Below are 144,179 nucleotides of genomic sequence, written 5' to 3'. Positions count from 1 at the left end.
CCTACATTGTGTATGTATTTGATTATAATCCAAAAATAATATTCTAGTGTTAATATCCCATTCTATTTTTACTACTAAGTAAAACTACAAATTTTTATGTGTTGTTCAATAAGGCGTTTACTGTAGATATCCATCTGTTGATTTAAATGTATCATCGGCATTAATGAGCAACTGGTATGACGTCAACTAATATCACTAATAATCATAAATTAAAGTCGTTTTGAAACTTAATAAATAATGGACGAAGAAAGGTATGAAGAAATATTGCCCAAAAAGTCACACAAATCTTACCATAGTTTTAAAAAATAGAACATAATCAATCAAAATTAATGTTAGATGTTGGATTAGGGTCTCATGTTGGTATTATTATATAATATATTGATCAAATATCGCACTAAGCGGTGGTACATATGTAGATAAAGTACATCAAAGCATGTCATAGTTTCTATCTTGTTTGCTTTTGCGCTTGTTTTCTGAAGAAGGTAAAAAAAAAAGATAAAAAATGTCCTTCAAACAAACAATTCCATTTTTTTTTCATTTTGAGGCGGTTTTAAAGGGACATAAACCTAAATAAACCTTGAAAATTTGAGCAAATGTATATTTATGAAGTGCTAGATACATTACTGAATAAAATGTAACAATTATTGTACAAATACGTCAAATAAAATAATTAAAAAGGAAATTCCATGTATTTGTATTTTAACGAAAACACCAAAAAACATCTGAAAGTCATATATAAACATACAAATCAACTTAATTGGGGTTCATGTCCCTTTAAGAATAGCTTCAAATGCCGAATATGCCTGTTTCATTCATTCATTCATACTTTAACTCTAGAATACAACATATTAAATAATACATACATGCTATGTATTTGCATGACGATGACCTAGGGACACCGAAATATATTATACATATCAAGAAATGTTATGTCACAGCAACATCTGCCTGCTTATTTTTCCAATGTTACTTATGGGAAGAAGCTAATAAATAAGACATCAAAAAATGAGGATGATATATTTTGCAATTACGCGTAATTTATTATAGTTGGTGGATTGTAAGGTTTAATTAATCATAAGTCTTGCTAAATGTCCCTGATGATGTTAGACGGTTACATTTGCTTGACCTTTTGCATACAACTAGACATAAGTTGCACGTATTTCGTGGTCTGAACGGTTCTAGAAATATATTACTTCATCCGCCATACATAAAAATTGGACTTCATCATGCAACGTTCTCGCCAGGTGGCTTATTAGTTAGAAATTAGTTATTCTGACAATGTAATTAAAATTATACTGGTAACATATCCCTCCCTTATGATACTTTACGATACACTTCAATACAAAAAATCTTGCATTTTAACAAGATTTGTTATTCTCTGCTATATTTCCCGGATATCGTAGATCATCTATGTAAAATTTTATGTAAATTGGTTCTCTGGGCAGTCAGAGCTTCCCTTACAATCTCTCTCTAAAAGGGTTCGCATAAACTTGTTGGTGAAAATATTAGTGCAGTTGAAAAAGAAGTATAATTATTTCCTTAGTTCGAGAGGTAATTTCTTTCCTTTTTTGTTAAAAGTAAGTGACGTCATTAGCTACCAAACTAATATCGATATCTGATATTATTTATAATCAATTATTGTAATCCAATTTATTTTCACCTATTCCAGGGGCACATATACTGTAATTAACTTTCTTTTATTTCCACAAATTTCGCGATATAGGTAAATTCGCGAAACTTTATCTCCCCGAATCGTTATCTTCAATAACTTTGTACAATTAAATTCATTTAATAAAGTTATTAACATCCAATTGAACAGCAAAACCTGATCTCCGTAAACATGTTTTGAAAAGGAAACCGCAAAAATTTGTAGACGCGAAGAAAGTTTGTTTACAGTATGTGGATTAAATCACAGAGAAAATTATACGTAGTTAAGAACGAGTCCGCAAAATTAAGTCCTCACGAAAATAAAGTTGAAAAAGGAATAAGGAAAAGAGACAGTATTTGTAACAATATCGTTGATATATAGCTGACCCGGATCATTGGCTTACTTTTATTTAGAATTAATATATCAGATTTGGTTAATCACATGTATTAACAAACAACATGAATTGACTGTATCATTGTCAATTCCTATCAAAATATCTGGATTTTCATAGAAAATAGGTATAAACGTATTGCGTCTTTATTGCTTCTACGTATTTTCAACTTATCGCTAGTTGGTCTTCTAAAGGTACTCATTTTCCATTTTTAGCAAACTGTATGAAACGTCTACAACTTTATGGATTTAGGTAAACATAATATTGGGACGTAAATATGAGATGACTTCATGATATTATAAAAAAAATCCTCATATTTTTCGTGTAATTTCGCGGATGTATTAAGAATGTTTCGCGAATCATAGTAAAAATGTTTTGTTTTAAATGCACGATAATGAGAAAGACCACATACTTGTGACTGTCTAAAAAAATAACGATGATGCGTAGTTTTACATATCAGAAAATGAAAGTGATTTACAATAATAAGTCCGATAAAAAAGATACTCTGCAATGCACTTTGTGTTCCATCATCAAACGCAAAGAGTTTTTTATGGATTCAGTGGTCTCTTTACAGCTACTGATAATTACATTATGATTTAAGTTCCTATTTATATTCATTGAATAACTTATTAACAAGATAAATATATTCGGTATCAAAAAGAGATTTTAATATTGCATTAATGTGACAACTTGAATTTAAAAATGGATCAATCACTGCTATTATAATTCACATGAAATATAAATTGATTATACATTTCCTAAAATACAAAAATCCGTAACATACGTAAATATAACCTGAAAAATGCACTGACACGACAGCTCGTGGATTGCATAGACTCAAAATTTACCTTATTATAGGAATATATACTATTGTGCATATTGATATCAAATCTTGAATCTATTTCATAGCATGTACTCCGTGACGAATCATTGCACATCTTCCATCAATAATATTTAAAAGGAGCCGAAGTCAATATATCGACCTATCAGGATAGTCATATGGGTTACGTCATAAGAAAATAAATGCATCTTTTTCGCTTAAATTATCAACTGAAAGGAGACATGAGAATTGAATTACATAATGATAAAGACATTGCGGCGTTTGTAGTATCTAAGAATAACAAATGGCAAACATACATCTTTCACATTGATAACAGAATAAACAAAACAAAAAATACCATTTTTTTTTCATTTATTTCCTTTAGTATTATCTGGTCTGGAAATACATATTTTATCAATTCTAGTTCCCGCAATATTTAACGTTTTATAAAATTTGAGAGTATTGATTATGGTGCATGAAAATAATACATGTATTATTGTTTCATGACATTGAAGTCAAGATTTTACTAAACGTTTTTGTTCAGTTATCGACATACGTATAACGAACAAAACCACATTTCTTTAAACTAATGAAATACTGAAAATAATAGTTCATAATGTAAATATATATATACATATAATAGGAATTCTGCTTTCCAATGGGCGTTTTCTGACTTCTAACAAAACCTGTTTAAGTGGTGTTACTGTAACCATACTGTAACTATATGTTCAATTCACATGATCTAAATATGGGCACTCTTCCATCATTTAGTTCATATGGTTCATTTGCTGATTTAATTTTCCATATTCCATTCTTAATTTCGGAAATGTTTTCAATACCAAACGAATGTTAATCCTAGTCAGAAAACAAAACCAACACACATTGATGACCTGAGATTTGTCTTTGTATTCACTGGTGTGTAATCAAAACTTATTTTTATCTGGTTTTTTACCTGACTAGTGATTTATATAAAAAATTGAATATATCTTCTCCTGCACCATATTGTTTTTTTCAAAGTTGACTACTAAAAATATGCTGGTCGTTTGTTAATCAATTGTCAGGTCCCTACATTATAAACTATATCAATTATCTTACATCCTAATCTCGATCAGCATTAACAAATTAAAAAAAAAGATTTTTTTTCCAGATAAAACTTTTTAAGTTTTGAAAATCTTATGTGTATTTAAAATTGGATCAATAAAATTATATATAGCAACAATATAAAACTTTATTCTTTGAATACTTCACGCATACAACGTATTATTTCTATATATATATCTACACAACTTCAGACATTTTACTATGAAACCCTTAAAATGGCATTATTCAAGATGCTCCACCGCCGACAGAGCATAAATGATATTAATCATTTGAACAATAATTGGTGTTAATCGTATGTATATATGTGTCTGATTAAAACAAAAATAATATAAAACAATTAATTTTTGTCTTCGGTGCATAAGCAATCAGTACTTCATTCCATATAGGATATAGTGCAACGGAATTATTTCGGGATGCAATTATTTTTTTTTTAACTAGAAGTTAAAATAGAAACTCAAACTTTTCAATGGTGATAATGGTGTAAAGTAAGTAACTTTTGTAACTGAAGAAAAGACCTTAATCGTCTGGTCCTGTTTTTGATTGATAGTGAATAAATACCATTTGTCTGCGGCGGAGCATCTTTAAGAAAAAATATGGAGAAGTACATGTTCAAGACTTGGAAAATTAAAAACTTGTGGGGTGGTGCTCAATTTTTGTTTTGATGTATAACAAAATATTTTCTTGCTGTTGAACGTATGCAACATGCACATTAAAATAATATCGTCATAAAAAGTGATTATTACTCTTACTTTTCAATTCACTTTACACCTTGAATTTCAAAATATTGATTTTTGATAACTAATTGGAAAAAAATTCTTACAAGCAAATCGGTTCCAATAAAATCTTACATCATACATGTGTTTATTCTGAAAGATAATCTTAGTAGTATAAATATTTTAAATTCAATAAACGACCACCTGCTATTTTCACAACTTTTATTTTTTAATAATTTTTAAAGATGCATTTTCTTCGAAAATTAATAAGATCCTTTACAGTTAAAATTTGAGCAATGAGAATTGAAAAACGCAGAGGCTACAAAAATCTGTCATGAATTTTATTCACTACTTTAAGTTCATAAATGACGATTACAAAAGATCGTGTGAAATTCTAATTAGTAATGATAGGAACCATATGCGCCATTTCCAACAATTTTTTTTCCTCCGCAATTTATAAGAGAATGAAAGGTATAACATATTGCACTATATTTTATTTCTATTTGATTATAGCTTGTATCGGTGACCAACTCATCCAGAAATTTACAACACAATAACGATGATATTGAGGTAATAAGAAATAGATTTACGTATTATTGCAAATTCAACTCAGCACGAGTCATTGGAACTACAAATGTATTTCCAACTGTTCTTATTAACTTCATGGTTTTTTTTAATAATCAGAGATATAGCATAATGCATATATTTTGATAAATATCATATTTAGTTCAAATAAATCCAGCTGGTTGTGTGGTTTTCTTGAAAATTGAAGTTCATACATATTGAAAAATGTCGTTGGTCTTTTTTAGTATCATGAAAAGTTCGAATGTTCAATATGTACATTTTATTCTACAGGTCAAAGTGCATCGATCTAACCATTGATACTATAACGCAGACAAGACATCACTATACTAGTATTAATATTGCTCTACATCATGCAAACTTTATATTGTACAAACAAGTTTGCATGGAAATTATCCACATTACTCTGGATTGCTTATCATAATAACACCTTTTTGATAATACCACTTAGAAATCCATTGACCTGCGGTATAGAAACACATTTTACTTTCACAACAATCCTCCTTTAAGTCTAACCCGTTATGTGCACATCTGTATATTGATGATGAAACATTCAGGTATTACCGCTGGTCAGTCGTACATGTATCCCCATGATGTTCGTATCCATTAAAAAATTGGTCTGATCCTTCCTTCTCTAATTGACATTGTCGGGAAAACATGAGGTGCTCACTGTCCGGGGCTGAAGTAGAATTCTCTAGAGGTTCCACGCACGCGACCCCACATCTCTCCGGTCTACAGCTGCGGCGACTGTACGCAATTATTTTTACCCTATCGATGAGAATCGCTTTTGATCAAATTATAACTTTGAATTCTAATGAAATTTTCATTTTCTATATTTACTCACAATATTGTGTATCTTTCGCGCAATTTTTCATTATACACTTCCGTATATTCTAATTGTTTCTTTAATTTGCTGTCACCGCCATGTGACCTCTTGAAATTCTAAAGTAAAAATCCATTTATTATTAAAGAAATGCCTTTCTGAATTTTCAAATGTTGGATTAATGGATTTTTGTTCCATTTCCATCCACGCGTTAAGTAAGTTATCAAAACCGCTGACCAATGACCAACTGGTGAGTGCGTAGGAAATACTGACGAAATCTAACAGTTAGGAAATACTGACGAAATCTAACAGTTAACGACACAGCCGTATAGTTGTAGGAATTACTAAACGTGTTTGATATGTTTAATGTTTCCAATTTCCAAGTTTATGCAATATTAACAACGAATGTTTAAATCAAATGTCACGATTCATGTATTCCTTTGCGATGTACAGGTATATCCATCTGCTGATTTCATGAGCATCTGTAAAAGACGATTTGTGATAGCAGAGGTGACAAGAGAATCAGAGATGTTATTTTAATAACACGCTAATGGGCATTAACAGTTTTGATAATTTGCACATATAGATTAAAACGTTATATCATGACTACAACTGTTTTATCATTAGATTTACATTGTACATAATGTGTATCTGTGATAAAGTATAGCACAGTTCTGAGAACTATTACAGCATTGGTTATCGTATTAACAATCTTTCAGATTGTCTAGTTGGTAGTTTACGAACTGCGAAAAATAAACAAAATGAAATGGAATTTCTACTGTTATGGATAACATATTATATTGTAAGAATCAGCATATAAAATGAACATTATCTTTAAATTAAAGCCGTTCTTTCAGGAAATTTTGTTCATAATTTGTCTTAGGAGAAATGTATATAAGTGTCCATGGCACCTGTGAATTATATCTGTTCCTGGAATTAATACAAGAAATTGCATTTTGTATTTTATTGGGACAATTTTGTTCATAATTTGTCTTAGGAGAAATGTATATAAATGTTCATGGCACCTGTGAATTATATATCTTCCTGGAATTAATACAAGCAATTGCATTTTGCATTTTATTGTACGTAATACAGAAATCACTGCATTTAATGCACATAAGGAAGTGCTTGCAGATTATCATGAAATTATTGTCTTTATTTTTTTTTCATATGTTTGTAGACATGACATATGTCTGCCAATGTTCCCTATGCTATTATCCTTTTCACAAACTATTTCAATTATTAAAATAATATTAATAAAAACTAAATAAAAATTCGATAATAAATTATTAGATACTGTATCTAGCTACCAGTATGAACCCTGAAGTCATCTGTGTTTCATTTTGCAAAACTAAACTTAGTGTTCATGACATTTAGACGTGTCTATGCTAGAATAAATCGAAAATGCGAAATGCATTAGCTATAATTTTATTAAATCCCTACCGAACGCAATGTAACCTCCAGTGGTTAAAGAATAGACTAGACTATTCATTTAAGAATACATCTATTGTTTAATATATTTCCCCGATTTGGGTTGGGGTCGTAGTGGGGCTGTCATGAATGGACGTACTTATTGGTGTCAATGGAAAGAACTATCTTTCATTGATGGTATCGATCCAATACCTGGCTTTGTCCATCACGAAACAATTCCGGAACATTACTCTCGCCGGTTCTCATCGTTTTATTTAGAATCAATCGTATATGCATCGTAAAAACCTAGTTAGCCACAAACGGTCATTATATTCCGAACAACGCTAAAGGAAGTGAACTAATAATCTCGAAACAAAAGAATAAGTAATGGACGCTTCATTTCTTAGATAAACGACTTTCTGAATATTTCTTTTTATATCAACGATCAATTAGAAACTATTCCCGATATGAATATGCCACATTTATTTTTGAACTTATGAATAGTCATAATACGTTCTGTAGTGAATGGATGGTCTATCGATATATGCCGTTTAACAAATCAATCCACTTTATTCTTGATTAGTGAATAGTGGGTCAAATTTCATTGTGTAGTATCATGCTTTAAATTCTTCGGGTAATATTTCGCCGTTAACGCAACTTGCTTTCTTCCGCGTTCGATATACTTTTGCGAATTTCACGATTCAAGTAAATTTGCGAAAGTATATCTCTGCGGATGTTACATTATCATCCTTGATTCAGATAGGGGATTCCGGATATTTTTTTTTAAATCTGCGAATGTTTATCTTCGCAAAGGTTTTGAATGGAAATCGCGAAATTTAGTAGCCCCAAAAGACTTTTTTTTTTACAGTATATCATACTATTGTTATGATAATCTTTAATGGTTTTTTTTTTCTTAATATTTCACTGGTGTCTAGAAGTCGTGGATTTCAGTTGAAACGTGAACATAGCGAAACCGAATCATTTGCGAAATCCAGCCGCTTAACCGCATGATCTACTTGAGTGCAAATTATTCCATTGCGATTAAACTTAGCGTATTGTGAAGGTTAAGTGCTTCAAACATAGTGAAGTGAAATTCCATCAATTATGGGTAAGTAAATATCACTCTTTAAGCAAACAAAAACAAAAAACCTGCGAAATTCTGTAAAAACCTCGCTTTAAGGTATTTTTTCCATAAAACAGATATATGTATGTAAAATATAATATAAAGCCTACAATCCTGTATTACATTCCATTACATGTTTTCCATGTAAAAGTACGCGTGTATTCGACAGAATTCACTCACTACATTATTATCATTAACACCATCATAAACATGTGATTGTTCAGTATCAAAAGGCTATAAACAGGCATTCAATAAATAATAAAGAAAACACAATCGAACAAGTCCTACTGTAAGTTAGGGGTCAGCTATGGACTTTACTGGACATCAAAGTATGACATATATGGTGTGCTAACCAAAAATTGATGACCAGTAACCGCCAATAAAGTCATCCATTCAACATAGGTTAGGAGCTGTCTTTCAGCCTATCATCTGCGCACCAGTCCTGTCACTCATACCTAGACACTATGACGACCTGCCATAGCTGAACTAGGGAACAAAGGCGAGCAGGACACGGACTAATTAATCACAGGTACATCGCACAGGTATACCTATAGTTGAAGTTCATGAGAAAGTGCCGGGATCAAGGTTCCAATGCACAATGACCGTGCATATATTGGCTGATTGTGTTTTGCGAATAGTACGGGACACTTGTTTGACAGGTGTGCTGATTACGGACAGGGACGGACACTGGTCATCCCCTGCGGCCACGTGTGAACAAATTTGTACAATTTGTCAGTCGTTGATATGCGTGATAGATGTAGCAGAGTGGACAATCGATCAATCGGGATACAACAGTTTACAATGAATTCGAATTAGTACTGTACAGGTGCACATAGAAGAGTGCAACACGTGGTTAGGAAAGAAAAACATGCCAGTAACGATTCCTTGCTTAACATATAGCTTGGGGCTTAGATATAAAAGAGAAATGTAGATTATCTATCACTAAAACGCAAAAGATGTCAAATGTATAAGGAAACATGATTTTACGCATTATTTGGTAATATTCATGAACAAAGAATTCTAGTTAGTTATACGAATTAGGTTTCAATCATGTGTGTATTTTAGGTAAACAGGTAATGTATGTTGGTTACAATTTTCCTTCCAAAAAATGTATATTTCATATTTTGTAAATTTGTATAGATTCGCTCACTGAATGACGTCGGTCATTACTTTACATTCGAACAAAATAATAATTTTCTTATTATACTATTATTTTTGTATTTTGTATTATTGTTATTTTCCCCCATTTTTGATGAAAATGTAGACTTCCTATACATGTATCGCGTTATCACTCGTTTATTATGAAATCGAAAAACATTAGCAATGGTATTATTTGCTGAGAATTTAGCGCATGATAGTCGTAATAATAAAAAAGTCCATGTAAGCAGGGACGATAACTCAGTAATGGTTCCCTAACAGGGTTCTTTGTAGTCCTCACGTAAAGCCGTGATGTCCATCTAAAGTTGATGACTATGTCTGCATCGTTATGAACAATTAAGTACGACCACACTGTTTGGGACAGTGGACGATGATTCACAAATAGGCTTTGGCGCTTTCTGAATAATTGAAAGAGGAATTTGATATGTCTTCGAGCTCAAAGGAGATATAAATGGTCTCACACGGGAGTTGACATGTATTCATAACGTGGTAGCCATCACAGCAACAAATGGACATTACACTATGTTCTCACCTGCTCTTTGTATATACATATTATGTACTGCGATGCTACTTTAGGCATTATCTGGTGACTGAGTTCACGCATGACTATAAGACCGAATGGGAATACTTGCTTTAAGGTGATAAAAATATATTGCAATGGTCCCAGCATACATCGATATCAAATAAAAAGTTCACACCATGGAATGTTACTCCAACTTACCTAACATAACAAATCACAGTACCATTATTTAAGTAAAATAACTGTATTGTAGATTTGAACACGCTAGGACACGAACATTTTATGACAGAGCCACAAATTGTCCAGAAAATTACTCTTCTTGACGTGTAGGATATATCTAACTCACATCGTTTCTATGAATATATGTTTCAGAACTAAATATTTCTCGTTTTACAACCGATTAGTGGCATTGTCTGAACATGTATTAAACTCTACATGGGAATGACACTGCAATACCCAGCGCCACTGAACAATATACCCTACAGACAGTTCCTGTTTAAATACCGCTGCATTACAGTGAACTGGCCGCCAATTCTACAATGCAGTAACGTAACACTTCATTCTGATGCAAATCTGTCGATATGGGTCGTATTTGAAGTATGATAAGGCCAGCAAATAGCGCCCACCCGTCACCCGCATCACAATTGTCGCCATTTAAAACCCCTTTCTATTGTTTATACTTGACATCATCGTCACTCAAGCGTGGTTTAGAAACGTAATACTGGCGTTTGACGTGTGTAAATATTAATGAAAATAATACCAGAATTTATTTCCCGAATCTCATTCAACGCGTGTTTCATAAGAATGGTTTATGATATCAGAATGCGTCCGTAACTAGAATTGAGAGGTCGGGGTTTGATCGCTCCCCTGTGGACCATGTCGTCTGTATCGACGAAGAAAGCTTGTCGATGAAATGTAGATTTAAGTTATTAGGCAAATATGAAAGTACTTGGTAGTCTATGAACGTAACTAGCCATACCATGCATAAGACAATAACTTCGACTATAAAAGGACGTCCCAGGGGAATGGTTCTGTCTTGTCATTATGTCTCTGTAAATAGCGCTATCGCCAGCTCCAGTGTCTCCCAGGGATGATAAAGAATGAACACAAAATCATACAATGACTTCCCTACTCGACTCGGGGTTTCCCTGGAATCCGTATCGCCTGCGCATGCGTTTGGGAATACGATCGTAGTATCATGAGAAACAAAACGCACTGGAGACGAGAAGATAAAAGCAGCGACATCTTTTCCTAAAGCATGCCTCATGATGAAAAACATTGTGATACATTTTTCAAAAGAAGTCAAGCTAAAATGAAATAGTCATTTTTCACATTTCATGATTTCCCCCATTATGAGCATTGCATGGAGCAGACGATGTCAATTTCGGGTCTGATAGCATCGACTTCAGATCGGTGCTTGCGCAACTGCAGTGTATGGTATTGATCCCGTGAAAGTTGGGCAGGCCCGTCCGAGTTCCCGAATAACCAGTCTGATATGCTTCCTACCACGCACGAAACGTATCAAAATTGACAAATTGTCGAATTTCATTATACATTTTCATCGCGTCTTTGATCACGTTTCAAAAGGAGTCACCCGAGTAATGTAGAAAGGTCAAACATGGAACACATATGGCGTGGTAAACAGGAGATATTTATAAGCATGTACTGTTTGTAAACTAACCGGACTTGACCAGCGGTGATCTGGTCGTACAGACTGAGACCTTGTTGGCTAAGTGTTACCGTGATGAAGCTGGACAGAATAGATCTCCGGCGTCTCTCCTACACAACGCAGTGTGTTGATGTTACGTAATCTACCATACTATCAAAATATCACTTAACAATTGTTTGCGTCACATTAATCCTGTGGGGTAAAATGTATAGCCATTTTTTAAAACTTAAAAAAAATTCTTTTCTAATGTTGTTTCATTATTTTCAAATTTCTTGTTACAGATTTATTCAACACTGGTTAAGCTGCATGAAAATAAATAAGCATATTTCTATTATGGAAAATTGAAAAAAAAAATACCAAAGCCTATTTAATTAGCCATATGATGAATAGGGAATGTCACAGTTTGATAAGCTTTATAATTTGCATTTTACATAAAATACATGAAGTTGCGTGTTATGCACTTCTAAAGTGTGTGACATAAATAAAGAAGCTGTTTTTAAGAATTGCCATTTTTATAAAGCCTGGAGAATTCATGAAAACCTTTAGAACAACGATATGAGTGTCGACTGTCCAAGTGGTTTTTATTTTATTGTTCGGGATTTTGTTTAGTCGTGCGGTTTCCCACTAATATTGCATTGAATTAGCCAATACTGCTCCCCTGTAGACAGTATACCGTCTACCGCTTAGTTGCTTATTGATCATGTTGTTTTAAGTAGGGAATTAACAAGGAATCTGTACGTGTCTCTGATGAATGCCTGCTTTTAAAACACCCTATATTATCCATTTCGAATATTCCCTCGCAGATTGTTTTTTATTCTTAATAAACGTGTACAGGCCATTCCGTTTTAGTGGATACTTAACATACCATTCCGAAAAACCTCCGATGCATTCGCTTGATATATGCAAGACCTAAATCATTGTTGGTAACTCCCACATTAGGTTGTAGGCCGTTGCACTGTTTTCGTTTTTAAATGCGTTGGCTCCAATTTAATTTGATTATCTTGGAATAATTAGAAATTTAGTATCACCTTCGGTATCGTACATAGGACAATCATTGCGCCGTCAATACGCAAAGCGAGAAACATAAATTACAATTCATTGTTATTATATTACAATGAAAAACATAAATCGAGAGTTTATACAAATATTTACGCATACATTGTGCCCTGTTCGACCTTCAATGAGGTAAGTGTTAATGTCTTTGTAATTTCATTGTCTACCAATATTTTTGTAGACACCATTAAAGTGTAACTTAACGCGCGAGATATTGGTTCTTGTAAAGATAAATTAAAATTTTATGGCAAATTGTATGAAGGAAACACCTAAAATGTGGATAACAACAAGTCTAGATCATGAAAATTGACATTCTGATGGAATTACAGAAAGACGGCATTTGGAATAGGACAATAAGTTTCGGGAAATTATTATTTATCATTTATCAGTTCAGTCTTTCTCCTTGGTAATATTGGTCATTTCATCATGAATGCAATTACCAAAATTATCGAATTTCCGATGTGCATTCGAGATGGTATACTTACAAACTATGACTTAAAGTGATCTATTATAAAAATGGATGCGTTTAACGATATCGAACAAGTCGTTTTTAGTATATTGGAATATTACATAATTGAGTTATTCAAGAGATATATTTCTACTTCGCTTTATCTACATTTGTGCATTTCTAATGACCTATGAATTCAGGTTTGTTCATAATCTCTCGAAAGTAGTGTACTTCGCTTAAAGATGCTCCGCCGCCGACATAGCATAAATGGTATTCATCATTTGAACAATAATAGGTGTTTAATCGTGTATATTAACACACAAAGTATTATAAAATATTTATTTTGCTATTGGTGCATGCCGAATCAGTACTTCATTCCATACAGGATATAGTGCCACGGAATTTTTTCGGAATGCAATTAATTATTTTTCATATTTTCAACTTGAAGTAAAATTAGAAGCTCAAACTTGTCAATGGTGGTAATGGTGTAAATTAAGTAACTTTTGTAACTGAAGAAAAATACTAAATCGTCTGTTCCTGTTTTTGATAGTGAAAAAATACCATTTGTCAGCGGTCTACTTCGCTTAATCTATATATGTGCATTTCTAATGACCTATGAATTCAGGAGTGTTCATAATCTCTCGAAAGTAGTGTACACATGTATTTGTAGAGGGCGACTTTTCGTGTATTGAAATGGTATTCTTTTCCTAATAATTCCAGAAGAGAATATTATTATACTAACAACTAACAGAATGGCATCAAATCACTTGTATTTATATTTACATTGGAAACCACAAAACAACAACAAACAAAAGAAAACAAACAAACAAAACTAAACAATTTTATATCAAACACTTTCACTTTACCATACCGTTCTATCATTTATGTAGGTGTTTTTAGATATATGTTGTCGCAAAATGCTAATTCTTTAAGAAGTAGATGTGAATGATGAATTAGTCGTGTGATTGGGGTAAAACGGCTTTGGGTTATGCAAAGAGCTACATTTCATATCTCAAAGTACATCCTAAATAACCAAAAGCACCATGTTGTTTTGAGGATGACCTCTAGATTAATGCAATGCAAAAAGGATCAAATATCAACCATCGCAAATGTCATAAATTGCTATTAAAGGGACAATTCAGTGTGGCTTATTCGTTACAAAACCACGAAGCAAAATATAACATAAATGTATTGTTCTTCATTCCTTATGAAACATATGATAAGCAATAGTGACCAATTCCACAACATCGTTAAGTATTTTGATTAATAACATTGAAATTTCAAATCGTTGATCAATACGATTAAGCAGGTACAACATGTACGCTGTACCCTTATCAGAGTCAAAGTCACGCACATCTAACAAATTCAATATATAATCACTGAGGAGTTGATGAAATTATTTTTAGACAAGAACATGCATCTAATAATGTGAGCACAACTGTAAGACCGTTTTGAGTAGTTCTAGACAATTTTTTTTACTACACAGGCAAGGGTCAGGGTTCGGCATACAAGGATATGTGTAATGGCGATTGGACATTTCACTTCACATACATTTGACTTCAGTGGGCTTTTCTAAAATACCACAGTAAAACCAAATCATCTAATTTCTGTTAGAACTAGTTTGTTTTCGAAATATGTGCAAGTTTTGATATAATCTTAGACCGAATTGTCCCTTTAAAGTGAACAGTCGGGCAAGGATGGCTAAAGTCGGTGAAAATGGTGTGAATGTATCCAGGATAATTTCTTATGAAATAAAAAAAAATAAGATCTCTCGTAAAAACCTGTCTGCGTACGCAGAAATTGATTTAAAGTATAGGAATCCTAAAACGTCCTCCCGGCTGACTATGTCCGTGGTTACATTTCCACGCAGCCTCGCTTTCAATGCTTTCAATTTTTCTTTATTTCAATGGTCAGAGCTGGGAAACGTAAGCAGAACTTAACCGTCGTATTAATATGTGAGAACTTTTGGAATGCCAATGAACGCATTTAGACGGGTTCTCTTTGCCCGACTATTCACTTTAATAGTATTCAGTTTGCCTCGGATGCAAATGATGCACTTTCTTTCATTTCATTGACAAAATTCTTATCTAAGCATCAATTCCTTCTTGCGTTCTCCTTTTTTCCCCTTAACATACATTTGATTGTTCCTGTTGGTATTGGTATCACAGAATCTTTAAAGAACGATTTAGAAAACTAGCTCAATTGCGCAATAGTAAAGTAAAATAAATAGATGATACGATCAATTGTTTTCATTTTTCACGATATGGCTTATTTCATATACATAGGGTGGTGAAGATCAATCGATCAATTTAAATGTATTATTTGTAGGAAACATATCACCGTATCGCTTTTTAATGACATGTCAATGTAGTTATCTCGTTTTAATTATAATCTAGTTGCATGTATAAGTATGATATGCAATTTTGAATGGAATAGCCCTATGCCAACACGCAAGACCATTGACACCAAGTGGGAATGGATAGTGATAGCGTGCAATGATTGAAACTTTCTGATCATTAGAGATTAGAGATGCAAAAGAAAAATCACACCCAGAAGAACAGAAAGGGATATGTAAGATGTTGTCTCTTAATATATATATGATTCTAATGTCACGTATCTTTAGGTATTCTAATATAAAGATACATGTATCATGCTGACCTTTGTTGGATATTTCTGTGCTTGAAATATTTCGCGTTCTCATTTAAAGCGATATTATTTGATGTCATAAGTAAACAAAATAAACCCAACCGATATATATTAAACTCATTTTTTATTATGGATCAAATTTACGGGCTGTGGTATGGACGTGGAAAATCGCGAAAATATCATTTCCACCAACAAATGATATGTTAAATGCATAATAATCGACATTACAATGTATATGATGATATTTAATTGTCATTAATTCAAGTGAATTGAACTTGAACTTGAAATATATCAGCAAAGTATACATATAGAAACTGGTGCCATAAATCTACTGCGATATATAAGGAATACGCACACGTGCTGCATAAAAGACAAACGATATAATGAATATAAAGTCATATATTAATTGCTATCAAAGAGGTCCGCGTTTATTCGATTATGATAAGATGCCTGTACATATAGCTAAGTAAAAGGTCACCATACACCGTACATCAAGGTCAAGTATCGAGTATGTCGGCGAGATCAAAGATAATCGATTTGTAGGGTGTCATCATGGTTGCCGTGACGAATGGATTAGAACAATTCCTCTATTGACAATAAACGATAAATCTATTACCAATAACAAAGGAAGCATCGATCACTTCCGACTTCGATCTTATTGAAATACCTGCAAATGATGACAACATGACCGATGTCCGAAATTCACGAAAACCCAGATGTCCAGTTTGACCACACATTTCTTTGTTTCTACATGCGGATTTATCTTAATGTTTTTCTTTTGTTTTATACCCCCATGCATGCGTATAAGATGTACTCTATAGTGCAAATGACGAAGGTCTAACTTCTTCGAATGCCTCCAGGCTATGTTATACATTTGACCTATGCATTGAATGAATAAGAGAAATAAAGAAATCTTCTCATCAATAGAAATGTATAAATATTATTTAACACTTGTGTAAATTCAGACAAATATCCGCTGGTCAAAAAATACGTATATGATAAATATTAGACTTTTAAGAAATAACCAAACTATAATATTACATTAAAGCGTTTGTAGGCCTAAATAGTATATACTAATATTATTATGAACTTATGGTTTGCATAAATTATTTGGAATTTGAACAAACTTAATTATGTTGAAGGTTGCCTTTCACACGAACTCTACTTTTTAAACACGATTATTTAAGCGCCGTATAGTTCATCCTTCAGCAGTGATAAACACATGCTTCGCTGATTTGCGATTTCCAGACTGTATCCTACCAATGTATTCGGTTGAAAATAAAGACGTATGTGTACTTCCACAAGTCCATGAGTGAAATTGAGATTCGTCCTAGACCGTTATCTTTGTGTCCGAGTAAAAATTGACAGTATCGCCAGCAATCATGGGGGAGAGACATACCAAATGGCCGGGTACCTGATAACACACAGTCATTGCCATTGCTCGCTAACATTTCGGAGCCTAACCGTAATTTGATAACTAAGTTGATTTTTTAATGTTGCCTTGTCTTATCGCACAAGCGCAAAACCCATCCATTTTAAATATGTCCTGCACAGAATGTGAACCTTCGTCCTGAATATTGTAATTAGTTCGTCTAAACTGAAGAAACAATTCAATAATCTGTCGTGTTTGCAAATATTTTCTGATTTGTCACTTTCATTTAGTTTTGTTTTTTAAGCAGTACACTTTGCCCTTCCCTATAGAAAAAATTGCCATGATTCCCGTACTTTTTAAACTATTTTTAATCTTCTATTACAGAAGAATCTGTTGTTTGTTGCGGCGAACGTTCCCAAATGAAATCATGTAATCAGAAAATATGGTGTTTTTTTTCAATTTAAGAGATAGAGTAATAAATAGTTAAGAAATAGGTCGAATCCATCATGTTACAAATGCAGCAGAAAATCACTAAAAACGAATATTACTCGTTCAAAATTGCGCAAGCATACAAAATAATCCTAACTCATTCTTACATCAATCACATATAAAATGAACACAAACTAAATACAAGGAACATAACTTTAAAAGTCAACATGTATTGTAGGAAGCAACTAGTCTTGTCGTGCTATCTTAAGATTCCTTCCGCGTGTAATTTGAATAGCGGTACATTGGCGCAACCAATGAAATTCGCTCCAAAAACAACAAAACAATATCACTAACGAGAGTAAAGATAAACATGAATAATAACAGTCACTCGTTGGAGAACCTGTTTATCGCATAACTTCTTTTTTTATACTGTCGTGATATGAAATTTTTCGCCTACAATCCGGTCAGATAACCATCCATATTGCGTCATGCATATATAGCTACCTTTCTGCCATACGAATAAAAATGTTCTCAGACTTATAACTTTAATAAGGAACTATCTGTTATGTATGCAATTTAATTTAAAGTTCGCTATGAAAAGCTATCGGACGTTATATGCAAATATTCGGAAACATGTGGATTTGAAGATAACCATTGGGAAGCTCGCTGTAGATATTTACACAATGGGTTGTGTAAACGTAAACAATATTTAGCGTCTATGCAAATGGTGCTCCATTATGAAACATACAAAAATCTGAGAAGAAAACAGAATTATATATATTTGCATTGATACTATTCGAAAAGAACAAAAAGTATAGCATCAGACGTGCCAGAATATAGGATGATGCCTGTTTCAACGACGTTATACTTGTCATAGAAATCAAGTTCAAATATAAGACATTCAGTCATCTCTCAACAAAAAACAGTGCAGACAGAAGAGTATTTACAAGACAGAAACGAAATACTTTAAAAGTGCATATTTTGACGTTACCATATTTCAACGTAAAACTGTTTTAACGCAACGATTAATTTGCGTTTTTAAATAATTGCTTTACTATAGACATCCTGTAACAGGTCATTAAGTAAGCGCAATTTCATTTTTTCGCGAATCTGTTTGACCACAATAGCACTAATATTCATGACCACTACTATTTATACTTAAAATATTCATTTAATGTTCGTTCGAATTAAACAAATGTCACACAGTTTTGAAAATAATATGAGGTTACCGCTTTGTCAACGATGATAAAGATATGAAAGAACACGCTTGAAACAATAAAGGAAGCATAAGTTTCAGGATGGTTCGTTCCACCACAATCACCTGTGTTGTAAAACGACTGTATTGCAAATAGTCGTTTGCGAAAGATATGCAGGGAAATAGCTCATGGAGGTTTCACGGGAAAAAAGCAGCTGCAATATAGACTCCCTACCACATTGCTATGATTCTTTGTCTCATCTGGAGATTTGGATATGTAGTTATCATTTTAAAATTTGATATCATTCATCGATAAAATATGCCATTATTTCAGAAATGCAAACTTATCCCATTGTTCAATTGCAATGAAATAAAAACACTCTAAGCCATGATATAGTATTCTGATTTGTCTGTTGCTTGATGGTTTTTACTCAGACTACTCAGACTTTACCTTCAGACTAATAGTTACAAGCGTATTATAGACCGCCATTAACATCACATATATTTAATGTTAACTTACCTATGTAAGGTTACTATGAGTACATTAAACCATCTGAAAAGCTTCATATTTCCAATAAAAGTACAAACCGTTTGATTTCACGTTAAAAAGGATAAAGAGAAGAGAAATTGATGAGATGTTTTGTTGGCTTTTTAAGTGGTTACGACATCAGTGTGGAATAAAACAGCGGTGAATTTGTCTGGAATTCAGAATATCGTTTTGGAAGACACTTGATCATGGTAATTGTTAATGTATATATTTCCTTTTTATTATGCTATTAAATCGCTGCCATTTTTCTCACAATGACAGAAATGACATCAACCTCATTATCCGTAACTATAGCTCAGCTATCAATATCACAAAATGGTATGCTTTCTTTTAATTTCAGCTAGTATACATATATATTGCTTTGATATTTATTTGAAATACGCTGTATTGCACACTACTTTCTAACATTTTAAACCACGGAGACGTATTTCCAAAGACATGTTAAACATACATGTAATGTCAAACATGTGACTGAATCCCCTTACATGCTTGGAGCATGAACGTAACAAAGGTCCCTCCCGTAACGGGGAGTGACTCAGTACAGCGACTGTCTGCACGTCCTTTCAACATGGCGGTCCTTTTGATCTGGTGTTGTGAAGAGTTTGTATGTATACAATGTAACTGATGACAGAGCATACTAAACATGGATGTTTCGTGTCCGACATTTTGTTCCTGTAAGCACGTTAGCAGAAACATGGCAGTCACAACAGCAACAGGACAACGTCTGATGTTAATTTCAAATTTGAAATATTTCATTTTTATTTCAAGCGAAGACGAAACATTGCATCCTACAAACGTGTGCTATTTTCAGAAAGTAATCATAAAATCCCTTATGCTACTACCATAGTGCATTGAATATTGAATCGATGTCTATTCATTATTTTCACATTAAAACAATTAGAATCTTGTGTCAACAACAGTGTTCATTTTGAATGATCTTTGTAATGATTCAACAGATTATTAATACAATGCTCTTACATTTCATACGTTTTATTCTACATTTCCGGCACTTTGTCAAACCATTTAGTACTGATAAATAAGTGTTGGCATAGATGATCTTAGATTAGTGTTCATTTCATATGTGATTTGATGAAACGAGACTTAGCGGCTATTTATGAGAGCTTTGGAGGGCATAAAATATGTGTCCCTGTCCTGTTTACTTTACATAACCAAACATTTAATCAAATTACAACAAATGAATAACAATTGAATGTGATAGTAATTATGCATAAGTGTACATGCATGTGCATTATAACATATGTTGTGTTAATGAAGGAATACCCGATGACGGATGATAAATAATTGGCTGACACTGACACCGATTGGACAATACGACATGAACTTTAAACTGATGAAGACTGCGTGGCAGTTTCGTGGGCGTCACAATAATAGTTTCCTAATGTATGACCGTGCTTCTTTATATCGCCATCTTACATGTAGTTGTTGATAAAACATGAAACAAAGTAAACGAAACTAAAGATGTATCCCCTCCAAAATAATGTACTTGCTTTTAACTGCTTAGATTTATGTAACCGCACATGAAACTGAAAATCCTCACTCGTTTGGAATAACTAATTCTATTTCCATTCCCTATGTAACTTCAGCAAACAAAGATTGCGTTATTCAGTGCGTGGACTATCATCGTGTTTCTGTGACGTCATTATCATTGTGATGTCAAAATGGCAGCACCAACGATCATGGAAGATTGAAATGGATGTTCCGTATCTCAAATTCTAATTCAATTGTTATCAAATGTAAATACAAATATTGAACCAGATTCCCTTGGCAATTATGGGAAGATGATTGCCAACTGGATTACAGCAAATTCAATATGAAGCGCTAGCGTGCTGCATAAAATTTGTCGCTGTACGGTTGGCATATTCGTCCACTCATAATTACTAACTGAATACAGTCCAATGCTGCATTGCATTTAATGCATCTTTATTTTATTGTTTTAATGTAACAATCGACTTCATCTCGTGTGAAAACTAAACATCATGATCGAATTTCCAGAAGATTCATGAAAATGGATTTATATCCCCTAAATATATCATGAACTGGAATATGTTGCAGATCCTCCGGCTTACAATTTTATTTAAAAAATATCTAAATAAAACAGTGGACATGAACACTTGACAGAGGATTGCATATTTGCAAATACTAAACAAGATTTGAATATATGAATATATCCGAATGCAACCCAGGTGGTCTATAAGTTATCAATAATTAAAACGTAAACACCAATTGTTATTCAGAACTAATTATTTTATTTAAAAGTTACTAAATCATTTCCCACGGCAGACATTTATATAGTTGTTAGATTAAGTATTTCTGTTGATTTCAATGTGCAATAGACGTAATTAAGCGATAGAGATACCTATTAATAATTCAAAGATAAATTGGTTAATTAATGTTTCGAAATATTGTAATCGTAGCAGTTCTAGAATTTCACACACTGACACAAAAATAAAGGTTTTAATGTCCCCGGGGCGGAATGTTGTGTGCATATGTCGAACAAAAGATGTACTTTCACTTCTTTATGTAAATATGCCCAACCGCAATATCCGTGAATGCCCATAAACAACCAAAGCGTGTCACATATACAATAGTACTCAAGGGTCAACAACTGGTCCCTTAATGGGGTTACTACACTAAAATGCCGTCATATTAACCCTTACCTGTGGTCAATTAGTGGTATACCGTTCGTGAAGTATTGTCAGAACTAGGAGTCTATTTTTAAAAATTAATAGAATGTTGAAAAAACAATATCGTATATTGTTATTTCGGGCATATTTTGATGCCGTTTCTGTAAAGAACTTTGCTGAATTGTCAAAGGTACATGAATGCAAACAAACACGTTGTCCCTAAAATCAGCTTGGTTCATATATATTCTGGCATTCTCATTGTATCATGTATCTTGTCATACAGGCAATTGGAATCCTAAAAAGATAAAACTTAACGCCTACTGTGATTGGATTATTTTCATGATCACATTCCAGTTAGATAAATATCATTTCTAACATTGTAGCACCCACGTTATGATTTCCATATTGCAAAACGCATTTACAAAAGTGACGACATGGCACAACTTGAAATGTAAAGTGATTTTATTGAAACTTGCAGGGACTTACCTAAACTTGTTTTATTTCGCAAAGGTTCTGAATGTTGCAATATGCATAAGGAACAAAAAAGTTGATACAATATATCCATTACAGTTTAGGCATGTCCACTTGTGTCCATCTATTTTTTCATAAGCGAAAAGAATCTAGATGGAAATTCGTCCAAATGTATATGATCTTTACGTCAAAGGGAATGAAACCTGAACGTAACGAAACATCTACTTCCCTATATCATTTGATTTCAAAACATATTGTAGCAGATCAATGGAGAACTAGTTATTGTAGTCGACTTTTGTTTTCTTTTAAAACTTACATATACTTGTATACTGTTTAATTGTTAATACTCGTAGGGATTTTATTTCGCTAAATTCGCGGATCCATCCAAATTGGGAAATTTGATACATCGTGAAATTGATTAAACTCATGATTTCCCGTATTATAACCGGTCACAAGATCAAGACTTTAAAAGGCTAGTAAGATAATTTGCGGAAATAAACCCCAGTAAATGATTTGCGGAAATAAACTCCGCAAATAAGTCAAAAACAATAAATTGCGAAATTTAAAAACTATACAGTATATTGAAAAGTATCTATAAGTCTTTAACACATTTCGATTATTTGATATCGTAAATATAATAGTCGTACGTTTCTAAGGACGATATATTGCATTTTGCTGCAGAAATTAACAATCTTGATTATGTTGTTATTGAAGCTAAGTTCAGTGTATGCAGGTTGATAATAGTGTTTATAAAAGCTATATTTGACATTAAATATTTCAAAGTACTGTGACACTGTGGCTTTTTGAAATTTTGATATTATCTAGATTAATTTTGTAAACAATGCATGACGCGTGAGACATTGTACGCTTAATCTTCCGGAACATATGATTCTTTATTTATTTTCTTTCCGCACCGTTTTTTTTTTTTTTTTTTTTAGCACAACCATTTCGTGCATGGTAGTAAATAGCTCCAGTCATTTGTTTGAATAAGCTTAGAGAATCGAAATGAAATTAAATCAGAAATGTATATTTCTTGACAAAAAGGTAAAGTTTATACTTTGATACTGTATTGACATATCCAGGTTAACGGAAACAACTTTAAATTTTAATCTTTAAAATCAAGAAATTGTATTCGACGTAAGTACAACAAGAGCCTTAATATTTGTTTTGAAAAAATAACGTCCACTCATCTCTGCACCTTTCGATAATAATTCCCATGCTATCGGTAATATAACACTTGAAATGAACCTTCTAATATTCCTTTTACGCTATTATTTCAAGCCTTTTTAGGATGCCCAATAGCAGAAATGTTCCTCAAACTTATTCTGAAACTTGTATAACTTAAATGTATACATTAGTTAATAGCATGATCTTTTTTTTTTTTTTTTTTTTTTTGCAAATATTCTAACAATCTTCACAATCTAAACATACGTATATTAACGTTAATTGCAATTTAATGCATTTCGTGTTAGATATGTATCGGTAGACTTAAAGTTTTCCAACAGAAATATCGATTTCCTTAGTCAGTGGATCTTATTTTGGGTTATACACTGAAATGCGAGTGCTGTAAAAGTACGGATATTTAGTTTATTGTGGGTAATCAAATAAAACAATACTAAAAAACATGAAATGTTAGATAGTAAGAAATTTCGATGTTTTTAAGATTGATCATATATGTGAATAATTGTGAATATGAAAGGAAACTTATTATAATTAATACATGTCGTTATAGTCATTGCTCTGAAGAATAACCCCAAAGTTTTCTACTCAAGAAATAATTAGACAGATCCAAACCAAGAAACAATTTCTGTAAACCAACATATATATTCGCGATGATTTTACTTCGCGTCTTCTGAATTCGCGAAAGTCGACTTCTGCGAATAATTCGCGACTTTCGCGAATTCTAGACCTTAAACAGTTTGTGGTGATTTTTATTTGTAATTCCTTCAAACCCGCAAAATTTATATTCCCAAGCGAATATATATGTTGGTTTAAAATACCCACGAACAGTTTATGTTGAACAGTATACCAAAAAGACTTTGTTTTGTAGTACCATCTGTCATACCAACTGGGTATAAAATCAAAATCACAAAGACGCATGTTTATTTTAACATATTTTATTCCATGAAATTTTGTACAGGGAACGCCCTTCTACACCAGAACGGGTAAAGAGAGAAGGGCCCGTTTTGCTGTAAAAGGCGGAACCCCTTCGGGACATATTTCAATGGGTGGAAGTCTTTGACATCTATTGAAATTAGAGAGATCAATTAGCGTACACGTGCTGATAGAAAAAAGAGGTCAAATGTAACGTAAGTCAATATAGTCAGTAAGAACAACTCTGTATTATATATTAAGATTGACACTTAGCTTATATAGGTTTTGAAGTTCATATTGTTTTCAAATTCGTTTTCAATAGTTGCATTATATTAAGTATTCCTATCCTCTGATATGAGTGGAATATTACGCTTGGTTGGCGTGAAAAAGTTTAAACTTTTTCTTGATTTTGAAACAGAGGGTTTTGAAAAGACATTATATAAAATTATTACTTCTAAAATGTTAATTTTCACTGTATGCTTGGCATATTAAATTGAACTTCAAATTTCCATTTTGTTAATGCCAATGCATTTCAGGTAAATATAAGGTTATTGATCTAAACTCATCAAATATTCCTATGAATTATATCTAAAAACGTTCACAACACCTATGTTTATTTTTTCCAATAAAGAAATTAAGACTAAAGTAAACTTTTTTTTAAATCAGACCTACATGTATTTTCATTAATACTGATTAAGAAAAAATCCATTTATGAAATAGAACATAGCGCTATATAACGTTCTCTGTTTACAAACAGCTACATTTGGTATTTTATCAGAAATTGTGAATTCAGTTAGAAAATTCATTTTTTCTAGAAATGAAAATGGCATGTAACGAAGGAAATATAAATTAAACAATCAATCGCGTTTAATTTCACATAGTTTGTATAAGTAGTCCTGAAGGTCACTATGTTACTATAAATAGAATCAGCTATGTAGTATTATAAACACGGAATTGACAAAACGCTACCGTCTGTCTATGAAATGAAAATACACTCAACACCATCCATTATCATTTATGATCATTTACACCAAGTATTCTCACGCACCGTTATATATATATATATATATAATGTATCATTTCAAACACACAGACAGATACAAGGAGAAAGAAAAACCAATATTTAGCACAAGTTTGTATTTGAAATAAGCAATTTCAAAGACAACGAAAAGACAGAACGGTAATACATAGATGGCGCTGGTGATTTCGAGGACATCTAAGTCGATCAAATAAATGAAACTAGTAGAATGTGTACATATTACTGAAAAATATTAAAATGTATAATCATGATATGCACGTGCAAATTGACACGCATGAATGAGCTGGGACATAATGTTTCTTTGATCACGTGACGTCGATCAAACCAGCAGCGTCACCATCTTTTTGACATAATATGAACAATATAACACGAATATCCTACGAACAACACTGTTTCCACAAATTAAATATCACGTATTTCGTATATTTACATATGACATATTCTTTACCGATATCTAATATATATATGGCAAGAATGTATATCAACATATTTCTAAAAACTAAAATCCCTGGCATAAAATTCGATGAGTCATTTCTAATATTATAGTGACTGATAAAAGACTCAATTGTTGGACTCGATGACACATCTACATGTATGTTGCACCGACCCTCACCAATCTGCAAGACTTGGCGATTAGACGACACGTCTACACACGTTTCTCTCGCGAGCTCTCTCACGCTGCCACGCAGTAATTGCGTCACTCGTGTCCATTCTCGGTGTCAACACCGACTGCAAAACTATTGATCCTGCAAATATCCAACTATCATAATACCTCACCGCCCCAAAGGGTCTGTAACAAGTTTGCACCAATTGTTCTACCGCTTTTGTATTGTTTGTTGTTTAGCCTCTCCCATCTCTGTTACTTTTCATGGTATGCATAGCATACACGTGTTTTCGTGTGTCACAAACACTTCAACTGAAACCTCTCACACCACCTCATCGCCAACCTCAGCACAATACTTAGTGACGTCACTCGAGTAAGTCGTCGCTCGTTTAAGTCCGGGGGTGCTCAAACAGGTCCAGGTAGGAAATCCCGACTCCATTTCAAGAGTTCGAATGAGCACGATGAGAGACAACAAGATGAAGAAATAGTTTAAATGAAGAGTCTAGATGATCAAAGTCACTGTCACGCTTGTACTGCATGATGACCTTGACCGGGTGCTGCGTGATGATGATCTTTCGGTTCTTGGTCGTCTCTCAGTCTCGCTTTGGCGCGTTCATTCAACTTTTTCCTCTTCATTCGCCTATTTTGAAACCAAACTTTCACTTGTCTCTCAGTTAGTTGTAATTTACACGATATTTCCCACCGTTTTTGTCTTGTTATATACGAACTGTTCAAGAATTCATTTTCCAGTACCATGGATTGATATCGAGTATATGGCTTTCTCTTCTTTCTACCTTTGGCTTCTGTAACATAAGAAACAAAAAATATGTTAGAATCAGTAAAAAGAATATTTCAAATATTAGAAATTCAAAAATACATTTTGACGGTACATGCATTAATTTTATGCTGAAAACAGCCCAATTACATTATAATTTGAAATATTCACAACTGGCTATGTTGGACGCTCTTAATGTATTATGGCAATGCTAAATGACAAATAACAAAAAAAATATCATCAACTTTTCGTGATTTATTTATATTTTAGTATAGTACGCTTGACTTAGCAGGAAGCAGTACACACACATACAGACACTATAGCACAGTCTAGTGATCAAAGTACTCCACATCATCATAAGGCTTATACACTACGCACAGGTGGCGAAAGCTATCGTATGTGGGCTTTAGTTTGGACGAGAGAAGATATAAACGAAGGGATATAATTTATTGATAATTTAACCCATTCAATGTATGATGTTTATTTGTACATTTAACATGTTTAGTTTTATATATGCAACGTAATCGTCCGCATTTACTGCACACTCATGTGGAATTTGAAGATTTCATACTATAGGCACCGTATATCAGTGAATATGCAGCTATCAACGTTAGCTTTATATACAGTTAATATGATACGATACAAATTATTACAATATGATATGTGAGTGCATGTGCCCTGGTAATGATGGCCTTGCTTACTCAACTGGGATGCACATCACCCTCAGTAATTATCGGGGATGCGGAGAACAGCACGATACTTCTGTCAGTTATGTGTATATGGTATTGTTTTTATTGTAATCCCTCGCTTCAGTACACAAACCAATCAGGCATGATACATCAACAGCATCATCATCGTAATTGCACCTTTCAGACCTCAAAACGATACTGAAGCGAGCCCTGTGATCACTCGTACCTCGCAGAAGACACTTCCGGATAATTTAGCGCAGACAATAGTTGCGAGGAAAGGGGACCAAGGAGGAGGAGGTTCTGTCTTCGGGTTGAGTTATTATGAGTAATTTGTTTTCTTAGATAATCAATCTGTACCGGTGTGTCTTACGTGACATCGAGTAATTTGTTCTACTTTTCTGAAGACGCGTCTGTGTTACACGGCAACTAATTAAATAAAAACGGCAATAAATCTAGAAATCGGAAATGAATTTGAGATATTAATTTCAAATAATTTCTAACAGAAAACAGCTACCTCCGAAATGAATGTTGATATATTAATTTCAAATTATATAACATCGGCAATTGGTATAATTTTTAAGAGGAAGATAAATCGTGGAAATAATAAATAAATATCAACTTTGCTTTTTTCCCATTTTACTATCATTATAAAAATTATCAATCGTTTTAATGCGTATTGGTGTTTTTATAGGTAAATGGCTTTCGTACCGGATTTCATAACATGCTCCAAATTCTATCATAGGGTATTTAGGTATATACGAAAATTTCGTGGTTAATCATGACAGTCCTTTTTGGCAGGACTTACCTAGTGGTAAACGTATTGCTTTACTCTTGTACTATCTTTTATTCTTTTGTTAAACGTTATTTCTAATATAAGAAGCATTCCGTGAATAGTGTTATATTAAATTTACCTTAAATTCTTAAATTGTCAATATTTGATTGTTTCATTTATAATTAGAATAAAAAGGAATGTCTGTTGCCATAAAAATCTAGTTTTGTGCTTCATCAATCAATATACTCAATAAAATAAGTATGTGCACGGTATAAGTAGATTTCATCGATATGACACTCTCAATGGTGGTCTATGATCAACCCTGATGAACCTTAGGTACCGAGAACATAGTGCAGAGATCTAGATTTATTTCACTAACGTGTTTAATTCAGGGCCGCCTTCTTAAATCATCCCTCCAGATTCCGTATTTACGACGAAAGGCAAGTCTCGGATGTTATCAATAGAATTTGTTTCCACAATGTGTAACGTACGCCCCATTAGTCTTAGCATTTACTAAACGTCCCTGTATCCCTACGCCCGCCATAACTCATGCTCACGAGATCTACCACAAAGCCAGGTTCTACAGACGCTTCACAATATTTACAAAACCAAAGTCCGTTTCAAGCACGACGGGACCCCCGATGCCTACGTCGACGTTTGTGCGATAAACAAACGTTCTCGGTCATATCTCATACCATAGAGGATGTCTTCCCTATGGGTGACTGTATCTGCACGGAGTGAAGAGGATGTTACTGTACATAAATAACTCTAGAGGCATAACGAACGACCGAAACGGCGGTAATGTCTCTCTGGGCCTTTCATCCGGAACATGGTGGGTGGCTAAAACAATCTGGGTGGGTTAACCGTGCAAAAGTAGTCAAGCTAGAATCTCCACCCGGTGAAAGCGGCCATTAAGCATGTGTTGAAATGTCAGTGGAATGTACAGAACAAAGGCTTTTGAAGACGATGTTGTCTATAATAACACGACGCACCAAAGAAAATTAATTGCAATTATTTCATCTTGTTTAAAACAGATATATTTTTCAGGGAAAATCTGCAATAACTCGTGTAGGTGTCTTGAAAATTCGGTTGAAAAACAAACCGGGACAATCTTTAGGTTATCATGTGTATGACGGAATGAAGTCTACATGAAAAGCATACTGTGCGACATTGAAATCAACAAGGTTAATCACCCATAAATCACTCCAAAAGTCTATATTAAATCTTCACACAAAGTTTGCCATATTTCTTTCTGCAAATTTCGACATCAATGTGAATATGATTGCGGGTAATGGACTGTGGCAGATATACGCTCTGACGTATGATAGTGGGAATCGATGACACGATAGAAGGTTATTGCAGTTATATATTGTTTCTCCCGGTTGATTTGATTTCATCAAGAATTTGTATATGTGAAGTAAGGTTTCTAGTATACTCAGACGCTAGGGATGTTTACGTATATACGACTGTATGTAGGCTCTGTATCCCGTTACATATCGGATCCTCCTCATCTATAAATTCAATAATAAAGCATGGGGGACTCTATACATCATTTAATTTCCCTACTGTTGTATTGAAATGTTTCATACGATGGTAGATTTGGTTTTGATTCAAATATCTGAATATGTGGCAACGGAATACGAAAATGAAAAAAAAATTGCTGTAATTTTAATGGTAGTATTGATTGCAAGTTTTGTAATGAATTTTTTATCTCATTTATGACCTACTTTGTTTCAAAGTTTCTGTAATTGATTATTTCTCGAAATTTTCACTGAGGTAGATTTCATACATTCTGTAATTGAAAGGTATCAAGACGAATTGTTTTTATACTTGCGAAGACACACAAACAAGAGACAGAGTATTGATTTAAGCAGAGCTGGATCGTTTCTTATAGTAACCCATTTTGATACCTTAAATCTATTTTATTAGATGAGTTTGTGTGTCTTAAGTATGGATAAAGGTCTACACAATAAATCAGATGCAGTCGCTCTCCGTACGTGTGTATGTGTGCCACTGTCATTCCGATGACAATCAGGGTGTTTTATGCGTTTGGTAATACCGTTATATGGCAGTTGCCGATCTCTATCACTAACACAGCGTCTGTATCACATGGCGCTTGACCCACGTATGAAGTACAATACCAAGGTTTAAGAGGGAGGAACGCGTATGTCACGTTAGCATTAAGAAATAGGGATATAATCAAGAGCCATGAGTTTCTGTCAAAATTTCACAATTTATATTTTAATTGAGAAAATCCTTTAAAAAACAATCTTCTCCGGAAGGAGAAAAAGAGGTGAAATATTTGTAAAAGAATAATTGAGAAAATCAAATCAACAGTCTAAATTGTACATTACCCACGTCAACGTTTCCGACCGTTATGAATAACAAGGTTTTTAAAACATCCCGCAGAAAAATAACAAAATTAGGTTCGCTCATAACTCTTCTTGCAAATCGTAAATTATACTATCACTATTTCTAAAATGTCTTTTTAATCGTTGCTTAAGAAAGAATACAGGTATATTATCCAAATTTCAAAATCTACAATAAACAAAACAGTTGTTTCCGTCAGGTCATTTTGATTTAAAACCTGAATGAACATTTACCAGGCCTACTACGTAGTAAATCACTCACCGGAATAGGTGTGTGCCTTTTTGATAACTTAATCTTTATTGTCGATTTGACAAAATCTTAAGCGACAGTTTTCAGTGTGGTAAGGGGCCTTATGTAAAATTTATACGTCCAATATATTTGCCAGTGTAATGTATACAGTGTCTGATACTGTCCTTCCTGTCTCGTGCGTTCACTATGTTTATAGACATCATATGTTGGGAAACTTTACATGTTTTTTACCCCTAGTTCGGATTCCAGTTGTTGTCTTATAAACTATCCACCACGCCAAAACGCGCATGCCTTCAAGATAAGTTTTAAAACAAACGCGTTGGATCCAATGTATTATGTTATGTTCTTTGCTAAGGAGTACATATTTTATTTCAGACTAGTAGTTATAAGCACATAAATCGAGAATTTTATTGCAGAATCATATTACAATATCAAGTATGTGCTTTTTATGATGGAAATACATCATGGTCATGATTACAATTGTTTCTGATCGTTAGATTTACGTCTGTTTCTACATACATATTGTCGTTAATTCAGTGAATCACATTTTCTACAATAATTGTCAGTAGAGATTTTTCCCGAACCATTTTTGATTTACTGACAGTTTGACACAATGCATATAAGCATTACCATGATATTGAACCTATCTATAGTACACGGACGGCCGAAAGCGGTTCTTAATGACACTAAAACGCACCACTGCATTTGCTGTTGGATCATAAAATTTCCCTCAACTGTATAGGTTTCCTACAACAATTGGTCATCTAAATACAAACACACGACAGTATGTATCATTTTCAAATAGATTGATAAAACAGCGGAGGAAATTATTTATCTATATAAAGTCTTGAACAGGAATTATCTTAATTTTTATCTTAAAAATGTTTCCATATCTTAATTTTTAATCTGTTATAACAAATGTATCATTTTTAATACCTTGAGATAAGGGACAGAATGACATGCGTACTAATGTGTCAACATGCGGTTGATGATTTACAGACATCTATATCATTAGTATTGCTGAACATGACCTAACCTTTGCATGTTTATAAAATGTTGATAATGATATTGATTGATTTATTTACTTGCGTTAAGATTAAAAAAAAATAACTTACAGATATTTCACATTTCCCGTATAATTACATTAATTACATGCATATGAAGGCGGATAGGTGTCAAGAAGGTAAAAAATTTATTGTCATCAAATATATAACCCTGTAACGAGGGTCACACCACCGACCATTGACGCATGCATCATGCTATCTCTGCCAGACATTTACATTGGTTACCTGTTAGATATGCATAAACTAAACACAGATGATGGATTTGCGTTGGGATAAATGAATAAAATTATACATTTATTGTTTAACGTTATTTGCCAATTAATCTCTTGAGCGTTTCGCTCATAGGCATAGCGACTAAACGGGAATGGCATTTTACCATGTAACTACATAACAGTATTTTTCGATAGCTGTCGTGCATTAGAATAGCTGAGCTAAGTTATTGATGGCTTTGACTACAAAAGATTTCATTAACGTGTTCTCTTCCACGTTACGCCGTGTGTCTGTTTACATAGATAAACGTTATGTATAGCTTCTGTCAAGTTCCGGAGAGTTTTCAATTCTCCATAGGTCCTATGGAAGCTTGTATCGCATTCTAAAATCGATTGTCTATAAAGCTGCCGAGCGACCAAGATGTAACTGATGGGTCCCAAACTTGGCACGTGATATTGTTGCCAACATCTCATCGATACGAAATAAAAGGCTCAGAAATCCGACATTTCTATCAACTGTGAAATTTTGAATGGATAAAACAGTACACTTTAACTAGGGTTAATGCATTGTGAATAATCAAATGCCTTATTTTCCTTGGGGGTATGTGGTGATAATACCACCTTTGTAAATGATAGTTAACTTACCATAATATAAAAGGAAGCATCTTAAAGTCACTCAATGTAGGTATTATATGGTTATCAACATATTCCAGTTGTACACTAAGTGTGAACAGAAACATTTCGAAATATAATTACCGTTCTTTTAGATAATCGTAACGGAGAAAAAAAAAGAAACTGAAATATTGAGATTTATTCTTGTTATTTTTAAACAAAACAACATCTTTTTATTTGCGACAAATATCAAAGGTATAAACAATGACTGGAGATAACAATACGTCATCTATTTACAACTGCGCGTGCAGCTCGCGTGTTTGTCGATTTGGTATTCGTCTTGTTCATAATCACTTGTAATCATGCTATTCGTTTTATCATAGTAGAAGTTTGGTCTTATTGTTATTATCATTATGCTGATTGCATTTTCTCCGTTTGAACAATTTATATGATATCGAGAAAGCGAAAGGAAACGCAATAAGATTGCTGTTTTAATGTTCTGAAACGTTCAATAAGCACTTTCTACATTGTGAAAATCAGTGAGGAATCGCATTTGAAGAGATCTGGAAGTGTGCGTATCAATTTGTAATCGCCAATTGAGCTAACAGGTTGTAATTGCAGGCTAGAATATCTGAGAGGCCGAGTGTCGTGAAGCGGTGATGGACGGCTGTTCCGCGCCTTGATCAATGGGTGGGGACGTCCTCAGACTCCCGTGGTAATACGGGAGTTAATCACAAATAAATGAACCATCCATATTGAATCGTATTGGTCTGCTTTTCTTTATTTCCGTTCTGTTGTCGTAAATCGTTAGTAAAACGACTAACAGCTCGTGTTCGGGTTGCCGTGCGCTAGGATCTGTATTTTATTAAATGCTGCTCGTTTTCAAACATTTGCTAGGGAGTAATTTTACCGCAATGAACAACTCTAGAACACCATTGGGACGATACGAGTCGGTCCTAACGAGTTAACTATGAGCTATGATGTCAGTGCAATGATATGATATTCTGTTAAAGCCGACACATTTGGGAGCCTTCCGTTTTCACCCATTGTAAGTAGAACAGATTATGCAGTGAAGGGGCCATTGTCAGATTCCCATAATGTATTAACGATGACCCTTCACAACTATTTCCGAACGACATACTGACTCCGGGTAGACACTCTCTCTATTTTACTCATCATCTAGCGTTATCTATTTGTCCTCAAATGAACCTGCCCTACCTAAAAGGCGATTAGACCTCCTACTCATACCTTTACTTTATATAGATATCGAGTACCAACAAACACGCTTTAGTATCAAACTACAACACTGTTTCATTTTATATAAGCAGAATACAAATTGAAATTGATAGAACTATTTATGATTATTGTTTCGCATAAAAAAAATTGATCAGTACCTGATACATTATAAATATACAATGAACCTATATTTGGCTTTCATTTTATGGTTAAAATAACCCAATAGGTTATCATGTTTTCGTATAAACTCCTATTAGAAACAATGATTGACTCCCGATAAGTGTGTAGACAACTGTCATAGAAATGTCATGTAAAACTATCGCAAAAACGAATACGTGTAAAATGTATTATATTGTTTATCTGGTCTTTACAACGGCAGTAGAACAAAGGTACATTGTTAAATTCCAGAACATGGGATAGGTCGAGCGATTTTGGACTTTTACAGGAAATTACAAGTCCGGTTTCCTGGCATTGCCGCCCAGAGGATTCATATTAAATGGAAGGGGAGAAAGGTTACGTTCTTAGACATGCTGTTACTTCGCTACTTCCGCCTTTGGTCCTAACTACTGACATCTCCAAAATATATAATGTCAGTATTATTAATTGGCTTATCTTAATTAATAAGCCTTCGTGTTAATGCCATCGAGCTATGGCCGCATAAACTATCACCAAATCACATCATTACAGATGTATCTACAGGTGAAGTATATATTTAAAATGTAATTAATACATATATAATGCGCACATGTGTCAAATATGTAATTAATAGTTGTATAATATCATTTAATAAAAACACTTAATTAATAGATTTATTATACGATTGTGTATAAATTGTAATTAAGAGTTTCATTGTGTGCTAATTAGTGCGTCGTTAACTGAATACACGTCTTATTAGCATGATGTACAGTGTGACCACGCGAACTTTTAAAATGTTTAAATAAGGCACTGACATTAGTGATAGACGTGTGCTTGTCACTATATATAGACAGGTCAGTGGATAATAGACATGACCTCAGAAGAGGTCCATAACTGTTAATTCGAACCGACAAAATTAACTTTTCATATCTCAATTGGCATTGAAATACATGTACATAACCAGGTGTGCAAAGCCTTTGTTTCAAAATACCTTTACGTAGATTCAAATTTAATTAAAATTCAGATATATACAAATTAGTCGTGGTGTTGTATTATTACAAAAGTAAGTGCATTTTGACATATAGTTCTATGCAAAGAGACTTGATATGTTTAACCTTCATTTTTTCGATTAAGTAAGTGCATTTTGACATATAGTTCTATGCAAGGAGGCTAGATATGTTTAACCTTCATTTTTCATGTTTGCAAATATGCATCTGCCATCGATTGTGGCATCGCCATGAAAAAAGCTTATGTATGACACAACAAAAAATCTGTCCATTTCCTACTGTCCTTTCACGTCGCTTGTCAAATGTCCGTGATGTCACTGTTCTGGACACTTATATGGACTTACTAGTCTGTCATGCCCATGTCCGCCATGACAGTCCGGTCTTGAGATGATGGACAGAGAGTGTATGGTCACTGACAGTCAGAACACACGTAGTATGAATGTTTTGAAGGAAAACATTGTGAGAAATAGTTTTTTATGTCCGTGGGAAAAGTGGTCAAAGAATGTCCACCAAATTCGGAAACGTTGTTCTTAACCCCGGTCAAACGATTCAAGGTGAAGGGCGACTTATAGCATGGAATGTTAACACGCAACCACCAAACACCCTGAAACCTGTAACACAGCTTAATTTCACCTGCGATAAGATTTCAAATATTTCGCTTTCGATTAGAATTCACGAAAAACAATCATCAGAAAAATTTCAATTACGTGAATTAAAGTTTAAGATTCACATCGCATTTGAATCGAAATAAAAAAAAAAGTAGTCACACAAAACAACGCGAAATCAAGTCCCTTCGAAAAATAACTGATTTGCAGCAACAAATTATTTTTTCGAAATGATTTATAAATAAAACCACACAAGTAAAATTGGAGTGAAAGTAGAGCTGCCTATTCGTTTGAAAATGAAAGTATTTCGTATTTTTTTTCTTTTTTTTTTCCTTCATTTTTAACAATAATCAAAGAATCTCTAAGTCACACGTCGTTATATATGTCCCTTCCTCCCAAAGAATTTTACTGACCTTTTTTTGTTGCAATTCAACTTTTTTATGGGGAGAATGTATGGTTACATCAGTGACGTTTATCGTATTATTTGGACATTTTGAACATTCGTGGGTTAAGTTTCAAGACACGACGTATTTCTAAACTTTCTTTTTATCTGAGGAAATAACTTGTGAACTTTGTTGATGAAAAATTAACATTTCTTTACCGGTATGGTGTTACTCTGTTATCACGCCTAATTAACTTCCGCTAAAGAAACACAGTTTCCTTAATGAGCAAGTTTCGTCTAATTGGTATTATTCTAAGAATACAATCATGCGATTATACCAAAGGATTGGAATCCAACCCGCAGCCATTGTGCTTAGAAACCAACTTGTGGATTGTACCGGGACACCATTGTGTATAACGTTCTCCGCCACCATTGCGAAACCGATTGAGGAGATTGAAATAGTATAAGCCCATACAATACAATATAACAGTCATTCGATCATTTCGTCACTCCAGTTACTGTCCATAGAATTCTATCTCTTGAAGAGACACCTCATAACCGGAGAACCCTATCCCTGGCCAGACGCAAGCATCTAGACCATTTGTGCTCTCCTTATCATAAAACCGGACTCTGTAGATAATTGTTTTACAGTGTATGAACTCGTATTTAAATCAATATCAGTTAGTTAGCATCGACGTTGTTCTTTGAACCCTCACGGTAACCAAACCTTTCATGAAGACAACCAGATATTGGTCTGGACATAAGGTTAACACATATATGGCCTGTTTGCATCACATATCAAAGTCTTTCTTTGCGTGTCAAGCTAATAATAGTTTCTACCGATTCTGATTTTTTCAATGTTTATCCAAAATGGCGGATGGCGAACTCGGCGAGATACCCAGTACGGCTAGTTGTCTAATGGATTTTATTCACGTTGCATAATTGCTTGCCTCAGTGACATATCAGCGCAACCTATCTTTTGAATAATAAACATATTTATCATTTTTATTAATAAACGCTTGCGAAAAAAACGCAGACCACTGAATTTCAACAATGCTAATAACCCGTCTCAAAGGGACACAAACTTCAAACGGTAAAACTACGATGCTGAGAAGAATCAATACAGTGTGCATATCTGTAATTAATGAGATATGTACATAAAGAGGACAGCCTGTCAGTCGGGGTGTGATGTTAAGGCGGTCTCTATCCTAAATGATCATATGGACAGATTAATGTGACAAAACAAAGACTGGACACAAGGAATGCCTGGTCAGTACTCGGACTGTGAGAATACGACGGCGTGACGCCACTCGTTTCGATATGGTCATCCTTCGGCCACAGGCGACCATGAACTGACCAGTATAACACGTAAACGCTAAAATACCCTTTATAACCGAAAATGTGACACGATACAACGAACTCTTAACATTTAAAGTTAATTTTATCAAATAAACCACATAACCAAATGTCTGTTATATGTATGAAAACTCTGCTATGTTGTTGACATCCTGTAATCACTGGTGACAAAATCCAGTAAGAGGCAAATTGATTTGTTTTTAATTTTTCGTTTTAACACGGTTAGTAGGTACAAATCAACAAAACTATGTAGCCAATTATGTTTCGTTAAAATTGCTACTCTTTACATGTATTTAATGGTTTCACAGTTTACTAAATACAAGTTAGCGTAAACAATTAGGGTGAGTTGTTCAGTTAATTTTGATAGACGGCTGTGAGGTCTCAGTATATCCAACAGGTTTAGTACGTCTAGACTATGTATTGTTCTTTCTCATAAACATAGAAAATATGTGATTTTAACATTCTATCGTATCGCTGCATTGTCGTCAAATAAAACAGAATTAAAAGGTTATAATAGCACCTGTACATATTTATTAGTAATTCGTTGTACAGCTTGGAACGACAGAGGTATCTCCTAGTTGAATGATACTGACCTTGAAACCAAATGTATCACTTACATATCGACTTCTAATTCGAAGCAAAGACCGTGTCAAAAAGGAGTTAGGAACCACGGCTTGACTGATCTGATGAAATGTTAATTCCAAAAGGGGTTTTTAACATGAGCCTTCCATTAAAGGTTGGTGTCTGGTCTTCACGCTACGTTAAATTGAGCACGACTATTTCACAAAGTAGTGTGGAATGAATGATTTATCTAAAACATTGACTGGGCCAAGTCATACAATTACAAAGTGATAATAGGTACGAGGTGTTGAAACATGATTAGACCAACTACAATTTTATAACTGTTTTAAAACCCTGATAACGTTTCTCTCTGGACATATCCGCAAAAAATTGGTATGCTACCCCACAGCACTTCTCTTTTATCTATTATTTATAAAGAAATAGACATACACAACCTTCAAGTAAATTAACAAATGTTATTTCAAATTTCACTTTTACATTTTTGAGGATATAGGATGTTTGTATCAGAGATTTGAGAGTTACACATTTCCCCTAATATCAAATAAATTAGTTAATACATATTGATCAAAAAGGTTTTTACGCATAGGAAAAAACCGATGACTTCGTGTAAACTATTTATTTTGTTTTATTTGCTAACTATATCATTGCCGGACAATTGAAATCAGAACAATTTGAGTTTGATTGATGCGTTTAATAGAAATATGAAAAAGAATGAAAGGTTATATATCTATTTTGTCTATCATTCATATATCCTTTCCACAATCTAAATAAAAAATGTCAAAAATCAAATATGTATACTTCTTTTCTAAATAATTTATAGAAATGATGATGAGCATATTGAGAATTTTAGTTCGATTTCCCCTATTCACTATTTTACGGCTGATAAATTTTTATGAGATTTCCCCTATCTTCTAGATATATTTACTTCCTAAAACAAAACCATTTGATGAGAAATTATTCATATGTGAGTTGTGCTTTGGTTCATTCAACCTTTTACCTCTACTACACGTCCGTGAAAGTATTTGTAGTATTAATGTAGTTCAAGGTCTCTAAAGACATGATCGATTTGACGAGGTCATTCACAGAGCGAGCTAGTCACAGTTTTTATGTACGTGTATACTATAACAGTCTACTATTGTGTACAAAATCAATACCCAAAATTGTTTGAGAAAGGTTTTGATCACAACAATGTTAAGAAAGTTACCATTATAATAATTTACAGAAATCACTTTCTCAAATCAATGAAAATATATAAGAGTCCTATGAACAATTTGTCACCCTAGTTTTCTCGTGCTGAATGAAATATAAGTAGTTGATACTGATAGTAACATATTATATATTTTAAACCAAATATCAAAAGTGTACAGTTCTGTCAGCTAACATATTGATATAAACTATCACCCCATACTTTCATTACTGATAAGATTTTAAGCAGTCAAAACATTACTTTAAATGATATTCCTTTGAATGAACATCATAGTGTATTTTATCAATATATGTTACTAAGTTTTAAAGTATATTTCCCTGTTACATTAAACAAATTACTATTGTATGTATGTATCACACTTGATAGTCATACCATCCGAATACTCGTATGATAATAAGTTATGATGTTTTGATTGCAGATATGCTACATATGTATGTTTAATATGGATCTCTTCCATGGGTTTACAATAATTATATTAATGGGGTTTTTTTTCCAATAAGAGATCAATTTCTTCTTTATTTAATGACGCATTAAGTTCCTAAGTGTTGCATTTGTGGTAAAGTTGCTAAGTGATGTATTTTATGTCAATACCTGACCAATGATATCTCATTAATAAGGGCCCAACTCGCCTGATTTCCCTCTGAACAACTTGTTACTAGATAGATGATAGGTGAAACTACGAAGGATCAGATTTGACAGATGAAAAATTGCCTCTTAACAATGATCTAATTGTTGACACAGGTATTGACGGGACGAGGTTAGCATAACGGTTTATCATTTCACTTCTGGCAATTGTTTCTTTCTTATAGATAGCGATGCATCAATATTCTTTTGACAGCTCCAACAAATTAGCTCCTTGTGGTCACATTGACTTTTGTCGAATAGGTGTGATCGATCATCGCTGAACTGGACAACGCCAAACAACTAAACTAAACCACATTGTCGATAGATACGTTTATAAGATGTTCCTAGACGATGGACAGCTGGTGTTCAATGATATTTACATTTGTAAATATTTATTTGTTCTTAAGTATGGGCCGAGTAAGAAATGATGCTGGTTTTTCCTGTGTGGTCTTGCGAACCAGACGCACAGGGGGAAAAGCATATGATGTATACTTTAATAGACTAAAATGTATATCTTCATTTATTTATACAAATGTTATTCTCGCTAATACCGCAATATAACTATAGTGAGTGATTATAAGATAACATGAAATAGACAAGTGTTTATCAGATGATATGAATGTCTTTGTCTGTTTTTGCTGTGTGTTTAATGTTGTCATTTTAGAGCCATAATTGTCTTGTTTTTTGTAGTTAAATAACTTGACGTTAATAAACAATCTGAACATTAAGTGAAGCGGATTTACTTCAAAATAATAGCATTCACTGAATCTCTCATTTCAATCAATATTATGTATATGTAGTAAATTTAAAGCTTATGGCACAGTGTATATCTTTGAAATATGCTATAAAGTATTTTATTTAAATCTTAATTGAAATACAGTGTATATGATCATCACTTGATTTCTATCATAGTGTTAATTTATTAATATATATTGTATACGTTGTAGGTATTTCTTAAATCTACGAATAAACAAAATGTTTTTAAAGTTTCAATGACTTTTTATTTGATAAAGAGAGTATGACTTTTTTATTTTCAATATTTGATGTTTTTCTTTCATCTCTGGATATAATGTATTAGTATACAATGCATGTTATCCCCTAGATATACATACCAAAATTTCATAGTTCTTCAAAGCAATGAATTATCATCAATGCATTAATAGATATCGAATAATAAATTACAAAATCATATGCTTTAAAGAAAATCACATCACTTACCCTCTAATAATGTTAGGTTTTTTATCAAATAAATCCAGAAAATTAGCATAAAAGCACATACTGATAAAAAAAACATTTTGCTCTAGGTGGTTAGGTGAAAGTAATATGTTTTATATATAGAGGTAAAGTGTTAAGAAAAAGTGACTTAGTCTCCGTCTGGTAGATTTTATAGACTGATATGTTAAAGAAATCTTAATATTCTTAAAATAAACTAGATGTCAGATGTTTTTTTGTTTGTAGTCAATGAAATAGGTATGTTTATAGATAAGGCTTAATTTTGTTACCTACAGAGATTGAAAGCAATAAGTTAGATACGGCAGTGTACGGCTCAAGGTTACCTGGGGTTAAGCTGACAGGTGAGAAAAACACAATTAGGTATTGTCAGATTTACAGCTGCCCATTGTTTAAAGATAACAAGGATGTTTAATTGACAGTGTAAAGAGTTTGTAAACCATAAAACTCGAACTTAAGTCTGACATTGTGTCAGGTTTATCATGCAACCCGTAATGTTTGACCCACAAAAGTACACCCTACCTACTAGTATGATAAACATATTTTAGGTGATATAGTTTAGATGATTTGGGTATTTTATACCTGCGATATAGCGACAGAGGTAAATATCTTAAATTTATGTGATATCCAACTTTTATGATTTTAATATTTCATATCTCTGAGTAATGTAGCGACAGAGGTAAATATTATACACTTTTGTGATATCCAACTTTGAAAAATTATTACATTTGTATATTTATAAATATATTTTAGGTGATATTGTTTAGATGATTTGAGTATTTCATATCTCTGATGTAGCGACAGAGGTAAATATATTGGACATGTTTGATATCTAGTATTGAAAATGTATTATATGATAAACATATTTCAGATGATACAGTTTACAATGACTTGAATATATTGTCAAAATGTTCATTTCTGAGTTATTTAACTTATGTATAAAACTGTTATATCTTCTAGACATATATACTGTCTTCTAATTTTTATTTCTATTGAAAACCTTATTCACTTTTGTATTAAAAATCACATTTGCTTTTGTATATTTTGTATAGCCATTATAATTTATGTTTGAAATCCTATTCAATTTGTATCTTATGTATAGTATCTGTAATTTCTTTTTGAAATCATATTCACTTTGTATCTTATGTATAGTCATTATTATTTCTTTTGGAAATCATATTCACTTTGTATCTATTGTCTAGTCTATATTATTTCTTTTGGGAATCATATTCAATTTGTATTTATGTACAGTATCTATTATTTCTTTTGAAAACCATATTCATTTTGTATCTGTTGTATAGTCTTTATTATTTATTTTGGAAATCATATTCAATTGTATTTGTTGTACATTATATAATCTACATTGTTTATAGAGTAAATCATATTCTCCTATGTATTTTTTGTATGATCTATTAAAGTAAGTCATATTTCATATTTTCATTAATAATCATTATCATTTATAATAAACATTTGGATGATCTCATAAACATCAATACGTTTATCATTGTTTAATGCTTTTATACATTGTGGCTGTGATATTTTATGTATAGCCGTTATATTTTGGTGGTAAAATAGTATCTTTTAATATATATGGTTATTGTAAAATTTTATTTGTTCTATAAAATCGTGAATTATGAATCGGGTTTGAAGGAAAGTTATTCCTGCAATCAAAATACATTAACATTTAAAGTAGTGATTACATTCAGTTCTTTATGAATAAAATTGATATAGCAATTAATTCCATAATTCAAAATGTCGTAAACATAATTGTATGCATTTAGTAAGTTAATCTTCATATTAAATACTAAAATTACTTATTTTTGATGGAAATGTTATTTGTCTTCTAATTATTTAGGCAGGTTTTTTAATATCTTAATTAGCATTTTTCGTGTGAATTAATGACCCACAGATAGATAGAGAAAAAAACTAAACAGTAAATTCGTGCTAAATGGATGAATAATTAATTTGTTTTTGTTCGCTTTAGATTTAATGAAGTTTTATTTATAAATATGCAGAACAATTCTTTATACATTAACGGTTCTGTTGGGGCTGTCATCTAGCATATAGCCAGGGCTTTTGCAGAATACATATTAATCTTACGTCGCTTGTCATTTATCATCTACGATAGCTGCAGGCTGAGTGTGAGGAATTGTTTATTTTAACCGGAGTCGATTAGACTATATAGAGCACAAACAAAATGTTTATATTCCATTTGTCTTGTTTGAGGACAAAAATAAATAAATATTTACTACTTTATAAATATTTTATTATGTAAATGTTTAGGTGTTAGGAAAGTCGAGATTGATGACAAGTCTTAATAATTTGTCTACACAAAGTGACAAGGTGAGCTATTCTTCCTACTTATTAGACACTGACAATGATAGCCTATGCAGGTATGTTACCCCAAATCCAGTTCAACAAGTTATTAAAACTTCTCTTATTCATTTATGTTCATATCATCTTAAATGTACACTTTGTACTTTATTTTGACGCCTTTCCATGTTTATAAAAGTCATTTACGTATTTTATTTCATTCAAACTTAAAATTTCGCATTTCCATCTAGATATAAAGAATAATTCTGACTCCAAGGGTCATCATCGCATGAAAAAAGGTCCACTAAACGTGCGAGAAAATTTTAAAGGATGTGAAAATGATGTATTATGAAACTAGATGCTAACACTACAGTTGTACGTATATCTTGTTCTCTCGGAGTACTCTGGTCGTACAGAGCTTCTTGAAAGTCCAACTTTGTCATTTCTGTTCTCACCATTACATTATCCGGCATCGGGTTACAGACAATATTGTCAATAGTGTGTAATTATAGTGAAATAAAGCGTATATTTACAGCACATCCAAAGCATCGGGCCAAGTCAACTCCATCCCCTCCACAATGTGACAAAGTATACGGTTTCTGGCCAATGTTTGAGAGCCGTTTGATATTGAAGGTAAGGGGTTATGTGGGAGGGGAGGGAAAGGAATGGTTCCTTTTAGTTAATGATAGAGAGGCACGCTATAAAATATTAGGTTTAGGGGAACCATCTGTGAACATCCCGCTACTTTCTGTAGTAGAAATCGACTTAAATCATCGATACTCGGTGCATCTTCATTATCGGAACACTGATGTCATTTCAGAAAAATGTTCTCAGTTCTCAATAGAAGAATTTCAATGTTATGTTTATATTAAAAAACTCGAATTGGTATGTACAATGTGAAGCATTAAATGTTTACAAGTTTGTTGTTTATTGTTTGTATTTAACAATTGGTCATTTAAATTTCATAAGATGATATAGCTATTGTTTGTTTTTCACAATTTGGTCATTTAAATTTCACATAATAATATAGCTTTTATCACAATTATAAATAACAGGAACTATTGTTAGAATTCATGATACCAGGTGAGTTTATTTATACCAATTATATAATTTATTATATTTAAAACCATTTTTATTTTATTTTATATTCATCTCACGGTAAAATCAACAGATTAATTTATAAATTGTTTATGAGAGATATTATGTATAACTTAATTGCAATCAGATCTAGAATCCGTCTCATTTGATTATATCTATACTATTGACATGATAAAACACACCTATGTATTTACCATCCATAGATAGAGGATTATGAATTATCTATCGAAATGTAAATCCGAATCGTTGATTTAGTAGTTTATAGTTGTCAACACATATCGGAGAGATACTCTATTGAAAGAAGTCGATTTAAACTGGAGTTATTTCCCTTTAATTCTAAAATTGATGAAAAATCTAACGAATTTAAACCTGCTTGTTCATGGATGTATCGGTATATTTTCATGTTAAATAATTGTCGATGGCGTTAGGTTATATATAATTTACATGGATACGGAATAACTATGCTTAAAATGGTTATTATATATCAAATTAAGGACAAATATGTGCAATGTTCTACCATCACAACTGCATCCATTGTTTTACTAAGAATGTGATACATTCATTTAGCTGAACATTTACCCAGAAACCAGATATTAAATAAACGTTCATATTATTGGGGGAGTTATCTTTCAAGATTCCTCGGGTAGATATCATCATAATTTGTCAAAATTTCTCTAAATTTCTAAAATGACTTCAGACATATTCTCCCCACTCTGTTTCGTAAAATTTCTGGCCAAATGTTTAGGCATTAACCTTGTTATTATAAACATGGATTTATTTCCTGTGTTGTATTAACCTTGTATTAACCATCAAAACTACAATTGACCTTGATTCCTAACCTACCCCTCTAACCCATTTCTAGTTGATGATTATGAGCCATTAAAATATATACCAACCTTGATTTGGTGAGTCCGAGTTAGCACTTCTACAGTCGATGTCCCTCCCGGGGAGAGGGGGAATACCGGGGGGCATGTCGGGATAAAAACTTCCATTTGTGTAGCCCGGAGGATGGGCTGCCTGATACATATCCCCATACAGGGGATAATTCCTCATTGCTGGCATGTTTAAGGGATTCATATGGTTCAGCTGCATCTGTCTACAATTGATATAGTCGGCCCCAGCACTCGTGAATGAGTTGTACGGGGATTTAGAGTTCATGGCGGAAAAGGAAGCTCCAAGTTGGAGATTGCTGTAAGAAGACATACTAGAACACGAATTATGGCCTGTGATGCTCCCAGCGTCGCTTGTATAGTTTGACCAGCCGTTCTGTCCGGACCGCCCGATGGCCGAATCTTGACCCCCGGGACTGGAGCTAAGGATGCTGGACACCGTTGTTGTCAATCCGTTGGGATAGAACGGTAGACTGGAGTGAGCTAACAAGTTATTGGCAGTCTCCATCGCTCAACATTACACCTGTAAACAACATAAACAACAAATGTAAACAACGTTAACAACAAATGTAAATAAAGTAAACAACAAATGTAAACAATAAAATCTTGAATGAAATCAACATGATACTTTTTTGTTGCAAATTGTCAGATACTTGTCCATCTTATGACACAGAAAACCACAAACCAGTTAAGTCAATCGTTAATTTCCAATGCAGATCATCATGAACATTAGAGTGCATTTTGATAATTAAACGTTCCTGGCACTGATATTGATTTTTGATATTCATCTTCTGGTGATATATTCCAATCGCTGATATAGTGTATCTGAAATTACATGTACTCTACTTGTTTATTTAATCATTTTATCGTGTCATAAACTTATTTCCCCATTTAAGTGGGATTCGTAACTACAGACAAGCACAATAGAACTTTCAACTTCTAAACAATAGCACATATACAAATGTACAAGAATGTGATACATGGGAATCGTACATATAGTGACGATTAACTGAGAAAAATACTTAAATAGAATATTGAGCATATTTAATATAATTCTTATATACATCCAGATAATATCGATCTGTATTTTATTTGTCTTATGATTGGAACGATAATAAATAGAATACCGATGTCTATGTATCATAATAGAGTTTAAAAAAGGGATGATCATAAACGCTGAAACAATTGCTATTGTTTTCAAAATATCTCAGATAAAATATCCTCAGTTCAATACTGATACCCACAATTTATAGGCATCGTGTTACTAAATACTTGGTAGTGTTGAGATCATATAATGCACAAATAATTCCTGTAATATACGGTTCTATGTACGTCCAGACGTTTAGATATCAAATATCATTTTCGTATTGATATTATACATTTAAAAGCCCAGGCTAAATATCGAATAAACCTAAAGAAATTGATTGACACAGTTGGATGGGGATATGCTGTTTTATTAGGCCGCTCCATAAATATTTAATACCGCAAGTGTTAAACGTTGTGGAAAAATCGTTAAGCACTTTCCGCTTTTTTTCTTCTATTTTTTTTTTCTCTCTCTCTCTCTCTCTCAACATTATCAGGTATTCTTTAAGCTTTTTCCAATACGGGTTTAAAGGAGCACCTGTTTTATAAATTCATAAATCAATGTATCGTCAAAATAAATTATCGTTTGATGTTTATTTCAAATGATATTATTTTCATGAAACTCATCAAGTATTTTACGAAAAATTTGACAAGATCATAAAATAAATTTGATATAAACTTTAAAACCGTTCTATCTCATGTAATAGATATTTTCTGTAGTTAATACTAAAAGGAAGTATATATTCCTGGTCAAAAATGGCGATGTTTTTTTAATGTATTTTTGTTTAATACTTTGAGAAATATTCATCAAGCTGGTCAAAATGTATAGGAGTATGTTTACGCAAGAACGATTACATGGGAAGGATTGCATTAATTTTACATGGATCTTTTTGCAGAACTACATTAGGACAAACTACACAAAACTGTTATATGACACCGAATTTTTATATATATTTACATAACAAAAATAGTATGGAAATTTAAAATTCATGCAACTCATCTAGCACGTAAGGAATTAAGTAAACTGATTTTGTATGTATGTTTAAAAATGAGATATAAAAAAATATTGCAAGGTATTTGAGAGATAAAGTAAACGTTTTTTTTTCACTTTCAACTCTGGCACAATGAGCTTATTTTAAAAATTCATAAGTCTATCCGGAACATATTGACAGACAATACGTTTTCATTTTTAGACTGCTTTATATTTTACATAGAGACGGACAAACGTTTGATTCTTCTATTAGAATCTTCTTCTTTTCATTCTTTATATCAGTTATTTAATAATGTATAAAGTATGATAATGGAATTCAAGTGAATGGGAAAAAAAACATATGCATGTAGTTTTTAATTAAAGCATTATATGCAGCAACACCGACACAATACTAAAATCTTCTCTTAAAATTCTGAATAAGTTTTCGTGCTGGTTTAATCCCATAAAGCTCATCCGTCTATGCTGTTTTATGTATCCGGTTAAAGATAACGCATTTAGTTTGTACAAAATATCTGATATAGTATATATTTCTATATGTTATATTTGTCATGCACTATTTTGCACATTTCCTATTTAATGAACATGTAGACTCGAAAAGATCTCTGAAAGTTTATGTAACGTGTTAAAATTTGGGGTAATAAATAACCGTATTGACAAGGAAGATTTAAAGCTAGTTAGCACATTCGCACACCTGCCGGAGCGCAAGGTGTATATAGTCAATGATTTTTTCATTCATGATCCCACAAACATACGGCTTTTTCAGATACCTTAATGAGGTTACAGCCAGATTGAAGATATGGTAGGTGAACACTTTGTGAAACTTGGAATATTTTTTCGGAATCTTTTGGACATCTACTATTAATCCGGCATTGTTGTAGTGTAAGAGGCTAGTACGTAGACAGAATAATAAACCCATTAAGCGAGAGTGCCGGGTGCCACATGTAATTAGGTAGCTAACGTTTCACTGGGGATGGGAATCCAAAGATTTTATCATATTCAAAACGCAATCTCAATTTGCAAAATTTCAATACAAATGTAATTCGTCAAAACTGTAAATGTAGCCCTCATGACATGCATCATAAGCAAAAGGCGTGAAAAGTATATCATATGTACATAGACGCATTATATTTTCGTCTAAAGCAAGAGACAAATTATTTTTGAATTTATAAGAAAAAAATATGTACACACTTACATTGTGGTACACGTGTGTATATTTATGTAGGTGAAACATCTGTTTAATACAACAAAACTTGTTAGGGTGCAAATTTATCATCGCTATTTATGATACATATATATAGCTCGAGTTTAATAGTTCTTATAAAGTCTATAAATTCTAATAAATGCACACATAATATAATAGAATTTTAGCTGAACATGTTTGATGGCCATTTAAGTTTTAATAGTTATGCAGGCAAACGATGAAGCTGCGTTGATGTTGTTAGTAATAAGAAATTCTACCCTACCCGTAAATAATTATAAATACATTAATAGCAAATCGGAAATAAATTTCAGACATATTCATTATTTTTCATGTGCGGATTTCAATCAGCATAATACATAGACTATTATACGGTCATAACGAGGAATTTATTCAATGTATAAAATATGCAAGAAATTAGGAAAATGTTTAAAACAATAGCCTTAGAACACCTGTGTGATCGACCTGTTTCTCCCTCCCCGGGGTTTCATAAGCCTCCTCCCCGGGAGAATGCCCTATCTCCGCCTTCCGGGTCGCTGAGCCCGGTTGATTACGCTCCATATACACGGAAATAAAACTAAACATCAAACAGGTATAAAAACACACATAAAATTATCAATTAAATTTAAATATATTTGGCCTTGAGATGCTATTAACATTACGGCGGTATCGCAGTCTTGACTGTATATATACATACCTTGCTATAAGCGTTTTCTCATATTCCATTCGATCTTTGAGTTTTACTGTAATATAACTACCATGTACGTAGAGTCCTTAATGCCACAAACCGGGCTATCAAAACCATGCTCCCCTCCAAAACAATATAAACACTAGTATGAGTCGTACACGGGCTGAGCAATCCGGCCTCACTCTACGATACACAACAACCTATGACCTCGAATATCACACACAGAGAGCTAATAAAAATACGGGATATAGCCTCAAACCACGTGACGCGCCACAGCCAATCGTCGCCGGCCAATTCAGAAAACTCAGTCAGTCGGAAAGATACGGCTACACTGTGAATCAAGTCGAATTTAACGAAATCTTCTCAGTGAGATAAAAACGTATTAAATATTTACCACAAAAGAGTTTCTCTTTCTTGAATTAATCGAAATCCTCTGTTTATTGTACATTCGGGACTTACATCTCCAGTTAATAGCTGCTAAATCTCGAAGAAGACCATTGCTATGAATATTCATAAAAAGATGGTTTGGCCAATCAGTAATCGGCATACATCAGCCATTTGATAGCAAACTTTATGCGTGTTTAATAGAAATAGAGGTAATTATCACTGCGCTGGCAAATTGCTGAGACTTTATAGTATAACGTTTGACTGTTTGGCGAGAGGTTTTAAGATGTACGTATACAGAACGGAATGTTTTATAATACTAAGTTCGGGACCGACTATATTGTACAGGTAAGCATGGTGAGAGCGGTGGAAGGGGATCTCGTCTAAACTATTCGTAGCGGAGGTCCGGATTTATTAGAAGGGCCTACGGCACAGGACATTGAGCTAACCATTGAAAGTGAAAGCAGGCATTTGATGTTATTGTTTGGAACATGTTCATGCGGTCCGACTCTTTAATTTCTGTAGCATTTATCGCTGTATTTCCTTCACAGGATTAAAATTTAAGCCAGTGCGGAAGACTTCTAAATTACAGAAGAAAACGTTAGCCGTGTTCCTTAATTATAAGTATCGCGTTGCGGATGGGAAACTGATTCCCATACTGTAAAGTTAAGATGTTTCCCAACCCACTAAGCATTGCACTAGCTTTATAAGATGTTAATGTAAGCTGTGATCTTTCCGTTTTTTTAGATAATATTATTTTATACAGGGCTACCGTGATAAGTATTTTCTAATATGATAAGATTTTAAATTTGTTTTGTCATTTTAACATTTACTGCATATGTTAAATATGTAACAATAATGTTGTCATTGTCAAAAACAAAATTAATATTTCTTCAATATATTTCATTATAATGTTTGCAGTGACATTGTCAAGCCAGAAATGAATTAAATCTGAATATTTTAAAAATGTTATTTTAAAATAGACTTATAATTGAATAATTACCAGGAAGAAGCATATATGTAAATGATACAAAAATCTATAATTAGCAGTAACTAGTTTGAGAGACGTGTATAATCCGCGGTAAGGTTTCCCCGAAGGATGGTCTGTTGTACCTGTACAGGTAAACGCTCTTGTCAGTCATCACACAAATAGACACGATCATCCATCATGTGACTCCAGCCTTTGTGCCCATGTACATCATCGTTACGCGTATTTTATGTAATAATTATTACAATGTAGTAATAAACATCATTTAATTAGCCACATAGCGAGAGCTTGTTACCGGAATTACAGTACGGATTCTTCTCCTAACTTACAATGAATGTCACTAAAAATAGACAAATGATGTTACAGAATAGCTTCATAAACACCATGCTTAATTAGAGTGATAAACATGTTAGTTATAAAATAAAGGAATACTAATTAATCAAGTATATAAATAATGTTTGCAAAAAATAAATAAATAAATAAATAATAAAATAAAATAAAATTGCAATAATGATACGATATATTTCGCTAACTGCCGCTTAGGATTTTTGCAATAAGCACCAGTGTCAGTTGAACTTTTGTGATCTTTTTAACTATTTTATTATTTTTGATTTACATTTAGGAAATTTAAACTTTTATTGTCTTGATACGTTATCTATCAACATTTATTTCATTTTACTTTTACATATCCAAACGAATTTAACAACAATTGGCCTGTGTCATTCAATTATTATTTTACGGGATTTAATTTAATAAAATCGATACCGAAATGGTTATCAATATAATTCGGCATTATATTCAACAAAATACGGTATACGAATGCAAAAACATGATTTCATTTTGCTCATGAACGATAGAATAAGGCGACTCCGTTGCCTTATTGAAATAGGAACTTAAATTTGCACGAAAGTACACGTGTGTGTTGATGTATAACCTTATAATTACGTGCACGCGTGCACTCTACTGATGTAACAGATGCTGCAAATTTACGACAAGCAACGTACCTGTTTCTGGCAATTTACTTAATTTCTTATACCATTTGTATTGTGTATAATAACCTTATCAAGATTGAGAAGCTTGTCTAACAAGATTTAAAGTTATATCGGTCGGTATTTCACACTCCAGTTCAAAGAAATGTTTCATCAAGTGCGTTCCGCACACAAAAAAACAAACCCTCGTAAATAATCCGCAAAATTGATTAACTGTTGTTCGTTACAATAATGAAGCGCGCTCGTGAGTTCAATGACGGTATAGGGACACAAGCCATGTAGCTAATGGCAAAGACTTGTAATAACTGTTAATTTCATGGATGAAAGGATCTTCAAATGCTCCCAATTTTTGTCAATTGAAACTGATAGTTATACCTAAATTTCACAACGGATACACCTTCTTATTCTTAAAATAATGCAATCTATAATTGTAATATTACGATCGTATGTACATTAAGACAGGCAGTGCCGGTTTCAGCTTTTCTCCCTAAGTTAATTTAATGAATTGATTAAATAGCACACTAACGATTTCAGCTAGCAATATTCGTTGATTTACACTGAAGTATGTTCGTTTCGGAGCTTCCTTATTTGACTCTGTTAATCAGAACGTGAGTGTTTTTACCATTTCCAACCTATTCCTGTTTCCTTTAAATGTTCGACGCGGCTCTGTCTATTGACCGCGGTTACTTGGTGGTATTTCTTCATTACTCAAAGAGCTACAATATATGAATGGTCTTGGTCGGGATTCGAGTACCCGTCGATAGGCTAATGAAATACTAGCTCCTCAAGAGATCACCGTTTTACAAATTTTCGATAATAGACACCAGTGTGTTATAACGTATCGTTGTCTCCGGATCGTATATACGGCAGTCCGGCTCGGAATACTACAATACTCTCGAGACTACGAGAAAATCTTCACAGGGCTCGCACGATCCCGTTTTGCCTGCCAATTTCTTTAATTTCACGTTTCCGCAGCAATAAAAGCAATTGTCACTAGCCGTACTAATGTCCAGTGGTTGAACGTCTTGTAGCGACCATCACGGTACAATTATGAAGCACGCTACAGGACCAATTGCGTCTTTCTGAAGACATACTGCGTTCATAGGTTTATAAATACAAATAACATATTGCGACGATTTTAAAACAACGGCATTAGACGATTAAAAATGTTATGTAATGTTTATGTTAATTAGCTAGTTACAAATCAAATGAAAATTAAGTGTTTTTCCCCATTTATTTTATGCTGTGCTTTTATTTACATTCCTTTGAAAATAAAGAAATAAAAATAAATAACGAAAATATTTTGTTCACATATGTATAAATTACGAAAGCACGACCTATTTAATTGCCATATGTAGCTTTGATTTTGATACAAATGGTCTTATGTATAAGAAAAGTATTCAAACGTATTTGAATTTTTTTTAATTTGATTGAACTGCTACTTTACTGTGATATGCGATTGCGCTTAATTCTTCGGGGTATTAGTCATCATAAAAAACCGGTCATATTTTAATTTACCTGCCCTGTAATGTTCAAAGAAAATATACATTTACGTTACGTTGACCTTATTCTTTAAATTTCGCAGGGATTGCCCCGGGAAAAACCTAACTGCAGGTATTTGCTGATTGTTTTACGACGTTCAACTAACTGCCGAGAGGGACATGAACTGTATTGAGCAGTAAGGTGTTCTGATTGGGGGTCCAATAAAACCTCACCGCTTGCACGAGACAACAATTACCACAATAATATTGTTGACAAGTCGATAATCCGGGGTCTTATCATTTTTTCTTTCATATGAAAAGTATTGAGATGTATTTATAGATAGGTGTACCCATATCTATGATATATCTTTCAACAGATCAGTATCTTTACCATGTTTACTATATTGTAAAACACGTGTTATTTACGACTTGAAATCGGGTAAACAATAATTGTTGACAGCGGAGAAAAAAGGAAACAAAACATCAAACGATTATGAAAGTCTTTGTTATTTGTTCAATTGACTTGTAAACATATTCCGTACTGTTTATAAAACATCACTACAAATGGCAACGAATAGTAATTTGATTGATTACAAATAAAATGAAAATCTGGATATTGAGATTTTAATTATAGTCAAATTGTACTTGTATTATGTTGGATTATAGACCAATAACAAACAATACTCCTATATTAGAACGTCAATGCATTATAAATAAAATACAAAAAAATGTATATTTACAATGTGCATACATGTATATTTATATGTTTCAATCAACCTCGTTATTTGCAATAAATGCAATTGTAGTAATAAAATAGATGAAATGAAAATTATTAAATAAATATAAATCATCTTTAAAATAATTATTCTCATATTCCTTATTGAAAAAAATCGATATATTGATATTCATTTCTATAGCGATATCACGCACATAAAAATGGGGAATATACGAAGAGATGTATCGTATATATTCTTATAAATAAATTAGGTTTATTGAACAGAACGGAATCGCGGGATAGTTCATTATGATTCCGTGGCTAATGGATATATTTTCCTCGGCATCAATTAATGCTGGACGTACGGCGGTCGCTGTGATCTGAAACCGTGACGTCACGTTAAGTGAATTCCGTTGTCTGAGCTTGCTTAGTGTATTAGTCTTGTTTATACACCAGTGAACACCATTATGGATACAGTGTGTGTTTAGTTTTCATTGATACTCACGAAAAAATCATACTTCACATTTGCATATATCAGTAGTTGTACTAGTCTCTATATCCTATGAACGTTCCGGATTAACTTGAAACTCGTTTATTTTTTTAGATTAGCCATCTAATTATTGTTAAAGCAAATTTCCGTGAAATAATATACAGTGCAATAAAAAAGGCATTTATCATGTAATATAATTATTCATTAACTGTAACATCGTTTACATAATTCGTGAAGTAAAAACAAATATTTTATAGGTTTTTTTTTTTCTCATATTCGAATTAAATCTAATAGCTAGTTAACAATCAACCATAACGTACATGACAGTTCCGTCACACTCCAAATTACATCACGTCAAAATAATAAAGCTATATAAAATGAATATCAGATTATTTGTTAATATCTGTTCAAGTTTTAATACAATACCTTAGTTTAAAAATAATCATTTTTATTCCCTAACACAATATGTTTAATCATTCATTATTTGTAAACGTCAAAATCTTCTATGAAAATTCAACCTTTTATAGAAAAGGGTATTTGTTTTTTTATATGTTAAATTATATTGCCTAAAATAATTTAATAAAACTTACCTTTTATGGCGGAAAAATTAGGAATAACTATCCCCTCACGATTTGAATGAAATGGTTACAGAGTCAGAACTTTATGTGTGCGAGCCATATTGGACCGGAGAGTTTTATACTGCAATGAAATTAACTGCTGGACGAGCCGTTTGGTCAAAATTTGGGGGAATTTCACACCATCTTATGATTTCATCAAAGATACTTTGCAAGTTTCCTAGCTAAACTTCATAATTCGAGTGATCTCTTTGGAGGAACAACGGGAGTTCTTAGTTCCCCGATTTTATTCCCAGGCTTAAAAAGAATAAAAATTCTCTTGGAACAAGGTACCTCTTGAATTTAAAGTTTTATTTCAGTATTTATAAGATTTTGCCGAATCGTTGACTATTTTCACAGGTATTTCGGACATCCGCGTATCTGACGCGGTCATCCTTGGATCTCCGACCCTCTAACTGGCCATCACGGACACATTGTGTCCATTATGAACTGACCAACGGGGACAAAATGTGACCATTAAGGCACTAAAACCGTTATTATCTTCCAATTAAAAAGACAACCGGCCAATTCCGTACTAAATCAGAAAGGTATCAATTTCTTTGATCGTCCGCGTGTCCAGTGTCTACTGACCACTGACGGTGGCCGAACAAGTCATCATTATACCTTCACGGCCGTTAACGGACTGGTCTTCCACAAGAAAATGTTTCTTTATCCAAATTACAAAGTACTAATCGTTTGACTTTGTTGGTTAACAGACAGACTTAAGGGGAGACTTATACCGGACAATGGCCTTGATGGAGATATTAACTGGTCACTCAAAGCGTAACCGATTTCCCATTGACCACCGGATCCAATATAGCTGAGAAAAGTCCCAGTGATCTTTGTAGTATTAAGAACCAACGTCTGAATAATATCCGGAATATTTTTCTGTGTTTAATTTAACTATTGAGCTTGAAAAAGATATACTTGTTAAGGGATGATTCGAAATATCACGCTTTTGAAGAGAATTTTGCTCGAATTTTATGAAAAAGCAACATTTTCATTTCGGAATCTGAATTATTATACTAGGCGATGGGAAACGTAAAAATAATAAATCCAGACCGCTAATCATTACTGCAGAAAAGAGAAAATGAGAACGAAAATAAAATTATCAAGTTTTTCTGATTAAAATTGATTCTGAGAAATATACATGTACATTTGTTACAGATATCGAACTTTTATTTGTAAACTTATAATAAATAAAATTGCTTAATTATAAAGTATTTTCTCAGTGGAATAGCTTTAATTTTTTCCCAAGGTAATCACATTAATTAAATTATTTGATGGGTTTAAAAAAGAAAATTGTGATAGTTATTTACATGTCTTTAGATTAACTAAAGATTTCTGTTTTTATTTTGACTTTCCTACAAAGCAAATATAAGTATGTGTGGATTAAACAAATATTAAAGAAATCGAAGAAATAACCGTCCCTTTTATGTTTGTTTTTTTTATTATTTCATAAGAACAGTTACATATATACGTAAATTCTCATTTGTCCTGATTTTAAATTGTTTGCATCTTAGAAGGAGAAACGTTGCAAAAGAGAGACTATTATTTCGAAGCCCGGCAGGGACCCTATCTTCAATATTTTCCAATAAATATAGGGGCCTAAGTATTTACCGAAGTCAATATTCCACTTAAATACAAGAGGACAGTCTTGCGTGATAACCGGATTTAAGTCTCACAAATGTCATGACGTCACGTGATTTGAAATATTCTACATAATGAATCGAAATGTACAAGGAATCCGGATCGACCTTGAAACAATTGCTTCAGTCATTAGGGCTAATATCTTATAGATTTTTATCATCACGGCAACAATTATCTAGATCTATAAATGTTATAACGCTTGATACAGAATCAAAATATATTTCAGTGAAACAATCGGGTAAATTTCATTCCAACTATAATTTGAAGTGTAAATATGAAAAAAAATATATTGAAAATATATGTTTTATTTATCTTTAGAAATACAATGTATAGTGTTATTTATGTTAGAAATGAGATACAAATACTACATTTGTATATATATCCACAGGTCCCTTTGTCTCCAAGTTATATGACAATATAAAAGACAAATTTAAACCATTGCAAAACAATTATTCACATTTTTCACAAGGAACTTTAAGGACTCGGACATAACACCAATACTTGTGACATTTTTTTCTTATTTGAAAACTGACAGGTTGTAAACAGACCAAATTTTATTCATACATGTGAAAGAAAATCTTCAATTATGTGATGCACAACCTGATATATCGATTAATAAAGAGAAGGAGAGATGATACACTTATGTCAGAAGATCAAGAAAAATGAATGCAATTTTTTCACAGAAGTTTTTGACCCATTGTCTCCGTCGGAATACCACCAACACATCATCGATGGTCTTGGGAATGAACTTATCTGCTAATATCATACAGATCTTCAGATAAAAGATACAACAAGTGCATATTATTAGTTACAAAGTGACCTAATACCGGAAAATGTTGGGTCTGAAAGAAACTTCACCTCGTTTCATATTTCGTACAATGTTATTGACTTTTTTGTCGATAAAATTGTTTGAAATATTAAAATTCGCCTCGTCCGATTCAAGATGTTTAGACCCAATATTTTCTCATAATAGGTCACTAAAAACTGACAATATTGGATTCCTACGAAATATCAATCTATTCCATAAAAGGGTGATATATATGTGATATTGCTTGATAACAGAAATTGAAACGGAACAAGAAATCCACCGATAATGATCCACAGATGGTCATTCTGAAAATGAATTCCTTCAAGAGGACGGACAGAAGACATACATCATTTCACTATACCGACTATTAGTCTAACAATAGGTACACTACATGTATATACACAGTTTACCACGATAATACACACATGATGATGCCATAGCCAGCAGGATTATAGAATGCAAATCCTGGATACTTTGATAGCAGCTTAAACATGTTGACGCTTGATACAAATTTCACAAATCAAACAGATCCTGAAAATTTCTAGGAAAGCGCCATTGCTAACACTGACAGCAACGCTCCTCGTAAAGGAGGCTGGAAACGAGCAACGGGAGCCGCGTAACAATGGCTGAAGCTGCGTAGCCCTGTAGTATAGCTCCGAATAGTTACAGCATGATCAGGTGAATCCACACACCGTTTGACACGAGAACTATGACAGCATTACCATCTCGCGGTGCCCGGTAAGTATGTAATACCGCTAAGTGCCTGTTATATACTTTTGATCGGACCCACATTTTACGATGGAGGACGGACGTTGGGGGAAGAACAACATGCCAACTTTAACAAGACAACTTGCTGAAATTGTGAATAAATGGCTAATAAATGGCCACTATTGAACATTTTCTTGTAAAACTAGACATAAAAACGCGGTTTAGTGTTCTTATATGGCCCAATCGCTTCATAAAACGTCATAAATGATACTGGTCACGTGATAGTCTGATACGGCTGCAGGCGAAACGCGCCATCTCGTGTCGTGAGATTTTCTTTGAGTTTAGAAGTAAGATACGTATAGTTCCCTGTCTACAAAGGGCGCGGTGATCGACCTATCACACATATTTAAAGACATTCCACTGTGTTTTTCTATCCAAGAAACATTTCTGGCGGACTATTATAAAGCAATAAGAATTCACGATCTTACGAAATTGTCACTGGAGATGGACTGGCGATCATTTATTTTTTGTACAATTTAAGAACAATTGTACTCCAAGACGTCGTCCCAGAGCCGCGCGCTCTCGTGATATCGCGTTCTTTAAAAAACGAGTTCACGAAAAAGGATGTTATGAATCATCACAACAAATCTACAACCCCTTTTCGCTTGTAGAATTGTTATATTAAACATTGGAATTACTGTATTTCGACATGATTTGGAATCAAAAACTTCGAAACTTGCGACTGTCGCAACAGAAACGTACACACCTTATAGACATTTATTATCGATGGATGATATTTTTGCGATTTTTGCTGAACATTAAGTAATATTATCGCGAAATTTAATCAGTGAAAATTGTGAAAAAGCTTAAAATATAACTAACTATAGGCCTATTAACCAAACCGTGAAAAAATAAACCGCTGATATTTAAATTCCTGGTTGTAACTTCAAATTGCGAAAAAGATGACTCGTGCTACAATGTTGGCAATATGGGAACTCTATTTCACTGGTCAGATAAAGATATTTTTCAAACCGTTGATTACATGATATTTCTTTCTTTTGTTAATGAAACGGTTATGATTACCGAACACTTCATGGAATAGAAAATGATGACTAAATTTATATCGAATAATCTTTTTACGGCCACATGAATGAAATAAACGCATTTTATATTTTGTTCAAATTCTAATGTTTTCCAGAACGTTTTAATACGTCTAGAATGTACCTATGTACTTTTAGAAATCCGCATGGCAAAAAACAAATCTTATAATCATGGCGACGTATTCTTCAAAATTAGTCCACATTTTATTTTTTTTCCCATTTCGATATGAAATTGTAATGTATTTAGTCCATTTTAAATGATTTTTTATTAACTTGCTCTTAAAATATTTCTTCGGGGCTTAGAAAATGCTTTATATACGTAATGTTACAAAAGTGATAAAACATTGGGAGGCCCTACTCTGGCTTTACGCTTATGTTATGACTAAGCATGCCTCATTTTATAGAGATTTAAAGATGATGTCAACCAATATCAAATCAATTATGCTCCATTCTGTAAAAAATTCAGATCCATAAAGCGTTAAAGCGTGGCATTTTTGGCCACAGAACACTGTTATGAGATATCACCTTATTAAGTTATATCAAAAAATATACCACGGAAATTGTACCTTTAGCATCGAAAATTTCCTAAAACAAGTATAATGCACCATTTTTGTTTTTGTCTTATATAATTTTATTACTTTACACAAATCTGTAGTTGAAATGTATGTATGCAATTATTAAAATGAATGTACATGCATACATTTTTTTCTTCATAATTTTGAGTAACGTAAATGAAATAGATAATATAAAGATAGGCGGACTTTCCTCTTTTTTTTTCTTTTTTTTTATGAGGGAGGGGGTGTTCAAAAATTCCTTTCCATTGAAACTTTACAGAAAGGAGAAAGTCAAACAAGTATTATTCAAATTTGAGAATCGATTGGGCTTAATGATGTAATGCGTCTGAAAGTTTTATTTAAATTTACGACCATGTTGCCTTCTATTTGACTGTCTGCGATATTTAAACAGAGTAAATGAAACAGAATGCTCGTAAAATTTCACGAAAAACTTTTGAAAAGCCGACAAATCCTGCTTTTAGTACCCCTCTAACAATTTATGGACACCGCTGGTCTATATTATGACATGTACCCGAATCGCCTTGGATGTGACAAACCATTCTATTATTAGTGTGATTTTATTACTACCTTTGCGATTGACCGTACGCGGCACAGGCTAACCTTTTAACTCCAACAAAACAATGGTCACAGGAGCAATTTCAAATATCATAAAAATGTAACAGTTGCGAAGATCAAAGCAACAATAGAGTAATAAAATTTAAAGCAGGTAGATTTTTTTCACTGCGCAAGACACTATTACCGGAAACAGTATGGCTGATAAGAAGAACCGCACGCGCCTTCAAGCTAACTGTCGTCTGCAATTGAAATTTCTGATATACAACCGCGGTGTTACAACTGATTGAATGGTCAGTCGTCTGGACATGATGGTATCAACAAAGGCTACAATTGGGTGGTACTAATATCCCTCGATTGTCCCCTTAGGCTGGACTACACTGTCTCTATATGGAACAAGGTTACTACGTCATATAATTACCCGTGTTATACCACACAACATCGACCGGTAATTACGACAAAACACCAGCCAAATACCGACCGGACATGTCTTAATGTCAATTAAACCATGATTTTACGCTGATAATTCGGTTAGTCTATGGAAATGCTGGTTACCTTTGCGGGTCCCAGTGGTGAAATAGGACCCAAGTACCCGCGTCTAAACCCCAAAATCAAGGCTTCGACCAGTCTGTGACATTCAGTGGGTATATGGCAGATGTTTGAGACGTTTTGGCGTTTCCCAAATGACAGAATCTTCTAAAATGTTATATTTTATGGGTTTATTGGCCTTATATCATAAATACAAAAAGGGAAATATAGTTTTAATATAAAGATGACATTAGGTATATGATGACGTAGAGCTAATGTGATGGTACAGATATAACACGGGGTACCGAAATCAAGGACAATCAATATCTATTAAACTAAGATACATCAATCCCTTAGTGCTTGTAACTCCCTTCGCCAATTATAACCAGAATACATTTTGATAAATTTTGTTTCAAAAAGAGACATTAACAGTCATGTCAATGACAATTTTCACTCTTTGCCAACGTTTGAACAGTAAAACGTTTGAAAATTTTCAAATTCAATATCAGAACGAAAATTGACACAGTGTAGTCGCTGTGGAACCCAATAGTGTAACTGTTGATAAAAACAAACTTCTTTGCTAAAAAAAAATCGTTTCTTGTATCTATCCAGTATTTTCAGCCTTTCAGTTTTTAGCTAATGGTATATGTTTGCCCACAAAACCCAATCTTGTGTGTGGTGCTGCGGCCAGGTGCTGATCTTAAAGACGAAAACTCTTGACACATTTGCTCGTAAACAGGAAACTTTTCTGCTGCACTCATTAGCTACTTCAAAATTTCTCATAGATTTAGAAGTTCGTTCGGTACACACTTTTATAAAGATACCATGTGCATCAGCATTGCGTCCTGGTCTTGCACATGCCAATTAAGGAAACAAATTGAAAAGCCAAGTATACCGTATAACGAAAATGTTCGTAACACAGAATTTTTTGTTGTTTTGTGGCTAATCTGGCACCATGAATGTGAAAACAAACCGTAATTAGCTTTATTGTTTGCAATAGATGTTTCATCAGTTTGCCACGATTACTCAAATCCACGAATTAATATTGAAAGCGTCAAGCCAAAAAAGTCAATGTTCATTTAATGTTATATAGTCTCAGACAAAGCATTTAGTATTTAATGTTTCCATGGCCATTGACACAAAATACTAATCAAAGCATTAAACCACGAAAAAAACCACCATCCATTGAACGTTTGAATATTATACACAGTCATATTAAGCATTTCATGTTTTATTTTGTCCATGATTCTTTATTTTAAACTTTAAACAACTTTATATAATATCACGAGATTTAATTATTTCTCATCTCTTTATTCTAATAGTAGGATTGCTCGAAGTCGTATAAAATGTATTTATATGTGCGATAATAACTACAATATAATTTGTTATGAAACAGGACATTATTTATCTTTTAATATCTGCGCCTGTATCTCATGTAATGTTGCATGTGCTTTAACGAAACAGAAGAAACATATTGGTAAAGATCTACAACCTATAATTTAATTTGATTAACACGTAATAACCATACAGAGAGAAGAAAAAAAACTAACCCCATGTTCTTATGTTACAGACACAATCACGATTTGGCTACATTGCTAAGTAATTGGCATTGCTTCATAGTAATTAATGTGTAATTAGCTAAGCGTGAAGACGTGGAGGATACATAATGTCCTTATTGAATTAACTGTTACATGATATTTACTGTAATTGTAGCCTTGATTGCACCCCGTTATCAGAGGGTAATTCAATATTTAGTGGTGTTGTACACATGTAGATCACAACCTCGATACAACTGTTGGCGAGAATAGTGCCAATATTAAAGTACGACTACCCGTAGAGTCCAGGGAGGGTGTCATAGATGTGTAAAAGCCGGTAAGAATGTTAAGTTTCTATCCAATTTTTATAAAGACCAATTAAACCAATGATAGTTCGAAATAAACAATGATTAGATTTTATAGTACAACTTGAAATTACATTAGCATTATCATTACACTATTGCATTTTTCGTTTTGACACCAGTAGAATATATACGATTTGGACACACGAATTTCGTTTTTAATTAGATTTTAAATATTTCACGATTCAAATATAAACAAGAGACCACACACACACATAACTGTATATCCATTTCTTTCGTACGTAATTATAAGTACAAAATGTATCACTATTGTATAAAAAGGTTATACAGTTCTTAAATTGTTAAAAGTACATTTGTTTGTATTAGAATCAAACACACTTGAAGTATTAGATTCATATGGATCACTTATGTGTTTCAAATTATTCTAGAACATAAAGGCATGTTTATACTTTGAAGTAATCCATACATTATACGCAACTGATATTTTATGCAGTACAAAAGTCAATAAAATGAATCTTTTCACCAATTCTTTCCCATCGCCACCTCTACCGATGGAAAGCGTTTTATAGAATGCATTTGATATTTCATCGTTGTTTTGACTCTAGTTTTCGTTATATATTGCAAATATCTCTTGTTCCATTTTTCAATACTTTTATCACGTTTTTCACCTTGACCGACATTGTTTATGGGGCATTTTTTCATAACTTATCAGCAAACTTTGTTATGGAATATTCAATTAATTATTCCAAAGTATTAATTAGTGAAAAGTTATAGCGTGGTATTATCAGCCACCAGATAGTAAGGGAAAATCGAAATGCACTTTTTAGTCATCAAAATTGCATATCTATATATTGTGCAAAATATTAATTTCCATAACATTTCAAAATTATTTCGATATCATCAATTTGATAAATGGCTGTGCATGCATTACCGAACAGATTCCAACTATGCATTTTTTAACCTGAAAAAACCTCCCGTGGCAGGAAACAATTGAAAATTTATCACCGAAAATTACCATGGCGGTAGCTCTAAGACAAATGGATTCTGTTAGGACTTGGTATATGTTTTTGTAATATATCGAGTTTGGCATCACATCAATATTAGATATTTGTTCTGTCTGTTGCAGTAGTGCAATCTGTACAGATCAGTTACCTATTTTCAAATAATCAATCATTATAAATGTAAGTATAACATGAGAACATGCATGCAAACACTAACTTTTGACATACTATTGCATGCGATATGGATAACACGTATAATACACATAGTATCATATTTATACTTATTGAATGGCCAGTTTAAATATCCTTATTATATAGGTCAACTTTATTATCAACATCACCATTAACAGTATGCCACCTTGGTGACTTGATCATGAGAAGACAAAAAATCGTAAATTTTGAGGCATTTTGATGTACATTGTATTTAAATTAATGGATTGGTTTGTTTATTAACAGTCGAGTCATGTCAGTATGAATAGGAATTAACTGGTTATTTATTTACGATGTCAATAAAGACATAATTTTGTGTTTTATAATTATGTGTTTCATTTGACATTCTATGTATTTAAAATATGTGTCACTTAAACATTTGATTTAGAAAGCATTTGATGGTTTAAAGTTAAACTGTATATACTGTACATAGTGATGGTGTTAATTCATCAGAATTTATCTTAGTATATAATATATCAGAATTTTTAATACAACTATGTATACTATGTAAATTATATGCATTTTAGTACCTGATGTATAAGAGATGTAACACAAACTTATATTCATAATATCATGTTGTTAACAAAAACATTGCTGGTACTACAATGTATTTTGATTATTTGTCCAAGGTCAATCTGAAATTATTATTTTTAAAGAATATTTTAATCATATTCGCGTCTTTTAGATTCATCTGTTCAGTTTGAAAATTAATTTTTTACAACGGTGGCATTACTCATTTTTTCAATTCGATTAGGACAAAGACCGAATGAATAAATGAAGAAAATAGTTTTCTTTTCTTTCATATTTTGCATATCCAAATTATATGATATTTTAAATATCCCTATATATTGATACATTGTTTTTGTTGCTTACCAATCAAATAAGATTCATATCTTAAGATAATTGGATATGATAACTCATAAAACATGTGCATGAAATCGATGTCAAGCAAATGAATTCAAGTAGTCAATGTATGTCGATTTAAAAAATATCAATTAATACAAATATACGAAACAACCCTGTTGTGTTTTACTTCCATTAAAGATACAGTTTAAAAATCTGAATATAAGAAGTAGAAAAATGACCTTATGTATAAACCATCTGTTCTAGCCACGTGTAGTGTTTACCCGGAGGTATACCGCTAGTGTTACTTCATACGAACTGCCTGTAATAAAATGGTAATTTTCATTTCATTTGAAATAGTTTTATCGGGGCTATTTATCTAACTATAAGGTGGTCCATACACCCACAGCAGATCGAGCGGTCAGCAAAGGTCACTCTCACTCCGGACTGGTCACCTGCACATTTTTACGAGCTGAACATCTCCACAGGCTCAGCGAGATCAAAGCGGTTACCCATGGGTATCTCTGCACTGTACGACTTTAGACTAAACAGTCTCGGTTTAACTGGTATAAACTTCTTGGTGTTCTCCCTCAATGATATTTGTTTGTGAACATTTAACCCAGTCTATCGATGAATCGAATTTTTCATAGATCGAATAATGACAATTTTAACCTAATGAAATGCTAAGTGTAATGTTTCATTCATCTTTACTATGATACAAATGAGCTTATTTTTTCCATATCACTTTCAATCTTATTTTGTTAAATATTAATGCAGCATCATATTAACATATATAGTATGACTGATTTGATCTCTGATATCATTTTCGTTATAGTGTGTAAAATAGGTTTACCAACATAATATGTTTATCATTTACTTACTCATAAGATAGTTATCATCATTATTTGCATTGAAATGTAATTATTTTGATTCATAAAGCGTGTAGGATTGCAATTGTTTGGCATAAAATATCCTAGACACATACACGCACAAATGGTGCAAAAATAATGAATTGTTAAGTTTAGATGAAAATGTGTACTGACGTATTCTTGATATTGAGATTTCTTCCCATTTTCCTAATGTATAAAACATTTTGTTTTTAACTTTATATATATATGTTTCCTTCTTGATATTAAGCGTCTTATTCTAAATTTAAAAGGTTTAATCGTAAAGAAGAGTTTTTTTTATCTAATACAAAATTAGAAAGGAATCAAATATTAAAAGCATGTTTAAATGGTAATTAGATATTGTATGAGATTAATAACTTATATTTAATTTCTCTAAAACTAAACTCGAATTTGATATGCTTTACTAGTAGTTCTATATTCTCATATATATCTTTGACTTTCAGTATCATTTGTTTTCCGTGAGGACGAAACAGATGAAGAATGAATTACAGTTAGGCTCAGATAACTGTTTCTTAAGATTATTGTCTTCAGAACTGTTAAGACTCGAAATTATACTAACAGAAACTAGCTTTAATTTGTTAATTTTTAATTTGTTTAATCTTGTTTAATGTTTATTATCTAAAACAATGAATTTTTTAGGTTTGGTACAGTTTTATCCATCGTTCTAAAACATATCATCATTTTTGTTTTCTGTTATTAATGCAGTCAGGGTAATTCATTTTCATTACTGTATGTGATGTAGAAAAACATATCTAGTAAATACAAAAATAAATATATAATCAAAATTAATTTATAACATGAATTAATAAATACATGTAGATGATATTTTTCTACAGTATATTTCAGTTCGGATTGTTATGGAATGGAAACTGTACTTGGAGAAAAACAGACTCGCTAAGAATCTGATATGGAACCATTTCCCCTAGTCTATGCAATCGTATGATCCAGGCAAACGTATTTGCGGTCTCACTGATGTTCTTTCGGGCGTTATTGGAACTTATAAATTGGCATTATTACGTCTAAAATTAATCTTTTTACAACCTTTATCGTTTACGAATAATAAATGGGTTTAAACCTTGTTATCGAACTGTCATCGCCTGATAAAGCTTTTACGACAACCCAGCATACAAAAACTCGGTTTTATCGTCAAAGTTTGGTTAGACGAAGGGAAGAGTAATCCAACGAAATGGGGCTTTTTCATATACATATTCGTCCCAATCCGTTAATGCAATTCTACTGCAGTCGTTTGAATTAGGAATTAGGTGAAGGACAATAAAATGTGCGATTCTGCAAAGGGACAAAGCAAATTTAAATGGTGGGACCGACCGTTATTTCGACCAGGGGCTTATGGGAGATCTTTATACATTTTCGATTTAATCATTCATTCATTTATTCAATGGACAATTTCAAAAACATAAATAATGTTATGAAATCAAATGCTGTACAATGCTATCGATCTTCTTTTGAATTCACCAGATAAACAATTGGTAGCATGATAACAAAGCTGATATGAAATATTTCCTGTAATGTTGCCGCAGTGTTGCGGCTCGCTCGGGCCAGCCTCCCAGTAATGACGTGTCCATGACAGAGGAATGATTAACCCACGGACCCCTCTGGTCCACATTAATCAGGGGAGGTAATCAGCTGGAAACTGCCCTTTATATGCCTTCCTGTTTTTGTAACTCTGACAAAGAGTGCCCACGCTGATCTGACACACTAAACCAATGGCCCCGCCTCGGTAGGCATCAAGGAAGCCTATTGATTATACAAATTATAAGAATCTTTTTCACTGTATAGATGATCGTGGTGATTGTCGGGATGGCAGTGCAATAAAAATCTACAAAGAAAAAACGTGACTCGTGCCTTTCTTACTTTGATTTCTGGAAAGGAACGGTTTTTGATTTTGTCTGATGGTGGACGTGTAACGTAAGATTGTCCAACGAGGAAGAAAACTGTATCAGGTTGCCGAATTCCATTTCTCAGAATACAGCATCTTCGATAGGATTAGATTCATAATTACCGTGTTCCTGTTTCATATTTTTGATCTCGCGTTTTATCGCGTTGTTTTTGAAAGGAACGACTTTGAAATGGCATACGAATGAAGAAAAAAAAATCCACTTTGTAATGATTTAATATACTGTATGATATGGGATGTTCGTTGTTTTCCTGGTTGCTATGGAACACTACTATATAAAAAAATAACTATGTTGTATGCATCAATAATCGGCTAAGCACGAATATTGCTATCCACGAAAATATTTGAAAACTTCAAACCACGAAAGAAAATACCAACGAATATTCAATGTTATACAGTATCAAGAGCTAATGTAAGTAAAAGATGATTTAAAATACATTATATCATTTCTATAGATAATGATAAATAACATATTCATACACTATTCCTCCAAGTTGGAAGATGCGTTTTAAATCCATATTTCGAGTATGAAATCAGCAATGATGTATGCTTATATTGGTATTGATGTTGAATGCTATTTTATATTAAATTGTTATTGCCTGCATTTTGATTATTAAGAAATGTTACCATGGCAAATTACGATTAAGGGGGAACAACCGCTCTAGCCTTTCTATTCACAATTTGTCTCTCTATTGTCTATTGCGTAACATAATATGCCTGAAGCTCTGTTACACACAAGACGAAGTCGTGTTTACATCCTAACTATAGTAAAAAAACTTGTTCGGTGCCGGTGCTTTAGAAAGACAAATAGCTCAGCCGACGCATTATTCAATGAAAATAGGCCATAATTATCAAACACACTTGCATTGGAGTTGAATATACCCTAAATGCATGTAAATTACAATATTGTACATGCGCCAGGAAATGTATTTTAAAGTGCACATACTCGATAAGGTCATAAATAACTTCTATCGCTTAGGCAATATCGGGGAACGGCCCAACGTTAAACCTTGGCGCTGTTTTGATTTATTTCAAACAATAAATAATTAAATCAAATTTATGACCATGTTTCGAACACAACAAATCGCCATGTCATGTAGAAGTCGCATAAAATACCGTCAGATATTCAAAATACATAATTCAACGAAAACGTCAAATCATAGAATGATGTCGGCCACGTTTTGAGTGTTGTGTAAACGGCAGTAGGGTAAATAGCAGCAGCTTTGCATCAGGATGGAACTGTCTAGAAGCATTGTTAGTTGGGATACCCACCATATACTGCCTAATCTTAAACCTATGAGTGCAATTATGAGGACCTTTGGACAAAATTAGACTGTAAATGCATTGTATTGGAGATGTGTTATATAGAGACAATGTAAAGGGAATATCCAGTCATATGTAGATAAGAAAGCAAAAAAGGACGAAAATCCAGTGTGTAGAAATAATCCAACCAGACATCGTCGACGCGAGGAAGACGAAGCTGTAGATAAAAGCGATCATTTGACTTGACGACGTAACACTAGGCTAGCTTGGGAAGATTACACGTCACTTACAGTCTTTCAGCCTACATTATCTCGGCCAAAATAATTTTAAAATCGGATGAGTATAGCTTTTAGGGCCACGCTAGGTCACATTGTCGGGGTTTCAGTTACAGGTGTCATGACATTTATGAGGAAAGTCTCTTTTGGATTCTATCCCTGACACACGTGTTTTGCCGCCTTCAATTATGAAGATAGTTGCAAATAAGAAGGAGATTTTGGGGAAATAACACTTTGCCTATGATATAATGACAGACGAAAAAACCGTGTGTGCAGGTTTAATTTCGATGGAATGAAAACATTGGAATGCGCAAAGGGACTGTCTAAGAGCTGTCAAAACAGCGATTCATTGGGAGATACCAACCGAGACAACCCTAATATCTTTTCGTGTATATATATATATATTATTGCAAATGAAATTGGCAAGATTAATCCAATGATCTTGAAGATTGCACTGATCACTGCGACAATTTCCAAAGTACACTTGTGATTGTATACCTAGGCTACATAAAACAAACTAAATGATTCATAGGTTAAATCGTGATCATTTTAAATGACCCCATTGAACATGAAAACAGTACCATATATTAATTTCCTATGTGTAAATAGCGATAGTCATTCGCCTTTAATCAATGTTCTCAAGAACTGCAGTATACCTATGCAAACCGCTTGCTAACAAAAACAGAAATGCTTTGCAATTTAAGGAGTGTTATCGGTATCTGTTACAATTACGGTTGGTGGCATTTCCAATGGTTCGATTAACACTTGAGAATATTTACTCATGCTAATTCACATTTTAAAGATTGATTTCACCAATAAGTACTCCGATATTCAAATTTAATTTGATTGCATCTGCGTTTCTTTTTATACTTCCTATAATTATGAGGTCGCCAAGAGCACTTTTTGTGTCGTTGCAATGCATTAGCTAAATGTGTGTTAAAGAATTCCATGTGTGGTACAGTGTTTGTTTATAACGTAAACACGGTATCCTTTACCTGTCAATCATTAGGTAACAGACATACAGGAAATAAAATGTTGATAATGAATTTTTACGCTAAAAATAAAAACTAAATAGAATACTTTATAAGTTCTTCGGAATATTGCATGTACTGGTTTTGGTTGCACAGTCTGACTACAAGCCGGGAAATGCCCATTCAAAACAAAATGTTTCTCATTAACTTAATGTTCAATTCATAACCAATAACTAATTTTCATTAGAAGAATTTGTATTGAAATTCACTTTAGCGATATAATAGTGTCTCGTTTTGAATATAGTTCTTTTTTAAAGAGGACGAGAGTAAGATAAGGAAAGAATACTCAATTTAATAGTGTTTACTGTCATCTAAGTTGCGTAAAAGACAAAACAAGCAGATGCTTCAAGTCATCCATCTGTAAATAATTCTTAATGTCTTCTATGTAAGAGGCTGTATTTTGGTGTCCACCTCTGCAATGAACATGGGAATAGCGCAGATTACAATATTTCAAATCGGGTCTCACGATGGATAATGCAACCATCCGCGAACCTTGCAATGCGAAATGCAAACATCTGTATGCTACATGCATACCACAAATTATAACGAATTTACTAACAACAGTACAGCTACTGAAAAGACTGAGTTTAAATCATATTGTGTCTGGGACATTCAATTTAGTGATGATTTAGCAGGATCTGACAATAGTAATGTACTACTGTGTGATATATTTTATAAATTGTAAACAGCATTATCAAGACATTTATATTTGCTTTGCAGTTTCCAATAACCCCAATATTACATGCAAGAATCCAGTGGATTATGTGCCTAAACATTAAATTACAACAGTAGCGACTAATATAATACCCATTGTCCTTATCAAGTCTCTGATTATAAATACTTGAGTTGCGTCAAAGCAGATGAACAAGGCATAATTCCTCAGTGTTTGATAATAACCCTCAAAGTGAAAAGAATCTTAGTCAAATAATACTCATGTCATTCTATTAAAACTTACACGCTTGAACATCCCTCCCGGAAGTTTGTAATCAAAATTAATATGCTTAATTATATGACCTAGAAAACATTATCTTAAACATTTTGCTTTAATAACTATGGGTGATTGACATTCTTATTAAAGTAAGTAAATGGTAGAGGATAGAAATATGTAGTTTTTGTCTATATCATTTTTGCTACATATAGGCAACAATGTAACACCCTTTCAGCATAATACAATGTAGCAGATATATTATTTTTGTTCTTTATTTATACATGTATGTCAGAAATGTAATTTCATTAAAGCATAAACGTTATCAGAAGAATGATAGTGTCTTTATAAGCATATTTAAGCATATTCCATCAAAAGATTTGTCAATCGTGTATATAAGGTGATGAATGTTATGTCATTCATTGCATTTAATTACTTTAATGTGACATCAATGGTCAAATTAACGCCAACTGAACTTTATAATTATCTTGAAGACAATTAATGACTCACGGCAAATTGATAATTTCCATGTGCTATTTACATGAACTATGCATTCCAATCTTTTCAAACCTCTAGGTTTTCTCTTGAACTTTTCTTCATTGTTTCTTCGTTTAAAACTGTTTGTATTGTTTATATGCATTTAAATTGATACTACGTGTTGAAAGACCATTGCAAAATTATTGTGATGATACAAGAATACAAATGTGTATGACGAAATTTTGGTGATTATCTGTTGTATTTGTTACTTAATTAGTATGAGACTTTAAAGATAAGTTTATATCAGTATCTAAGTCACACATACATTTTATCAAGCAAAGTATGCAGTGTTTGTTTCGTTTGTTTTAAGTTAATATTCCTCAAGATCATTTATGAACATGCTAAATTAAAGTGGTGGAGGAAAACCGAAAAAACCCATCGACCTGCGGTATTTAAAACACTAAAGCAAAGTAGTCTAATTACTCCCTCGGTGTAATTTTAAGGGCATTACTGTATATATAGATATGGGCTATTATGACCATTTTGGGTGACTTTTAACAATCAAGTACTTAAGTAATTAGTGTAGAATGACTTCTAGTCGTGTGTCAAACGTGATCGCGTCCTCCTCAGGAGGACTAAATGTGTAAACACAAGCCGCCGGAAGTCTGAGCTAATTGACACATACATCAGCATACCTGTCCAACTTCCGTTTCTGTCATTTAGTTTCTCGCACAAACGCTTTGCAATACTCGATATTTATGACACTGCGAGCAGCGCTTATCTGGGTGGCCATCTTTTACTCAGCTCGAGTAAGGCATTAGTTCATTCAGCGAACGTGTGAAGTCAGGGATAGTATGGCGCAGCGGCCAGTAATTACGTGTAACGTTATAGTAGAGTGTTGTTCTGTCTTGCTTACCATAGGCCGTCCCATTTTCAACAGTGGACTTGATTTTGTAATTTGATATTAAGATAATTTATCATGACCAAAACACTATGGTTGATTCTAAAACAGTGATAAAAAGGAGTTATCGTTCGTGAATATTATTTACAGACTGTTGGTGAAAATTATAAAGGTCATCTGCTTGGCATCAAAGAACTTAATTAGAATATGAATAGAAATCACAGTATAATCTGCGTTTTTTATATCACCATTCGAGCTCTTATCATTGTACTTGTGCATATGATATAAGTGTACCAAGTAAGATTGTTACACAAACGAGATATTTACATTTTATGCCTGTGTAACAATAGGCCATAAATTATTTGAATAACAGAGAATTAGAACGGAACAGGACAATAACACTCATAAGTTTGAAATGTAGACATATTTATTCTTGCATATGCAAATATAGTACAATGCAATGACATTGAGAAGAGGAATAAGGAGTTATCATGGACACAACTAAATACTTCAAAAGTTGCGGATAATGATATTGTATCTAGAGCTAGTTTTGAACTCTCTGCTGAATATATTTCACAATATTATACAAATGGTTTACCTGATATGTAGTATTCCATATTTTCATCCTGATTTTTGAAATCAACATTACAAAGCAATATCTTATTCAATAGCTGCTTAATGTACGTTGAAGTATTAAGAATTAAGCAATTAAAAACGGAAATTATATTTGATTTAAAATCTTCACACACTCCTTGTTTCTTCCTATCACCTGATTGGCTTTGACTTTCAGAGACGCTATCCTATCGAACGACGTTTCCAACCTGTACATAGTATGCGAATGATTCATTTTAATGCCTTTGCTAACACTTCATGAATGATATAATCCATCATTGCTTGTAACAAAGATTTAAATGACCTCAACAATTACTTAAGTTATCAGCACATACATGGAAAAATAATGTTGCTGTTTGTAAAGTCGCTTCCGATTGGCTGCTACAACGGCGTAACGATTTATTTGAAAAAAAGTTCTTTCATACATTTTGAATTCTGCAGAGATTTCCTATAGTAGATCGAATGATAAGAATTGATATGTTTTTGATGTTATGGAGATGTAGTACACACACTTATAATACTTTCATCATAAATGCTTCATATTTATTTAGCATACACTCGGAATTTGTTTTATATCATTCCATAACATAAAAAAATGAATACTCCCTTATCAACTGCAGTATAGAACTACTTGAACTTAAATTATACATACGTTTTACCAGTTTCTATTGATAATGAAATACAATATATTTTTTAGGAAATACTTAAGCATCAGTTGCACCAGTTTGAGACATTAATACTAAATGCTTTAAATAGGGTTTTTCTAGGTTTTATTTAAACTACCTGCATTTAACATAATTGTTATTAAAGTTGCTCTTTCCACTTTTTTAAAAACACTACTTTCTCTTATTATTCTATGTGCTATTCTCTCTCGGCTTTATAGATTGACCTCGCGTGAATTAAATATGTATGATTTATCACATTTTAAGTAAACATCTTATATTTTCTTACATGACGTTTTGGTTGAAAAAAGGGAAAACAAAAAACCACAAGGGAAATTGATACCGATTTGAAACGAAAACACATTTTAAGAAGTGATATATATCATTTGCCTCTAACGATAACCATATGGACAGGGAAAGGGAGTAGCTACTTCAGGCCTATCATGCGTTGGGAGTTTTTGTATCCCTTTCCTCCTGTCGACCCCAGCATAAGGGTATCGTCTAACCCCAATTGATGGATAGTTCCCCTCTCCCTATTTCGGTTCAGGAAAAAATGCTAGGCATACTTCCCTGCCTTGTAACAATCTGTGTTGCTACACCTTTTTGTAAAGGTTTGTATAAATTACAGGTCGGTAAAATAAAGCGAACACCCAATGTACCCGATAGTATCTCTTAGTTAACCCCCTTTCGTCAAACACGGTTGCCGTGTGCGATAAACCATTGTGTATGTATACAGAAATTTCACCAGTATTAACCGTCATAAATCTTAAGTTCATCGTTAGGTGATTGTTAAGAAAATACCAAATATGTTATAACCATATAGAATTTCGTTCCAGTTTTGTTTAACTAATCACGCATATAAAATAGCATATGCGCCAAACATTTAAAACATGTTCTGGTAAGCCTAGCGTGCAAATCGCTTACACATGATTGGATGACTCCGTTATAAGTTGTGGACTTCCATAAAGGGACTTGTTGACAGGACAGATAAGCTGGCATAGATACCAGCAAGTAAGCAGTTATTTTTTCTATTATGTGTTTCTTGACAGTTGGATAAAACTGCAACGCATATTAGCAATTGCAAAAGTATTTAAACACTGAAACTAAAGACAAATGGTCATTAATTTTAGATACCAATTGTGGAATAAATTTAAAAAAAAATAAAAAACAGTAGTAAGGAAATAAAATAAAACTGAAAAAAACAGTAGTAAGGAAATAAGATAAAATTAAGAAAATAAAGACCAGAAGTAAATCGGCGTAAATCGATGAACGTAAGTGACATACATTGACAATGCTACATTAATTAATATAGTGTTTTCAGTAATGATATAGCCCCTCCTAGACAATAAACCCCAAAGACCGATTTGGTCATGGGTAGAGTGACCTCAACTATGGTCAGTATGGACTGTTTTATAAAACCTTTTTTTCCAACAGACCCACCCACGTGGTAAAATTTACCCCACAGGTTTGTAGAAGGAATCTCCTTATGGTGGATTTGAACATTTGGAGATCCTGTCAACGTTTAGATGAAATAGACGGTGACTTTATTAGATGAAAACCCGTCACGCATCAGTGTAGTAGTAGGACTATCGATTATGAGTCAGTAGAAGTGCTCTGCTCGATACTATAGGCTAAGAGAGCAAATCGTGTTTTTTTTTCTCTCTTTCCCAGCACGAATCAATAACGTCAGGCAGATATAATTTAAATGACAAAATTGATATCTGATTATTCATGCAAAATACGACTTTGTGTATCAAAGGTAGAATTTAACGTGAGTATTCCCTTAGATATTCAATATATACTTTAATGTCTCATATATAGGGAGATTGGATCGAAATTTGTGAGGTGAGATATGAAATTCTACTGGAAATCCAAAGGATTCCATAGCGACGTTCGATATGTCATGGAATCTGATTCACATACATAACGACATGTATCCAATATATTTAGTTTTATTTCATCCCCCAGTGACATTATGTGGCCTAAATTACATAGTCTGTGTTATAAATATTAGTAATTACTTAACTGACGGACGGGTTTTATCAATTCTGTAACACCGAGACACACATACACACACGTATGCAAATGCTAGGTGTGGTAACCTTTATCATCCAAGTTTGTGTAAAAACGATCTGTAGCATACTAGGAGAAAAACAATGATGTCTTGGTTTATCATATACATGTACTTCAAATCATTGTTTTTCTAATTTCTTTCTTTATAAGAAATGTAGTTCTTGTATTCATATTTATATAAACATCAGTGTAGTTTTAATTTAATGTCATTTTATTCAGGTTGATTGTATCAGACGCTTGCGACACGTCTGTTGTTTACGACATTGTACTCAAACCCCCATGTGGGGTCCTTTGTCACCGCACAGATACAATCCATATTCATTTTCCCTACTGAAACCTGTTTCAGGTAGGTACGAAGTTCATGTTTATTTTAAACATTTGAAAAAAATATATATACCACAATTTTTCCGCGTTTGTCTGAAGAGTAATAAATTATTATTTATACTATATAGGTATCAATAATTTATGATTACATATTGGAAAGAAAGTGCCTAATTTAGATAGTTAAATAAACAATTTAAATTCCCAGTGGTGATTTTTTTAATGTATTTGGATATGAATATATATAGATAGTTAGATTGTACTTTATTTGGGTTGATGGGTTTCTGTCTTAAATATACAAAATAAGAACTGATTAATAGAAGCATCTTTACTTTTCAATCTGCTTATATACACATAACAAAGCGCGAAGACATATTTTACCTGGCTTAAGCATAAGATAAATCGCTTAAATACTCCATCCAAGGTGATTACAATGAATTAAGAAATCAATATTGGCAAATCGCATAACGACAAGTAAAAAAGTTTTACGGCGCAAAAAGAATTTCACAATCAAAATAATCCTGTTTTAGCTGAGCTGAGGCTCCAGCCACCCTGCTTCAGTGACACAAGAAGATGATTTATGCCATTAAAGGTATGATTCAGATTATACTTTTCCCAAGCTCCTTAAACACACAGATCGAACAGGCTCTTTGTGGAAATTGGAGGAGGACTTCCCAAGATGATGGCTATATAAGTTTATAGGAATACAACGTTTATTTCCTTTAATGACCTCATTTTGTTGACTAGTAATTTATCTATTTTGACAGTGAGAAAAATTAACCAGACTTATGTTTATTTAGATAGAACTTCTCTATGTTTCAGTAAACGGACTGATTGTGCTCTTCTATATTATTGCTGTGATGTGTTTTTAATTTTATTCAGATTAAAGAAATCTTTAATGTTAAATTGAGTGCACTGATTGACAGTTTGTCATTATCTATAGATTAAATATTAAAATTAATATATATTTAATTAAAATGAATTTCCCGATGTAGTTAATTCTTTTATATGTCGATAAGATAATTGATTTAAAAATGCAAATGTGCTTCCCTATGCAATTTATCGATTGTGCATTTAAATAATGTATCAGTGTAATTAAAAATACCATTGAAAAAATTTAAGAATGGTAATAAAAGAAAATAGCTGAAGTATTCATTGAAGTATTTTTACATGCTATCTAAAGGATAGCTAGTTTATGTACAGAACTTACTTTATATTTACATTATATTAAAATAAGTATTCATCTATCACAGGGATGGGCGCCATTTTATGTTTTTAAATATAACTATATCTTAACTTTCAAGTATAAAAACGAATGAAAAGGAGTTTGGATAACATATAAAATGTCATTATTTGAATCTTATTTTAGTCATTATATTTTTAAAATCAATCTAGTACATGACGTCATAGTATGACAATGTAAAACATGACAGTGGTATGACAGTCTATGTATACTGTAAATTATAATGTAAACATATCGCATTTTATATAAATGATCCCATTTGCTAAAAGAAACAAGGTTACAGAAATTATCATATCATTATTACAAGATATCTAAACTAATTTAACGAAAATACTATTGTTTTACATATGAATTTGAATGATAAAATAGTCCCATCTTTTAGTTCTGTCAACTGAACCAACATAATTAACTAAAAGGAATTATCAAAGTCATTATCCATGTACTGTTAATAATTTAATGTCAATTTTCATGGATGAAACACAGATTGTTGGATTGCAGGATTCTTTCACTGATTCATGAAAATCCCAAAGATAGTATATATCCAGCCTACAAAACAGCCAAAGTTGGCTGACTTCCCCAGCGTTTGGTTACAATGTATAAAGTATACGTATTTCATGAATACTTTGTCATTTAGAGTGTTATGGAAATTTACCTTAATTAAATAAACAACATACATCTGACCTTTTCAGCTATCACATTGCTAAGATCAATACCACACACAAGCGTTAAGCATACAGCAACAAACCATTAGCAGACAGGAATGTTCCAATACTATGTAACACGGTACGCATGTCTTATAGAACACAAATTCTTATGTACAGGTACTTGCGTATAATCAAATTTAATAAGTACGCTTGTCTAATTAATGATTCGAAATTTATTTTGTAGAAGCAACATTTGTCCTTTCTGTGGTACTATCTAGTCAATCAATTGTAGTTTATTCGAGGGAAATGTAGTTTTCCAAAACATAAATGATTTTGTGTTAGTACTGTACTGTTACTGGGATTAATGGCAACATGGTTGAAATCTAGGATTAGCGCCATGTATAGTTACTTAATAAAACAGACTTGTGTTGGTATATGCAATTAATTTGTTGAAATAATTATAAATTAATTGCTTATTCCTTGTCTTAAAATCGTTTTGTTTATGTTTAAACATGAATTAATTTCGGAAATTCACTCTTTTGTGTTTTTTAATGTCTAATATAATATACATGTGTACCAAAAAATCGGTGTCAAGAGAAATCCCAATATTTCTATTAGTATATTTTAAAGATGTCGGTATGCTTCTTTTGACAAATAGAAACAATAATCTATTGTTTAGTTAACATAATGAGATATGGTACAAATTGCATCTTATTGAAGCCTTACTGAAATATATCTGCAGAAGCCAAGGCAATGATTATAATTTTACCAATTACAAAAGCATAAACTTATAGACCAATGTGATAAAACTGGGACTTAGCCATATTAAAAGCTGCAAAGAGAGGTGATACGTTTCTGCATACGTCTTGAAACTACTTTTGAAACAAAAATAAAACTAATTTATAAAAAAATACTAGAAACTAACTGCACCACTTGTAGTTATGGAGGTTAATTAGATGCTTGCATATACGATACACGATTTCATGAAGACCGATTTGCGGCACTCCTTCTTAATTAATGGTATAATTTGTAGACCATGTTACTATTTTTATATTGCAAATATACCATGAAATCTGATATCGGTTCTAATATGCATTGATGATTTGAGAAAAAATGGGCTCCAATAAATTTTTGATTTATGTCTAATTAATGTAAATTGAGGACTTTGCAAATCATTAACATTATGATGATGGATCTAAACACCTGATGATGTGTATTTGTGCATGGTATCATTTTTTTTTACATTATTTACATGATGCAATGTCGGATGTAGGTAACAGTTGAAAGAATTTTTTTCTAATGAATTTTCTAAATTGGAAAATTGAATTGAGGAAGATTTGCAGGTCTTTAAGAGAAAGCAAAATGATATTTAATTGATTTGAATTATATGCAATCATATTTATACAAACATATTTGTTTTTTATTATCCTGAAATAACATAAAATAAATCAGTATGTGTTTAAGCCATGTGTTGATGATATCGAGTGAACTATCTAACCTTTCATACATACACACATCATAACCCTTCCCCTACCTCTGACTTTAGAATGTATTTTAATCTATATATAGTACATTTGAATTCGCCATCAATGTTTACGTTTCACTCCACTGCGCATGAGTGATATGCTGTGATTTACAAAGAAAACCAGATACGTGCTGAACTCTGAGAATCTTTTGATTTAAAGAAAACTATTTGACTTTTTAAAAATCGTCAAGCGGGTTTTGTAATTATTTATAGTATACAACTATGTTAATTGCAAACGGTTTGATTTTTCTCATCTTTGATAATTTTATAATAAAATGTTATAATCGCACATTAATTTCTTTTCATAATTCATAGAATATTTAGAAAAAAATAATAATAATGCAAATCTGTTAAAGCAAATGAAAAGGCATTTAAATAAAGCATCATGTGTAAATGTATCAATTGAGATTTATATTATGATGTATTTAAGTTTTTTAAAATATCAAATGGCAGGAACAAATAATTTAAAGTGTGTTTTTTATACTTGTGTGTAAATGATAATGTAAATTTATATTGGTATAAATTTGACAATTTGAGAAAATTCAGTAACATAAATCGAAGGGGTTTCAAATCAATACATTCCCATCTAGCTGTAATCTAAATAAATCTCTTTATGTATTATTAATTGATAAATCAATGCTAAAACTAGAAATAACTCCGTAGTGTATCTAACATTAAATAAAAAGTTTAATACCCATTTTCTATGTGAGATAATACAGTATTAAATAATTCGTTAATTTATGTTAATGAACAAAGTAGACTCATTTTTGTTGATCATTAAAGTCTGAACACATATTTTGGATTATAAAATTGAATCGTTTGTAATATAAAACATACGTATAGCTATTCATAAATTCCTTTATCTGTATAGTTTATATTGTATGCCATCATTCTAGGAGCATACTATGTTTAAATACCTTTATATTCCCACTGCTTTATAAATCTTCATTTTTAAATTTGTGTATCCTTAGACAACCACATAGGTATTAAACAAATAATATACATAGGTATATGTTAAACAAAGTTGCTTCTAAATTGACTCTTGATAATATTGTAAAAATATACCATTCGTGTTTCCGTTTACCATATGTAAAAATATATTGTAATTTACAATAGTACTTTGTATGCATATGAAGTGGTTTGTGAACAGTCCTGTGACCACACAAGGTATAATGAAGGTATGTAAATAGTTGGGAGGTAGTGTTTTTCAGTTTCAAGTCTAAGTTTGAATTTATTTTCTTTGATTCGTTGACTTTCTTTCCAGCCCGCCGGTTCTTTCGCCACCTATGGTGCTCGTAAATTCCATTAGAAAAGACATTTACACTAGTGTTGCCCTAGGCTGAGATACTGAATAGCAATAGTCATATGGACAGTGTCACCTGTTGTGGGTCTCACAAAATACACAAACACTGCAAACTAAAATTTCATTGTCTAGAAAAAGCAATTCAACCAATCGTAGTGGGTTTATCAACAACTTTATAGCTTAACTAGTAATTTTATTCGATGAAACGTTGCAACGATTTTATTATAAAAAAAACATTGTTAGAATAAATAGTACTATTGAAATTTAAATTCAAATGCAATACTATTTCAAATTTATAACTTATTCATAAATCATTTGAGAAAATAAAAAATAATATTAATTTAAATAAAAGTATAAATGTAAAAAATGTTTTAGAACCAATGAATTGTTTTATTGAATTCATTATTCATATTAAGAAAGAAATTATTCTAAAATAAATGATTTCATATCCATTATTCATATTAAAACTGTAATTATATGAACATGATATACATGTATATATAATGTAAAATAAAAACAAACTATATGAATTTAATAAATGCAACTATTCTTTCCTTATGTATTGTCATCTTGTTATTTCTTTAGCTTCATTTAGAAGTGAAAATAAAATCATAAAATAATATCTAAACATCAAGAGTGTATATTGTTTTGGCAATCAATTGCATAGGTTTCAAAATTTTAATAAATAAAAAAATAACTGTAGAGAAAAATACATTTGCATTCTGGATATAAACACACATAAACATTATAGGTTGTGTACCGATGTACACACATGCAATAGGTTTACGCTTCGTAAAATGGCGACCCACTGGATGCGCTGTCTGGCTTGGATACTATCGAACATTAAATGGTCATATCTAGTCTCATAAACGAAAAATCAGATGATACATGTCAAATTGTTTTAAATCCGTACTGCCTGGTGACCTCGGGTCGTTTTAACATTTTATAACTAACCTCCATCTTGCGTCGTAAAGCTAAGCCCGCCCTCTCTTCTTTAATGGGCCTACAGTAATTTTGAAGGGTACAAAATACATAAAATGTCTCTACCGTAAAATACTGCTTTTTAATGCATTGTTCAATCTCATTTTCTCTCTCCAACACACAAGATGTGGCCAGTATTTCACAAGAACTTCCAGGAACTTTTCGATTGTCTGGTCTGGAATACCGAAAGCGAGAATATACGGGATACATATTTGATTGTGCTATTAGTAGACTTCATCATGTTTTGTAATTAATTACAAATATAGTGATATGAAGACATACCTGAGAAAGGGTCAGTGCATGGAGTAGCCGATCTTTTAATCCCGTGTATCGGTCATCACTATGTCTGTATGATAACTGACATCCTCACAACGTTCCCTCCGATAGAGCAAGGGTTGGAGAGGTGATTTACGAGGAACACTCGGCCTGTGTGTGTCTGCTTACGGCTCTACCTCCCCTTTGAATTTTAATGTTATTTATTTGTGATTGAGAACTTTTCTCAATCGGTGCAATAATACTATACCCTATTTCCATTTATCTCGATACATGCTGTCTGGTATTATTTATCAGGAATTATGTGATAGCAAATGATGTTTTAAAACATGTCGGCGTGTTGTATCACAGGGAAACGGAATATAGACAGGAAGAGGATGAGCGAGTGAAAAACCTCACCCTCCGCCTCAAGAAATAGATCCCTCGTTGCAGCCAATGTATTCATACGAGGGTTGATCAGTGGTGGCTGTTGAGATGATATAGGGGGGAAAACCACCCGTTTTCCTCATACCTCACTACACCTGCTTCCTGCTATTCCAGATGGGTTACATCCAGTCGTTTAATCCTATGCAGTACCGAAACATTTTGATACTTGGGCCGAAGTGTATAATCTTCTATTTTAGGTGTTTTTTTTCGGGACAAAATCACTAGGTTGTCGTTTGAACAATAAGTATACTTGAACTAATACCTGTTACCACTTTTGTCATTTCTTTTCCATAGTACCAACCCAGTGTTATGTCGTTAAGCCACCGATGGAGGTCTGTTATTATCAGAGTAAATGAGAAATAAAAATGTTTCAACATGGTGGGAAAAGGAAGGTAGGTTATTTATAGGGAATTCTATAACATTTTACTCTGCTTTTATATTCATAAAATTATTTCCATTTGTTAAAAATAAAAATCTTTCCAGAATGAAATATTTGCATATGAACAATAAATTAATATATAATTTGCATATTGATTTCTGCTGAAATAATTGTGAATGATATCTCTAAATTGATGGTTGGAGGCTAATGCAATTTTTCAAAGTACGTTGTAAATATTTTCTGAATTTTTATATTATTTCTGGCATTTTACCATTTTGCAGTATATGTATTTTAAGCAGAATATGTTCTCATAATTAAATCATACATATATTGAAATTAGAATTTTACATCAAGCCATGAACATTTGTGTTATATTTTACGTTATTTTAAATAAGTAATAAATTATCTACATTAAGAGTTTCGGCAAATATATTAATAATCTTTCACACGTTAAACAAATACAATTTTTGATAAAATAGCGAATTTGGTGTTTTCTAAATAGCAATTTCTTATATATTAAACAGGTGTTCAGTGACTAAATTCCTCAATGCAATTGTAGTTTTTCTTTTTTTTTTGATGTATTTTAAACGAATATCTCTCTAATTATTTCTTCTTTTTCAAGTTGTGACACAATTTTTCCCTTTTAAGCGTGCTTACTTTGTATTTCCAGAAATCATGACGTGTCGTTAGCGAAAACATGTGTCATATGAGTTTGTATTATTTTACAAATTTCAACTCTTACTTTAACGGACGAAACTTGATCTTCATAAAATATACGAGTATATTGATAAAACACGTATTGTTAAAGAGAAAATATGACCCATTTGTCTTGCAATATATTTTGCCGGTTTAAGACTTTCGCAATAAAAATAAAACTTGCATTTTGCTCTATTTCTAATGTTTCTATTTTCGATGTGTCTGCCACATAATTAATGATTATTCACACATCTAATTATGAACTTTTGAAATGATATTTAAATCATATACTGAGCGTTTTCATTTGAAAACATAATCCATTACAAGAAACAATTGCCTTCCATTGTTTCATATTGTACATATCTCTAATTGTTAAGACTCTCACATCTTTTTTGCGGTTCCAGGTTTTGTGTAATTTGTTTAAAATATTTAGCGTCTAAATGAAGTCATTTCATAGCCTAAGATTAATTTATTTGACACATTTGGTACCACGTTTGACTAGATTTGGTTTTTATTTACGATGTTTATTTATATGTTCTGGGAAAATATGTCTCAAATGTTGACGTTTGTGGTCTCAAAACCATGTTACCGACAGTCGCCTCTGACCTCGAACTTATTATATAAGTAGCGATATGGCAAACAGTAAATCTATGCTTGCAGTATCATTGAAAGATGAGATATTTAATACAGAAAAGGCTATATGCCAAATGTAAGATAACGAATGTGATGAAAACTAAACACACTCGCAGAAGGGTGTAAAAGCTGCAACACGTACATAAACAAAACATTTCAAATACTTAAGTGGAGCATTTTAATAACAAACATCGTCTTTCCAAGGAGTAAATAATATAAATGATGATACGTCAGGAATAATACATTTTACATATATTTGATATGCTTTTGGTTTATGTAATGTGCATAACACAGCCCGCCCCAAATTTACACATTTCACACATTCGACTTCAGACAGAAGATACATTCAAGCGGCCGGTAGTTATATGAACATTTTGAAATACAAATTATAGGTATTTGAGAAAAGAAAATAATATCTAGTGAAAGTAAATTTTTCTCGTATTTTATTTTTCTTAATTGTGCAGATGTGCTTTTACATTAAATTAAATCAATTGAATTATTACGGTGTTTCTATTTCACAGAAAACATTTATCAGATCAAAAATAAGACGTCTTGATTTATTTTCACATTTTCTGAGTTAGCTTTCTCCCTATGAGTAGGGTGAGTACTTCTAAATAACAGGGGCCGGTAGGTAGAATTCCATACTGTGTAAAACGATATTCTTGATGACTAGTACAAAGTTGTTTCATGTGTTTACTCGAATTGCATCGTCTTAAACTCGATGAACCCGCCATGCCAGACTCTCGCACTGACCAGAAGAAATCCTTGATTTAAATGAACCGTAAACAAAGGCATATAAACACGTATTCGAACCGTTTTTTATCACCAGAAAATCAGTCTTTACTCATTAGCAAAAGTCAACAGTTAGCATAACACTCTACAAAACTACATGTGTACCTTAATAGAATTAAAATTAACGAGATTTGAATTGAACAGATATGTTGAATCGTATGTGTTCGTTGAGAGGCAAATACATGTAAACAAAAATATTACCCAATACTACTTGCTAATTTAGAAATATAAATTTTGTTTTCTGTGATATAAACACATTTAATTTAGTTAGGTAAAATAAAATAATTTACATATAAATGTATATCAGAAGCGTTTTGCTTTAAAACTCTCCGCCAATAATTGTGACGAGTTCGTATGAAAACCATATCTTAAACATATAATATAATTCGCCATTGGTGAAATAGTCCGTTTAGGCAAATATCAAATGATTGATATAGCTCTTTGTCGGCAAAAGCAAGGAGTTAGATTCATCAAAAAGCGTATAAACTTCACGGAAGGTGGTGGGAACTGACTATAACTTGTCATCGTATAAAGGATATTACGATCTGAAAGTGTGAAATACAACGTGCGTATTAATCATGTTTATGCTAAATGAACATTGAAATGCATGTAAGGCATGCCCAAGCATAATTGTATTCGGTAAATGGCCCATCTGCATACATTACGTATAAAAGCATGAATTATTAGGTCACAGGTAGAGTAGTTATAGCAAGCGCAAACTGCACAGCAATACGGTTGATCAATAATGTTCCGTTCAACCAAAAATAGTTTGAGGACGACTTATATGTATAGGAACAGTAACATATAGAATAGAACGTAAATATATATAATCGTATACAGCGATATAAACATTATACAGTAATTGTTTTATCAAATATACGAGGATTTAGGGAAGAATAAGATAAAATGATATAAAATATAAGTTATTAATAGATACAGAAAATGGTTAAAATGCTTATATAATGATACATAATTATCAATTTATTTATATTCGTTACTTGTTTAAAAATATGCATTTTTGTTACTTAATGATAAAATTCTATTTTCCTATTAATTTATTACATAAATGCATAATTAAACATGTCCGCACGGAACGGATCACCCTGAATAAGGCTTATTTCACTTGATGTAATTCACCAAATTCATTTGCCTGCGGATTAACAGCTGGATGGTTTGAATTGGATTCAATGTTTGAATTGTATTCAATGTTTGAATTGGATTCAATGTTTGAACCATACTTTACAATGTTTACGCTAGGATATCAAATAAAATAGACATAAAATAAATTGTCACATAAGCGCGCAAATTAAATAAAAATAAATTAAATTGTATGTTTACATTTACTGCATATATGTATAAATGGAAATATTTTCATGATTAGTAAAACAATTATTAGAGTATTGAAAGAAAACAATAATAATGTTATGTTTGATATATAATGACTGATGATAGCATCCCTATCAGAAATGTAAAGATTGAAAGCAAAACAAACAAAAACAGTTGTAAATTAGCGTTAATACTAGATAGTGTTAAGTTCGATTGTGAAAATTTTAAGTCATGTGTAATTTATATTAAGAAATATTTTGTATTATTTCTATTTTTATAAATACACAGTCACATGAATAAGGATTGCACATCGATAAATATACAAAACCTGCTTGTATTCCAATGAATAAAATCAGAATTTCGCAGAATTATACACGAAGCATCGATATATATATATCGAATTAAACTTTCTTTTCACAGTTTAGTAAACTATAGATTTAGTTTATTTTTGTGAAGTTCGATTATTTTTCCAATCAATGTACACTAATTATTTCGGAAGGAAGGCAATCCTTTTCTACCACACTTTGTAGCATTTCACAAGCATATGGCGTGCCTAGCGAAGTTTATGATAAACTTCTCTGAGGTAAGCACGCATTCCACGTGATCTGTCCTTAATTGTTACATAGTATTTGCTTGTCGATATTATTGCTGCTTGCAATTTACACTCCTTTCCTAATATAAAAATGTATTAAACATACGTTATCACTGGATGCATTTAAAAACAGGAACTTGACGATATTTCTTAATTTTGTTTACAAATTGATACTTGCACAACTACACAACCATATTGAAAACATAAGTTTCATCACTATTAGTTGTCATATAATCTACAGTCTAATACCACGAAAATAAATGATGCATATTTCCACACTCATGATTTAGGTCGTATCAGGTATGTATGTGGTATTTAAACAGAGTTATAATATGGAAGCACAGCAACATACGTGACTATTTATTAGTCTTCGCATGAAATTTGTCTTTATTCCTTTATTGAAATAAAACATGTTTATATTTAAGAATTAGGACGAAAACAATATCAATATATAATAAATAAATATATATAGATATTAAACACAAATATATGAACCAGAGGCTTTGGAATAGTAAGCACACCATCAACGTTGTCAATTATTATGTACAAATTGCATGGGTACGCCAAGAATTTAAAGAAGAAATGTACTCAATAGGTAGACTATATTCGTCAAGTCAATATATGTAATATCAGTAAACGATATATGTTTAAGACTATCACAATTCCATAATGTTGCCAAAAGTGTTGTAGCAGCTAATAGCGTATTAATCTATATGTTATGACATCCTGATTCTTACAAAATCATGTAGAATTTCCCATTATGCACCCCACCATATATAAAATGTTTGCATTAGGGCTGATACGGTCTTTTTTAATAAGTATCGATAGGAATAGCATTTTTTAAATATAAGCAAAGTTTATCTGAATGTTATGTTGAAGGAGGGGGGAGGTAAGACTAACAAGGTCTCTCTGTTGCGGTAGAAATAAAAAAGGGGTTCTTTAAAAAATGAACATGCTATCCCAACACATTCGTTTTTGGGTTGTAGAGTATCGCCTTACCCTGTTTGTAAATTGAGTTCACACCATGTGAATTGGCATGAGATAGCCCATGCAAAACCGATGCTCATTCTACACTCGAGTTCACAAGGAAGCGCGAAATCCAAATTATCATTAATTTTCCTCTCACTGTTCGAAAAATTCAAATTAGAGGGCTTTGAAAGCTTTAATGAAATCCAATTTGTACATCTCGAGAACTTTATATTCATTTTATGACACTGTTGATTCCAGCACGATGTCCATGCCCTTTTTGCGTTTGTGCTAGATTTCTGTTTCACATGGCTTCACACGCATGCTATCTGGAAAAGTAAGATTTGGAAATCTTAGATTCCCTTCTGCACAGATTTATTAATTCTGAAATACTAAAATAACTGTAAAACGGCACTAAATCGGAGTCGTTTGCAGTTCAAATAACCTATTCCTATGCCGCCAGAGTACTAAAGATAATAAGCATGAAACGCCATAAAAACTACGGACAAAGACTTCATTACTAAGGCAGAGTTCCAAACCTGTCGATCGCTGATCAAAGCTGTTCATACTTGCGGATTGAAAAGGTCATAAAATCGTTATTATGACTGGCACAAACAGTGGACACCGCTGACCGCTAAATCGGCAAGTGTCCGACAGGTTTTGAAGTGACCATCCGATGGACAATAATCACTAATTACGGACATATTGTGAGGGTGTTGAAAGGACACATGAGAGGGATTACGGATCTTAGAGTGTAATGGCTGACTTCGAGTGGCAACATCATTTCATTCTGTATTTCACGTTAAGGCAAATTGAGCTACATCTTCGTTATTGCTAAAAGATTTGCAAGATTTGATATACAGCAACTCCTTCCGTGAGAAATTGCACTTAGCTTTACCTTATTCTTTTCTGTGGTTTCATTTTCATTGACTTTAAAGATAGTATTATATAAAACAACCAAATGAAAGGCAAAACAGAATTACAATATAATTAATACCTATAGATTACGTACGAGGAGTATTCTGAGGAAGTATTAATGGTTTTCATTGATTTTATTCCCTTATTAGGATTACCCCCTGATCCATTGTCTCCTTTTTAAATTAATCATATTTATTGATAGTAACGTTGCATAATTGAACTAATGATCACTTCATTATAAACAATTCATCTCCACTTTGGTTTCTTTCTGTTCCTCATCGTAAGGCGCGCCATGAAACATGAAAATGCGATATGTTTCAAACAGTTAAATATCTATCTTACTGTATGTAGCTGTTTTTATTCGAGAAGGATGAAATTTCACAATGATGATCGCGGTCACATATTTTTAATGTCATTTTTAATTATTTAATCAGTTAGTCTATATATTAATTTTGAAATCAATAAATGCTGTATAATTCTCCCACAGAGGTTATGTAAAGAAGAGATAGCAAGATTGTGTCACCACGGAATTAAACATCTAAACGATAAATTAAACAATCTGAACAAATCAGTATTCAAAACATCACAATGATATGGACATTCGTTGAAACAAAAAATACCGACATTCCTTAATCGTATCCGATATGTAGTTGAATCGTTTTTAACCCAATAGCGCTTTTGAAATAAGCTATTTTATATTTCATATTAATTGTAACTAATTTTGGCATCAATTAGATTTATATAACAAATGTCTAAACTGGAAGAAGGCTTTGATCTCGATCCATAAGGAAGGTTAAAATACTGTGAAATAACTTGGAAAACGACTACTTCAAATGCATTTTTTAAGCTGTCATTCTGCTGTTTCCTATTTGTTTTGATATCATTATTTAAATCAATGTAATTAAAGATGAGTAAAATAATGCGATAACACACAGCCTTATACAATATTAGAGAATGACGTCATACACACATTAATAATACATCCAATGACGTCACAATGAAGCATTGTAATAGTTTAAAGATGCTTAGAAAATTTAGTGCAAAACATTTTTGTCTTCTTTGCTTTCGGAAACCTCTTTGAAGATTTGATATATATACAATAAGGTTATGAAACGTTTTATGAAATTCTAACATTTCACAGAAAATGTATGAGATATCTCTAGACGGTCAAAGAATGTAGGAAGATATTTAATTAAACATGACAAATACATAATTTGTAAATTTTATATTGATTGGTCTTGAATGGTTGCGTACATTTGCAACACACTTTTGAACCATTAAAAATAAGGATTCTGACGTCATATTTAATGTTCAAAGGTTATGGAATTTATCTTATATCACAAATTATATATATAGTGCAGACGTAATGTAGATCATTCAGCAATAATCAAGTTCATTACAATTTTTAATGGCAATATAACAACCTACCTTTTAGGAATAGAGTCCATGGTCATTTCATAAACTGTGCTTGAGAAAGGTATAAAACCCATCTCATGCATCTTGTTCACCAAATTACCAAGATACTAAAATTTCCAATACTTCATAAATCTATCTATGATGGATACAAATATGCCGTTCGTGACGTAAGACTGGCTAAAGGCGTCCAGGCATCTGATTATCTAACCTACATATATCGGAATGTGGGCTTGGCCGTATAGACATAATGTTATAGTTTGATCGTTTTGCTATTGAAAGCCTGATTTCCATTTCTTGACTCTTTGAAATTCGATATAAAATACTTAGACGAAACGGTTCTGGCGACGTAACGAAAGAAAAAGCGAGGAAAAAATTTCCCGCCGGAGTTGTATCAGATATATGTGCATAACTCTGCAGTGCAATGAGTGCCTTTTTGAGGTCGCTGCCTTTCTCACAAACGAATCTTTGGGATTGGGAAGAGACATCGCTTACCGTCTTATATAAACTTATGATAACTTAATAATACTGTCTTGAAATAATGCTTGGTAATAAAGATGTGTATATTCCCTCGCTCAGTCGGCGCAAACATTAACCAGTATACATAGAAAGCAGAGCCAATTGTTTCAGACTTAAAGAACAGTATGACGACAACTTCACTTGCACACTAGTGCATGTATAGACAAGGTTGGATTCAAGATAAAATTTGTAAAAGATGGATGTCTTCATCGCATTTAAAACATATTTTAATTTAAAAACAACAGGTGGATGCTTATTCCTTAAAAATAAAACTCGTGACTATATCCCCAAAATATAAAATCATAAATCGTACACTAATGTATAGTCTCCAAATTGTACACACAGATAGGACGTTTGGCTCATATTACATGGCTATTTATCACTATTCCAAGTGCAGATACATGTTCAGGCAGCGTTATGATATATCAATTTTTCTTTTGAAACATATATAACATCATTAAAGTCTATTGCAAGAGGGCTCAGAGGAAAGCATGGAAAAATAATCCCAAGGACATAGTATTAAAGAGACTTATATCATGCAAAGTAAATTCTAAGTATACTATAATATTACATTGTCTAAACATATATCGAATACTAGGATTATTTTACCTAGGTTCTAATGTATATCACTCTTTCTTTTCACCTGATTTTGTTAAAACAGTAATATGTTGATCATCTGTGTCAATGTTATTGAAAATGAAATACATGTACTTCCCTTTGTCTTCCAGTACTCCCAAACCGTTTTAAATGAAGGAACTTTAGTTTTAAACTCGAAATGGTTATAGTATTTTTGTCGACATTTGACTAATATGTTCTCAAAATAGACATAATGTATATGATTTAACGCAGACAATCATTGGTCAGATTTCAAGGTATGACAAAACACTCTACTTAAACCAACTTCAGCTAATCAAGACCAATTAACAAATCGGAGATGTGATGTCGTATTCCTCATTATGAATGGATCATTCTACTTAAAACATTTAAGATTGTTTCTTCCAATCAGTGCGATGAGTGATCACAAATACTATGACTCATGAAAGCTACCCTTAGCAAATTGGTTGGCGTTGAGCTCCATTCATGCATTCACTTATTTGCAACACCAGTAATATACAGGGGTATAAATGTCTCTATATACATCACACTGGATACGTTTTAGACTTAGAAAAATCGTCAAGTGTGAACCTAATCAAAGCTGGAATGAGTGAGCCCAGGGTTGTGTAGCCATGGTGGACCACTACACAGTATGGCTATACGTAGTAGTAGCTCCGTCTGCTTTACGACCGCCATCCAGCGTACCTTTTCCATTACAAACCTACGGCGCTATAGTACAATCTATGTCTGCTTGGGGTTATTCGGCTTAGCAGCCCACCCCAAACTCTCGTAACTCACCTCTCACTGTCAAAAACCCACTCAGTTGCGACCGAGAGGACCCATTTATGAAAATGATAACGCATTTCTATTAGGCGATATGATACTCAAAATTGCTTTTGGTTTTGGGCGATCCATCCAGATCACACATTAAGAAAATCGCCTATGATGATATTAACAGCAAGTATAAGTATAATGTTATTGCTGTTATTAGCAAGGTTCTTGAATTTGTTCGATGGTCAAAGAGTGGAATCATTAAAATCTCTCGAAATCAAAGACAATTGTACGAGGTGTGTTTCTGAGGATAACCGCATGGTTTCTAGGTCTTTGTATCCAAGGATTTGTTGATGACGTCACTGATTCGTGTGTGGTACGGATAGTATGCCCGGGGTGGCGTTTTACATAAAGCGTCCATACTATGGTGTGAACACTCTACTCACATAACTATATATAACATAGATATGTGAAATAACACACAACATTCTTGTGTTCTCCAAAACCTGGCAGAGGCTAATAGTACGATGTATGTATACACATGGTAATGGCCTGGTTGACAAATCACACCGTCTTCTTCGCTTCCTTCTATCATAATCTGTTATCCACCAATCACAAAAGACCCGAAAACATAGGAAATATGAACCAAACGAATAAAACCGCTATCTTGTAATCACAAGGATTTTAATGAGTTTGCGAGTACCAGCTAATACCATTAATGTTTTAATTAAAACTCTAACACTTTTTGATCGACGAATAAAACCAGAACACAAGCCTCAGAACACCTTATACTTACAAAGTAACATGTGTGAGTTTCATAAACTTCAAATGTATCTTAACAGCACATGACAAACGGATACTGATTAAGGCAAGAGCGTATTAGATAATAGGTCATTGATTCTGTCGCAATAACAACGTTGCTCAAAGCTCAAATACAACCCCCTTAACTATGACACATTAAAGGTGTTTAGTTTATGCCTTTACTCCCTTGAAGCCTTTTGGGTTTCTGTTGTTTCACTGTTTTGGTATAGAAAGGAAAATGACGGACTTGCATGTAGTTTTTACCATTCATTGTATGTCATTGTATGAACGGGTTTAATATAATACACCTTAAACCGACGACAACTTTTGAAGTTTATTGCATCTCATGGACGTTCCATTTCGAATACGTTTATAACACAAAGAACTTGAATTTTCACAATGGTATACGAGATTTATACTATCATATTGCAGATATATGCAACCTTTTATATAGCATCTTAATACGCTCTGTGAAACAGTGTTCATATATAGTTCCATGTAAGAAGGTAATTTGATTAAAAAGATATATGTCTGTGTTTTCAGAACGAAATAATCAATATAAACAAAAAAGTGATGTATATCGATAACAATTTGTGATGTGATAGAATCGTATCCCCTTCAATGTAATATGATGTATATAGACGTCGTTAAATTATTTGATATTCAAATCGCGTAAAGCCTCGTAAAGAATAATATTATGTAATCTCCCTTTCATATCATATACTCTGTTTTGCAATATGCTATATAATTTATTATCATGTAGTTCCGTCCATGTTGTTCATCCCTATTAAACAATATTCCATTTTAGCATATATTTGATATGTTGCACTATGTTCGAATAATATTGATACTGTTTAGGTTTTCAATGTCGTAGCTTTCTGACATCCCTTATGTGTTCGAGTTATTTTTTGTAATACACCTGTATGTCCGTATTCTATTAGTTATTCTTATATTTACCAAAAACATAAAGACAACTGAATTTCTACTTACATATGACTTCCGGGATGTGCACGACTTTATTCCAAAATCTGAAACATAACCAGAGCAAAATAATAATCACATACTTGATGTTATGTACATGTGTCATATCCCAACCAAATTAAAACATGAATTTATTCAGAAATATATATATTTATATAGATATTAATTCATTTATCCCTAATATTTCATAATGCACTGTTCCAGTCTTTGAGTGAATGATTTTAAATGTGCATCCAGGGGTAGGTGAGGAAGATCACATCACTTATTAAATATTTCATGTCAATTATGAACTTTTAGAACAGGGATTTCATTCCGAAATTGTTTCCTTACATTTTAAGTGAATTATATAAAAAAAAACACAATAGCAGGATTTCGATAAGTCCGTTTAAAGCTAGAGAGTATCTTTCATTAATTATTACTGCTGCGTTGATAGATAAGACGCTCTTGCACTTTAACTGATGGCAAAACAATTGATTCTTTAAATATGCTGAAATCAGCCACACAAGTGGGTTTCATCTTATCATTGCAATGAACACACACCACAAGCTTTCAACCAATAATCGAATATACATAACAGTGACACGTTGAGATGAAAAGTAGATTCAAACAAAACCGATGAATGATAAGTCTTGATGCAAGACATAGCGTCATTCTTGTAGCTCCCATGGCAAGTTAAAAAAGAATTATTTTCAATATTTTATATATTTATTTGAATATCTAAGCCATACTGCCAATGGAAGTAATTATTTGCAAGCCAAATATGCCTTGTTAACATTATCTTGCGTGTTCAAGAGTTGGAAAAAAATCTAAATTCCCATCTCATATTTAAGATTTAGAAATACATTAAAAATGATCTTATTATCAATGTACATTTTGAGTGTTCATATTAACCATGAATACAATTTTGTTTGAAGCTAGCACTAAATAAGACTTTGAAAAGCTGACTATCAACTTCAATTTGAAAAATTCAACAAGATTTTTTAAAGCTTTCAGCGTATTTGAAACATTTGATCCTATCATTATGGCTCACGATATTGAATGTTTTATGCAAGACTAAAGTTAATGTTCGAACACACAAAAATATATGTATTGGCGTATTTTAATGTTAATCGTAATTTATTTCCACAAATCATTGTCTACACCATTCAATTGAATCGTTATATTAGATCCAGTTCCTAAGGCCAAAACATCAAGTACGTTGTGGCACAGTATGCATGGTAATATTTATTCTGGGTGGGGGATTGGCTGCAGACAAGAATTGTCACGGTATTCAATAATAGAGTGTATGATTCTCCTTAAATGATTCCAATTATAAATGTTTAATATTGAGGGTAGGGTGACCAGATGCATTATTTATCATTACAATCAATAATCCCTATACATATAAGTCCCGCACGTAAATACCAAGTTTAATAGCTTTAACCCTCAAAGGTCTTAGCACTCATAAAACTTGACCATTGCCTATAGCAACGATCATATCACAATGCCGAGAGCTGGTCAATCTCGATGAATTAGTCTGGATCATTATTAAGAAGCACAAAAAGCCTATGTTTTATATATAAGAAAGAATATACTTAAAGCATATTTACGAAAGGTTGTGTAGTCACGAAATGCCTGCAACTCTTTATTTTTTGTTTAAAGAAAAAAAAATTGAAACATGAAACAGAATCGAGCACGCTTCTTTCATTTTGGTAGAAATGTCAGATAATAATTTTAAAGCATAGTAAATCTTTCCACGAAAATGAATTGAATGACACGCAAGTCATGTTCTAGTATACCGCCAAGTAATTTTCCTTCTACAACAGATGTTATGGATATTTTGATACCCATCGAAAGGAATAATATACCACGGAAGTTTTAGTTTTCGCCATACATCATTTTCTATGAATATAATCTGCAATGTAGCCTTATCTATAGTTTATATCACATCAAAGCGATCCATGTCTTATGCGCTGAATTGTGATATGTCTCAAAACTTTAAACAAAATTCCTGCAGTGTTTCGCCTGCTAAAACTACACCACTGTAAAGTGCATATCAATCAAGAATTTTGGCTTTATTCCACTGTCTTTCTTCGCTTAAGCAACTATTGGCAATTAATAGCTCTTATGGTAGACATTTGTTAGAATTTCTTCTTTATAAACAAATTTTGCTTTAAATCCTCTTATCACCCCTTCTTTATGGATTCGTGATTAATGCTTTAATATAGCAATTGTTTACTATGGTTTTTTTATCGACGCATATAAAGGTGACCTGACTGTTTCCAGGAACCCACATGGTAGACCGCACAAGTCTATACAAACAAGGGAGGTACACTAACCATGCTTCTTACCACAGCCACCAGATGTGCAAGGTTAAAAACATATTGCTCTCGCATATCCATCGATAAACGGGTCCGGATTCGAGCGAAAACTAGTCGGGTACGCTTACGTCCCATGCTGTGTTAATAGGTCTTGGGAATTTGAAAGGCTATGCAAGGAATATCACTTCCAGGGATGTAAAAAAAAACTCACAGACAGCTAGTTTAGAGAGTTTTTCTCAAGAATGTCTAAAATTAAAGCAAAGGTCATTGAAAACCAAAAAGCAGTATTTTTTCAAACGCTAAGATTTTTATTCAGTTAATACTGACCTTCACATAATTTGCTTTCTTCAGATTTTATCTAATCTTAAGAAAATTGAATCATCTTTAGTTTTGTACACCTACCGTGTATCTATCGTGTATATGCAATGCTCCACAATATTGCATTGCTCATGATGGTTAAGATATATATGTTTTTGATATAGATAGCAGCTTTCATAACAGTTTGTATCACGCCATAATTGACAATGATTAAGAAACACATATTTCCATATAATTTCGGTCTTGGAACTGCCATTTCGTCTCTGGTCTAAACAAGATTGCATTCCTTTTTTTCCATTTTCACAGCCATATATACGTATGTCACATTATTTTGGCATATAGATATACATCATCAGATCTAGTAAGAAGAAAGTGTATTTTCATGCAATTTCCCCCCACGAATGACAGTCCCTGTCTGGGTTTTGATTTGTCTCAACTTCTCGTCAGCTTGTCGGATAAAACGGCTATCACATCTTCGGCATTATAATTGATAAAAATATTCCTCATCTGATTTAAAACATTTCATATCTGATCATAATGTGTAGATATTGATTAGAAGAAAAGGTTATTTAAAGTTTGAATATGGTAAAGAAGGTCCATGATGAACGCAAACGAACAGTCGCCCAAGGAATCTATTGCAATAACGAATGCAACTATCAAAAGTGCTTTTGTACTTTCTTCTATGTTACATAATTACATATGGTGGGCATTGCTTAATGTAGTCCGACGATTTCCATAGCCTTAATATCGCCTCAATTCTCTTTATCTAATACCATACGTTTCAAATTTGTATTACTACATTGACAATTAAAACAAAATCACAAAAGAGACTGTTATTCACTTACTCGATGTATCTGATGTTAAATGTTTGAATGTAAATGTTGAATATGTAATATGCTATTAAATTATAATATCTATCATATTGTATCTTTTGTTGTGTTGTCAGTCACTTTAGTTTTGATATCGTTATTCAAAGGGATCGTGATTTAAAGGGACAATTCAGTCTAAGAGTACATTAAAACTTGCACCTATATCGGAAACAAACCAGTTCTAATGGTAATTAGATTAGTTGGTTTAACTGTGATAAGTCAGAAAAGCCCACTGTAGTTAAATGTATGTGAAATGTTCAATCGCCATTACACATAGTCTTGTATGCCGAATCCTGACCCTTGCCTGTGTAGTAAAGATTTTTTTTGTCTAGAACTACTCGAAACGCTCTTACAGTTGTGTTAACATTATTAGATGCATGTTCTTGTCTAAAAAGAATTTCATCAACTCCTCAGTGGTTATGTATTGCATTTGTTTAACGTATGTGACTTTGACTCGAGTAAGGGTACAGCGTACATGTTGTACCTACTTAATCGTATTGATCAACGATTTGGAATTTCAATGGTATTATTCAAAATACTTAACAATGTTGTGGAATTTGTCACTATTTCTTGTCATATGTTTCATAAGGAATGTAGAACAATACATTTATGTCATATTTTGCTTCGTAGTTATGTAACGAGTTAGTCGTAGTTAAATTTAAATTTTAATTAATGAAGTAAACATAATCCTACCTACATTATTTCATTTTAAACTATATCTGAATACGTGTATTCTAATCTAGTTTTATACTACACAATTAAAGATACATTTCAGCACTGATATTTTGCGCTATGACCTATTTCCGCTAATTACGTTTCTGCGTTGTGCTAATATAGTAATTAAATGGAATATTCAAAATTTCTTTGCGCTGACCTAATTCAAAATATAACTTGACGCGAAATTTGATTGTGACGGTTTCAGTGGCCGTACCACATCCAGTTAAACGGTAACTCCGGATGAAAGTTGTAGCTAGAGATGTTTCGAAGACACAGCGGTACACCCCCTGTCAGTGAGTACCAAATAAAACGAGGCCAGATCACACAACTGACAGTTGTTAGGTAACCATCATTCACACGGCCAAAGAAAAAGTGACGTATCCACAATATCATTGTACTTTTAGTCTCCCTACATGCTTTGTTTAGAAATCTTGATTCCCCGAGTGCCCTAATTCATTCCCCCAAGTAACTTCAGTTGTTTCAGTACTCTTATTTGATGTATGGCTGTGCTACTAACACATTTAGATTAACCAACAACAGCGTTAGATCACCTATGTGTACGCGAAATTGTAATGTTATGTTTTAAAGTTTATTTGGCGGGAAACACAAGTAAAAAAATTCAGTCAAATACGTTATGTACAGACTACCATAACAAAAAAAAGACATTTTCTTACAATAATGTCATTTTCTACATTGCTGCTAACAGCAATTAGATACCATTTTTGTTGTTAAATACAACCATTTTCTGATTCTCCAATCGAAACAAAGCTCTCTAAATGGTAACATAGGGAATACATATATATCAAAAGGAAAAATAAACTTGAACAAAGATATAAATTTTTACATTTTACTGTAAGAAAGAAGTAATCATCTATGTTTCCATTACCACTTTTACTGGTAAGAACTCGTTGTGATTTGGTAATTTCTTGCTGGCAATTAACGCATGCTTATTGCGAATCGAAATTGCAGTAAGAAACATAACGTGCACTTTTATGTATGAAATAATGTCGGTGTATCTATATTTGTTATCGTAAGTATCACCACTGGGTGATACAATGATTTAAGAGTTTCCCCGTCTGGACACATAATAACTATTATAATTGATTTCCTATATCTTCTGGATTTTCCTGTGCGAGTTATGATTGCGCAAAACACACATTTGTATAAGTTTTTGGTATATGACGTTATCTCCAACGGTTTATTGCTGATGGCAAGACAGTATACCGTAATTAAGCTATCAATACCATCTACTGTCAATATTGATTTCGTCTTCTGCCAATATTTGCCTCCCTTGTTAACTAACAGTGCAGTTTCCTAAATCAGCTGTCTATGCATACAGTGTTACAGTCAATCACCTTGTTTGTCCTATTTGAATCTATTTCACAAATAACACAACAAAATGAACGATTATCAATCAGTAATTTTAGTTAGCTTAAACGGAACATTTTAGAAACCAATCCTAAGGGTTGTAGTTGACTGAGTTGGTCCTAGTCTTATGCTGGAGATATGTCTCTCAAGGGCTTTGTCAGAAAAGCATCTCCTGATCTACAGATCTCTATCTTTGTAGACACACGATTCTGTCATGTTCTACTTTTCATGAATACGTTGCCGAATGAGACTCCGGCATGACATTTAGGTTTTATATATGCCTTTGCAAATCTGGAAAACGCTTCTATCACCTAACATCCATAACGAATGTTGTGTATTTGCGTTCCATTTTGAAATATAGGATGAACTGACAGACAGAATCGAAGGACGTTCAGTTCTTAAAATCAATTACTGGTTTATATCAACGTTAACATAACACTGACATATCAAAAAGAAACACACTACAGTTTTTTTTTTCATTCTTGAAATGATAAATGGTTCTTACGTTTTGATATATTTGGTTAAAGACCCATTTCTATTTAAGTCTTGAAACATTTTATTGACGCAAAACTCCACAGTTGCTTCAGAATTAAATAATTCGGTTATAATTCTACTACAATGACATGGAATTCATTTCGATGTCATGTATGGCTAAAGAGTACATTCATTGATAAAACTTTGGAGCGCTGATGACTGCATGCAAATACAATATATTTCCGGAAATTGTTCCCCGGCAATCTGTGTCATTCTCTCTGTTATGCAACACTTACAACACACCTACAATACATACACGTGTATTGTACACCTCGCATTCTCACGGCCTGTCATGATTACATACTGTAACTAAACAGATGTATGGTATCTTTACAATACCATATTCTTTATAGCTCAGTGATAATCCTGGCGGGGTGACCTAGCAGTAAACAGCTAATTATTGGTATCGGCCATATAGACTATAACACGCACATCTATCACTTTCTGTGTATGATTGCACAAACCTTACATTCGTCAGGGCAACTGTTAGAATCAGAGAAATCTATTTGCGATTCGACAATGTATGGTTTGCTTGGAACAAAAGGAAAAAATGATTAATTAGTTACCCATCGTGTTTATGCCTAATTTTGACCGATAGCTAGATTATAAGTAGATTATACTCTTTTCAAGATATTTTGTTTATTTTTTGCAAAAAAAAAAAAAAAAAAAAACACCACAGCATATGCATGATATAGCCTAGCACTAAATGAGCATATCGTGCAGCTTTCTTTCAACGCTTGTCTGTAGTTAAGTAATGTCAAACAAGACAATTTCGTATTGTGGTATGCCATGAATGTGTATGGTCATGTTCTTTGTATACCAACCAATTCATCAGGGGGCAAAATATATGTCTAAGTAATATCTTATCTCTTAACTGCCTTGTAATCTGTATTAAAAGCTGCTGTTTTTATAAATACAGGATTAAGAGCAAAACAATATCAGATAAGAATATATCACTTTCTTATTAAACGAGATTGGTTTTAGTCACATCCACAACATTTTGAAACGTAATTTCAGTTTTTCAAACATATTTTTACATCTCAGATTCGTTTTCATTTTTCAGAGAAAACGATTTTCAAATTTATTAGATTTCATGATTTATGTCTCGTATCTTGATTATATTTTTTAATTGTCATTTCTCAAAGAATTGTAGCTGACTGCGGTTGCTCTTGATATAAATGAAACATTTTAGAAGTCTGGACAGCCAACAGTGGCAGTAGAGGTATAACCAAAGTTATACAGTAAAACAAAGGAAAAGTCGAAGTCAGCGGGACCAAGCAAAATATTCGACTTATCCGATGTATATAGATACATTTAATGTTTTAACAAAGAATTTCAAATTAACACTTCGTGGTTGATTACTCGAGTCTGTATTATTTCTGTCAGATTGATTTTTTCGTCATCAGGCCAACGTGTCCCAACTGTACATCTATTTTGCTGCTCTATATGTAAATTTAAAACAACAACAACAACAAAATACTAAGGAATAGTAGACTAAAAATTGCAGACATTGATACTGCAACATATATATGAATAAAAAACACAATTAGAATGATGGTTATTCAATACAGCAGATTAAGCCATACCAGATTTGGGGGCTTTTAAGCTTTCAATTCCTTGCTCTATAAAAAATAATATTATATCGTATGCATCCATGGTCATTTTTTTCTTGTTCTGAGGCCTTGGTGTTAGTTCTTTCGAAATATGTTACCGTAAGCTATCTTATTATAAACCGTATACAATAATTAAATAACAACACATTGTACATCATAATATCAAATTTGGTAATTCCCAAAAAAAGATAAGAACGATCATATCATTCTCATTTATAAATATGTATAAAACCTTTTTTTCTTTTGGTTCATGTAAAACAATATTGCAATCGTATACGCATAACGAGAATTTCGACACATTTGAATTTGATGTATTACAGGTTCAAAATCAGTCATTGTAATTACGCTAATGTATGCATAATATTCTGGGTATACAGCAACAATTAACTGTCTTTATTCCAAGCTGTGCATTATTTTGTTGATTTGTAGGGTGCAAATAAAATAAAGGGGATTTATATGAAAAAGATATGACCCAAATTTGGTCCATTTCTTTATTACCGATGATAAAGCAGTAAATGAGAGCTTAAATTAGTGTATATATTATTGATAAAGAACAGCTGATGCATATCGCAGATGTTATTTCTGTTTTTGAAATACAGCACCTGTACCTAAATTCCACTTTTGGTAGGCTTTTCTTACCAAATAAAATAAAATGACACAATACCATAGGTATTGGATTTCAAAAATAATGTTTAAATCAGATTCTGTCTTTGTGAAAGCAATAGAACCATGTGAGGTGTTAGTTCCCTGCATTAACTATAAATTCGCTAAAATAGGACAGGCCTAATTTACTGTTACATTAAATGTAATGCAATCAATCTAGTCTTCACACCTTATGAATCAATATCAATGCATATTTATTAAACATCCTAATCTGTCAACACAGAATGTGGCATCATGTCACGCTGAAATCGTCAGTGTTTGCATAAATGCCACATTTTGCGTTTATTTCTTTTACGATTTTCTCTATATCACATTTCTCATTAATTTACTGAATATATTTGGCTTTTATTCCTCATTATCGTTATCGAGCCCATCACATGTTTACCCAGTTTCTCAGTAAAGGGAATCAGTTCGTTTGTCCTGATGCTTATCTTAACTACATCCAGTTGTACCAAGGAATGCCTAGCTGAATCCTCTTAATTAACGAGTTCGTCATCTCCATAAGTCTTTTTATATATCCTAGATGTACAGGCTTCAGCAACCACGGAGGTCTAACGTTATATAATAGGGAGGTCCGGCGAAGGGGATGATAACGATATTGAAACAAACCCCGCTTAATTCACATCTCTTACATCTTTTTTAGATTCATTATTAACGCTTGAAGCATTAAAAGAAGTATAATTTTGTATACTCTATTCATCGTCTTCATAATTTTCAAATGACGTCGTTCAACATCGACATCACACTGACTAAAGGTTACTCACCATAATGTTCTTTTGCAAAAAAACTAGTTTACTCATAGCATATGCCTTATGAAGCAAATAAGATCTTGGAAAAAACCCTGATTTTTGAAAACACAAATCAAAATGCAATTTTGTCAAGATGAGGAATTTCCACTTTGTAATAGCTTACACATGAGAGTTATTTTTCTACAACATTTTCTTTATCAGTTTTACCAATATATAACATTTATCTTCATATTGACGGTATTGGAGGAAACAATACAACCGCAATCAAAGTAAAGAGAAAAATTCAAGGATATCCCACATGCATACATTGTACTACAGAATTGACCTATTTCGGGTAAGCCAATTATTCTCCTTCTTCATAATAGATATTGATATATTGATGTGATCTTAATGCAAGTTAAACATAAAAGGTTATATAACATATGTAGGGTATACGAATATACTTATCAAAAGAAAAGATAGAACCTATATGTAATAGTTATCCATCTGTTCATAGGTCATATCGTTTAATTTCATACATTTTCAAATACATCATAGGACTAAACACAGTGATTGATTGTATTTCACCTTTGAAATTATATCTATATGATATGACATATCAAGACTATTCTTGTTTACATAATTGTACTGCTGTATTCTTAAGGTTTGTCACTATGTTATATAGATACCAGATTAATTCAAAAAGTCTTATAGTTTTGTCATTTTATTATAATGAAATTGACGTAGTATCGACCAAAACCAATTTCTTACGACTATCATGCATACTTGTTTAATCAAGATCTTTGAATAGTTTAGCCAAACTGTTAAACAATTTACTAGTTTATGTATTGTTTAGCAAAGGATGTGCGCCATCAAAGTCAAGATGATGTGGTATAAGATAGCATATCAGAAACACTACATGTGATTGTTGTACATTATATTAAAGATCATACACATATGAACGCCAATGTTTTAAACATTGTGTAACATTTATGCTCTTGTAAACTACACAAAGAACAACACTGAAAGAAGACCAAACTCCGGTCTTAAAACTAGGTGACGTATAACCCTACAATAAATATCCTTTCGGAACATATGTCTACTTTGGAGGTAGGGCGAAGGAGAATTCGGTTTGCTACCAGTCAAGAGCCTATTTCCTTTGACAAAAACTCTCTATGTTCGCTCTGTTTAGTTAACCTTTTTGATTTCCATTACCATGTGTTTGTGGAAAGAATCCGGCAGAATTTTCAACAACGTTTTGAGCGGTTTACACGTGAGAGGGACAAACATCGTCGATATACATATGTAACGTTCCGCCCACTTGTCAAATCCGTAATGTCGGGGTATGAAAGTTTTGTATGAAATGTTATATTTACTTTGATTTAGATACATGGTACAAGAAATCAGATTGATGGTAAAGACAAAATACTATACTCAAAATTTCAAATATTATAAAAAATGCTATTTTCACTTTAATTTACCATTTTCACAATCCTAAATATAAGACAAAGCTAAGTGTTCACACAAATACTATATAAAAACTTATTGGGTATTGTTGGGATTAATGATAAATAGAAATATGACCTTGTCATAGTTCCTTCCATTTTTACTCTGAAATAAATCGGTTGCAGAACAAAAATGACATTGTTTAATAATTTATGAACCTTTGATTTGCATGTCGATTGGTAATTGGGTTGATATTCAAGATAGTGTTTGTTTACCAAAACCAAATACTGATATTTACCACCATTTATATGTTATTTGCATTGATAATTAACAAAATTAAATTGTAAGTTAATTTTGTACACAAGTTCATCAATTATTCAACTGTTAGGTCCGACAAAACCTACACGTAAGATAATTGAACTCAATTGTCCATTGCTCACAAACACGAAAAGCAAGAATGTTCTTTGCAATTTCGTTTGTGACATCACTATCTGTAAACAATCATACAGAATCACGCGATGTTTCAAGCATTCTCACGTGCATCGAACATATCACGCGAAAAACATGAGATATTGCGTGACCTGATACAGAAAAAAAACATTTTTGTGCATCAATTTTGTCAGTTTCCAAACAAATATATAGAATATACAGTGTATAGTAAACTTTTTAATATTCTGCTTTATTATTTCGTTTTGAGAATCATCTTTAGATTGTTTTGGTTGACAGAGAGTACATGTAGACATAAATTATGGCAATAAGACACAGTCCAGAACATTTTTAAGTAAGTTTAAAGTCATGGTATTTGAACACATACAGGTTAGGGTATACATGTAGGTATGTCCAATTTTCCCCAACGAAATATGAATTCAAAGTGTGCAGCCGATGTTCCATGCATTATTTTTGCTGTCTTCAACACTTTTGATGCAAGTGAAACTAGTAAGATATAGATATAATTTAATATTGGAATGTGTACCCATGGTATTTGATTGTGATTCACAATCAGATAATGTTAGGATTGATGTGTTGAAATATACAGCAGATGCGTTAAACGTCTGAAAGAATTAACATTACCGAATGCCTAACAACTTAAATCAGGTTAAACTTCAAGATAACAGTCATGTCGTGGAGCAGGATTTAGAATTGTTTTCTGGTGGGATTTAGAAAATCGGTGCCTTCACCAACGCCTACCTCAGATCCCTCTTGCGTTTTGCAATCTGAGAAGATAAGCTCGGAGTTAACTGGAAATAAAGCACGTCAAGTTGATGCTTTGAATCAGCTGGCGCTGATATGGGTGCAAGAATGCAGCCCTTAATTAAGGGACCTTGGACCTGGATTTAAGATTAGTGGGTTTATCTGCTTCATTTACCCATGAAGTTTCTTCAAAGCTGACAATAAACATTGACAGGATTGCCAGCCGAAGGTCTTCTCCTAATTCTGGTGCTGGTCAAAGATGTCAGCACTGACCAGCAGTCAATCTGTCAACATTCCTAGAACAACAGTGTCAGGCGTATGACTTTAAAGTCATCCACACAGTCATACAAGTCAATTTGACCTAATTCTTTATCAAGGTTGTCACGAGATTTCAGTCAAGGCTGAATAACAATTGCAAGCACATCAGGTAGCATTTTCGTCTTTTCCGATTTCACCAAATTAGGTTAGTTTCGGTGTGCTTCAAAACCATCGATGCGAACTTAAAACTCTGCTCAGCATCTTGATTAAACAAGTGAATTGTAGCTCTGTGGCATAATCTCTCTGATTAACTGAATACCTCGCTTTTTATTTTATACTCGCCATTGAGTTCAGTCGACGATTGAGGACTAATGATGTCAAGTTGGAATATTTTGATCTGGCATTGATCGAAAATAACAAGTTAAGAAAATTGACCACACCACCATGCTTGGATTGCATGTTTCAAAAGCAATAGTTACAATTAATAGGCAAAAAAGGAAGGTGTTGTTTAAAATAATTTTCATTCGTAATAAGAAATAAATTTTAACCCCATTAACAAACACGTTCGACTCATCTGGTGTATTCGATTAAAGTTTGTTCGACATACGTGCGGCATAATTATCAACGGTAGCACCTTTTTTAAATTAGTGCATGATGTGCTTGGTAAACTAACGAAAATAAGTTATTAAGTCAGAAACTCATCTGTATCAAATTAATTGATGCAGCAAAAGTGGCAGTATAATTAACACAGGGAATTCATATAACGAAATCACGAAGCTCAAATCATTTTATACATCTTTAGCACAAGCTCGAATCAAACATGAGTCATTTCAATGCATTATTGTATCCGTGTTTGTGTAAACATGTTTTGTATTTCTTTTATCTACGTATAGGTCAACTTTAATGTTTTTGTTTGACATAAGATTATCATAGCTGTATGATTAATAGTGCATACATTTTGATGTTGATCTATATATGCAAAAAAAGGTGTTAGTGATTTTAATCAAAAATGAGAATTCACACATTCTTTAATTTTTTTCTTCATTAACATAATCAGTCCCAGTGTCTAGGTGTAGTCTATCGACTTATCTTAATCCAACTTACACTTTTCAAGAGTAACTCTTATATTCAACAAGTAAATATGACGGCGAGCTTCGCGGTGTAATATTAACACCTATATTTTTATTTCTATTTGCTTACTTTCTTCACTTTTGTCATATTTAGATCAAAGTAGAAACGAAAAGTGCAGCGTACTCCTATAAATATTTATAGTAATTTATCACTGCATATAAATTTCAAACTTGTATGAAAGGGGTTGTCATCGCTGCCCATAAATCATAAAAACGTCCCCTCGTGCATTGAGGCTTAAGTGACAACAATAAAATGAAATATCACAGACTTTCCATTGGCTGCCATACATTTCGTGAAATGTGCATCAATTTGGTATTTGCATATCATATATATTTTAACTCACGAAAAGAAGAGGAAATTACAAATAACCCTGGGCCGATTGTAATTTATTCAAAGGCAACCACCTTTATATCTACGAATCTTCGAGTGTCATGTTTCTCGTAACTTAACTACTGTTATAGAATCTGAATATCAATAATTCACAGCCGTTCTTATCAATCTCGCTCACATTGCCGTCAATTGGTTGATGTTCCCCGACAGACGACATCTAGAGTCCCTAATTCAGTGAGCTTCATGTCAATCTTGTAATGAAGGTCTGCGCATGCGTCGGTCGATAGGGATGTGCAGCAATAAAATTGGACAATAATTGTTTTATGGCGTATTCGCTTTCATGTGAGTAATAAACTTCAACAATGAGATGCGGAAACGTGGGAACCTGTATCAATGCGTGATTATTGGTATGTCGCCTGGTTTTACCAAAACATGCATTTATATGAATGAGGGTGTTTTTAGGGTGAAACATTAGCGTTTATTTAACAGTAAGTGCATTCTATTTTTTATCTTCAAAAACCAATCAAAAGCAAATACGAAAATAAAACCACTATCACATGCATTTCACATGTAATGTTTTGTAAAGTAAATTGCTTTCTTAAATGGCTAATGTTCTATAATTTATAAATTGCTTATTTATCTAACTTTTTTTGTCCTAGATGAACTGTCTAGTTCCATTATGTTGGTCAGGATATTGAACTACTTCTACCCGACTTCTGCACATGTACCATTTTAATGTTGTCTGTGCTAGTAGTTTAACATGTAATTATTTCACTTGTTATGCATGCTGCAACCAATTTCGTTTGAAGCCTGAAGCATAATGGCGTCTTGTTCTGGTTTTGAGGTCTTTGGGAACTCATGTCGGCCTTGGAATAGAGCCCAGACATGCTTGTTTTAATATGATTCCTGCTTTGAATCTTGTTTCCCCTTTTCAACAATATGTTTGTGGACGCAAAAACCCTTCTTAATTATAAAAACAATGTTTTGAAAGAGGGCAATGAACTAGACGTCCTTCAACCTGTTTGCAAAATAATTTTACCCTGTTTTGATTCATTTTTCAAAACTGAATTGTACTCCTTAAACACCATTTTTGTCTACAATATTAAATCATCACGCAGAAAATCTCTGAATCTGGCCTGAATTGTTAAGAATGGATCCATTGCTTAAAAATGATTCCCAATGTATGTTCCTCACTTGGAATATAATGATTATTTTTATTCCTCTTTTTCCAATTTCTAAGCAGCAATAGTACTAATAAAATTACAAAAATATTAAGGTGAAACGAATACTGTTACTGACATCACACGTCCTCACCTGCTTGACAGTTCAGATATTTTCCTGCGACATTTTACAGACAATGTTATGTATTGGCCGGGCTATGCAAACATGTTTATGATTATATTATCCATGGCGTATCGTGTTTGGCCTTATGTCGATATCCTCCTGATATTCGGATACGGGGCCTAAACAAATCTAGTACAGCCATGCCTGCCCGGAGAGCAAAGGTTTCAGATGGGGCAGAGATTAGATTATATAAAGCATACTTTGACATGAATCTCATATTTTATGAGCGATGAATCTCGATGTTTGTGAATCCGGGACGCCAACGAGAGACAGTTTCCTCCCACAACTGCAGGATGAGCTTTCTAAATATATGACTTGGTTTCCATGGATAGAAGGAAAACCTGGATCACATCAATTGACGTTTTAGTTATATGGACGAAATTCTTTGGATATAATTGTATCATTTTTAGTTTAATTCATAATTATCAAATAGTAATTATATCTCTTAACTTGCTATTATTTTGTATCATAATGTAGTAGCTTAAGGTTCAAATTTCGGATATTTCCTTTGAAAAAATTATATAAGCGGATTTTTCATATAAATTTGTCACTTCTTAATAGGTTTAGTTACCATTGTGGAAACAGAAACATCAGATATTTGTAATAGAATTCAAGCAATTTTTAAACGAAAAAATGTATATACCTGATATGAATGCAACTAGAAAAAATGAAGTCAAAATCATTATATGATATTTTATACTTAATTGTATGAAAAGAAAAATAATGTTAATACTTCATCTTAAAAAAATATTCTTATTTGGAGTGATAATATTTAAAGAATTGTCATAGATTAGAATGCATATAACACCTTATCATTACCAACCACATATAAACATCCAAGATTCATTTTTATCAGTATAGCTGAGTATAAAAAGTGAATATTTCTAGATAGATTATACGGTTTCATTTAAAAATATGCATAGCCTATTAAATGTTTTGCTCAATTAGGTGAACCCCTGGTAAATACCACCAGAACTAAAACAAGATATTTTACAATTAGAATGTATTCGATCGCTAATGGGGCTATACTACTTTTTAATTTTAAATATTTGGTGTGTCTTGAACAGAATAAAGTATATAAACATTGTTTTAGCTCACCTTTCTTGCCAAAATATTAAATTTATCTTTTTTAATACAAGATGTCACCATACACATCCGAATCTGTATACCATCATCAATAGATTATGAAACTGATATTCCATATTATTCTTCACTCAATATTATTAATTTGCTTATAGTAAAGGCGTTTATGCTTTTCTCGTTTTTAATTTATGGTATTGTGTAATTATAAACTATCAATATTGAAATCACATTCTCGAATTTCATTTAAAATAATGCCGTTAGTGTAAAATTCAAATTTACCAACCGGTAAAAATATCTAGATAAATTATCTCGAATATGTTAGGACGAAAAAGGACTATTACTAACCTGTTTTATGATACTGATTTAAGGGTCTTCAGGTAGGTCTGACACCTGTGAACCTACAAATAAACTATATCATTGTGGTCACAGCTTTGTGAACTAACGTTTTTTCCAGCGAGCCTTATAGTAAAGCCTCGTAAATCTACTGTCTTTTCCTTCAGACAGAAGCTCGGCCGTCTCAATACTAGTGTTAAAATATATTTGTAATGGTGCCTGTACATTCACAACGTACTGTGTGGTCCTATTGCCGGTTTAGGACGATCCGACCTCATATATTACATGAGAAAATATGTTTTCGAGTCTAATTCAGCCTTTGTACAAATTAGTTAACAACTAGCATCAACTTTCTGTGAACAGTGAGTATAGGGTTTTTGGTATAGAGGCCCCGCGTTAGAGTTGTATGGAATGAAGGCATGAAAGAAGCCGCTAGGGGGGAACTCATAAAGTTACCAAGAGAGAAAATAATACATTATATAGTGTTTTATAGTATACAGTTGTAAAAAAACACCAGCAATTGCTATGGAAACAATAAACCAACAGAGATGTGTAATTTCTCGTCTGACCTGGGATCGTACATCGTTATACTACTTTCAGATCATGAAATAAAATACAGTTTTAAGGAATTAAGAAGATTACGTAACACTTGACTTCTGGATATGTTCGACATTTAAGTTTTCCCTTTGATTCTATGAGTAATGTGGTAAGTATACGCCGGCGAATTAATCCGACTATTAAAGTTTAGTTGTAACCTTGAACTTATATCCATAATGAAAACCATACCTTAGTCGAGTTATTATAAAGTGAGATGTAATAGATCTGATATTATTAAAATATAATTTACATACCAATATAAAAGATACTTTAATATATATTTGATTTATATTAATGCTTATTTAATGGGAGCTTTAGTAATTTCATAATTTGATGGCGTAAGGTCATTTTCATAAAGTATATATATGTAAAGTTTGTTATAATATATAAATTTACTACCATTTAAAATATAAATTCATTATTTTTCTTATTAATTTTCGACGAGTAAAATAGAGGAACAGATATCAAATAGAAAACAATTGCGTTATTTGCACTTCTGAGATGTGAATCAATTATATTTTAGCATTAATGTATTTTTCCCTTTTGTTATCATTATACATTTTGTTAGTACAAAACATGTATTTTAAGCTTAATGGATATTTTTAATTCATTTACATTTCACTTGCTGTTTTTATTTAATATTTCTCAAGCTGTGTTACCAATTTAAGTGATATATTAAGACCATATAATAAGGCATTAATAAATGCACTCAGGAATCATCTCTATCAGTTGGATTTTAGGTCTTAAATCTCAACACTTGGTTATGATTTCGAAAAAGTCTTGGATAGTTTTGTTAAATATCATAGTGATATGTAAAAAAATCATAATTATGTTAACTGACTGAAACAACACCAATGATGCTCGATATATTAGCGTGATATGTTATATACACAGGTATTGGTCAAGATATAACGTTAAGCTAAAGTATGCACACAATGCTTAGAGCACAAACTCAGGTGGTCATTCGAGTGACCAGCAATTGTCCAGACAAGTAGGCATGACAATAAATTCTCAATTGGACTCAAGTGTTGTTTAATACTTTCCATAATCAATCTAAATTTTGCTGAAATGGGAGGATGAAAGCGACACCATTATCAGGCAGGACGCGTAAGTGGTCAGTTTATCCTGGCCTAAGTGGACAAATTGGACGTCTACCTCAATATTTTGGACAATTACAAAATAATCATACTAGAAGTCAAATACCGCCAAGTGTCTGTTTGTAAATGTTCATTTTAAATAGATAAAGCCATGGGAAAATTTTAATCTTGAATATAGTTGGAAATCAAATGCTTTATTTGATACAAAGGAAACACTGTCAAATCATCAGTAAGTTAACTTTGCAATCATTGTTTATGACTAATTATCAGATTTATTATTAATATTAAGATTTATAAAGTAGTTTTAAAACATGATTATAATACAACATTAAATCACAATAGTAATAAAGTATAACATTTGAAAAATAAATAAGATACAATGAAATACTTACGTTTACCAGCGAACTGTTTGTATCATAACGTTTTATCCAAATTGCACACTTTGACTCTTTATAACAAACACTTTCAAAAGCACCTTTCCACAACAACATGCTCGTGTGACAACCACAGACGGTGTCTAATACATATCAATACTAGTTGTCTCCCCTTCCCTTTTGATCGCTGAGTCGAAGACTTGGCTGAATAACTTAGTCCATTAACAGTGATGATTGTTGAAGAGGTGAACTATCATAGTCAGTGACTCTGTCGATGTGAACAACTGATTTTTTTTAAATTAATGTATTTCTAAAATGTTTTTGAATACATTAAGGTGGTAACAGTGGTGTATATTTCATATTCAACATATGGGGAATCCGGTCACCGATACACATGTACAATACTGATCTGATATGATTGTTAATTAACTGTGCACTAAATTATTATAATTACACACGTGTATGTGAAATAGAAGTCAATACCGACAGCTAAGGTAAAATACAACAGGATTTTCTAATTTATTCATATACATCTATTTCTAAGGACTCCATATATAAATTTATGTGAAAAGACCAAAATCTTTATTTTTTGATATCAAAACGTTCAAGATGGATTTTACCTAGCTTTTCTTGTGTTTCTATGTACTTGAAGATGACCAAGAGACAGAAAATTTGTGGAAGGGATATTTACAATGTTAAATGTTTATATATATTCTCCCTTTGGGGAACTAGTATTTGGAATTTTATTTTATTTTATTTTTTTTTCATTTATTTCTGAGGTTCCCTTTGAGTTATTTAGGACAAAATGTCTGAGTAAATAAATATGCAATTGCTTGTATTCGATTTTTGTAAAAACGAATCTACAAATAGGACATAAATCTGTGGAAATTAATTGAATAAACAAATATGATATATAATTATTCTTTATTTTCCTATTGAAATATTTTAAAATATTTTCTGTGTTCTTTTTGTTCCTTTTTAAATAAATTATTTCAATTTAAAAACAATACTAAAAGCTAAAGTTTATATGATTACTCTTTGCGTGACTATTTAAACTTAAACTAATACATTGTATAACTTCTTACATTTTACAGAGAAATAATAATCGCTTGACACATACTTTCTAAATAAGTTGTTTTGTGAAAGCTAAAACGTTGGAATAATACTGGTGAAATAAAACGTAACTTTCTAAACTGTAATGATAGTACGATAAATTTTCTTGCAGTAAAATAAGCTATCGGTAACATTAGAAAAAATTCTAACATACAACTCCGAGAAATGTTCCCAGTAAATGGCTTCACTTTTTATATGAATGACAAAATGACCAATTTTCCTTTCACACTCTTAAGATGTATTTGTGTTATTTTTTCGGGTTTGTTGAATAAACATGAAACCTAATCTACCCTTAGCTGCTTTGTAAATGGTCTGAGCTTTGGAAGGCATCGGGTAAAATAGATCTTGGGGTAATTATCTAGCAATTTGGAAGAGTATGATTTCAACCTACAAAATTCTAGGTGACAATCAACCGTACCCTTCCTTACGTCAAGTCGGATATAAATCGACATTTATGTCTTGCAGAAAGACTGATGAGGTAAACCAGGTACACTCAACTGTCCAGAGGACCTCTTCTAATAGGAAGGTTAGCTAAAACAACCCGAACAGAAAGCAAAGTGTCTGATAATTCTCTCTGATCCCCCGTCATATTCAATCAACAAATATACCGTTAACTATTGAAAACATTATTATATGTTTGACATTTATTATGCTTCAGAATCAGGAACTTCACCTAACTTATAATTCATTTTCAATCCTAAAGAAGCTCTATTCTTACATCTAAAAAAATACATCTTTGATGGTGGTCACAATTAGTTGGCAATGACTGTTAATTGTCCGATTCAAACGTGTGTTTCGTTGTAACATGTGTTTTGATAAGTATAATACAATTACGTACAAATCCTAAGGCGGATTTGTTTACACATATCAACTTCTAAAGGACTGTTAAACATTTGGATATTTTTAGTATGTACTTGTAGATATTCAAATTTAAGTTATACAATCTGGGGTAGGGATATAAAAAGTTTGAATTTAAAATGTCATTATCTTTATTTATTTCTTATTTAGTATTATAACCGTATAAACGACAAAAAAAATATTCATTTACTAATATCGTAGTTTCTTGACCCCCTCTCCCATCCCTAAATATAATTAATTGAAATTTACCAAGATATTAATTTGATAGTTATATACTAACAATTTTTGATTAAGAAATAAATCCATACATAATGTTGAATTCACCGAATTTCGGGAGAACTGCCATTAATCCCGGCTTAATTTTTCCTGAGACTGTATCGCTTATAGAATTGCTGAATTATATGATTTAGGTCAGCTTTCTGTTACCTCGGATTTATCTAATGACTTCTCTCAGCATGTGGGTAATACACTGCCAAACAGCGCATTTGCTATAAAATATCGTTTTATATGAAAACGTATAAATTTGCCGTACTTATTTATCTTGTTTCTGAATTGTGATATTCAGTTACATTCCCCCCCACAAAACGTTAAAACGCAGGGCATAAACATAACGATAAGTCTGTTATGAAGTTTTACCCTAGGGTTAAATTTCCATTTTTCTTTTTATCTTTAAATAATAATTCTATAAACCTAGAATTCTCATATATACGCGATGTGGTAATCGGTAAAACAATTATTGTCTAGTATACATCTTAATTAATTGTATATCAATGTTCCTATTATTAACACTCTAGGTTATAGTAAATAATAAATTCAGCATCTAAAATTCATTGTATTATATTTATAGAAATTATCCCGAAGCAATGCTAATAAAAAGCAAAAAGGAAACCATGTCAATAAGTATTCCTATATGCAATTATGTTTGTTTACTTTAAGTCATATATGCTAAAAGAACATTTAAAAATACATTTTACCTTGGTTTTAAAAATAGCTGATAAATTGTTTATCATCGATTATTGAAATACACATTGACAGTCCTTGTACATCATATGTAATGCATTTTTTTTGGTTAATTATATGCTAATTTACCAGTAACTCTTTCCCTGTGGATGGGCTATGCTATCTCCTATGGAATCTAACTCTATCGTAATTCTGATTCAAATTTATGGAAATCAATACATACCTTCGTGATCATGTCTATTATGCAATAGTATTTCAATAATTGATATATTTACTTACCTTTTCTGGTATGTACAGTTATCCATAGGGAGATCTTTAACACTAACAATAGATCGGGTAATGTAAGTATGTGGTGATACGTCTAGCCTTTGTCTTCGGTCTCCTAACACAACCTGCACCACCCTGCAGTTACCAGCACGAGTCTATTGTTTGAAATACATCAGTTGACGAAACCAGGATTAAATGAGAGGAACGTGTTTACTATTATGTCTTAATTTTGCGAGAATCGCATAAACAGACGCGTAATATTAAATAGGGGGTCGGACGCATTTATTATGTTCAAAAATGTGAAATTAGGGTTTTGATTGGTGACGGCCTCGTATAGTGAGCCGCACTATTTTTCAACTGTCTACATGTTGTTTATCAGTGCATAGATCTAGCAGGCGATTCCATACCCGAATTCATAACACAATACATTCCTAGATGTATTTTATCGTTTAAGAAGCTACAGACTTGTGTCATTGGTGAAGGCTCGGGTATAAAATTCGACCACCCATTAGCCCTTGAAAGCAGTTATGTGCAGGAGGAGTTGATATATGAGGCTTTTCCTAGACAGCGTTTCCGACAAATTCTACTCCACATAGTCCATGCTTTTGCACAAACTTGGGACTACGCATATTTCACCCCGAGGTCAAAGTTTATAGGCTGTAACTCTGCGGTGCGTCCAAGTCAAGAGAGATTAATAATATCGAGATATGTAAGATTCGTCCAGTAAATCGTAACTGGGTCGTAAACCTTTAAGACTTTAGGCCTAAAGCGTACCGGGTTTGTTGAAATCTAAAGAACGCGTTATATCAGAGAGCGAAGGTCAAATACCACAGACTAACTATCTGAGTAAATCAGATTCACAAATATAGAAATAACGCCATATTTAGAGGTAGCTTGGCAATATTAGAATTGGATTATGTTGCTGTTATCAAATGATTTATTGAAACAAAAGACTAGGTCAGGTTGCTAGTTAACGAATGCAATTACAACATGAAAACCAAAATTATTAATAAATCTTTCAAAGAATAAAAGAAAATAAATATTTATTTTATTTTTTTCAAATTATATATGTTAGTAATTATATAGAAATTCAGAATAAAATAAAACTTATAGGCAGAAAAGTTTATTCATAAGATTTAATGTATGTAAATATATATAGTATGGCGAATATGTTGCAAATCAATAACTTTTTACTTTGATAAATAAGTAAAATCATTTTAAATAACAATGGTATCCATTGATTTTGTTTTGGTTTTAATTATATCAACTTTGTATGTCCAATATATTGTACACTTGTAATATATTAGGTAAGTAATTGTAATATATTTCATTAAATAAATTTCATTCGTATATCAAAACATCCCCACAGGAATAGGATGAAATTGCCTTATTATAATATAACAATAGACTAATTAAAAAACAATATGAGATTCATGTTATCTCATACTTTATATCAACTATATTGCCGTCAAATGTTATAATTTTTCATGAATATATCATTTTTTTTTACCTATTGCCTCTAATCTCCATCATAGTATATTCCATTCTATTCAAGGATTTTAGTGAATCTAAAATGTATGATAATGTAGCGATTCAAAACTAAATTATCGTATGGTATATTATTTGGTTTTTAATTTTGATTAAAAAATACTCATCTTTGAAATATTTGTTGGTGCATCTAGATTAACTTTCAAGATGTTGGGTTATATAAATACTGAGGTATCTGTAATATAATTTAAGTGTTTGCAGATCTGTTTAAACATTTACCGTTCACATAAGATTCTATGCTTTAGCATTATCTTTGCCTTTTCGAATGATTAAACAACCTGAATTTCATCATTGTATTTGTTATTGTTGTCACTTGAAGGTGTCACTCTTAGACAGTTTTGTTACGTTTTGGTACTTAAGCGAGGTTTTTGACCCCATGAACTTTATTTAGAGAGACGAATACCCTCATGGATCTAATATGTTGGTCTTTCAAGAAATGTGATCAACCGCCATTTGGTTAAGAAAGATAGGTGATGGAAGGGTCAAGTTTATATAGCTGAAAGTGGAGATGCTAGACTAATGTTGTCAAGTCAAGTCTTACATAGTCCATATGACAAAAGGGGATTTCGACAAAATGCAATCCGTAGTTTGTTCTGAAGAGTTTAAGATGTATAATACTCATCGCATGAATAGATGATGAAAGGGTCAAGTTTATATAGCTGAAAGTGGAGATCCTAGACTAAAGTTGTCAAGTCAAATCTTACATAGTTCATATGACAAAACTGGATTTCGACAAAATGTAATACCGTGTTTTGTTGAGATGATTTTAAAGATGTTAATTATTCATCACAGGCTTTTAATACTTTTAAAATAAAAATTAATAGCCATAATAGGATGGTTATTCGTTAGGTGCTGAAAGCAAATGATTAACATTTTAAAATTACACATTCGTCGATACCAGCTTTCCAATCCCTTTCTTATAGTTAAATTGAAATTTCAAAATGAAACTTTTTATACAAATTTTATAAATCGATCATTTAAACGTTTTCTTATGTATTAATTTATCTTGCATAGTTGTTCACAGCAGTTATTATTAGATAAATAACACTAAAGATAATTTGGGTTCAAATAATGTGTAATGGTATGTAACAGTTCCCAGAGCACTAGACACTAATTAACATATTATTTAATGATTAAATCATTATAGAAGTAATCTGGTTTGAATTTTACCTCGCAATTGTTCTATTGAGTACCAATTAAAAAGATATCAAAAGCTCCACCTATCTGACCGTACATCGCACTTTTAACCGTACACACTAACAACAATTGTCCAATTATCATTTAAAAATGTTGTTAAATGTTTTAATTGATATGAGTTTTCCACTCCCTTGATCAGATGAGTAATTGAGTACTCACATGGGTAAGATATGAGATTAGATGTAATGCAATTAACAGAATGATTACCTTGTGTGTACCGGAAAAGGTGTGGACTTTCATACCAACTTAACGACACGTATGACACTCATTTGTTTTGTTTAAATGATTAAAAGTGCAGAGAATAATTGGAACAGTTCAATTAAATTCTTGATTTTATCAACAATGAAATTGTGTTTGAGCTTATCCTTTTAACCGACTTCTGCACATTAGTGGGCGGTATTCTTACATTTATACTACTTAAATCATGCTACCTGCTTCCGATGCATGGATGTCTGATATTTTGAATTATCTATACTTATTGAGTATAATGCTAATGTATAATTCCCTTTTATATTTTGTTTACAAATTTAGATGACAAAAACAATGTAACTTTTTTTATTGAGAATTCGTTCCCGTGTGCAACTGCACGAGTATGACTGGTGAAAAACTATTGATGAATTTGTCTGTAAATATGCGGGAAATGCTGAAGGAAATGGACACAGATCTTGACTTTTCTGTGTCTTAATGTATTATTTATCATGTAAATATATGTACTATAATATATAAATTGAAAATTTGATTGACAAAATCTCTTGTAAAAACAGGAAATACAGAATGTCTGTCCATCTGTCTGTCTGTATGATTAAAAATAATATCTACATTTGAACATGATAAAGTGATTTGTCTCTACTTTGATCAGATCTATATTTAAATAACATTCTATCCTTGTTTGAGGAATGTTAATTAGATTTATTACGAGGATGTATATATATTCTCATTTGTTAATCCTACTTCACATATTCGTCGTTTTGACCGTTCACAACTTTCCAGTTGTGACTAACTTCATACCTTTTGATTCGAATAAACTTTATATTTTTCCTCGTAAAAAATCAGCCAAAGTTTACTGTTTGCTTTTAAATTGTTTAGATGTTTGTTTCAAAAGCTAGATATTTTGTTTTGTACAAATATGCCTCACATACAATACATTTAGAGTTATACATGTAGTATAAATATCGTTATGACTCAATGATCAAATAGCAAGTCTGAATTGGTCCCCAAGTAGCTGTAGGTTCGCTAAAATAATCCAAAATGAGTGAATTAATGAACAGTATCATTACATATATTATTGAAACAATGTAAAATATCATAATAATTTATGCTTCCTTTCATTGTATAGTAACAAAGATTACATTATGCATATCATTAATGGCGTGTACGATATTTAACATATCACAATTTACGATCATTCGCTCATCAGCAAATTCCGTATTATTCTATACACCATAAATAGAACAAACTGAAAAAAAAATATAACTTGAAAGAAACACTGAAAAGAATAAGGTGACCAAGCTTGCTTTATAGGCAATATTCAGCGTGGAAAACCCAATGACGCTGGGCAGTCTTAGATTCGAGGACAAGAAATCAATACTCTTCAATACAATACACAGTCTATCTTGTTTACGACTCGAGACAACTGAAGTGGACATCAATCTGAAGCATGAACGACAGTATCAGATTATTTAAATCAATGACATGTTGTATATATAGATAGTTATACGTAGACACAGATACGTTTCAAGTTTCGTCATCGACACCATATTGACATTGTTGAAATTTATACCAATTTATTTTCTAACTCAACATAACATATCAAATGTTATGCTTTCAATTTTTTTTTCCTTATCCAATTCAGCAGTAATGCTGCAAACGTAAAACAAAATCAAAATCACGCAAGACCAATTAATCTTAAACATAAACACAACTTGGAGAAACTCGAGTGGCACAGATAAAAGCAATACACGAACACAGCGTTAGCATGCTCGTGACGTGACAACGGTCATCGGTCTAGGCCACAAGAGCCAGCCAATAATGAGGTAAGAAGTTCCATCCCCTGACGAACATCACCGACCAAGCACTAATCAGTCCTGTCTGTTGAGGCTGTATCCCGCGAGCAAACTTGCCATTCATCATTTACATTGAACAGCATCTCTTTTGTCATAATTCCTTGTGACATTATAGCAATATTTAATGCAGGCGACCCTCGTTGTAGCGGTATCGGTGTACTTACCGGTGTATTACATATTTATGTGAAAGATATACCCTTAATCATTCAGTTCAATGACATCATTGCCGTATTATTACCTGGTCTACAGGTTTTCTTCTTTACTGTGTGGTATTCATCATTTAGTATGTCTTAGCTACTTATAACCGACACTTTTAAATCGATTTTTGCTTGAAATATGCTTGGCATATATGCCTATAGATTTGTCTATGGATTTTACGTAAACATGCAGGTATGAATTAGAATCACAATGCATATTTCTAAAACCATACTAGTTGTTTACAATATATTGACAAAGTTTTCATAGAGTACATCTTTTTATCCGCGAACTTCAAATGCTATGCATATTCAAGCATACGCATTGTAGTAAGCTATGCCTTCTAATATGCTTTTTAATGTATCTGGCGTGTATTCCATGACTCAGCGAAACCAACAAGTACCGCAATTTGATTTCTTTGATGGGTAAAAGGTGGATCACTACAAATCGTAAGAATTCCACGTAAAAATACGTGTAAAAGGAAAGAAAATCTGTTTTAAAGTCGGTCAAATTCATATCCACTTAGCAATATACACTTGCCATCTCGGCAAACAGAGAAGAGGTGTTTGCTAAACACTCACTGTCTATATTTAGACAAAGCAAGGTCGATTATATCATTATAAATTGGGCGGTCTGGCAGCTTATGTATTTGAGCATAACCAGGAATGCATGCAACTGCATCATTGGAATGTGTTTTTTATTCTGTACTGGAAAGATGACAGTACAACATGTAGAAGTTGTTACAAAAAGCCGATACATTCAGTTAACAGCAAATTAAGCGCAAAGCAAACAATGACGTATGGACGTTTACACAATTTTTGCACACTTTCTGCATTTGCCAGATATTTCGTGGGTATTTATTTAATCAGAAGACACGTGGCTAATAAAACAAATCGTCCCATTTCTTCTTAAAACTGATAATCTGATTGTGTAGAAGATCATGAGAATAATATTTATAGAGGAGGAAGGATTAAGATAAGGACGAGATGGTAAAACGATTAGAAAACGGATCAAGTGAAGTACAAATCGCCCCATTTTAATGTTGATAATCTGATTATACAGGTGACCTGAGAATGATAATAATAGAAAAGGAGGATGGACAATGAGGATGAGATGAAAGGAAGAAAAATGGAGAAGGGGAGAAGAGGAACAACATGAGGTATATAAGGAAGGAGAGAAGAAGAGGAGAGGGGATAAACAATGAATACGAGATGAAAGGGAGAAAATGGGGAAAAGGTGGCGGAACACGGTCAGGTATAAAAGGAAGGAGAGAAGAGGAGGAAAAGATGACGGAAGTTGGAGGAACGATTGAGAGTGCAAGGGAATGGCGGAGGAAGTGAGCCGGATAGGAGGATGACAAGGGAGGTGACAGAGGTGGGGTGAGGATGTTAAACAGGTAGGGCTATCAACAGTAAGGTTGGGGTGAAGGTGACAGATATGGAGAGGATGCTGACAAGGAAGATGAATTTGGAAGGAAAAGGGAAGGAGAGGACGGGATTAAAGACGAAGTAGACTGAACAAAATGGAAATATGTATTTGGAAGAGAAAGGGACGAGGGAGACTTGGAAAAATGGAGAGATGAAAGTGTAGGAATGGGACGAGGTAGATTGGGCAAAAGGGGAGATGGAAGAGGAGAAAAGAACGAGAGAGGACTGGGGAAAAGAGAAGATGGAAAGAGAAGTAAAAAGGAAAAGAACGAGGGAGACTCGGTAAAAAGGGGAGATACATGAGGAAGAGAAAGGGACGACTGGGACTAGGTAAAATGGGGAGATGGAAGTGGAAGAGAAAGGGGCGACGGAGACTGGGCGACATGAGGAGATGGAAGAGAAAGGGACAAGGACGATGGAGACTGGGCAAATTAAGAAATGAAAGAGGAGGAGAACGAAAAAAGTGGTGAAGGAGGTTGGAGGATGAATAGAAGGATTGTAATAAAAATATTTTCATCAACAACCCTCTGAAAGAAAAGGAGAGCTTTGTTCTTATTGAGTCATATATCATCCTAATCTCATACTTTTTCAAGTTAATACATTTGGGTATACAAGTTGATATGCTTCAATGAGAAGAATATCAAGATTAGGGAGAAGAAAACTGTGTTGAAAACAAGTAAAACATTGATTGTATGTCACGGTTATTATAAAGAGTTAATGACATAAAAGTAATGTAAAATATCTTACAATATTTACGTAATAATAACGTTATTCACTCATACAGACGATAAACATCACATGAGAGACATAAATTAGTCCATGTCAATAGATATATGCACACTAATGTCAATGATATAATCATATAAATTGCTAAAATCGAACATTGGCCACATTAAATCGTAATATGAGACGATCCGATTCAAGATGTATTATATCATACACTTTTAGAATTGCATAGGATTTGCAATATTCAATGAAGCTTGATTGTCGCCAGGTTTGACAAACGTACGAGTGCTGATTGATGGTTAGCATCGATTTCAATTTCCCTTACACCATCATTGATTAGAATATGTAAAATACATCATTATTTTTATATTAACGAATTCAAGAAACTTTTAATTATCCATTAACTAGGGTAATGTGATCTTTCTATTTACGACATTTGGTATTTTCGCGTTGTACCTTTTTGTATAGTAGACTTATTGTCCTTTTCATAGTGCTATATCACTAGAGCGTGCCGCCAAAGACACCAAAGAACACACCTCACCTGGTCACATTATACTGACAATGGGCGAACCAGTCATCCCACTCCCGGTATGCTGAGCGCTACGCAGGAGCAGAAACTACCACTTTATGGACTTTGGTGTGTCTCTGCCAGGTGGGTAGAACCCAGAGCCTACCTCACAGGGGCGAACGCCTAACTCAAGGTCAAAAGTGAGTCGATGCCAAGGGAAGCATAAGGAAGGACAAAGTCAGTTAGGAAGAAGTAAACGGATAAGATCGATCATGCAATATGATTAAAAAGAAGTATACTACATTTCTTTATTACTCTTAATTGAAGGGTTACATCAATTGAACAATAATGAACAACACAAAGAAGACAAAAAGTAAATGCGAAAAATCAATATACAAGAAAAATGAACTAACATTGACAAAAATATCTTTTAAGTGATACAATATTACGTTCACCTTACAGAAGATCGACACAAGGTTTGACTGTTAGCATCCATGCTGGTTACCTCCCTTATATTCGTGAAAGTCAAATTTGCGGACACTACCTTGTATGCGAAAATGAATCCCTAGATAATGCAGGTAACTATACAGAATATGTATATTGATAATTTCGTGGGTAGATTATGTTCACGATTTTTGCATTTTCATTGAAATCTGCGAATTTTAAACACCAGTACTCAGAAATTCATTGACATACCCAAGAACAAAGAGAACAAAGAATTATAGAAATTAACTTCAACGAATATGATATAGTATAGAAATATTGACCATGCGAATCTATAGCGCTATGCCGTATTGGGCCTCATCCATTCCTTGGATACCATTAAAGGATGCACTTCAAAAAACAGTATAACTTCGGTATATTAGTGCTATGATGGTGATTTTAAGCGTTTAAGTTAACGTATGTCAAAATCAGTGTTGATGCATTGACCTCAGTCCGGACAGAAATATGACACAGTCTTTACAGACTAACGAGCCAAATGAAAAGCTACTTTTTATTTCTTCTTCTTTCTCCTTTCACTTTTTGCACCCAGAAACATGAGTGCATTCCCATCAACCTGGTTAGTTTAACCTTGAACAGAAGCATTAGTACATTTTGATTGTGTTAAAATATCAATATCAAAAAACCGGTTATGGTAGTTTGTGCCGTCCACTTAATTAGAATATAATCAAGCGGTGTAATGCGTACGTTGCACAAATGATACGACATCTGCCAAAACACATTAAAACAATACATGCACCTAAAGACTTATCAAATATTTACATTTCATTTAGTACAACTAGACGACTTTATCTAAAAGATTAATACTAATGTTCAATATATACCACCACGTTTTGTGACTGACGACGTCCTTGATTTTTTCCCTCAACATATTCATTACCTTAGAATATACCTGATGAAAATCCTCTGCAGTTGAGTGAACTCCCACGACAAAGGTCATAGACATACCCAATGCTTGAAGACCTGTTTAATTCATATTGATGATTTCAACTGTTTCAAGGCTGAGTGCAAACACACCCAATCAAAACTAAGTCACACGTTTCTTGATTAAAAAATGACCAAATACATGAAATTATGCAGTACTTGTCAGTTATAAAGTGGGATATCGCAACATTGTACGATAATACTAATACAAACTCCTTTTTTATAGTTTGTATTTCGATATTTTCATTAATATTAATCAATGATAGACAAAATCAGCTTCATAATAGTAATGAACTATTCCTGTTTATATTTGTTAAAAATTGCTTAGCGATAAAGCAAACGTAGGTCAGAAAAGCATTGCTCACATTGCAACGGATGCTATTAATAAATTGAGATTTTTCAAAGCATTTCAAAATTTCAAACTTTAATCTCAATCTTCTGTGAGAATCCATATTCGTAGTTATGTTCTTAAAGTCTACTTCACCGGGTATATAGGCTGTCGCGACATGGCAGAAAACCATGATACAAATCACTACCCGCATAAATCAACCCAAGAAAATAGATATATATTTCTCTATGTAATTTTATTCCTATAAAATCTGTAATTAACAAACACCGAAACCTTATACACATGAAAGACATATGTTACCAGACAAAGAACTGGCCTAGGTTTTGGGTACCACTATGTACCACCTCTGGCTTTTTATCCTCACGAAATATATGATGACGTTTTTAATTTTAATGGGTAAATTGAAAGTGAAAAATCCTACATGGCATGCAAAAAATTACGTAATGATCGATCAAGTTTCTGCAGACATGCGACCTATTTAAATGAAAAAGTGCAATATCATTGTGTGTCCTACAAAATAAGGCCATTCACCTTCTAAATGCACCGGTGTTGTCAACAAGTTTAAATTACATGACCATATGCATTTATTAATAAGGAACTGGATACGGTACATTTGTCATATTTCTGAAACATTTGTACCCAAAAACGCAATGAGTTATGACCGTTATCGCAAATAAATTGTTTTGAAATGTTTTGTAAAATATAAGACGTGTCGAAATAAACGGGGAAGCATTTTGTTGCGAAAAACCGCAAATTGAAATAATTCAACGATTTTAGGTCTGAATGAATAATCTCTTGTTGCCCATAGTGGCCGATTGGTTAAGATACTGGCCACTGGTTGGTGTTTTTTTCTCCGATGCTATGACTTTCCTTTACCGATTAACCTGGCACGTCCTTGAACGACCTTGACTGCTAACAAGACGTTAAGTTAATCAAACCTAACTAAACCACAATCTCTTTATAGCATCATCAATCAGAAATGTTATGGAATATATCTGATAATCCACCATTTCAGAAGTTTTACCAAAGGTGAAGAAAGATACAGATAAATTCTGGATTTATAATTCATCTTTAAAACCATCGATATGTCGATAGGACAGTTCATCTCAAAGTTGTGCAAACGATGTGGACGTTGTTGTAGCTTAAGTATTTCAGATTAAAGAAGATCCGTTTACCAAAACAGACCGATCGTCTTTTTCCAAACGCTCCTTAAGCTTTGATAATAAGGTTGCGTTCACGTTGTAGTCATGTGTTTAAAATGCTGCATGTGGTGGTTTGTATATCAAAGAACTAGCGCGCATCAAATGGATGTGCATGCTGCAAGCAACGAAAACGAATAAGAGCGCGTGCGCTTGCGCGTACGGATTAAGAAATGGCCATGCAAGACTGATTTTTTGCAAAGCGTGACGATAAATTACACAAGAGCTTCCATAATGCAGACCTTGTGCCAAAGAAAACTCTTGTGATCCTCTTTCATCTTTCTTGAAATATTCTACGCCACTCAGACATGGTTTCCCTGCCGTTACTTACATGTTTAAGTTGCGAGATGTTCAATGGAAGCAGAAATGGGTGTGATTTCCGGTCTTTGAAAAGTTTTTTAACAGTCTTTTCTAATGAAGTTGGCCACGAAAACGTTAGAAATATTTCAATATTTTCCCCCTTTCTTCGGTATATTCGCATTTTTTTATTAATTTTAACAGATGGTATCGAGTTTTTGATATTTTTTTTGATACTGGTAGAAATTAACAGCCATTTGTTTCATCAAAACATTATAAAGACGACTATTGACGGCCTTTTTAAAGTAAATTTTATTTTATCTCCGAACTGTCTCAGGATATGCCTAAATATATGAATTGATATCATATTTGGAACGAATAAAAAACCTACTTGGTATAATATTTTCATTGAAGTTTGTGCTTGTAATAAAAACAAAATCCGATATTTTTTTCTGTTTTATTTTGTTTTGTTTTTTCTTTTTAATTCAAATAAAAAAGAGTGAAACTAAAAGATAAGTGGATATAACGCAAACAGAAACATTACCACTTAATCCCTATGTTATTACAAATTACAAACATTACGAAACGAAAAACACAGACAATAATGAAGGCAGATAATATTAGAATGGGAACCTTTACCACTGGTGAAGAGTCGGTCTTGCGACAGATTGGTATTTGATTCAGGTCTTCCCGAAGGATTTTTACTACTTTTTTTCCTAATTGAAAATTACTAATTCCAGTCCTCCAACTAACGTTAGGACTATTTTAGAATATTTAGGTCAGTTTAAATCCAATTAAACTGTCAATGGAATGTTACGTCACATCCGTTTTACTGCGCATTGAGATACGTATCGTGCAATAATACTATGTTGTAATTAGTAGAACTATTGTTTTACATCTGCTTCTACCCTTTGTCTACTGCTATACTAATAATCATAAATGGAATTTTGTGTGTTTAATTTCGTGTAATTACAGATAATTTCACTTTATTTACCATCTTCGTTTGCTTAATGAAAGATTTTTTCTCTTCTTGTCTTCTGTAATTCAACCCCGAAGAAAGCGAATAGACTGCGATTTTTTCATCGTGTTTCCTTCCTAGTTTTGGCGATCAAACCAATATAATTACGTTTCCTAGCAACTTTAATGAACTCAGAGTTAGGATGACTTTTTTATTGCAAGAATGATCGTAAAATTAAGGCCCAATCCTTTGCTTCTCAAAGACGAAATCTGAAGTGCGAGATAGGCCGAGTTACCTCCCTTCGTTTTGAGACCACCACATTTGCGTCATAAAACCTTTTGCAGATAGTTCCTACGGTGGCCAACCGATTTCACATAGATTCGGATATTCCAGCGGATACACAAAGGCGCTTAATATATTGATTGATATCCCACAAGTAGTACCAGAATAGTCAAAAATGAAAGAAATTATCATTAATGAAGGTTATAAAATGTAATCATCTGTATTAATATTATTTTCCTAATGAGATTCATTCTTTATTGTAAACAATGAATGTTTCCTAGCTAGCTCAAAATTTGCTGAATTTAATTGTCTTAATGGTTAACACGTATTTCACAAATTGTTTTTGAAAGATGCTTGCCAAAGCGTTTGATGGACACTCATGCAATAGTGTGAGAATCCCTTGATCGTTAACCGCATTGTTGTCATTCTGTGCTTGTTTTATATATTGATTCAAAGACAATTTCTTCTCATTTCTTTTTTATACAATAACTGGTGACTTCGTTGCTTACACAAATGCCCATAATGTAAATTTCTTTTACAAAGTTAAAAGTTCGTTCTCATGAATCCATTCTTTTTTTAAATTCCAACATCATCTTATCATGTATGTTTATATATATAATGAATATATATTTCCATTCTGGTATCGATATTATAGTGCAAATATATGCGATGCCAAATTTTCATTGCATATGTTTTGTTTTCATTTGAGATCATTAGTACAAACTTTTATATTCAGCTAGTACAATGAGGTTTTATATTTTCACGTGAAAGCCGTGTCTAAGCTTTAGCAACGGACGATTTATCCTATTTGCAAAGTCAAAATTACCAATCGGGGCATTACTGTTGCTACGTCACCACTTGTGAGACAAGGAGATGTATTCCTAGAATTTCACGCTACTCTATTAAACAAATGGATCAAAACTCTCAACAGAAGCATTGAATCCCCATAGAAACAAATATTGTAAAACTTTATATCTAAATATACTATGAAATCTCCAATTCGACCAAACATAATATATACTACTTTGAGTTAACCATAGTTCGATATAAAATAGCAACATAGTTAGGACCCACAGAATACATTGAATTAGTCAATATGTTCGAGTTATTCAAATCAGTTGAATGGAGGTCCGAATGAACATATTCCGAAGTCTAATCCCATTATTGTGACAGATTTCTAATGATTCTAAACACATTGGAAAACCCCCACATTCGAGAAATACAGGTAATTGAACATTCTGATTAAAATTATCAAAACAATATATTTAGAAAATTGTACCTTTACAAAAAGATATAAGTGTACATATATATCACATTTGATTCCTAAATGACGTTGTAAATTGTTGATTATATGGCGAATGTTTATGTAAAAGAAGATATTGTCGAAGTCACATGTGACACTTACGCTTCCGGAACGCATGGTGCTTCCCGCTTGATCATTATCCGTGGTTATGGAATTCCATATAGGACTATTTAATAACATGTCTGTCACTACAAACAACTTTTATATTTGATTACGGATTTGACATTACATCCAACCATGCATTTTTTCGCAATCCACAAAAAACACAACGGATTTCAGCTAAATTGAAATATTACATTTTCCCAGTATAGCTTCATCTCTTAAACTTATTATTATTCTACCACATGTGCATTTTTCTTTTCAAACTGCGTGTCCTTTTTATATTAGGAATTTCTTTCATTGACAAGTACATAAATAAAATACCTCTTTGACTTATAAATTATCCATGATTTTAACCTCTTAATGAATGAGATATATAGACAACATTCATTGTAATGTTTTTCCTCGACCTTAGTTATGTTGATAAACGCAAGTACTGGCCAACATTAATTATATGATATTAATCATATGTTTCTGGGGAGTAATGACATTCGTATAATTGCTGTATGATAATTAAAACTAATTAAATAAGGAAATGTCTGAAAACTTATATAAATAAATTAGTTAAATCATTTTAAAAAAGTCGCCAATGGTGTACTGTTGATAATATATCAGGATGTTTGATATAAAGTTCAATAGCATAATTATGTTGTAGCAAGTCTATGCGTACTTTTTGATGGTACACAAGAATGACGTGTTGATTTAAGAGAATCTGTAATATGTGAACGATAACTAGAATTAAATATTCTAATTATTGGATATAAGGATATAGAGTTTAAAATTGTTTTTATTCATCCATCATTTGCGATGGCGGATTACATTGATTTTTAATACGATTCATTTGATATACATTTATCAGTTTATAATATCTATTCATACCACACAATATAAACAGTCCTACATGTTCAGCACATCGATAACAGCTTGCTGATTGTATCTACGCTTTGTCTTTTACCATTCTCAATATCATTTTGTTTGGAAAAGGTGAATTAATAAACTGCTCTTAGTGTCACAGATGTTGACAAATAATCTAGATAATTCTCTTGGCTTATACATATTCATAATTTTACAGGAAAGTTTGATTTTCATATCGATTACAAAGCTGATAATTTGTACCAAAGTGCAGCCTGTTTTGGTAGAATACAAGAAGTTTAATTTACATTCACTATGTCTTTGAGTTTGTCAAGTTTATTTCACTCAATGATCGTGTATTAACTTTTACATCTGGGGCGTTATCGCAGATTTCCAGGGTCGCCTATACTAGCCAGTGCTAGTGTGTCGTTGTTTACGATCTAAAAAGCAATTATTACATTTCTAGCCATTAGGCCTATATATAACGTTGAACGTTCGTACACAAACGGGATACAGTTGTAATAGGTTCTATCTATCGAAAATGGTGTGTAAAAGGACCCTAAATCATTCGTAAGGAAAATCGCACAGGACGACTGAAGGCATAGAGAGCCACACACATTTTATAACTTCACGTAGGCAGACAAAATCGCAAATGTACACAGTGGCACGATAAACACACACACACACACATACACATATACATTTTTTTACCGGATACTTTTCCAAAAATTAAAGCCAGATTAATTTGAACAAAACTGACAAATAATCAAGCGTTATTTTCTGAAATATGGCATTGAATTAAGTCTGTGAATAATTTAGTTATGAATATTCGCAACTAGATCTAAAACATACGATTTTGAATTATGTAGACATAGTAAGAGTTTGCTATAAAAATTTGTGGATTCTTACCGACATCAATATCTGCCTAATTAGACAAAGTATATACAATATACCTACATCAGCTGTTGCAATCTAAATCCGCATAATGTTTTCTCAATTTACACCAACCCCTCTTTCCTTGGCATATATCAGTTTTGTTTCAACCATTACTATCATTTAAATGAACATAATGCTGAAAAGATATGTATCAAAAGCATACGTATATATATTATGATATACAATAAGTAAGGTATATATAACAAACACTGCTTCTTTAATGCAAATTATGCGTTATTTGATATGCGCCATATGCATTTATACATATCCACTTGCAGATATGTAATTGTTCTTTGAAGGTTGATATACATTTATAAACATGTAGATTACAGAATTAATGTTGCTTCTTGCTGTATCTTAACCAAACAAGAGATGGATAGCGGATTTTTGTAGATTCAATCGATAAGGTTTGCCAAGTTTGAAATAGGATTTTTCGTTTAAGCTGCACGTTGCTTCGTCTGATAAGTTTGTTTACATGTTAACACTATCATAAACGAGTATACATATCAACAAATATGTTGCGAAAGTGGGCTGGTTTCGGATAAATAAAAACAAAGGTTTTTTATAAATCGTCCAATTAATCACAAGATATTTAGCACATTTAAAAATGTCACCTAACCATACAGATGTTTCGTCAGCACCAAAAATGAAATTAAAACTTAATATCCCGCACAAAGGTATGGAAGACAAAAACTTAGCATCACCTGATATTTAGTAAACATTTGAAATCAATTACACTCATTTCTACGTCAATAAAATGATACCTCTATTAAGATCCTAAATGACTCATATATTAATACACTATTAAATGAAACTAAAATTAAAATATTATTCAAATTATCATACTTGATTCAATAACACCCTTATTGCTACAGGTAGAATGAATAATATTTTTTAGATTAAATAGTTACAATAGCATAGTGTTGACCATAATTTCCTTTTTCATTTTAGGATGTCGGATGCTTGATTTAGTTACAATAACGATTAAGTAAACATTTCAACAGTAATGATTTATATCAGGACGAAATTCCTTCCCGTATATATGAATGCAAAATAAATTCGTAATGTCTAGTTAAGTAATCCGTGAATAGAATTAGGCCACATACAATGCAACATACCAAGTTTATACAAATCAATGCAAAAGTTAAAATCTACGTGTCATCAGGAGAAAATCGATATAACCAATTGCATCATTTAATAATCTAGCAACTGTAACATATATCTTTCCATCAAATACTAATCAGTCCGACCGCATTATAAAATGGATTCAAAACAGTGAAATCCGATCCGCTTATCTTCATGTAAGTAGTAACCGATAATAAAACAATACATCTGCCTAATTAGGCTGACAACACATAAACATGCAATAATACTCGTCGTTTATGTTGTCATTTAGTGGCTTTGTATAAACAGAAAGTAAATATATAAATATGTATATCAAATTTGAAGAAAAATCCTTACGGACGAAATCTATAAGAAATATAAACAATAACGACTGACTAGTGAGCGCTTTCGCCCAATTCAGGGAGCTCTTTAGCATAGATATGCTTCATTAACTAATTAACATTACAATTATGCGATATTAAGCAAGGCAACACATATGTATTTCCTTTGAACTTAAAATGCAAACAAGGTCCCTAATTGAAATAATTTAATTAATGATATAAACAGACTTGTAAATATTAAAATTAGTGTAGATTTTAACAATTAATTATGTTGTTTTGTCCGGTCAATTTTTAATAATAGATAGTATTGAATTAAAAATGTTAAAGAATATGAATAAAATAAAATGAAAAAAATATGTTTCACAAGCAAATGTCTCGGAAGCAATGTGTGGCAAGTACGTCTTTAGAGTGTCTAAACGTTGATGATATTATTAAACATGTAACAGTACATGTAGTGCATTCATGAATTAATATCAATATATGTTTTCGTTTCAATATTACTTTTGACTTGAGATGCAGTTGATTGTCGGCTCGCTCAGTATGCTCAGTTAATTAATATGAAAGTAATATATAACATAACACATGTCCCCGAATTATCAATAAAAAATAAAATACAATTTCTCTCCCGTGTTATTTATGGCTTCTTATTCAATTTCATATATTTTCATTAACCATTCATTATCTCCATATATCCGTTTACCAAAAAATAAGTGTTTATGTTTCATCTGTCACATTTAATTCAATTTTCTTTAATTTACATCAAAAACGTTAATCAATATAGATATTTCAATAATCTACTTAAGTAACATTGAATTATTTATTTTCTTACAAAATGACTTCTTTTCTCAGTATATAGAATTTATGAAAACACTGTAAATTCACATTAAACATTTCAATATATGTTGCCACTGCTGTCGAATTTGATTGACATGTTCAAATTACATGTTTCAGCACCAAATTACTGCAGTTTGTCTTAAAGAAGCCAAGCCCCTTCTTGTTCATAAGTGTTTTTTCGTCTACCGAAAAATATGTGGAATCCCGCAAAGACGTTTAACTGCATTTTCACCAACACTGTGTGCTGAGGGATAATATGAGGAAAACAGTCTCCCCTTCATTTTACTGCTTTTTCACTACGCACGCCAATCATTTTCGCAGTGAGTCTTGATAAAAGTTACTGAAACTAGATTGTTGGTTCCACTAGTTTTATATTTCTATTTTTAAATGAAAGCATATAAAATAATCGTTAAGTGTACATAAGATTCTGAGCTTTAACCCCAGTAATGTCTTGGAAATTGATACATGTTTCACTGTAGGTGTTGTATAGTTTTAGCCCCACCCCTGTAGTTATAGCCCCTCACAATAAAGCCTGTCCCATCGGGAGTCACAAGACTAATGCATGTCCCCCGTAAGCTCCCCTCCAGTTAAATGCGGGGACTCCAGTTTAATGACAATTTTATACTGACTTGAGTACCCCAAATGCTGGCTTTCTTACACATAACCTGGTTAAGATGAGTTGGTGTATAAACGGCGGCTTCTATATGTCTTATAGCTGACATCAAATTTTGATTGCGATGTTGTAGTCAAATGAATGTTATTTGCTGATACAAAAACAGTCAAAGAAATAAAAGTCGCCATAAAACCTATAGAAGTATGTCATTCTTAGCTAGAGGCAGAATGATACCTGCCAAATACCATACATTAAGAGAGCATAGCATATAAATAGAATAGTCACATAAACAAGAGGTAATACTATTGTTTCTTACCTTTATAAACGATGAAGATGTGACTGGCGATGGAAGGGAAGATGAGGAAGCAGGGTTTGATGCTCCAAAGGCCCTCTGTGTGTTTTCCTTGAGTATTGATATTGAGCGCTAGGTGGATGATACAAAGTGGATGAAAGCCAAATGACAACCTTCAAAATGAAATTTCTCGGGGCTGAATCTCTATTACCCAAAGGAAGAAACGAGTTGTATCCTCAGTGACGGCCTTTCTTGGGGTTTGTCCTTTCTAACATAGATTTATGGCCCGGTACAGAGTTAATTGCAATGGGAATTTTCTCTTAGTTACCGTATAAACAACGAATTCATATGTAGTCGATGATATGAATCGATTCTGTGTCTTTCTCACTTTTTATGTTTTTATCGCCAATTTATGAATAATATAAATCTCTAATAACCCATATGGTCATACTATAGGAATATATCAGGAATTACATTATTTTCATATTAATTACACTCCGCGCATGTATAATTTCAAGAAAGGAGAGATTTGGTCGCTTATGCTATTTCGCTTCAGCGCTGTAGTGTATCACTGCGCCGATCGTACCTCCCTCTCTGTGTTGATCCAATTCTGTTTCTCCACTGAGCCGCGACTGATGAAGGGAGACGCGTCTGATGAAGAGTGTCAACTAGTATCACAGCGGCCCTACTTCTTCCTGTTTAAAGTGGAAATAAGCAAACAGATTAAAGTTGTATAGTAAATTGTTATCGGTACCCACTGAGAAAAATATAAACAGTGTATTTGATATTACATATCGCTACTAATAAGTCATTATAGAACATTGTACAACGCAGACAATTCATAAATCCGAAACGATACGAAGTATTTTTGATAAGATATTGGAGAAATAAAGGTATTTTTTTTATTAATAATAGTATCACTATCAGTCTAGTCTTAAAGCCCTTAAAGCATACTTTTATTTACATCGTAAAGAAAATAGTTAACCCTTCAAGGTGTCAGTGAAGGAGGGGGTGTAATTCCACCATAGTATAAAGAAGCGATGCATCATGGGCTATAGTGCTTTGTATTATGGCATTTTATTTTCATTTTATAAACTATCCAAAATCTGTCTTTTATTGCAAATAGTGACATTGATAGCCACACGAAGAATATATAATATCGGTTTATCATATAGCGTTCACAAGTCATTCTCAGATCGGCAGACAGACTTTTACGGTGCATCACGTTATAAAACTCACATAATTTTCATGTAAAATTACACTAATACGATAACCGAAAACCTCTCCTGCTAGGGCCATATTTAAAGTTTGACAAAAATGAACAAAAGATAACATTTCAAATACCTACTAACACCGTATAATTTTGAGACACTTTATGAAGAGAACCAGTCATTTCTAAACTACAAAATTTGCACGGACAATTAAATCTCCGGAAAATTGTTAGAATACAGCATAAAACAACGGTAATTTGAAATAAAATTTGCATCGGGCGCATCCCTGAAACTTGCTGGGCGCTGTAGCAACTACGGGGTTAGCATCAAACTGTGTTTTATGTGGAAAACTGGTTTAGTTAATGTCTTCGTTCTTAATATTCGCATAAAACCATTCTGGATTCGCGGGTAAGGAACTGTTATTTCTTCTTTTACACAACCCCAAGTCCACGGAAGAATATAGTGCATTATTGAAATGCAGGAATATAGCAAAAGTGTTTAATAGCAGTGAAAATTCCTTTTCAATTATCAGTGTTAATTTAATATTTCCTCATGTTCAAGAGCAACTTAAACGTTATACAGGATATTTATTTCATTTTTATTACATATGTCATCTAGGGAGTGATTATAAAAAGTCTGCGTGATGCCCATGAAATGGGACAACAAATGTAGTGTTAATGAAAGCTTCTCGTCAACGGTGGAGAATTAGCCAGACTGGTTCTTTGTTCGGACAACCATGACAATCAAAACTGTGACCACTATATGTAACCATACAGAAATGTTCAACGCCAAATTATTTTGAACTTTAAAGCTGTGATAGAATGGAACTGTGCCTGCGGAGGAAGTTTATTTTGTGTCTAGATTCCAAAGGAGTAGCAACAGCTATGAAGCAAAACAACAGAATTACGTGAGCAAGCGTGGTTTCTGCTAACTTTTGTTCTATATACTTGATACATCTTGTTGATATCAAATTTGCTTTGTCATTGTGTGTATCTGATTCAATATAATATCGAAAGACCATAATCTGTATTATATATATACTAATGAAATTATTAATACATCAGGTAATGTGCATTTCATTTTTTTTTAATTTCTTTTGGTTTCTGAAGTAATTGACAGTAATAATTATTGTAATTAATTTTCTAATTGATCAGTAAGGTATTTAACATGATGAGTATTTATAATAGATCTAATGAATCGGATGGATAGTAATGCATGTGGATAAAATTGTTTAACACCATTTTGTGTTTCGGAACATTTAGGATGATTTCTTTACCGCGATAAAGCCATTTCTTTTATTGTAAGATTTTTTCACTGTCATTGATTATATCTTTTATATGGCGTTTACATGGATATCAATATCAAACATATCAAAGATATCAAAGACCGTTTACTATTGAACACAATTTATCTGAAGTAGTATTTAAATATCTCGTTATGTTACTTTTTGAATATTCAATCAATTGTTATAGTTATACTAAAATGCATACAGTAACATTTTAAAAGTATATCATAACTAATTTTGTGCATATTTGTTAATTTTTCTAAATATTTTGCTAAAGATTCCCTTTGGATGTTAATGATATAAAAAATGAAACCATGGAACGACTATTGAAATAAAGAAATTGAGCAAAAAAAATATGTATATATGCATATATATTAAGCTCTATTAAGAAAGCGCAGTTGCGCTTATATTTGGTTTTATTTTATGAAGGGCAAAGTATTAATTCTAACAGTTTGAACAAAATCTTACACAAATACGTTATATACAATATAATGGTGTGTTATGGATTATAGTAAAGGTTAAAAGAGACTAAGTTAGCTATGTCTGGGAGCGTAGGAGAATCGCCCTGGTAATGTGCGAGTAGATAAATCTTGTCAGTAATACTGGATAAGGGAGAATTCCAAGTAAATCATTCTGAAAAGTGTTATGTTTTTTCTCCAATGTTAAATGTGAGACCACCAAAGGGAAGAAATCGGAATGATGGGACAGCTACCCCAGATTGCTAGCTTTGACGCACGACATCGCGCTTCACCCAAGACGCAATGTCGGTATGAACATTGAAAGTAAATTGAACAAGAACTTTAAAAAAGTGATATATTACACAATTAGTGTTGTATAATAAAGTAAAAATTCTGTCACGTCAGCCTCTAGGAACATATGTTTATTTATGTCTAGATGTACGATAATCTGCTTCAGCACAATCTCCTTAATGGATGAATGATAACAGTAGTTGTAAATGTAATGAATATTATGTTGTAAAACAAAGGGGATAAGATCTTAGACAATACGTGATTTATTCGACCACTGGTCGTCAGTTGAGACAAGAAACATATGGACAAATATATCGCCAACACAGACTTTAAAAACATACTAGTAACTTTGTAAAACATGAATTTGATCATGATATACAATATGTATATGAATTTATTTCTGATAGTAAATATTTATTTTTCGTTGTAAATGAAAGGCTATAATTAAGGTTAAATAAATAAACAATAAACATTTTTGTAATGCCATAAATAACATAAGTTTATTAACATAGTGTATTTTCGAACTTCTTAAACCGTATATATGGGATAAATGTATTTTTAAGTAATACAAGATATGCTGTATTTCATTTGCTTTGTGTATCCAATAATAATTATTGGATTTTGAATATATTTGTCTTTCCGATTTCGCAATATGCATTAAAGACATTAAAATGGTATCAAATTGCACATGAAAGACCGCAAGGTGATGGCACAGCTGACGTAACTGATTTTTACGGAACTATTTAGTATAATTAATATATTGTTAGATATATATGTTTATATGCATGTAATGTAATTTTTAGGTGAACATTACAACAAAAAACATTATAGTAACATAACATCTGAATATTCATATTATGAAATAATATCAATATACGTACGGATATGAATAAATGCTCCTTTTCCTTTTATCTTAACTTACTTAACGTATTTGTACATTTTACAACTGCATCTCAATATGTGTCTGGCATGTAATGAATCATATAAAATCACACATGCATATGCAGTACATGTATTTTTATGATATATAACAAAATAGTATGTGTCAAAAATAACAAAAATATAGACCAAGCGTATTAATTCTCTTTTTGCATTAAATGATAACATGTTTCCAGTCCAAAAATATATAATTTTACGTCTTTTTTGTTTTATTCATTTATTTATATTGTATTTCGACGTTCTTTATGACCAATGTGTCCATGACATGCCTCCCTTTTAAGTTTTGTAGGGATGAATAGGCTTCTTCAGACTATATTAGTATCCGTTAGTTACAGTTGATTGGAAATCTACAGTTTAATATGGCTACAATGCTTTGGACATGTTAGCCAAATATTTATTCGGGGTTATAAATTCCTAGGTATTTAGAGAGAGCAGCTGGTTATCGACACGATTTTAATGTCACCTAACTATCGAACAGTATGAATTAAAACGAACACTTTCAACGTTTTAGTAAGAATTAATCATTTTCTACTTTGGACACATATATAGAACTAGTCAGTATATTTTTGTGCATTTCCACTAAGAACAAACTTATTTTAAATATAGCTTAAAAATAATGAAATATATTTTGACATATATTTTATTTTACTCATGAGTTGATATTGAAGTAAGAATCTATCTTGAATAATTGTACTGTGAAATCAATCTCAATAGATTTCATACATGTATTATTATATAAAATATATCTTGGAAGAAAAACATATTTTGATCATGAGTAAGAAATTTTCATAAATAGTTATGATGTGAAAAAATCATCTTCATTAATTATGGGTTAATCTATGTAATGATTTATATGGGTTTTTTTTACTTTACCTATTTCAAGTGAACATGATGAATAAAGCCAAATACTCAGGAAAGTTTTAGCTCAATTCTAAGAACTATTTCAACATCATTTGAAATATCCCAGCTGGGTTTTCCAATCGACTCCTATATCATTGCGCTGTCGCACTTCTGCCAAAACCTTCACAACAGGAAGGTCTGTGTTTTCTCTTGGAGTCAAGATGACGGACGGTTTCGTACGCTTGGAGACCATATCATATTTTTCATAAATATTGAGAATAATCGCAGATCATTTTGACGACACCGTTTGCGCTCAAATAGATTAGCGTTCTCAGCTTACCATTTTTAATCAATCACATCGGAAAAAATCTTCTTGTAAATACAAATAAATGATAAACAAACAAGTACAGTGTTACATTCGTACTCTAGTTGTTTTAGGACATATATATGAGGAAGAATGTGTGTAAAACAATGTAAAATTTATATTGATAATAGTAAATGTATCCTCTTGCATTTTATGTTATATAATCTTTCAAGCGAAATGTTTTCAATATATGATGTAACAGCTCTGAACGAACGTTTAACAAAAAGATTGATTTGAAATTTGCCTCTGACATAATGGCTAGTCTTCATATCATTTTCAAACTTTTGTCCTAATTCTCCAATCTCAAAAGGATAGTAGATCAATCAGGCTTTTCATTCTATCGGCTTTAATGCATAAATTCACAAAGTTGAGATACGTCTATAAATTCACAAAGGTGAAATACATTTTAGATTCATGCGAGAATGTTTATGGCAAATTCAATAGTATGCTGTGGTTTAGATTTGTATTTTGAACATCTACGTTTTATGCAGATAAATGTAGTTAATACAAATCTAAACAACAGCTTTGTGGATTGAGAAACATCTGTTGACAGATGCTGGTGATAATTGATTCCTTACATTTGAAAGAGTATTTATATTTTTGTATGATATGTATCGGACTATATTTGCATTATAAAAGCATTACAATATGTAATTATTCTTATGATTGTATTCCATTCTGTTTTTAAAAAGCTTATACAGAATGTGTATACCTGCATCAGGTGCGTTAATGGGTGGAAAACATTTTCTGCCATGCAGACGGAAAACAATTATTGCATATGTTGATGATAATCTTTATGTTAAAAGTATAAGATTGAGATCTAAATCACTTTCTCATTTAGTCAATTCAACGGCAATGATTATTGTTTTTTTTCCAGAACTGAGCTTTTAAAATGTTTAATAAGTCTAGCGACAACCTTTGCCTATCTTAATATTACTACAAATATGTGTATATATATTTTAAAATATGTCTTTACATTCGGTAAAATGTATAATTGGTCGGTTATTAGAAAGTCAATTTCAATATTCCAAATAATCCTGACCAAAATAAATCCACGTTTGCATCTGGTGCAGAGAAACATACCGAGATAATTACACGACATTTTACAAATATCACCGATTACCGCTATACAAAATAGAACATAAGTAATAAAATCAAAATGTGGAATATATTTTGCTCTGAGTCATTTCAGCAGATGTTGATGTCTACAACATTACACAAGATATAGTTATAAATGTTTGATAAATATGTGTTTGCTTATTTTAATGGTTTCCAACAAGTGCAACGGTTTGTACAGAATTACATACCATGTATCCAACCTTTGGTATATATAGATCTAAATAATTGCATCCAATATGATTTATTTTCTGTATTTAATAACTGATACTATATGTTGAAACCGCCAAATCGTATGTGATACAAATATGCTAGATATTCCTAATTAACATACAATGATTGTATACAAATCAAAGCATTTGTTTATATATATATATACTTAAGTTATTTTTAGTTTTATATTTCATTTTAAAATATGTATTTCACAGTCTAATATAGGAGAGCGACTATATCACATAAATCGTTGCTGAGCATTGATGAATGCTGATGGTTTCAATTTTACGATATATTTATTGATGGATAAATTAATTTAAATTTGTCATCGTTGGATAGGATTATAATTCTAAGCTAATTGTTTACATTAGTATACTACATTTTCAATCAATACAAGCATTTAGTACACATTTAGAACCTTCCCTATTAGCGCCATTCAGCAACTGAAAACACCAGATTGCTATAACGAAATACATTCGGAATGTAATCAAATTAAACGACAAATGTAATTAATTAAGACGGACTTACAACGTACCAGATCATGCCCGGAAATGATTATGCAATATTAAAGATTAAGAAACTACTACGATATCATATATTATCTATGTTCGTTTTTTTTCAACTTCTAAGGTTAAATAAATAGGGTGCGTAGGTCTAGAATAGAGTTCGGACATCCTGGTCGCGTGAAAATACATTTGATTATAAATATTTTATTTGCATTAAAACTTACTTTACAAAGGAATGTGTATAATTACGCTAATATTTTCATAAATAATTTCCAGTTTTACATAGAATCGCGACGGTACTTAAACGCAAGAGGACATCTAAGTGTCTAATATCAAGATTTATAGAACGATGCACGGATTTGTAACTCCATAATTCACCTTAGAGTGCAGTGTAGAATGTATCAATAATATATTACACGTACCTTAGGAAGTCAAATGAACATCCATAAAGGAAAAAACATCCCAAGCAAAGCCCTGTTATTAATCTTGAATCAAGCTGTTATCATTGGCAGAATGAGGACCTGGACCAACTGTATTTGTGTTACATCGCTTAATGTACAATGGCATTTGCATCGTGTGATTACTTCATTATTGATTAATCAAAGAAAGTCCTAGAACAAAACATAAATGGGGATTCAACTTGAATACATGCAGTTTTCTTTTCGACAAACGAGGTTTAATGATTTCCAGAATAAGAAGATTGATATTTCGAAAAAATTATTCGCCATTTCGGAATCACGGATGGAACACAGTATACTGACATGTGATAAATATATTATCAAATCATCAGCATATTATAAATGTAGATGAAAATCCTTAACTCGACATTGTCTAAGACAAAAAAAAAATCGACAATATTTGCTTTGTAGTGTTTGGTTGATAATATACGTTTTCGAAAACATTGATAACTGAAATATTTTCCAAGATGTTTCACTTCGACTTCAAGTTTACACAAGTATTCGTTTTCCTTTCCGTAATCTTGTAGGCAGAATTAACAAAATTGTATATTGTATAAGTTAAACTATTGCAGAACGAGAATGCAGCTTTGTGTTGTATATACTTAAAAATCAATTTATACATCCTGCTGAACAAATAAAAGCTGTACAAAAAGATGCAATATAGGGGTTAAATCTGAAAGGGGTACTGAACTCTACTCCATAAATAACGTGGAACTTAGCAACGAAGTGCGATAACATCTCGTATTATTTTCGTGATTGCATGTTACATAATTTTGGATAAGGAAAGATTGATATTTACAAAGCTTATAAATATAACATTTTCGTTATGTTACATATTTATAAAACACATCCGCTTTCTAATTGTTCGTAACACGTCTATGTAAGGACTAGCGATGATATTCATAGCATTCCGATTGTATTAACGTTTAGCTTTTACACGATTTTGGATGACAAACCGGAAATGATGAATTTCTATAAACATATGCTAAAAATGAATGTAAAAGAATGCTTTAAGATTCACATTTGTGAACACGCCGAGTTAAACCTCCATTGGCGTGTCATGATGTTGGCTTACATTTTGTTGTCACAAATTATTATGCTGTTATGACGAGTACAATATTGTTTGTTATAACGATTTAAAAGGATATGATCAACACAAATATTAAGGTCATGGACATGGCTTTACTTTTGTATGTTTTAGCATATCCTACTTAAGAGGTTAGATAATCTGGACAAGGCATGTATTGACCTCAATATGTCTTATACAAAATTAATTTACTCACAGAAATAGTCGATGCATAACTGTACAAATATTGACTGTGGAATATAAACAATAGGAAAACAAGTCTGCTTCCCCATGCGTTTTCATGTTTTAAGCCGTTCTTTACATATTTACATCTATCTAAATCAACTTAAAATATGAATGGATATTTGTAAACCGATATGTATGAAATGCCTTTGTTGCAAGACGATAAGTAGCTTTTTCTTATCTATTTCACATTAATTTTGTAAAAAAACGAGAGAATAAAAATAAAAAGATGTGGTCCAAATAATTTCGTAGACCATGCATCAGATTCATACATCTTAATGTCATTTCTACATTCCTGCCAGGTATTACCAAATGTAAGCGATATTTGGGGGGATATCACCAGAGAGACCGTAAATCTATAGTTAATCGTCGCGTTGTTAACAATATCACAGGGACATGGTCCTCGTGGCAATATATTCGGGTGATAGACATGACCAGAAAATGATTTTTTTATGTAAAAAAGGGAGGATCTAAACTCTTTGCACCCAATTGCATTGATGAAACATCGTAAGTTCACAAAAGTTAGATGACATATTGTATTTCGTGTTGATGGTACGTATCAATACGTGGGTTTCGAGATCCCAAAACGACGTCCGATCATCCGGTGATTATGACGTCATCATTTGACGTGAGTTTGGTGATGTCATAAT

General features: G+C 32.5%; 1 protein-coding gene across 3 annotated transcripts; it reads right to left on the bottom strand.

Annotated features, from left to right (window-relative positions):
• Window positions 1–24,865: 24,865 nt before the first annotated feature.
• LOC138321837 (homeobox protein php-3-like) lies at window positions 24,866–134,730 on the bottom strand. Of its 3 annotated transcripts, XM_069265830.1 has the most exons (4): window positions 134,564–134,730; window positions 94,509–94,546; window positions 45,913–46,429; window positions 24,866–27,304 (listed from the first exon to the last, which is right to left on the bottom strand). In XM_069265830.1, the coding sequence occupies exons 3-4, from the start codon at window positions 46,412–46,414 to the stop codon at window positions 27,024–27,026; spliced, it is 783 nt and encodes a 260-aa protein (XP_069121931.1). In that variant the 5' UTR covers window positions 46,415–46,429; window positions 94,509–94,546; window positions 134,564–134,730; the 3' UTR covers window positions 24,866–27,023. The 3 variants fall into 3 exon arrangements, with proteins under 3 accessions (XP_069121931.1, XP_069121932.1, XP_069121930.1); XM_069265831.1 differs by lacking the exons at window positions 94,509–94,546; window positions 134,564–134,730 and adding an exon at window positions 82,702–83,126; XM_069265829.1 differs by lacking the exons at window positions 94,509–94,546; window positions 134,564–134,730 and adding an exon at window positions 49,876–50,073.
• Window positions 134,731–144,179: the final 9,449 nt, after the last annotated feature.

Source organism: Argopecten irradians, chromosome 4, assembly GCF_041381155.1.
Source record: "Argopecten irradians isolate NY chromosome 4, Ai_NY, whole genome shotgun sequence".
Classification (NCBI taxonomy): domain Eukaryota; kingdom Metazoa; phylum Mollusca; class Bivalvia; order Pectinida; family Pectinidae; genus Argopecten; species Argopecten irradians.
This window is presented reverse-complemented; position numbering and strand designations above follow the sequence as displayed.

Excerpts from the sequence above, each read along its gene's own strand:
- LOC138321837 (XM_069265830.1), bottom strand. The coding sequence starts at position 46,414 with ATGGAGACTGCCAATAACTTGTTAGCTCACTCCAGTCTACCGTTCTAT. Across the intron at positions 27,305-45,912 it reads CTCGGACTCACCAAATCAAG|AAGCCAAAGGTAGAAAGAAG; the intron begins GTTGGTATATAT and ends CTTATGTTACAG.